Raw genomic sequence first — 131,263 nt, 5'->3', positions numbered from 1 at the left:
AGTCAAGGGTGACTCCGTGGTGTTTGGCTTAAGCAGCTGGGAGGATGAGGCTGTCGTCACCTGGGATGGAGGGCGGCGGGAGGGGAGACTCAGGGGAAGGTGGAAGCTCTGTCGTCGGCCCTGGGCGGCTGGGTGAGGGTTGCCAGTGGGCAGGGAGATAACTGAATCAGGATGTGATAGGACAGATCTAGGCTGGACACACGTATCTGTTATTTGCTGGTCCACACAGAGATGGATAGAGTAATTACACCCAGGAGACTGGTGGGATTACCAAGGAAGTGAGTGCCTGACTGTGGTCTCGGGGAAGGAGACAGTTGCCAGGGAAGGACATATCTGATGGGGCTGGAGGGAGCTTGGTTGTGGCATATGAAGCAGGTAAACAGAGTAAGGCCAGGTCATGGGGGCCTTAAATGCCAGGCTCAGGGGTTGGGACTCTTCCCTGGGGTGCTGGAGAGTCGAGGAGGGCAGGGTCAGCTCTGGGTATAGAAAGACCTGGGGCCATGTAGAGGCTGGGAGGCTGGGAAAGAGGCTGAGGTCAGGGACCAGGCAAGAATGGATGAGCTAGGGCCTTGGCTATGGGAGTAGGAAGGAGGGTCAACACCTCTCACCCTGATCTCCCCCATCCTGAGCCCCATGGCTTCCTCCTCCAGTCTTGATTCCCTGAAGCCAAACTGTCACTCTGTCTGGTCCAGGAATGGTCCTTCTCTCCTCCTAGAATGTGGTTGCTGGGAACTCTCCCCATCCTCTGGGATGTGGCAAACTGATCTAATCTTAGCAGGACAATCCCCTGAGAAATCTACCCCAAGTCGTTCCAGCTGTAGGATAAGAAGAAGGAAGGCTTGGAGACATGCAGTCTTTGGGGCTGGGGTCCTGCCTGTGTCTGACAGCTTCTCATCTCTCCCCAACATCCACACCCAGGTGATCTACATGGGCCGGAACCCCCGGGACGTGGTGGTCTCCCTCTACCATTACTCCAAGATCGCTGGGCAATTGAAGGACCCTGGCACGCCGGACCAGTTCCTGCAGAACTTTCTCAAAGGCGAAGGTGAGGACTGGGGCAAAGTGAGGTGAGGGGGTGCCCCTCAGTCACCCGGACAGGAAGGGGGTGGAGAGGGGTATGAAGGAGAGGGAGGCAGAGATCCCAGGCGTTAGGGCGAAGGAGACAGGGGAACAGAGAGAAGGATATAGACAGACACATAGATACAGAGAGGAGAGAAACAAAGAGACAGAGATGCAGAAAAGGGACAGAAACAGAGAGATGGGGAGATAGGGGTTTTCAGGGGGCCAGATGTGGGGGGTTTGGGGGAGGCATCCAGCTCTGAGGCGCCATGTCTGGGGCCACGTGGGGCCAGTGAGGCACACCCCCTGCCCCAGCCCCAAGCCCTGGTTGGTGTGGTCTTGCTGCCCGGCCCTGATCCACCCATCCCTCCGCCCGCAGTGCAGTTTGGCTCCTGGTTTGACCATATTAAGGGCTGGATTCGGATGCAGGGCAAAGAGAACTTCCTGTTTATCACCTACGAGGAGCTGCAGCAGGTGAGGCCCCCGCCCCACCCCAGCCCAGCACCCCCCACTCCTCCCCTCCTCGTGCCCACTTCCCTTCCCTTCCCTTTCGGCAAGGCCCACCCTTCCATGCGACGCACCAGGTACTGGGGGCACAATGGTGAACAGAACAGGGTCCTGAGCTCCTATGCCACAGAGAGGGCATGGATAAATAAGATAAATGGTAGCCAGAGAGCAGAGCGAAGGAGCAAAGGCAAGCCGAAAATGAGTAGGGGAAAAGGAATGTGTAGGGGCACAGTTTTTTGTTTTGTTTTGTTTTGTTTTGTTTTGTTTGGCACAGTTTTAAATACGGTGGTCAGGGAGGCCTGTGCTGGGGACGGGGGCAGAGGGAAATGACACTCAAGCAAAGATCTGAAGGAGAAGAAGGAGCCCTGGAGCTATCTGGGGGGAAATTGTCTCAGGCAGAGGGAACCACACAGCAGTGCAAAGGCCCTGAGGTGAGAGAATGCTTGATGTGTTCCTAGGAGAGCAAAGAAGCCCATGTGGCCAGAGTGAGTTGGGATGGGGGGTGGGAAATGTGGGCAGAGGGGAGACAGGAGGCCCAGAGAGACCTTGGCTTGTCTCTGAATAGGTGGAAGCCAGTGGTCAGCCCTGAGAAGGGGAAGCCATGCAGAACTGGGGCATGTGGGAAGTGAGCTTCAGGGATGGCTGTGACCTGAAAGGCAGAGGGGACTGGTGGAAGGAAACAGCCTTTGGAGTTACATGGGAATCCTGTCTGGACTCCATCAAACACCCCTGGAGCAGGCACCTGGGAGAGAAAAATGCCTTCTGGCTGGAGCACTCAGGGAGAGCTTCCCAGAAGAAGGTGCCATGAAGAATGCCCACTGCTTTGCTGGGCTGCGAGGAGGATGCTGGGCTTCTACAGGAACAGTCCACAGTGAACACAGCCAACCATTCTAGATTCTTTTTTTTTTTTTTTTTAAGATTGTATTTATTTGAGACAGAGCGAGCATGAGCTGGGGGCAGAGGCAGAGGGAGAAGCAGACTATCCACTGAGCAGGGAGCCCGATGCGGGGCTCGATCCCAGGACCCCGGGATCATGACCTGAGCCGAAGGCAGACACTTAATGATGGGGTCCCAGGTGCCTCCAGGCGCCCCATTCTAGATTCTTGACAAAGATGTTCCCAGAGGGGCACCTGGGTGGCTCAGTTGGTTGGACGACTGCCTTCAGCTCAGGTCATGATCCTGGAGTCCCGGGATCGAGTCCCACATCGGGCTCCCAGCTCCATAGGGAGTCTGCTTCTCCCTCTGACCTCCTCGCTCATGTTCTCTCACACTGTCTCTCTCTCAAATAAATAAATAAAATCTTAAAAAAAAAAAAAAAAAAGATGTTCCCAGAGGCTGGGTACCTGAGCAGCCCCCGTTACATGCCCCCTCACTAAGCTCCCGGGACAGGTTCCCTTCTTGCATGCGCATTTCAGGTGTGTGTTGTATTCTTTCTGTCAGTACTTTTTGGAGTGGGAAACACCTGCATTTTTTATGTCCAATAAAGCAGTTAAAATCCCCTAAAATGTTGGGGAGCCTGGGTGGCTCAGTTAGTCGGGCATCCAACTCTTGATCTCAGCTCAGGTCTTGATCTCAGGGTCATGAATTCGAGCCCTGCACTGGGCTCCATGCTGGGCATGGAGCTTACTTAAAAAACAAACAAACAAACAAACAAACTTAAATCCCTCAGATCCTAAGACATATCATCCTTAAAATGGGTGAGAAAGGGGGCGCCTGGGGGCCTCAGTCTGTTGGGCTTCTGCCTTCGGCTCAGGTCATGATGCAGCCCCGCCTTGGGCTTCCTGCCCTGTAGAGAGTCTGCTTTTCCTTCTCCTTCTGCCCCTCCCCCCTGCTCATATTCTCTCTCAAATAAATAAATAAATACATGTTTTTTAAAAATTGGTGGGAAGAGGCGCCTGGGTGGCTCAGTGGGTTAGGCCACTGCCTTTGGCTCAGGTCATGATCTCAGGGTCCTGGGATTGAGACCCGTATCAGGCTCTCTCTGCTCAGCAGGGAGCCTGCTTCCCTTTCTCTCTCTCTGCCTGCCTGTCTACTTGTCATCGCTGTCAAATAAATAAATAAGATCTTTAAAAATTAAAAAAAAAAAAATGGTGGGAAGGGGTGCCTGGGTGGCTCAGGGGCCTAAATGTCTGCCTTCAGCTTGGGTCATGATTTCAGGGTGCTGGGATTGAGCCCTGCTGCATTAGGCTCTCTGCTCAGCAGGGAGCCTGCTTCTCCCTGTCCTTCCCACTTGTGCTCTCTGTCGCTATCTCTGTGTCTCTCTCTCAAATAAGTAAATAAAATCTTTTTAAAAAATGGTGGGAAAATGCAGGCTCTCGGGGCTACTGTGAGAACCACAGCGGTGGGCACTGGCATATTACTGCATAACAAGGTACTGCACGGTGTGAATATAGTTTGTAAAGTAAAAGAGCAAGGGTAGCGGCCAGTGTCCACTGAAGGTGACCGAGGCCACCGGTCAGATACCACGTGTGGTTTTATCACATTCAATCCTCGCCAAGTATGGATAGGTGAGTTATCTATTAGAGCAAACCACACAAAGTTGCCAATATTTGGCCACATTTTATATGGTTCCCCCCAATATTATTAATACCCCTGTTTTATAGAGGAGGAGCCTGGGGGTTTGGATACTAGAGAGAGTTGACAACTTACCTGAGTTTTTTTTTTTTTTCCCCACCCTGGTAAATCTCTTCACGTTGGAAGATCCAGAGATTTCGGCATTACCAACCCCGCCCCCCACAACCACTTTTTTTCTCATCTAACTTTATTCTCCAAACCTAAAACTGGGCCATGCAGCCTGACAGAGCTTCTGGGCTGTGCCCCTGGGTGTGAGGAACTGCCAACATGTTAGAATTTCTGGGACACGCCAGTGGTTCAAGACAAGAAAGGGATGGAGGGTTATGAAACTAGGAATGACCTGGAAAATCAGAGCCATGGGGCTGGTGGAGCTGACCAGAAGGCTGGCTGCATTTCAGGGAAGGCAACAAGATAGAGGGGGGCAGGGAGGCAGCAGCTTTGGACCCTTAAATTTGAGCTTCTCCCTAGCTGTGTGACCTTGGACAAGTGTCTTCCCCTCTCTGAGCCTCCATTTACCAATTGGAGTAAGGACCGCTCTCTGCAGGGCTACTGGCACACTTGGCACAAATACACACGAGAGGCTTGGACCAGAGCTTGGTACCCAGGAGATGTTCAGTCCCCAGTGACTTGAGCTGTCAGGAGGGCGTGGATATTTGAGCTGGGTCTGGGTGGGGAGGTTTGCAGGGTGGAGGGGTGGTGGCACGGGGCATTCTTGGGAGTGCATTGCCGAGGCTGCAGGGAGCAAAGTGCAGGGAATGGTAAGGTCTGGAAAGAGAGGATGGGGGAGGACAGACCACTTCTGTCCTTGAAAGTCAGGCTTGGGGGGCTGGGACTCCTGTCCTAGGGCACTAGGGAGCCATAGGAGGGCTGGGAGCAGGGAGGAGGCTGGGGCAAGGAGTCCATAGGGAGAGGACCCCACCTGACCAGGGCTAGGGCTGAGGGCCCAGAGGAGGGGAGGGGCAGAGATAGACTGCCAGGGGTGCGGGAGCAGGGGAGACAGAGGGATGGGAGGCTGGCCTGGGACTGGCTCAAGACCACTGTTCCAGGATGGGGACCTGGCAGGGAGTGCAAATATGGGGTACAGACAGGCTGACTCTCACTTCTAACTAAAGTGAAGGTGATTTGGCGTAAGGTGTCCGACTGACCTCTGCACCCTGCTGTGACCTCCATCCCACCCCCGCCCCTCCCTCCTGCCCACAGAACCCTCCAAAACCTTTTAACTGTGAAAACTCTCAGAAGCCAGAGCCCAGTCCCTCAGCTTGGAGATGGGGAAACTGAGGCAAAGCATCAGAGTCCCACAGACAGCTCTGGGTTGAGACTCAGATGCCCAGATTCAGAGTCTGATTGATGCCCTTCCTTGCCCTTCCTCCCACCTCCCTCCGCCCGGCCCCTCATCCCACCCCTCTCCCCTACCTGCAGGATCTCCACGGCTCCGTGCAGCGCATCTGCCAATTCCTGGGGCGGCCGCTGGGTGAGGAGGCGCTGGGCTCCGTGGTGGCACACTCAGCTTTCGGAGCGATGAAGGCCAACGCCATGTCCAACTTCACACTTCTGCCCCCCAGCCTGCTGGACCAGCGCCATGGTGCCTTCCTCCGGAAAGGTGCGGGGGCGAGGGGTTCTGGGGTGCCACTACCTGGCTGTGTGGCCTGGGCGAGTCACGTAACCTCTCTGGGCCTCAGTTTTCCCCGCTGAAACTTGGGGTTGCTCCAAACAGAATGACCTTCACAGCGTCACTGTGGATGCAGGATTGACGCCACCCCGCCCCCAGTGCTTAGCCTGGGGCCGGGCACACTCACACTCTTTGAGGCTATCCAGAGTCTTTGTGAGTTCTGACTGGGAGCCTCTCACCTGGAGGCTAAATGGGGGCTCCCTAGATGACCCAGGATCCCCCCCCCCACCTCCAGGTCTTTAACAATGACACCTGCAAACTTCCTTTTGCTATGCAAGGTCACATAGGCACGGGTTCCAAAGACTAGGACAGGTCAACATCTGGGGGGGTGATTATTCAGCTCCACAGTGAGCCCCCCTAGACCTCATGAGGGGCCTCGTGTAGTATGTGGGGTGTACACTTGCTAAGATTCAAAATACCACAATCCGAATGACATTGGCCCCTGGATTCCAGGTTAAAGCCCCATGACGAAGTGAGAAACGTGAGGGTCAGAGGGATCCCCGCACCTGTCTGGGCACATGGAAGGGGCAGAGTTCCCACCCCTTGCCTGCTCGGCTGTTGCGAGTGTTAAGGATTGAACCCCATGAACCCAGGGCAGCCCTTCAGCGGTGCCCTGGCACCAAGTGTGGGAAAGCTTTCATTCCCACTGTCAGAGCCACAATGGAGGTAGCGTAGGGGTTGCAGGAGCCCTGGGGTGAGAAAGCCCTGTTCTAGACAGGGAGGTGAGGGATGGGTCATAGCCACACAGTCACACAGGTGACACTGGGGCAGGAATGCTGGGTGGGGAGGCAGATGATGTTCTGGGCGGAGAGCTTTAAGGGGTCAGGGGAAAACAGGAAGGCAACAGGTCTACCGGAGGGACAAGTAGGATGGGAGGAGCTGAGGGAGGGAGGGCGCAAGAAGGGTGCCCAGGGGTCTGGCCAGGTGACTGGGGACTGAGGCGGCCACCGTAGGAGGTAACGGGGCAACGTGGAGATGAAGGGGGTGGGGAGGTGCTTCTGGCAAAGGCCCGGAGGTGGGGAAGGGGGTGCTGGCATGTCGGGGGCGGGGAAGGTTCCCACGTTCCTCACCTCGCCCTCCTTCCCTCCCCCACAACCTCCAGGGGTTTGCGGCGACTGGAAAAACCACTTCACGGTGGCGCAGAGCGAAGCCTTCGACCGTGTCTACCGCGAGCAGATGCGGGGACTGCCCACCTTCCCCTGGGACGTTCCCGACGACGCCAGCCCGGACCCCGATCCCAGCCCCAGCACCCCCGAAGCCTCCGAGCCCCCCAACCCGTGACTCTGAGAATAAACGCGGCGCTCCTGCCCCCGGCTCTCGCTGCGCTCTAGAGGGGACTTGCCGCGGTCGGCCGGCAGGGGGCGCGCGAGGGAGGCGGCGGCTGGGGGTGGGGACGCACCGTGCAGCTAGAGCCTCCGGGGAGGATGAGGTCTTCTCCCCGACCCCGCACGCCAGTGGGGTCGGTGACTCGGAAGCCCCTGCCGGAGGCAAAGGTGCTGCGGGGAGGCAAACGCTGGGCACCTGCCTCCCCCAAGGCCGGGGCGCTGCGGCGGGGACGCCTGGGGGGTGTGAGGGAGGAGGGGACCAGCACCGCATTCCTGGGTCTTCAGCTAGGCTGTGCAAATGCAACATTCTGTCATCACGCAGTTTTATTCTGAGCAGAGGGAAAGGGAGCCCCCAGCAACCCAGTCCTTAGCACCGGCAAAACAGCCCCAGGGCCCCTGGCCCTGGCCCATCCCCCGGCAGCTGTGTCCCCACCAATTTCCAGGCCGTCATTATTCAGCCCTGCTCCCTGGGTTGGATTCTGTCCTTTCCCCTGCCAAGCTGTTTACCCAGAGCTCCTGAGCACGGTTTGTGCCCGAAGCTCCCCTACTTTGTCCCAGGGGCTCCCCACCTTCACCCCACACAATTCAAAGCACGGGGTAGGGGGTGGGGGGAGGGGGTGTCACTCAGCCAGGCCCCTACCTCCATAGGGAAGTTCTGGCTGGGCCAAAGTGGGACATGCACTGTTCTAGGATCTTTGCTCCTCGAGACTTTCTGCCCATTTCCTAAACTGTGACACTGGCCTCTAGGGTGAGCACTGGGCTTGCCCAGGTTCTAGAACAAAGAGAAAAAAAAAAAAAAAATCCCTTCTGCTGCTTTCCGGACAGACACCCACGCCAGAAGCCTTGTCCCAGGCACGAACCGGAGGCAGGGGGCTTGGAGCTGCGGGTGGGGCTGACCCCATGTGGCTTTGGCTCTATCATGGTTGCCCCCTGAGTCCTGCCTGGGCAGCCCGAACTGGCTGCTGGCTGCCTTGGCGTTCCAGGAGTTTGGAGGCAGTATCCGCACCAAACCTCCTTCGGATCGGCGACAGATAGCGGAGGCGTAGTGCAGGATGGAGGGGCAGGGTGCCGCCCCAGGGCTGGGACTGGCTCAGAGGATGGGGCTCTGTCTCACCCCTGGGGGCCCCGCCAGTGCCCCGCTGCCTCATCAGGGCCTTGGCTGGGGTGTCCTTAGAGCCCCAGGACGTCTTGAACTGTGGAGGGAAAGAGAGGGAAGTGAGAGAAGGCTCCAGGGACTGAGTCCGTGTGTGTGTGTGTGTGTCTGTCTGTCTCTCTCTCTCTCTCTCTCTCTCTCTCTCTCGGCAGATGAGAAGGCGGGGAAGGGAAGTGAGCCAAGAGGCCAGGGGCTCCCAGACCCTCAGAGGGCCAGCTGCTGTGTTCCCCCTGCAGCTTCAGGATGGGGAGGAACAGGAAGCTGCCAGCAGCTGCCCCCAGGAGAACAAATATTTGCCAAGGGAGGTGATGGTGGGGGAGGGCGCCTCAAGACCTGGTGGCAGCGAGGACCTTGCCCGGGCCCTGCCTATCCCCCTCCTCCCCTGGGCTGGAACAGAGGGAGGCAATTCCTGGGACATTTCTCCCTCACCCTTGGAAAAGGTCTTCACTATTTCCCACGTAGCAGATGGGGAAACTGAGCCCGAGAGGGGCACAGCTCCCAGAGCAAACGGGACCACGGGTCTGTGGGTATCCAGGGCGAGGATGCCCCTTGTCCCTCATCACTCTGCTCTGACCCTCTCAACAGCCCACTGCACAGCCAAGGCCACCGAGGCTCTGCCCAGGGTCCCAGAGAATTAGGCAGGCTCGGTGGGAAGCCAGCTGAGAGGAGGGGCGCAGGGACCTGTCACCACATGCCGCCTCAGAGGGTCGTGGCAAAGATCCAATTCAGCCACCCCTGTGGCATGTGGCACGGTGCCCACGACAGATGATCATTTTGACCTTGGCCAAGTTACTTGACCCTTCTGAGTCTCCGCTTTCCCGTCGGTAACCAGGAGCATGAGAAGGGAATTACCTCACTGATCTGGGAAGAAGACCTCGTGAAAGAAATAACAAATAAATTCCACCATGGGGATGCATCGCAATGCTTCGCGTTCTCATGAGTTCGTCCTCCCCTCACTGACTCCTCCTTCCCACCAAACCGCGACTGGGGACAGTGGCTGCGCCCTTTGCCAGATGAGAACACAGAGGGTTCTGAGAAGGCAGATCTCTGCTCAGCTCCCCCCATTAGTGGGTCATGCCAGGATTTGCACCTAGAGTGCCTCTCTCTTGGGGTCCCTGCCCGAAATCACCCAGCACTCCCCTACCCAGGGCGTAGTAGGGCCATAGGGAATGGTCGCCCGGATCAGGAACTCGGGTGGGGCCCGGCACATAGTAGACCCTCAGCTGCCCCATCCCCTTCCTCTTGTTTATCAGAGGCCCACCACCAGTTCTCACCTCGCTGTCCCCGTCGCTGGAGCTGGACAGCTGGGACAGGCGGCTCAGGTCCCACAGGGAACGGCTGGGCCGGGCTGGGGGGCCGCTGGGGGTCCGGGCGTGCTGGACACTCCTCAGGACATCGCTCAGCGCTGGCCCTGGGGCAGCTGGGGTCTCCTGCCTGTCCCCCTCAAACACCCGGCAGGCGGCCAAACGTTGGGCCAGCGGACCGTCGTGTGGCGGCGGTAACATGGGGGCCACAGAGCGGCGGTGGGCCACGCGGTGGGGGCTGTGAGCCAGCCGCAGCCCCCCCACGGTGCTGACAAAGGGGCGCTGGGTGGGCGCAGCCGGGAGCGGCGAGGAGGCCGCGTACAGTGTCCGGAACTCTCGGCTGAAGGCATCAGCAATGTCGCCGGTCAGCAGGGTCACCAGGCCACGGTGCAGACGAGAGTCACTCCATGTGAAGCTGGGAGGCATGAAGTGAGGGGTCAGGATCTCCAGGTCACCCCCCGGGAGGCCCGGCCTGGACCCCATTACTGGTCCCCACCCAGTCCCGGGGCAGGCTGTGTGACCTTGGGCATGTGCTGCAACCTCTCTGGCTTCCACATCCCCCTCTGTAGAATGAGAACCCCCCAGGTACGAACCTAGAGGACTGATGTGACAACAAGGGTTAAGATACTTTAATGATCATCTGGAAGCCAGCCTGAGCTTAAACTGGGACGCTGCCCCATCCCCAGCAAAGGAGACCATCAGTGCCTCAGTTTCCCTCTCTGAGAAGAGGTGGGATTAGTCTTCTGACTAAATGGCCGCAAGGCCCATCTTCAGACTCGGCTGCTTCTTACATAATGACAGCCACTATTAAACACTTGCCATAAGGCAGGCTCCGGAGGTGCGGGCTCCGTGCCTCAGTTTGCATCTGAGATACAGAGCGAAGATGTAGGAAGATTGGAAAGAAAGAACAAGGGGTTGAGCTGCCTGTCTGGCGCCTAGCCCATGCCCAGCTGGCTATGGTGGGCAGGTCCCCTACTGTCCCTGTGGTCACAGTGCTGGTATTTAAAGCACCTGGCTTTAAGGTCTGGGCACACAGCAGGTGCCTTTGGGAATTAAATGCACCTGGGCTCTAATCTTGCTTCCGGGGACCTTGGCCACATTCCCTTCATTTCCCAAGCTTTGGTTTGCGCATCAGAAAAATGGGCTCACCATAGGTCGTGTGCCCCAGTGGGCCCAGTGCCCGGAGAACGGATGTGTCAGTCACCGGGATGGCGAGGGTTGGTCCAAGCATCCTTACCTTGGCGGAGTGGCCGTGTCCTTGCTCCCTGGCAGGTCAGCAGGCCCATCTGCCTGCAGATTATGACACCCTTCCCCCCACCTGTGACCTCACCCCTGGAGGGGCCAGTGGGAGCCTGGAGGGGTCTGTGAGGTCACCCCATTCCGCTCCACAAAGAGTGCCGTCAGGTAGCAGCCGCTGGCTTGTCTCTGTCCCAGGGAATCTTCTGAGACCCAAGGACTCGTGAGCTGCAGTCACGACGGAGACCCTGAGAGGGACACAGAGCGCTGGGAAACGAGGACCCTCCGTGCGCTGACCCTGGGAGGCCCAGACCAGGGGCAAAAGTCTCGCAGGCCTCGGGAGCATCATCCAGCAGTTCCGGGAGGCCCAGGAAGCCCACGGCCTGGCTTGGGCACTGTCACCGCCGCCAGGGCACCATGGTCCTCGGCTGGCTGCTGCTTCTGGTAATGGCTCTGCCCCCGGGCACCACAGGCGCCAAGGACTGTGTGTTCTGTGAGCTGACTGACTCCAAGCAGTGTCCCGGCATCCACATGCGCTGTGGCGACGATGAGGAATGCTTCACAGGCATCGGGGTGGCCCCGGGCCTCGGCCCCATCATCAACAAAGGCTGCATAGTGTCCACGTCCTGCGGTCACGAGGAGCCGGTCACCTATATGGGCGTCACCTACACGCTCACCTCCACCTGCTGCTACGGCCACATGTGTAACAGGGCCCCCAATCCCGCAGGCGGCCGGACGGAAGGGGTCGCCGCCGGCCTGGCACTGGGCGTGCTGCTGCTGCTCCCACATTTGCTTTGACCAACCCGAAGGGCAGGGCCTGGGACTGGTCTCCCGGCTCCGCTGCTCCCCGAGCCCCCCGCCTCCACCCCTTCCCCCCCATTAAATGGCCAGAGGCCCTGGACAACCTCGTGTGGCCCCGGCTTCATCCATTACCAGGGCTGTCCGCCCGGAGCCCGGGGCGAAGCATCCTCAGGCCACCGAACACGGCCCGAAGGGTTTGGCTGGACCCCTCTACTGTATTTCATGGGTTCTAAGACGTGTAGCTTTTCCCATGTCGATCGGGATGCTTCTTTTTGTCGGGGGCACCTTAGAGTCGATGAAATATGGTTCAAATGAACAACGACAATAAACAACCGCTAACGTTCACGGAGCGCTGCTTCTGTTACATGCCAGGGCACCTTGATCTCGCTTGAACCCCCGGACAAAGCCGGGAGGGAAGGCAGGTGCTTTCTGAGACGGCCCCAGTCGCCAGGGTAGCGGTTCCCCCGAGGGTGGTCCCCAGAGCGGCAGCACCGGGGTTGGGCAGGGATCTCGCGGGAAATGCCTATTCCCAGGGGGTAGGGCTGCAAAGGCACCCCAGATCTGTGTTTTTAGGGGGGAGTCCGGGTGATCCCGACACAGGCAGGCCCAAGATTGAAAACCACCAGTGGAGAGCACTGGTCATCCGCTGGACACATCAGCACTCCCCGCAGGGGACAGCTGGCAATGTCTGGAGACACTTTTGGTGGTCTTAATAGGGGAGCAGGGTGCTCCCGACATCTACAGGGTGGAGGCTGGAAATTCATTGCAGACCCCCACGATGCCCAAGGACGTACCCCCAACACAGAATTATCTGGCCCCAAATGTGAGGGAACCCTGTTCTAGAGGGACTAACCGTATCATCCCGATCTATAGAAGGGGAAGGGAGGCACAGAGAGGTGAGGTCAGTTGCCCAAAATCACACAGCCAGGAGCTGGCAGAGCCCCAGTTTGAAGCCAGGCTACCCGACCTAAGGGTCCACGCACCCCGTTCCCTGCCACAAGACCACCCTATGGGGCAGTTGCTGTTATTAATTCACACTTTCCAGATGGGGAAATGGTACAGAGTAGGGGGAGGCACCGAGCCGGTCTGTCACAGAGCTAAGAAGGCAAGGAGCCAGGAGCTAGACCCTGAACACAGGGGAAGAGGGACACAAGCCAGGATGAGGGTCGGGTCCCTTGCTTACCAATTCTTATTTTTGTTACAGATGCTTAGAGAGATGGAGTTACCCCAAGGCAGAGCTAGGACTCCCATCCAGGTCGTCCTGGTTTTGAAACCCACACACAAACTATGGGCCCTGTTTTCCAGATGAGGAGACACAGTGTCGAAGAGATGACCCCCCCCCCCCCCGCTTCTCCCCAGCCCTGGCCCTGTCACTAAGCTGGCCAGCAGGAGGAGCCACAGCCAGACCCCCACCCCCTGCTACGCTGGGGCAGGTCTGTTTCGACCCCAAGTGGGTTCTGCCCCTTGGTATGCCCATCCTCTACCAGTGAGGGTGCTTAGACCCATTTCACAGACCAGGAAAGTGAGGCTGGTGGAAAGGGGCACCTACTACTCTGAGAGTTGGGGACAGGACACCACCAGGTGGTGGTTTTGGTTGGGGGGGCAGCCGCACCTGTAGGATCCGGAGATGACCCTGTGGCCGTCCAGCAGCACAAACTTCTCCCGCACATTGCCGCTCACCTGCCGTCGCCAGCGGCTCTGGAAACTGCAGCCCCACGCGACACGGATATCTAGGTTCTGGAGTAGAGGAAGTACACCCTCACTCAGGCCAACCCCGTACACCCCTACTCACTGCCTAGGGCTCAGGGCAGGGGGGGATCCCTCCAGGCTGGCTAGGACCTGGGTGGCCCATGGCTCTATAGAAAGGTCTGTCCCAGCTTTTCCAGAGTTACCAATATTGAGCTTCGGGGATCTCTTGGAGATACCCCTAACTCAGAGGGATCCCATGGGAAGACTCGCCTCTAATTCCCCCAGTGCCATGGGTGGGCATCGGAACTCTCAGCGGGCATCCATCTCGATGAGCAGGACGCCTTGGAAGGGTCTGCCTCCCCCCTTGGCTGGCCCTAGTGCCAGGAGAATGGGGACTCAGGTCTCTCCTGCCAGGCTCCTACCTCGGTGCCCCAGGGGTTCACCCCCAGCTGCTGGGCCAGTGTCAGGAAGGCAGGCAGCCGCTGGTGGTCCAGAAGCAGGTAGACAGGCACCCAGCGACGTGTGGCGGCGTCTACCAGGTCCAGAAGCAGGTCTGGGTCAGTGAAGATGTCCATGACCACAGCCACTAGCTGGGGAGTGGGGAGAGGGGCTGTGGATGGAGCCTGGAGCTCTGGGGATGTTCAGGGGGTGGGGGAGGACCCTGGGGACTGAGGCTTCCTGGGCATGGGAGTTTAAATGCCTGGCCTCGACAAGACGTTCAGGGGAGCTGTGGGAGAGACCCCCCACTGTGCATACAGCACCCACATGGGAATGAGGAAAAGACCGTCCTTCCCGAAAACCGAGGTCTCTACTTCTGGAAAATTCATCATAATCGTGTCTGCAGTGGCACACGGTGCTCCGTGTGCTGTAACACTGGATGGTGGCCCTGCTCCAGGTCTCAGTGGGCTGGGTCCTTGGGGGTGCCCTGAATGGGGAGGAGGGATAATCTGCTTGGCCACCCAGGGGATCTCTGGGGACCAGGGCAGGGGGCACTGAGGGCCTGGATCTTGCAGGCAGAAACATGTAGCAGAAATGACTCCTGACCCATGGGCCAGACAGCCTTGGTTCAAATCCCCACTTGGCCACTTACCGGTGAGAGACTTAACCTTCTGTGCCTCAGTTTCCCCATCTCTCCTCACTTGGGATAATAAGTCCCAACCTCCAGGACCCTCCTGGTGATTATAAATGTTAACCCACGTAAGGCACTTAGCGTGGGATCTGGCCGGCACAAGCTGTTAGATAAAGAAGAGGCTCTCCGGGGGGCTGTAGGGGAGACATCTAGGCCCTCTGTGGGAGGAAGGATGGACACCTATCCTAAGGGTGGGGCGGGGTGCAGTGGGGTAGGTGACTGAAACCAAGAGGTCATAATTAGGTCCAAGGGGCATGAATGCTCTGGGGGACCCAGGCCTTGGAGAGAGAGTAAGGAGGAGGTCTGGGGAATGTGGACACTTGGGTCCTGGGGGATGCAAGGCGTGGACTCATGAGTCCCAGGAGGGCAAGGGTGAGACGCCCAGGGCTCGAGGGGATGCGCCACTCCCAGGTCCGGGAGCTGGCATGTGAGGATGTCCGGGTCTGGGGAGTGGACACCAGGCCCTCTGAGACCCCCACCTTGCAGGCAGCCTGGATTTCCCGGCGCACCAGCTCCTTGAGGGGGGGGTGGCCCTCTTCGGGGGGCTGAGTGTACAGCTGAGCCCGGGTGATTCCCTTCCAGGCCAGATCCTCTGGCCAGCCCAGGCGCAGCGTGGGCACCAGCTCCTCTGAATGTCCTGGCCAGTAAGTCAGGCTGCCGGAGTCCCGATCGGTGGCAGGGGCTCCCTCTGCTGCCCTGCCGGGCGGCTGCTTGGATGCAGTCCAGTCCTCAGCTGCCGCCACCAGGCTCTGGAGCTCTTCCCCGCTCAGGAAGGGCCGTAGCCCCTCACGCTGCATGCAGGCCTCGAATGCCTCCACGCCCTTGCTCAGCAGAGCCTCCAGCGCCAGCCGCTGGCCCTCAGAATACAGGAAGCCGGGGCTGGTCTCCGTCAAGGGCAGTCCCCCAGCCCCTGACTCCTCTCCTTCCAGCGCCGCCAACTGGGAGGCTGCCATTGGGCTGCTCGTGAGAGACGACCGTGAGGCTGGCGTTATGTGGCTGGCTGAGGCTTCCAGGGTCGCTCCGTGAAGTCCCCTGTGTCCCCGGCTCCCCGTCCTGACAATCACACTGCCCAGGCCATGCGCTGCTCAGATCAGACCAGCTAGTCGCCTGCCTCCAGCCGCCACAGTGACAGGCTGGCCATCTGAACTTCCTACTAGCTGTCTTGGGGTCTAGCGGTCCCAACGGACCCGTTTGCTGGATCAGTCTCCGTCAGGCTGAAGGGCCAACTGGCCTGACCAGAGGTCCGGCTGACTAGACAACCATCTCCAGGCAACAGCCACAGGCTGCCCGCCTGTCTCTAGCACCCAACCATCCCTGACTGAAGGTGAAATGGGCTGCCTCTCTGCCCTTGACCGATAGATACCACATGTAACTGACCCTGTCCAGCTGGTCTTTTTGATTATTTGGCAAACATTGACTGCTTTCCACTAGTAGTGCTGGTACCTAGCCGCCTGGTGGAGCACCCTGCAGTGTCCAGAGGAATGTCTTTCCTGACGACAGGTGGCTGGCTCACTGGTTCTCACTGACTGACCATCCCAGGCACCTCCCCTTTGGACCTGCTCTCTCGGTTTGGGAGGAACGGGCTCTAGCCCTAAGTCTGGGCCCCCTTCACCAGAGGGGAAAGGAGGTCTTAGTCTCTGTCGCTTGGGGACTCTGCCCCTGAGGCATCACCCCTACTTGGGCTGCTCCGGTGGAGGATACACTCAATGGGGGCTTGCAGCACCAGGGGACCTGCCCATGACCTCAGCGGTCCTTCTAGCTGGAGGGCCTGACTTGCCACTGTTCCTTGGACTGGCCACCCCCCCCTCAGTCTCCCAGCCAGAATTGTCTTGGGTTGTCCCCTGATCTATGCTGATCCCTGGCCGAGCTGAGCTGTCTGGGTTTCTGCCTGAATCCCACAATCTCCTGCTGACCATCCACCTGTTCCTGGCCAAGGACCACCCTTGGAGGTTCCTGACCCAACCTCTGGCCTGTGGACCCGATCCCCTCAAACCGGCAGCCCCTCCTTCCAATCGCACACCCAGGCGGCTTCCTTCCTCCACACCACAGTGAAGAGGCCTACAAAGAGAAGAGGAATAAAAGCAGGACTCCCTCTCACCCCATCCAGCTCCAACATGTTCAGTCCCCCATCCCCTTTCCCTTGTCTTGCCTTTTCAGAGGTCGGAATGCGGGGGTCTGGAAACCTCTTGCTCTTATTTCTGTTGTTCTTCCTGCGTCTGGCCTCATTCATCAGGTTTTAGCCTGGGATCCGGGGAACCCAGCCCCTTGTGTAAACAGAGGAGGGCCCACACAGCAGGTCCCTGGGAAAGGCCTCCTGTGCGGGTACCGGAAGGCCCTAATGCAAGGAACACACTCGTCAGGTTACTGGCCCAGGGCCCAGTGGCCCGCCAGACTCAAGGGGGAAAAAGGGGAGCAACTCACCTGTTCCCATGTACCCCTCCCCCACCAGTCCCAACCCCTCTGTACTTCCCGGCCTATGCCCCACCCACCATCCCTTGCCCATAGCAGCAGGTGTGACTAATCCGGGCAAAGTAACAGGTTCCGAAACACCTGTCACCTAGCTTATTAAGGGGGCGGGACTTTGGCCATAGGGAGGCCCGAGTGTCCAAAAGTGCAAGATCGACAAGCAGGCATCATAGCCACTAGAGGGCGTCTGCAGGGAGAGCGGGACTCTGCCCAGCAGATGGAAGGGCTTCTCCTTGGCTGGTTGGTCTCCATGGAGATGGGCACCCACTCGGTCCACCTCGAATGCTCCAATTCACTCCAATCCCCTCCCGTCCCCCCCCCCCCAGAAACACACAGAGGACCATCAGAATTCAAAATCTTTAATAACAACGCAGGATCTGGGGTTAATTTTTTTTTTTTAAAGATTTTATTAATTTATTTGACAGAGAGAAAGATCACAAGTAGGCGGAGAGTCAGGCAGAGAGAGAGGAGGAAGCAGGCTCCCGCTGAGCAAAGAGCCCGATGCGGGGCTCGATCCCAGGACACTGAGATCATGACCTGAGCCGAAGGCAGCGGCTAAATCCACTGAGCCACCCAGGCGCCCCTGGGGTTAATTTTTGTAGCCTCGGCTGGCCCTCCGGCCTCTGGCGCGCTCAAACTTCCGGCCCTTGGATCTCACGTAGGGTCTGTGGGGAGGGAAAAGAGGGTTAGAGTGTGGCCCCGCTGGGGTGGAATGCTGAGGAAGCCCTGAGCAGGGCGTGGCTCGCTCTCACAGAGCAGCACAGGGACATCAGAAGGGGCGGGGAAGGGACACTGAGTAGGTTGCTGGAAAAGCTGAGCAGGGCAAGAGGGAGGTGGGAGATGCAGCCTGGCAGCGATCTCAGCAACGGGGAGTAAACAGCTTGAGGACAAAGCGGGGAAATCGAGGTGGGGGAGTTCCAGGGAAGGCTGCGGCTGGACTAGAGTGCGAAACAGAAGGGACCGGAAGCATGGCAAGGCCCAGACAGCAGGACTGGGTGTACTCACTTGGTGTGGCTATGTGGGGTTCCGGGAGCCTTGCCAAAATGCCTGTACACCTCTCGGCCCTTGCGTGGCCCTAGGGAGGGAAAGATGGGATCAGCCAGGGACCCAATTCCAGTAAGTCGCCATGGGAGCCACTGAACATCACTCACCAGACAGCAAAACGGTGCCACAGCCCTTGGGGGAGTCCAGGGCCAACTGGTCAAAGGTGAGGATCTTGCCTCCAGCTTTGAGGATGCGGCTCCGGGCACGGCTGCTCACACGCAGCGCGCATACCTGGGGGACACATGGGACGGGCACGGTCAGAACCCCCACCCCGTAGAGCCACCCAGGGACTGCGGGGCCTTCCTCTCCTTGGCTCTGGCCCAGCAGAGGCATTTAGATGCTTGCAGAGCCCAGTAAGACTGCCACTAGGGAAAGCTTCCCTGAGTGCCAATAGCAGTTCTTAACAGTTTATGTCCAAAACCTCCCTTAAGACCACAACCTGAACTTATTACGGATTAGGAAACGGAGGAATTAAAAAGACCCAGGACTCTGTCCACAGGCCACTGAGTGGCCAAGAAATCTAGATGTGAAGCCAGGCTGTAAGGCTCAAGAACCAGCAAGCACCGCCATTAGGGAGGGACCCAGAAGGCTCTTGCCTGGGGACACCCACCATGCCTAATGCCAAGGACAATCCCCCTTCCATCCTAAAAGCCACCCAGACCAGGAGGTGTGACACCTACCTCACCCAGAGAAGAGAGGGGACTGGGAAGGCATCACAAGCCTCATGGCACCGGTGACAGAGATCATCAGGAGAGCGAGGACACGAGCCAGGTCGGGGCGCCAGCCCACCCACCATGACCCTGTGCCCGCTCCATACTCACCTTCAGTTTGGGCACCTCCTGGACCCGCACGTCATCGGTTATGGTCCCTACAACCACAGCGGTTTTGTTTTCCCGGCCGGGCAGCTTCATCTTCCGGATCTTTGGTGGGGAGGACAAACGCACACTAAGGAAGCTCCTTCTGGCGTTTAAATCCAACCCCACTGGTCACGCATCCCCAGGACAGACTGTTGGGCCCTGAAGGGGATAAAGCCACCCACGCCTCGCCTCTCAGCCAGCAGAGGCCTGACCTCAAGTCCAGCCAGGGAAAAACCCTGGATACACAACGCAAGCACAGAGCCTTCAACAGAGCTCTCCTTCGGGAGCACTTAGGACATGTAAGACTTGACCCACAAGACAAAGCCACCGCAGCCAACCCTCACGTCACAATGAGATGAGTCCAAGCCACTCAAAAGACCCACCGCTGTTCAGCTACAACCCCAAGGGTGTGCCCACCACGGGGTGAAGTCAACCAGCTGATGGCCAGGCCCCCAAACCCCCAACCCCAGCTCTAAGACACAATTCGGTTGTTCCCCAAATCAGCCCCTCACCATCCGGGAGAGGGACAGAGGTGGCCGGTTGGTGCGACTCATGAACAACCTCTTCAACACGACTTGGTTAAAGGTAGAGTTGGTTCGTCTGGCCAGAAATCTGTACAACTGGAGGAGAGAGAAAAGAAGGATGGAAACCCAGGGTGGCTCACATACCCCCCAACCTTCAGCTGAAAGACAAAACAGCATGGCTTGGCCTGACGAGGTTTTTATGGCTTTCCTCCACCCCACTGAGCCCAAGGGAGCCCCCAAATCCCCTCCCCAGAGGCTGAAAACGCTGAACCCCAGAAGCCTTGGGCAGAACCATGGATGTGCGCCTGCCCCACAGGGCCCCGGAATGGCCTGGGGCCCAGAATGCCGGTTCTGGAAGCTGCAGTTTTGGACAGCCCGGCCTAAGGCTCTCAGGCCTCAGCCTCACCTTGACCAACAGCCTCAGGTAGATGTCCTGGCTCTTGGGCTCCTTGCGCCGAACCTTTCGGTCCTTGTTGTGCCGGATGTCGACTCCCTGCAGAGTTGAGGAGAGACTATGGACCCAAACCTGACCTAGCAGATCACTCACCCCCACAAAACGACTGCATTACCCATCCCCGAGGAAGTGCTAGGGCCCCGGTCTCTGAAGAGACAACAAACAAGAATGCTACAAAGCCTTCAGCACAAGGCACACAGCACCCTGAAAAGCCTTAACAGAGCAGACGCGTCGACTTAGAAATTTTCACTTTTTAGAATGGGTGTTTTCCGATTATATAGGCCAAGGACAGGCCCTCCCTAAAAATACAGCAAAGAGCCTTTATTTGCAACTTACTCCATGTAGAACTACGACCAGAACCTTCCGCGCACAACCTGCCTGACTCCAGCAGCCTTATGAAGCCGTTTCCCACTTGAGCTGAGAAAACCGAAGGAAGCCACGGTTTCCCCCAGACCCCGGCTGCTGTCCTGAGGGTCTCTAACAGGCCGTGCCAGGAACTGTAAAGAACTACAGAATGATTCCTAGCTCCCTTTTCTCCAACACCTCATGCACGCAGTAACCTCTAATGCGTGCTTCCTACGACTTCCCAAACGCACATCGGTGACGCGGGACAGACCAAGTTACTGGGGTCACAGCCAAGAAAAGCAAGATCACAGACTTGGCAGGGACCACGGCTGCAAAACCGGGGCACTGGATGGTGGCGAGCTCCCCCCTCCCCGGCCCCCCGCCCAGAACCCAACGTTCCAGGCCAGGAGAGCGACAGGTCCGGGTGGAGAAGACAAAAAAGACAAGAGGGCAAGCATGGATGTGGGTCCTACGCCAGGGTCCGAATGTCGGCTCTGCCACTTCCTGGCATTGCGACCCCGGTCACATCACTTAACCTCCTTGCGCCTCCATTTGGTCATCTACTCAATTGGAGCTTTAATAATAAGTGAGGACGGAAGGGACTGGAGGCCGGTAAGTCTGACCCATCCCTAGTCTTCGAGCTCCCAAATTAACTCCCCCCCCCCACACCGCGGGAGTCTTCCCCTTCGAACAGCCCTGACATCTCTGCACCCCTCCTGGACTCCCCCAGCCCAAGACCGCGACGGATGGCGGCGGATAGTCGAGCCGGGAGCATCTCAAAGCACACTCACCATGATGGCGCCTCCTGCTTAGCCAGGTCCGGAAAGAGAGAACACTGTCAGGGTGGGCGGGGAAAGCCTTCAGCAAGAGGCGCCTACGTGACGTCACAGACGCGACGCGGCGCTCTACTCGAGTCGGGCCTCTCTATGGCGAATCACAGAGCGACCGAATGGGCGATTCCGGAATAAGTGGAAGGACAACCCACCGGGAACAAGCGCTACGTCAAGGGCGGCGGGGCAGGGGAGGTTGGGGGAGGGGCCTCTCTGGCCCTACCCAACCCCTGCTCTCGATAGTCTTCCGGAAGAAAGGGTTCTGGGAGCTAGAGAGATGTCGCGCGGCGCTGGGAGGTCGCGTTTCACGGTGACGCTCTGGCCCGATGCGGACGGCCTCTCTGTGGCTCCTGGAGGACCCGGCCAGCCGCGTATTGGAGGTGAGGAGGCGGAGCTGGCGGGGCCTGTCAGGACCTCGGGAAACCTCTGACCCCACGCTTCGGGCATTTCCTTATCAGGCTCACCTCTCTTATCTCCTGCTGCGCTTCCGAGGCTCAGCCGCTGCTCGGGAAGTCCTACCTGAGATCTAACCCGAAATCTTCTTGCTGCATCCCAGTCTCGAGTATCTCCTATTTCCAAGTTTTATATTCGTCTTTTACCCCTGCCCCTTCTCTGACCCCTCCCCAGCCTCTACCACTTTGGGGCTGCTTTTCCCGGCCGGAGAGATTCGAGTGGTCCAACAGACTCTGTGTGAGGGTTTTGCACGGTATTGGAATGCGAAGGAGGCGCACTGAAGCCCCAGGCTTGGGGTGTGGGGTGGAGAGGGATTGGGTGAAATCCTGAAAGAAGGAGATAAAGATTCAGAGGGGAGGAGGATTGGAGGCCCTGAGGGGGATTGGACAGAGACCCAGAGTGAGGGAAATGGAGACTTGGGGGTTGACAGGGAGACCTAGAAAGTAAGGGAAGATGGAGATTTGGGGAGAAGCACTAACATAGATGGTGAGATGGGGTCTTGTCTGCTGTAACCAAATTCAAATTCTGGCCATGCTAAGTACTAACAATAGTGTGACCTTGGGCAAGTCACTTAACCTCTCTGTGCCTTACTTCTCTTATCCGCAAAAAGGGGATAATAGACTTGGCACATAGGGTATTTTCCAGCTTTACATAAGTTAGTATAAATGCTTAGGACAATGCTTTGCATGTAAGTGCTCAATACAAATTAGCCTCCACTCCTTATTGTTAGCCCTTCTTGGGTAGGACCAGATGGACTGGCTGGAGCAGTAGCGAGGCTGACCTGTCCCCTCTTTTTTTCTTTCCTCAGGGAAGCCCTGCCCCTTTGGCCTCCCAGCACATCCAGCCCAGCCCACAGTCTGCCCTTGATGCTCCTACTTATTCACCTGTCCTCCACAGAACCAAAGGCCAGGCCTGGACCGTGAGGCCTCACTCCTTGCCAATACCACCCTCCCATGGCCTGCCGCCCAGGACCAGGGTCTTCCTGATGTGGTAACACAGCAAGGGCCAGCAGATGAATGGAAACCTTGAAGCAGAGGAGCAGCGGGACCAGGTAAGGGGTCCCTCTGAAAGTTAAGATCACCACACCATGGAACACAATTTCCTCCTCATCTCTGTTCCTTTGCCTTAGTGACTTGGTCCCTGTCTTTGAGTCCCAGCCTCTTTGTCGGTCTGATGGTGTGCCTGCTTTTCTTTCTCCCAAACTAAGATGTGCGTTTCCCTGTCTCTCCTTCTTCCTGGGTTTCTGTCCCCATCCCACCCCCCCCCCTTTCTGGGTATTTCTTTGGCATATATTATCAGGTACTGTTGCTACTCTGGGTTAAACAAGGTGTGCTGTTTGACAATAAAAGAAAGTCCTCCATTCATCACTTTCTAGCAAACTCTGTCCCTGTCTCTTTCTGCATGTGTCTTTCTACGATTCTGATTCTTGGTTTCCTGATACTATTCTCGCCTTGCTTTCTTTCCGCTTTCACTCTGTCTTTCCCTCTCTATGTCTTTCTGTCAACATTCTTGCTTTCTGTCTCCCAGGCTCCCTTCCTCTCAGGCTCTGGTCCTCCAGCATCGTCTTCCTCCCTCACTCCTAACCTAGAAGTCTCTCTCAGATATTCTTCCTCCCCATCTCTCTCCTTGTGTCTCTGTCTTGCCATGTTACTGGGTCATTCGCTGGGCAGAAGTCCATGTCATGCTGCCTCCACTCTGGTTTGAGTCCAAGGTAAAGAACTGGTGAATAATGAGCCTGTCCTCCCGGATTTTCATTCCAGGAGTATCAGTCTCCATCTCTGTGTCCATCATTTTCTGGGTTTTCTTGTGTCCTTAACTTTGCATAGTCTCAATTCTATTGTCTTTGTCTCTTTGTATAGATCTCTGACTTCCTGTAACTATCTAAAAAACAGGCAGCACTCTCTAAGTCTCTTAGTGCCTCTAAATCTGCTTTTCTGGGTCTCTTTTACTAACTCCATCTGCATAGCTCTGGGTCTTGGTTACCTGTGTTAGGGTCAGTCCGTAACTGCAGCTGAAGCTCTCCTCCCTCCTGCCTCTTTTCTTTCAAAAAACTCAATGGATGGGGCAAGGCTACCACTTGCCCTCTACAAAAATGGCGTCAGCGTACCTGACTGTAGGATCGTGACGCCGCTTCTGCTGCGTGTGTGCCCTCACTTTCTATGGCAGCCGATCTCGCGAAGCGCGATACCCCGCCCAGTTCTCAAGCCGTCCCTCGGCTGGTCGCCTGCGCCAAGCTCGCGAGCTGGCCGGCCCCGCCCCTCGCGCGCCTTCACTGGCGCGGCTCAGGCCGGCCGCGCGCCCATTGGCTGAGCGGATGCACACCCTCCCCCCACCCCTGGGTCTGATGGGGGCGGTTGGTGCTGACTTGAGGGGCCGCCTGGAGGAGGACTCGGCGTGTGAGGAGGGTGTGGGGGTAGGGTCAGGGACCCGAGTCTGGGGGACCGCGGGACCGAGAGGAACCGAGACGCAGGCCGGGACTGGGGTACCAGGGGTGTGGGATGGAGATGGAGAACCAAAACCGGGACTGAGAGATCCAGGAATGGAAACCTAGGTCTGGGACTGGGTTCTGGAAATGGGGTGGGGATGCAGAACCCAGACCGGAGGAACCGGAAACAGAGACTCAGGATAATGGATTGGGGGTGGGGGGACCTTTGGATGGAGACCCAGGCCCAGGTCTGGGGGACCAGGGTGGGTAGAGAGAATGGAGACCAGGCCAGAGACTTGAGGACCTAGGGACAGGCTCAGGCCCAGTACTGGAGGAAATCTAGGACTCTATCTAAGCCTGATTTGAGCTCAGGGATGGGGGCGCTGTTCAGTGCAAATTTAGGGGCGGGGCTGAGGGAGCTGCCCGGGGCAGGGGGCAGAGGTGACTCCTGAGGGTGAGTCTACAGATCGGGGTGCGTCTGGTGCAGTACTGGGCCGGGGAAGGTGAGGGACAGGACTGGCAGCTGGCTGGGTGGGCGGGGTGGTGGGGAACAAAGGTGAGCAGGAAGGAGGCAGAAGCTGGGCAGAGGGCAGGGGGAAGGCCTCCGGGGAGGGGACCTCAGGCCCAGCTCCCACCCTTTCCCTGGAGAGCAGGCGGCCAGACACCCAGGTCAGTGCTTGGGATCCAGCTCTTGGCCCCTGTCCCTTGCAGGTGCCTGCGTGTGACTCCTGTAACTCTCTTTATTTCCTCCATGTCACATCCCTTTCTTGATCTCTCCTGCTGTCTACACCCCTCCATCCTGCCCCTCCTATCTGCTCTTTCTGTCCTTTGTCTTTCTGACCCTCAGAGGACCTCCTGGAGTCCCTGAACTGTGACTCTCCTAAGTTTATCTCTCCTCATCCTGGGTTTCATCTCATCAAAGCTGGTTGTTCTCTTGGAGTTCCTCTGGCCCTTAGACTTCATCCCTCTGTCTGTGTCCGAATGTCTGTTTTGTGTAACTTTTTCCATCTGGAGATAACTGTATGTGTGTGTGTTGTGTTCTCTGTCTCTGCATATCTCCACTATCCAGCTCTCTCTCCTCTGCCTTCTATTTCTCCAAAGCCTTTATTATCCAACACACTCTTTGACTGCTTTCTCTTTTCTGTCTTCCGGTGAGAATATGAACCCACAGAGGCAGGGATTTTTGTCTGCTTTGTTCCCTGCTGTGTTTGCTGGGCCTAGCACTGTGATTGGCACATAGAGGGTAGTGAGTAATTATTTGGGGGATAAATGAATGTACATTTGCATGCCTGGCTGTCCACCCTCCAGGATGCCAGCCTTCCTGTATAATGGGCTTCTGCCCTGTGTCCTCAGGGTCTCCTCGCACTTGTCTGAGCCTGTCTGTCTCTGATGCTCCCATCTTGCCTGTCCCCGCCCCTTGTTGTCTCCTGTCCACAGGCCCTCCCCCAGCTTCTCTCTACCTGCCACAGGGGTCTTGGACTCTGACTCCTGCCCTCCTCCCTCCCCACAGAGGCCAGACCAGGAGCTGACCTGGAGCTGGGGCCACAGGCCTAGAAGCGCCCTGGACAGGGCCGAGGCCATGGCCCCCCCACCGCCACTGCCATTGGCCGCAAGCACCCCGCTCCTGCATGGCGAGTTTGGCTCCTACCCGGCCCGGGGCTCCCGCCTGGCCCTCACTCTCACCCCACAGGCCCTGCACATACAGCGGCTGCGCCCGAAGCCCGAAGCCCGCCCCCGGGGTGGCCTGGTCCCCCTGGCCGAGGTGTCAGGCTGCTGCACCCTGCGGAGCCGCAGCCCCACAGACCAGGCGGCCTACTTCTGCGTCTACACCTACCCGCAGGGCCGGCACGGGGGCCGCCTCGGGGGCCAGCGGAGAGCCGCCCGCACCTTTCGGGCCGACGGGGCAGTCACCTACGAGGAGAACCGCGCTGAGGCCCAGCGCTGGGCCATTGCGCTCATGTGTCTGCTCCGTGGACTGCCACTGCCAGGGGACAGGGGTGAGGCACTATGCAGCCGCTCTCCCCTAGGGCCACCCTGGCATCTGTGTGGATTTCCCTGTGTGGACACCTCTGTCTCTTCTCTCCTGTGTGTCTGTCTGTGGCTTGTCTCTCTCAGTCCATATTGAAAGAGTGGTAGATGCACAGGGATGGGCTACAGAAGGAAGAGAAACCACAGGCAGAGAAGAATGATTGGTGTGGGCTGTTCTCCTAGATTTTTCACTCTGTCCCCTCCCCCGCTTCCATGGGCCCTGACCACACAGATGAGTCAGAGGCTCCCCGTCTGGTGAGAGCAGCAGACTGAGACACGATTAGTCACCACCCAGGGTGACAGGCCCCCACAGAAGTCCCCTAGGACGTCCCAGGAGCCCCGAGGCGGCATCTAATCCGGCCTGTGGTGCCGGGACAGGTAGTCAGAGAAGGCTCTTGCCGGAGGCCCCACCCAGGTTCCTCAGTTGGCCCAGGAAGGTAAAGGTTCAAGGGTCCACATCTGGGGAGGCTTCCTTGGTCTTCCAGGATCCCGCTGGCTGGGTGGAGGCCCCACTGGTGACAGTGAGGGAGCCTTGCACAGGGGGTAACCTGATCCTGGGTTCCAGGCGTTTGAGGATAAAGAAAGTTGAACCCACAGCTTTCCTCCCTCCTGCCACCTGTGGGTTCAAAGGGCACTGGGATTAGCCTCCCAAGTCCTGCCTTTGTCTGGGCCCCTGGGAGAGGGGGGCGGGGCTGCACACTCGGAAGCCCAGTAGAAAAACAGTTCCCAGCAGGCAGTTCCCAGCAGGCGGCTGTGCCAGCCCTCCACTGGGGGCTGTTTGCATTTCCGCCTTCTGAGGTGAGGGGCCTGGGTCTGTGGCTTCTGTAGACTCCTTCGCCTCTCTTTGCAGAAATCACCCCTGAGCTGCTGCCTAAGCCACCCCGATTGCTCCTATTGGTCAATCCCTTTGGGGGGCGGGGTCTGGCCTGGCAGTGGTGTAAGAACCACGTGCTGCCCATGATTTCTGAAGCCGGGCTGTCCTTCAACCTCATCCGGACAGGTAGGGGCCATGGCAGGCTGGAAGTAGGGGCTCTGAGGGGGCTAGGGTCGTGGTGGGGGGGCAGAGTGGAACAGCCTGACTCACCTCCTGGTTCCCCACATCAGAACGGCAGAACCACGCCCGGGAGCTGGTGCAGGGACTGAGCCTGAGTGAGTGGGATGGCATCGTCACAGTCTCGGGAGACGGGCTGCTGTTCGAGGTAGGGCAAGGGTACCCTGCCTGAGCACTGGGGGACTCTGGAGCCTGGCCCTGGGACCAGGACCCAAGTGGCCGCTGTCCCACCCTGTAGGTGCTGAACGGACTCCTAGACCGCCCTGACTGGGAAGAAGCTGTGAAGACACCCGTGGGCATCCTCCCCTGTGGCTCGGGCAACGCCCTGGCTGGAGCTGTGAACCAGCATGGGGGGTAGGTGGGGTCCTGCCTCCGCCAGCCCAGCACTGCAAGGGGAGGGGTGAGCCCTCCTGCAACCTGGCACGTCTGTCCCAGGCACGTCTGTGGTCAGTCAGGTTGATCAGTCCTGGCTGGGATGCTCCCCATACTGCGCCCCTGCCCCAGACATGTCTGCCTGTCTGTTCCTGGCTGTGTCCCTTGTGCCCAGAACGGTGGCAGACACACACAGGGGCACTGAGCAAATGCTTAACAGATGAGAGAGCAGACAGGGATCCCAGCTCAGAAGAGTCCATCCAGAGGCAGCCACATGGTCCCCCTGCTGTTTGCGTGCCCACTTTCTGCGTCTTTCTCCTGCCACCCTGTGCTCTGGGTCTCTCATGCCACCCCCTTTACTCTTTTCCCCGCCGGTGTTCGCCCGTCTCTGGCTGTGAAGGTTTGAACCTGCCCTGGGTGTCGACCTGCTGCTCAACTGCTCACTGTTGCTGTGCCGGGGCGGCAGCCGCCCATTGGACCTGCTCTCTGTGACGCTGGCCTCAGGCTCCCGCTGTTTCTCCTTCCTGGCCGTTGCCTGGGGCTTCGTGTCCGACGTGGACATCCAGAGCGAGCGCTTCAGGGCCCTGGGAAGCGCACGCTTCACACTGGGCACGGTGCTGGGCCTTGCCACCCTGCACACCTACCGCGGACGCCTCTCCTACCTCCCCGCTGCTGTAGAGCCTGCCTCTCCCGCCCCTGCCCGAGGCCTACCCCGTGCCAAGTCAGAGTTGACCCTGGCCCCTGCCCCGGCCCCAGCGCCGGCACCGGCCCCGCCTGTGGCGCACTCACCCCTGCATCGCTCGGTGTCTGACCTGCCTCTGCCCCTGCCCCAGCCTGCGCTGACCTCGCCAGGCTCACCTGAGCCCCTGCCCATCCTGTCTCTCAATGGCGGGGGCCCAGAGTTGGCTGGGGACTGGGGTGGGGCTGGAGATGCCCCACTGTCCCCAGACCCGCTGCTGCCCTCACCACCTAGCTCCCCTAAGGCTTTACTGTCACCCATCACCGAGGGGGTCCCAGAAACCACAGCCTCCTCTGGGCTCGCACCTCCCTCCCCTGATGTCCCGGGAGCTGCCCCGGGAGCTGCCCCGGGAGCCACCTCTGCCAGGGGCCCACCTGACCACCTGCTCCCTCCTCTGGGCACCCCACTGCCCCCGGGCTGGGTGACGCTGGAGGGCGACTTTGTGCTCATGTTGGCCATCTCACCCAGCCACCTGGGGGCTGACCTGGTGGCAGCCCCCCATGCGCGCTTTGACGATGGCCTGGTGCACCTGTGCTGGGTGCGTGCTGGCATCTCGCGCGCGGCGCTACTGCGCCTTTTTCTGGCCATGGAGCGGGGCAGCCATTTCAGCCTGGGCTGTCCGCAGCTGGGCTATGCTGCGGCCCGTGCCTTCCGCCTCGAGCCTCTCACGCCTCGCGGCGTGCTCACTGTGGACGGAGAGCAGGTGGAGTATGGGCCGCTGCAGGCGCAGGTGCACCCAGGCCTCGGTACGCTGCTCACCGGGCCTCCCGGCCACCGCCGCAGTCGGGAGCCCTGAACCTAATGAAGCTTGCAACCCGCCAGGGGCGGGGCCGACATTCCGAGGAGGCGGAGCCTGGTCTAGGGGCATGGCCTAGCTGCTAGAGGTAGGGTGCAGGCCCCATACGCAGGAATCCCTGCCCCGTCTCAGGATTGCGCGCCCCCGGGGGACTAGAGGTAATGTTGGACGGAGTGTGGCTCTAACTCCAGGGGGTCGGTGTCATCCCGGTCACCGACTAACGGGCAGGCCCCGAGGGTAGTGCCTGACCAATGAGGGCAGGGCGCGGTCCAGAGCCTCGCTTCCGGCTCGTGGGAGGCCAGGTCCGCTGAGGGCGGAGACTGTCTTATGCGTTGTCCAATGACGGGACCTGGCACGTATGGGCTGGGGAGGCCCGGGTCTCGCCCTATCCACTCCGGTGCCTCCACTTAACTGGCCAATCCGCCCAAGAGGGGCAGGTTCCCCGGGGCGGAGCTCGGATTTGCACTAATGTACCTCCCAGCGCCCCCCTCCCCCGCCGGTGGGGGCGGGGAAACTCCTTTCTCCAGTCTTCTGTCTCTTGTGCGTCCCCTGACCCTCATCCTCAAAGCAATTGAAAAGGTCTATGCAATAAAGGCAGTCGCTTCATTCCTCTCAGACCGTCGCCCCTTCTGCATCCGGCAGCCCGTGGGGGGATCCAATTCTAGGCGCTTCCAGTAGCTCCTGCCTTCTATGGACCGAAGCCCAGACCTGCCCACAGACCGCGGCCAGTGTGACCCAATGGCCTTGAACTGGGGCCAGGAAGCTGCCTCCTCCCCCACAACAGCTGGCTCTGGGGTTCTCAAGATTTATTCAGGATGTGTTAACGGAGGCGGTGGGAGGATGGGGTCCCCGAAGTGGCAGGGGCACACACAGAGGACCCTCCCCGCCCCCGCGAGGGAGGGGGGGGAGGCTCGCTTTTTCTTAAAAATATAAATGTATTTATCTGCATCATCACGTCCCTGGGCACCCAGCTGGCCGGCGGGTGGGCCACAGGGCGGGGAGAGAAGAGGACGTCAGGGCGCAAGTCTGAGCGAGGCCGCCGGGCAGGGGCGGGGGACAGCCTCACAGGGCTCCGTGCTGGGCCTGGTAGCGGGACAGCACGGCGCGGTAGTGGGACAGCTCCTGGCGCACAGCCACCACTTCCTGCCGCAGCAGGGCGTTCTCCTTCTCCAGGAAGGCCGCCCGTACTGATATCTGGTTCTCTTTGAGCCGCCGGGCGTCTCGGGACCTCTTGGCTGCCTCGTTATTCTTGTACCGCCGGCTCCAATACTTCTCATCCTGAGGGTGGGGTTTGAGAAGGCACTAAGGGCCAGGGGGAGCAGCTTTCCTTGTGCCTTCAAGGACCAGAGGACAGCTAAGAGACCCTCTGGGATGCTTCACGCCAGCAAGTGGGATGCAAAGGATAGCAGGGCTCTCCGAGGATGAGTACCCAAGGGTCTGGTTGCTAAGGGCAGCAGGCCCCTAGCAACAACTAAGGTGTGAGCTAGTTCTCCCCACTCCAAGCCACTGGGCTCCCATGTTTCCACTGTGCGAAGCAGACCCCACCACTCGGCTTGACAAAGGCCCTACAGTTAGCCCCTGGTTGCTAAGGATGCTTGTTCCTTGGCAACGGGGCCTTCAGGGTCTGAGGGCTTCTTCCAGTAAAAAGCACTGCTTTATGTACCACCTTCTCAGATCCTGGTTGCTAAGGAAAGCCTAGGCTCCCTAGCAATGGGGTTTTGTGTCCCATAAATCCCAGAGCTGGAGCCTTTTGACCTCATTGTCAAGGCAACCCCATCCTTCCCCAGCAATCTGAGTGGTTCCAGTAACTGTGGCTGTCTCGGACCCTCTGGCCTTGGATAGAGGCCAGAGAGCTGCCTTCTTCCCCATGGGTCCCAACTGCTAGAAGAGCTGTCCCTCAGCAAAGAAGCCTCCCCACACCATTACACTTAGAGTTCTCCAGTCCTAGAATCTGGCTGCAGAGGAGGACCACTCCTTAGGAACGAGGACCACACAGAGGTCCACAAGATGCTCTCCTCCCACCCCCCATGTCATTAAAGCCTAGTTCCCACTTACTAGGGCAAATCCAGTCCAGGCCCTGTGACAGGTCTAGACCACTGGTCTAGACTGCGTTTACAGGTCAGTCCTCAGTGTTTCAGGTAGTTATGGTGAAGTCCAGTGAGAGGAGCCCAGGAACCCCTTACTGGCAAAGCAGCAAGAAAAAAAAAAAAAAAATTCACTGCCCAGATCAGAATGTGGCTCTGGCTGCTAATGGGAACTCAAGGCCTCTCATCAATGAGCAGCCAAGGCCCAGAAAACAAGGCCCAGGGCTGGCAAAGTCTGCATCCCAGGCAGATGGAAGCACCCTGCAGAATGCCCCAAAGCAGAGGTCAAAGGACCAGACCCAGCCCAGGTAGTGGCTCAGAAGAAACAGACTGATGCTACTGCTAAGAGATGCTGTCCTTAGCAACAGGGCCTGGTCAAAGCTCCAAGCCTGTAGGAGTGGTTCCAGCAGGGCTAGCTGAGTCTGCGTCCCACAATGATACCATCTTCGTAAATCTCAAGCTGAAACTTTGGTCTCCTTTGTGCCCCATGGCTGTGGACGACTGATGCTTGGCTGCAGGTTAAGAGAACCTGAGAGCTAACCGCAGTGAAAAGCCCAGGCCTGTCTGTGAGGAAAGGGCCATCCCTGGCTGTGGGACCTGTAGGGGCCATGCCTGCAGCCTACATCCGGCAGGGCTCACCTTCTGCTCCTCTGGCACCTGGATCTTCCGAGCCTTCTTCATGATGGGCTGGGGTTTCAGCTCCTCCTCTGAGAAGCGATGTCTCCGAGGGTCAAAGGTCTCATGGCCGGGAATGCTTGACAGGGCTAAATCAGCTGGGTCAGGTTCAAATGTCATCAGCACCTCCACCGTGTCTGGGTCCACCGGGCTGGGTGTGTCCCGGGAGGTCAGGCCTTGGGGAAACAGAATGTGCTTCCTGAGTGTGTATTTACTTGGGGGGGAGGTTCAGAGTACCCCCTGCTCAGGTATATCTTTGACCACAAGGAAGGCCCTAATGAGATCCACCACAAGGCCCTCCAGAGATTAACCTCTCTAATGTAAAACAGGAAGGTTCCCGAAGCTACAAAGGTGCTTAGACATCATGGAACCAATTCCACTTTCACAAACAGGGAAACAGGCCCAATGACAACTGACACGCCCTAAGTAACACACGAGCCTGTTCTATTGCTTCTGAAACCCCAGGCCTTCAAATTTGCAGAGTTAGCTCCTTTCCCATTACCTAGCCTGAATCCTGCCTACTGAATCCCTGACCAAAGCCTAGACCCCAAGGCTGTTCAGAAGAAAGAAATCCAGTGCACTGAAAAGACTTCAGGTGCGCCGCTTAACAGCTAACTGGCCCAAACGGGTAAGGAAGAAAAGCAGAAATGAATGAGGTTTGGGGAAGGCTGGTTCAAGGGAGGGGGTACGGCCGGACTGTGCCTTTAAGAGCGAGCATGCCGGGGTCAGCTGAGGATACAGGTTCAGGGCCAGTCACGTGTGGGCGCCAGCTTTCCCGTTCCCCCCCCCCCCCCCCGCCACGGGCGCCCTCTAGTTCCTCAGGCCCCGCCCCCCCTCTGTGTGACCGCGCCTGCGCGAAGTGAGGAGCAGGGAGGAGGGAGGAGAGGACTCACGTGGCGCGGGAATGTGCGGCTGGGAAAGAGGGGGCCCCGGTTCTGCCTAGAGGTCCGGCCAGGGGCAGGTGTGTCCAGGAATTCCCAACCTGCAGTCTGCCCGTGGAGACCCCCAAGTGCCCGAGGAAACACACTTTTCCTTTTGCCCCCTGGAGTCTCTCAGCTCAAACCTCTCAAGCTCCAAAGATCCAGGCCCTCCTGGTGTCTGGGGAACATGGGCACAAACGGAACCCTGGACCTTCTCCCTCGCCACTGGGATCACATGATTCTGGGATTCCCAAGCCCCTCCTCTCCCAGGAACATAGGAAGCTCTCGGTCCTCGCTGCAACAGAAGACCCAGAATGAAGATCTTTTTTCCCCTCTAGACGACTCCGGGACCCCGGGCCCTAGCTCCTCTCCACGGGAGGATCCAGCAGCTAGGGGTGCCAGTCTTTTATGTCCTGGTAAAATAGAAGTCTGTACCCAGACCTTGCTTTCTCTCCTATAGAGGGCCTAGGAGTAGCAGTCCTTCCCCAACTCCACTGACTCCGCGCCCAGATTCCAGAGTGCACTTCACTCCCCAGCAAATAATTCCGGTGTTCTGGGATCCCAATCCCGGCTCCTCGAGTATCCGGACCTTCTCTCACCACGTCCCAAAGAAAAGTCCTCACTACCGCCCCACAGGAAAGGCTTCCTAGAATTTGAGATCCCAAGTCCTTCATCTCCAATGGATCCAGGAGACCCAGTCTCTGATGCATTACGGGACAAAGAATCCGGCCTCCTCTCCCAACATCTCGCTACTGCGTGGACCCAGAATTTGGGCGCACAACCCCAGCCCCAAGGTCCCCGGCCAAGTGCGGCACAGCCCTGCCCCTGAAGCCCAAGCCCCGCCCCTCCAGGGTCCTGCCCCGCCCCCGCCGTCGCACCTGCGCGGTGGCCGCCCGCGGCCCCGAGGGCAGCCCGGGTGGGGGCGTGCCCCGGGGAGGAACGAGGGGAAGCTGAGCCGCAGGAACCCGGCCCCGGGGAGGGTGCGGGCGTGCGCACGGGGGAGGGCGTCGGTGAAGGGCCGCCGGGGGGCGGCGGGCTGGGCGGGAGCCCGTGCTCCAGCAAGAAGGCGTCCAGGTCCACGTACTCCACGTCGCCGAACGGCAGCGTCCGCTCCCACAGCAGCGGCGCCAACAGACCCGGGCCAGGTGCGGCCCCCGGGCGCCCCCGCGGGGACCCGCCGCCCAGCACTGCCCCAGCTGGGGCATCCGCCGGGCTCGCCGTCTCCAGGCCGGGCCCGGGGACCGTGGCTGCAGGCGGAGCCGCCTTGCGCTCCTTTTCCTTCAGGAGACCTGCAGGCCAGGGAATGAGCGGGCGAGAAGAAAGAGATGGACAAGAGACCCCAGGACAGAAATACACGAAGAAAGGGGAGATAGAGACCCACAGGGCGGAGATCCAAAGAGGGAACAGGCGGGGAAGAGGAACAGACAGGAGAGAAGGCAAGGACCCAAAGAGAAGAGACCCAGAGAGAGAAGGCACAGACGTGGGCGGCACAGACAGAGGGGGACAGAAACCGAGAGAGGGACAGAGACTCAGAAAGAGGGGAGGATAGGGACCCAGAGAGGGGTAGGACACAGACCAGGGAAGGGATAGATAGACAGAAGGGGGACGGAAGTTCAGACAGAGGTAGATGGAGGGTTGGGCAGGTGAGAGGGGAAAAAAATGACAGTTCTGTAATTTCTCTGTAGCCTACCCCTGCTCACTGTGGCCTCTTCTCCCCACCCCCACACTATGTAAGGGGCAGGAAGGGGCTCTATTCCTGGGGCACATTCCTCATCCCTAGACTCCATGTGACCCCAGGAGGCCCCGCCCAAGCCCGTGTCACTACCGTGTGAGCATCAGACACACCCCCTCCCTCCTCCCTGGACCCCAGGGGTCCAGACGTTCAGGACCAAAGAATGCGGGGGGGGGGGGGGCTTAGGCCCAGACTCTCAGGTCCTCGGAGAGGAGGACTCTGGGGGACTCCTGGGTCCTCCTCTTGGACGGGCTTGAGCGCAGGTACTTTTGGATCCTGGGTGCTGAGAGATCTAGGGGCCTAAACACCTTAGTAACTGGGCAGATGACGGTTGGAAGATGGACTCTCGACACGTAAGAGGAGCCCCCCGTCCCAGCACTTGAATCCCTGAGGGAGTAGGGTGTCCGGGTTAGGATAGAGGGGGGCTAGAACTCACAGCTGGCTGGGTCTTTGGGTTTGCTGGTCCCCTGCAGAAGGCTCCGCAGCCCAAGCAGCGCTCCCCCGCCAGGGGGGGCCCCGGCTGGGCCGCCCAGCAGCAGGGGGGCCGGGGTCCTGTCGCTCACGGGCCGCGCCATCACCGGGCACCTGCCCGCAGGCTCAGGGGCTCATGGAGAGGCGAAGAGCCGGCCTGCCAGTTAGAGGCACACTCCAGTGGTTCGGGCGAGTGCCTGCCCAGGGGCGGGCGAGCGTAGCTTGCGAGCCTCCAGTATCCAGAACACTGCAAATCCTAGGAGTGACGGGGATTTGCAGTCCTCGGTGCAGAAACGTGCAACTCAAGAGGGTCCCTGGAGACCATGCAGTCTGAGTGAGGGGTTGATCAAATCAGGCAGCGGGTTCTTTGCAGTCCAGAGTTCAAGGGGACACAAGGCGCTCCTTCTACACGGTGGGCGAGCCTTGCTCTTGCAAAATCTGCAGCTCTCTCAGCGGAAGGCGCTCTGCAATCTGCACCAAGAGGTGTGCGCGGAGGGGCGGGGGAGGGGGCAAGAGGAGGCGGCCTCCTTGAGGCGTGGCCAACGCAAACTTCTTTCGCGGAAAAAAAAAAAAAAAAAAAAGCCAAACCAAAACACTCGACGCCACAGCGCGCACCCCTCCTATTAGCCCCCGCTAGCTGCTTGGGCCGAGGACCCCAGCCGCGTGCCGCCCTCCGGCTGAAAGAGCGGGCCAATCGCGTCTTGACCCCTCGAGATGCACGGCCAATGGGACCCCCGGATCCGCCGAGGCCCGGGAGGGCGCGTGAAGGGTTCCGTGCGAGAAGTTGCAGTGCCTTTAGGTGGGAGGCGGGACCCTGACCTACATTTGCCCAATGGGAGACGGCACTGGGGGCGGGACCGTGACCCATTTCGGGCCAATGAGGCAGGCGGGAGGGGGAAGCACATGGCTCTGCGCGTGCTGCCCGATGGGGAGGGTGAGTTGGGGGGGTAGTGAAAGAGCCGCGGCTTAAAGGAGCCGCCAGTCTAAATGACGGTTTTGGGAAACCGGAAGCAAAAAAAAAAAAAAAACGAGCAGTGCGGTTTAGGAAGACGGAGATTGGTTTCTAGAAGGCTGCTGTTTTTCACGACCCAAATGTTTCCCCGCCGCGCCCAGAATCAGACCACTAAGAAACAGGAAGTATTCTGTCCCTTTAATAGCTTTGTTTTGGGGGTGACTCCCCTCCCCGTGTGGGGAGGCTTGGAAAGGACAGGCACAATCCTCGATGGGGAGTCTCAGCGACCATGGGGGGCACCATCCACTGTAAGACAGACGACAGCGGTGGGGGAGCATTAGTTTACGGCACGAGAGGTTGGACCCTGCAAGAGGGTTTGCAGGAGTCGGGGGCTGGGCCGCGGAGGGCTCTACCACGGAGGCTGCGAAAGGGGAAGCCGGGATGTACCAGGTCGAGAAACTGGGGGAAACGGTCAGATTCTGGACCGGCACTGGGTTTAACCAGCAGGAGGCAGCAGGAGGGTGGACTAGGAGGGTTGACGTCCAGCTTCAGCATCAGACTGAACTACACGAAGGTATTCATGGGGTGGGGGTAGGAGGGTCTGGGCCATACCACGTTGAGAAGCTAGCTGAGTGGCTGTAAGATCACAGGGTCGAAGCTCGGGGAGACAGTAGGAAGGGGAGGAGGCTGTACCATGTTGATTTTCAGGAAGGGGTGTGTGTCAGATTACGGAACAGCCTGAGATTTGTACCACACCGAAACAGGGAAGGGATCCGGGCTGTACCATTTTGGAAAGCCGTCGTAATAAAAAACCACGGCCCAGTGGGAAGCCAGGGAGCTCGGGTTATATACCAAGTTGCAAGTTTCAAGCAGTGGAGAGGAAAGACAAATCACGGACCAGCAATGGTCTCTGGCGTGGAAGTGGACTGTACCATGTTGACACATAGAAGGGAGAAAAGAGCGAGTGCGAGCTCAGGAGGCTGGACCGTACAGAAACGTCAAAGGGGTGGGTAGGACTATATCATGTTGAGAAAAGAAGGGGAGACACATAGGCGGGTTAGACCAAGACGTGCGGGGAGGGGTGCAGACCGGACCATACCATGCAGGCGGTAGTTGGGGCCTCGGCAGCGCCTCTCGGGGTGCCGGGGGTCCCTGTTGCCCCTCAAGGCCCTGTGGGCCAAGGGCTGCAGGGGCCGGCCGTTACCGCTGAGGCTCTGGAAGATCTGGGACGGAGGATTCTGGCTCAGGAGTCTCAGGGAGTGCATCTGCGGCGGAAGCGGGTGGGAAACTGTGAGTGAACCGTGAACGGTCTTGGTGAAGGACCACAGAGGAAAGCCCCGCCCCTGGGGCAGGTGGGCGGGGTCTCACTCGGCCCAGGAGAAAAGTAAGGCGGAAGGAGGGTAGAAGAGGCCAAGAGCGATGCCCAGGCCACGGAACGGGTTAGCCAGGCTGGAGGGGGCAGACAGAAGTCACCTGGAGGGAGGTGATATTGAGGGCCCGGTCAATGAGGATCCAGGTGACAGTCTCTGAGCAGGGCGGGGTGCTGAGGGAGCCCTGATAAGTGATGAAGCCGAAGGATTCGGGGAACAGGAGCTCCAGGCTCAGGTCTTGAAGAAAGTAGGCATCATCTGCAGCAATACCGGGCTAGAGTGAGGAGCAGGACCCCTCTTGAACTCCCCTCCTGTGCACACACAGCTCCCCATCCCCTCCCCCCAATGCACCAAGGACTTACTCTTGTAGGAGATGCGGGTGATGGTGTCCCGGTTAAGGAGGCGGCTGAGGAAGGGGTTCGAGCTGCCAGCCACCTGTGTGGGGGTACAAGGTGAGGAGGTAGGAATCCAAAAGTCCCAAGTCTAAGCTCCCAATCCTCCCTCCCCCAGGACCCAGGAATCTGGGCCACCCAGACTCCCTCTTCCCCAGACCAGATTCCAGAATTCCCCTTCATCCTTTGGGATCTCGCCTGGGCTCACATTGATGAAGAGGCTGAGAATGGCCAGGCCATTGGGGCCCCGGGAGGCGGCGCTGAGGTTCCCGTAGAGTTCTTGGTTGAAATGGATGAGCTGCACCTGGGAGGGGAGCACAGAGTGGGGTTCCCCCAGTAGAAGTGGAGGAGAGAATGGGTGCAGCTCTGGGCCCTCAGGGTCCCAAGGCAGGTTAAAGATTAGTGCTTGGGTGGGGGGCAGTGGTTCTGGAAAGGAGGGTGGGGTGAGGCATTAAGAGAAAGGTGAGGTGGGAGGAATTGGGTCAGCTCTGGGTGAAGGTCAAGGGTCAGAGGTCAGTGGCCACCACCTCAGCAGAGAAGCCCTGGTGGTTGATCTGGTGTTCAGAGCCAGCTCCATCACGTGCTCCAAAGAGCAGTCGCAGTTCACTGAGTCGGTGGCTGTAGAGGAGGGGACCCCCAGACACATTGACCACGGGCCGTGGCGCAGGCAGGAAGGAGACATGGCGGCCAGTGTTGTACAACGTTCCCCGAAGCTGTAGGAGAGGAGGAAGCTGTCACAGGGACAAAGAGGGAAGGTCTTTTCCCTCCTGTGTTCCACTCCTACATTTCCTGCTTCCACCAAGCATTTAATCATTCAGCACAGCTGGAACATCAGTTACTTCCCAGGGTCTGTTCTAGCCCCATGATAGGTGCTCAATATCGGTGCATTTATTCAACTCACAGATATTTATTGAGCTGCTACTATGTGCCATGGATGCCAGGAAGAGAGCAAGGAAAAAGTAGGCAAAAACCCTGGGCTCATGGAACTCGTGTCCTCACGGAGCCGAGGCAGACAATAAATAACAAATTACGTAAGTAACTGCTTAATTAATTACATCTTATGCTTAAGCGGGGAAGAACTGAGAGCTCTGAGAAGGTAACATGGGAAACCCAGCCTAGACTGGGGTGGGGGGTGGGGAGATGAGGAAAGGCCTTCATGAGAAAGTGACATTTGAATGGAGACCCAAAAGATAAGTAGGAATTTGTTGCAAAGGAGAGAAGGGTATTCCTGGAAGAGGAAACAGCAAGTGCAAAGGCCCTGAGGTAGCCTCTTTCAGTGCTAGTGCAGGGGCTTGTGGGACTAGTGCCTGGTGAACGGAGAGGTGATAGGAGCCAGATGGTACAGGGCCTTGTGGACAATGATGGAATATTTTGTATTTTTATTTAAATAATTAAAAATAAATACATCTATATGTATATGTGTAAATATAAATATATATAAATATATATATATATATATATATATATATATATATAAAATTTATATATATCTAAAATCTCACACCTGGCACAGTGCCTGGAACATGGTATTTGCTGTTTAAATCTGTTAGTATTACTTCTCCCGTTAGGAATATTTTGAGAGGAGAGTGGAATGCTCTGCTTTGTGTTTTTAAACATCCCTCTAGCTGTGGGATGGAGAATGGAGGGCAGAAGGCAGAGAACCAGGCTAGCTAGCACCCTGTGGCACTAGTCCAGGGGCAAGTTGATGGTGGGGGAGTTGGAGGAGACACACAGTGACAGGATCCAAATGATATTGAGCAGGGAGATGAAAAAGGACCCAAAATGGACAGGGGAATGAAGGCAAGAATGGGTTGGGAATAGCCCCGGGCTTCTGGCAGGGGCAGGTGAGTGAAGAGGGGTGCCAACTCTTACAAGAAATGGAATTGCAAAGTGTGCAAGAGCCTAGATGCTAGGACCACACTACCTGGGTCTGAATCCCAGTGCTGACCCTCTAGCTGTGTGACCTCAGACAAGTAACTCAATCTCTCTGTGCCTCAGTTTCTGCATCCTTAAAATGAGGAGAACAATAGCCTCTATCTCATGGGGTGGTTGGGAGGATTAGCAGGCTGATCAGGCTTTTTAAAACCATGCTTGGCCCAGGGAACAGTCTGTGTTAACATTGCTTTTACAGACACGGAAAACCTAGGGAGCCATGTTTGGATAAAGAAGAACAGGTGATTCATATTAGAGTGTAAGGAGCCTCCTTTCTACCCACTGTCTACGGCTCCTTAACCCAGGGGGCCCTTCCACCTCCGCACCCCACCCCCACTCGTGCCCACCCCCAGGGGATTTGGTGAACCCTCCCACCAGGCCCCTTACCTTCTCTCCCCCAGTGCTGAGTCTCAGTGGGGGCAGAAAGGGGTCATAAAGGACCCTCTTCAGCTCCACATCCACAGGGCTCTGCCGCTTCCCCACAGCACACAGACTCCAGGCTGCATTCACTAAGCCCCAGAAGGGAGGCCCTGGAGGCAGGGGTGGGGCAGGGAGGAAAGGGAGTCAAAGATAGGACTGGATCCCAAAGCTGGGATCTGCTGAGAAGGCTGTGTTTTGGACTCCTGGATCCCAGGACAGGAAGGGTAGGGGATGGGGACTCCTGAGTCTGAGGGAGGAAGGGGCTGGGAATCCAGAATCTTGGGTCCTAGAAGAATCTTGGAGGAGTTTCCAAAGATCATCTAGCCGCCTCCTTAACCAAATCTACCTTCAATTAAGTCATTGGGGGAAGGAACTACAACTCCAAGCAGGCCTGAGTGCTGCCAGCCTACCATCCACGGCATGTCTGCCCCAGAGCCCATGGGAGTTGTAGTTCTTTCACTCTCCCTTGTCCCACAGCTGGATAATGAATGTACCGGGGGAGAGGAGTTGCAGGGGCTGGTCAAGGCAGGGGATGCGACCAATGAGCCTCTGGTTCCCAGCACAAGCCAGACCTACTACCTGCCTCTTTCCCTGCAAACCCCCCCCACTCTCTTTTGCACCCCCACACTCCTTCCTTCCACTCACTCCCACTCACTACTTGAAATGCGCATATATAATGTCCCGTGGTGAGCTGCTGGGGTTCAGAGGCTGGGGCCGACTCTAGAGGGAGGAAGGGAGGGAGAGGGAAGGAAGGGGCTGGGACTCCGGGGTCCTGCGAGGAGGACAGGGCTCCTGGGTCTGAGGAAGGAGGCACCCTGCAGCCCCGAGTCCTGGGTCCCCGCCCTGGCTCCACCTGGCACGAAGTTTCCCTGGAGATTATCCTTGTAGCTCCACCAGTCCTCGGGGTCAGGTGCAGGTCCAATGTGAGCTGGGGAAAGAGCAGCCTGAACCCCTCCCCTTGGTACCCCACCCCCACCTCTCCCTCAGGGGCTCCCGCCCCAACCCCCGGCCTTACCTGCCGCCCCCAGTGCGGCCCAGAGTACCAGCGCCCTAGGAACGCTCAGACGAGCAGCAACCCCCATCCCTGGGAGGCCTCTGAGCAACCCCCTCCCAGCGTCCTGGCCCCTCTCTCAGCTCCTCCTTCCCTGCTCTGTGGGACCCTGTCCCTCCAGGACTTCCAGCCTGCCTCTCCTCCCTACAGGGAGTCCAGTTCCCCAAACACCGAGGCAGCCGGGAACTGAGACCCCCCAAATACACTCCTCCCTGCTCTCCCAGCTCTCTGTGCCTCTCCTTCCTTTTCTCTTTTCCCCAACCCTCCAGCCTCCCTCTACCTCCCGATCTTCCTACCCCTTTCTCTGCCTCCTGCTTCTCCCCGGGGTTACCTCCTGGTTTCTAATCCACACCCCCTCTTTGCTCTCTTTTCTTCAGCTCCCCGGAGCCACCTAACCCCATGTCTCCATCCTGCTTCTCTCTCCTCCTCCCGGTCTCCCTCCTCTCCTGCTTCTTTCTCGCCCAGTCTCCCCACCTCCTCCTCTTCTGCCTCTCCTGTTTCGCCGTCTCTCTCTTCCCTCATCCTCGCTCCCTCCTCCCCCTCCCTCTCTGATCTCTCTCTGGGTGTTATTTAATTTTTTTGCCGTTGTTGTTGGCGGGGGGGGGGGGGGGGGGAGTGATCTCACAGCAGCAAACAGTCCTCGGACTGGTGTGGGGAGAGACCAAGGGGCAGGATGGAGGGGTCATTGGGGGCTAATATCCAGCTTCCAGCTGTGCCGGGGGAGGGGGACGGAGGGGTGGGGGGGTGGCCTGGACACCTGGGGCCCGGAGCTGGCAGTTCCCAGCCTCCGCAGAAGGGAGAAGGGGGGGGGCGCTTAAGGTGGAGCTGGGGGAGTCCTCCGAGGTCTCCGTGCTCCAGGCCGCTGGTGCCGGAGGATCCGGGGTACCCCGGCTGGTGCGGACCCGGGTTGGAGCCTTAGTGGCGCCTGCAGCCCCCGCCCAGTGCTCCAGTCGGCCTCGGCTGGGGGCCGCCTTAACCGAGCTGAGGGATCCCCTGGGAGACCGGGGTGCGGTGCGGGCAGCTGACCAGGAGGGGGAGGCAGAGACTTGGAGAGGGACCGAGCGCCGGGAGGAGGAGCCGGGAAGGCCGAGGGGAGGCAGCCGAGGTGAGGTCGAAGGACTGCAGAGGCTTAGGAGGGGAAGGGGAGCCCGAGGTAGATGCGGGGAGACATGGCGGAGGGAGACCTGCGTGCTGGAAATAGGGGAACGGGGAGGCGGGGGAGTGGGGGGGAGGAGGAGAGAGACAGAGACACACAGTCAGAGACAGAGTGTGAGAGAGAGAACGGGAGATACTGGTGGAGGCAGAGAGAGACGTACAGAGACACACACTTGGCCATAGGAACAGAAACGCCCATCCCACCGGTCAGAGAAGGGAGAAGAAGCTGCCAGGCCAAGGGGGTGGGGGTGGGGAGAAACAGAAACTGAGAAGAGATTCAAAGACAGAGAGACAACAGCCAAACTCAAAGAGAGAGACACAGAAACATAGAGAAAGAGACACACACATACACAAACACACACACACCCCCCTCTGAGTAGAGAGCCTGATGCAGAGAAAGAGCTCACCAGAGAGGAAGAGATGGCAGAGACCCAGAGAGAGGGAGAGAGACCCAGAAACAGACCAAGGGACATCAAAGGACAGCGTGGAGTCAGAAAGACAGGCATTCAGATAAAGAATTTGGAACAGACAGTCAAGGCACAGACAGCCAAAGAGGGTCAGAAATGGAGAGAAAAGAAAACGCAGGAAAGAAAGGTATGTATTGCTTATCCATGGCCGCATAAGGAATCACCCCCAAACTTGGTGGCTTCAACCAACAAGCATTTACTGTCCCACCGAGTCTGAGGGTTTGGAGTTTGGGAATGGCTTAACCGGGGCGGGGCGGGGGTCCACAAGGTCCAGTTAGGACCTTGACCAGGGTGCAGCCCCCTGGAGGTTCGACTGGGGCTGAACGGCACTTCCAAGTTCCTCATCACTGTGCCTCTCTTGAGGGCTATAGGGGTGCTGGTTTCCAGATCGACTGATGAGAGAGAGAGAGAGAGAGAGAGAGGAGAGAGCACAAGCAGGGGGAGCAGCAGAGGGAGAAGGAGAAACAGGCTCCCTGCTGAGCAGGGAGCCCTGATGCTGTGATGCTGGGATGCTGCGGGTGATGTGGTGATCGCAGGACCCCAGGATCATGACCTGAACAGAAGGCAGACACTTAACAACTGAGCCACCCAGGAGCTGTGTTGGCCCATTTTACAGATGGGGAAGCCAAGCATCAGAGGGTGCAGGTGACTTGCCCAGAGTTATACAAATAGGAAGTGGTGGAGCAGGGGAGGAAAATAGAGCAAAGGGGGACGAAGAAAACACGATGGAGGCATTGTGCCGAGAAGCGAGGAATCTGTCAGGAAGCTTGGCAGGGAGTTGGGGGTTGGAGAACCCAGGTCTGTTGGAGAAATAAATCAGGAAGAAATGGCAGCCATCCTGACCAGTTTCCTTGATGCTGGGCCGTGCCATGCTCTCTGTTGGCTTTGTTTTAACCCTCAAAGCAGCCCCAGGGAGTGGAGGGGTTAGGATTAGCCCCATTATACAGATAGAACACTGAGGCTGGTCTGAGAGGGAAGGGGCTCTCCCAAGATGGCATGGGTTGAATGGTACCCCCAAACCCACACACCAAAAAGTGCACCCAGAGTGGAACCTAATTTGCCAAAAAGGTCTTTGCTAATGTAACTAAGTCAGTGACCGTGCGACCGGATCATCCTGCATTATCTGGCTAGACCCAAAATCCAAGGGCAACTGTCCTTATGAGAGAAAGGCGGAGGGAGATTCGATACTACAATGTGCAGACAGAGGCAGAGGCTGGCGTGATTCTGCTGCAAGCCCGGGATCACATGGAATCCCCAGAAGCTGTGCGATGCAGGGACAGATCCTCTCCTGGAGGCTTTGGAGGGACTGTGGCCCTGCTGACACCTTGATTTGGGACCTGCTGCTTTCAGGGCTGTGAGAGAATAAATTGCTGTTGTTTTAAGCCATGCAGTTTGTGGTCATTGTTTACTGCAGCTGACCCCAGGGGTGTGGAGCAATAATGAGAAAGACATGGAACTTTTCAGAGGCAGAGACAATGAAGGAACCAGAGATACATGGAGGGAGAGACAGACAAGGCTGATAGTGCAGAAGAGCAGCTTCTACCTACAAGTTTGGCTCTCCAAGTTGGCTTGTTGACTCTCCTCCTCCAGGAAGCCCTCCCTGACTGCCCCTCCTCCAACCGGAGTCAGTGCCTGCTGTGCACATTCCTAACACCCTGGGCTACCTCCATTAGAGCACCGATCCCTTAGGGGAGGAACTGTGTCCTCCCTCAAGGGCCCAGACCTGACCCATCTCTGGGTGTCCAACACTGGCCCCCAGAGGGCACACTGGGATCCTCAGGAGAGGAATCAAACACAATTGAATGAGACAATGCTCCTGATGTCTCTCCCCAGAGACTCTGGGCTCCTCCTGTCTGCTGAGAGACAACTGGATTTCCTGCAAGGCCCAGCGAGGGCCTCACCTCCCCTGGGAAGTCTTCTCTGATCTAAGAGGCAAGGTCCCCTGCTGCCTCCATTATTATCCACCGCACCAGATGTGACTGGACATAAGTCTGTCCCCTAGCACACCCTCCCAGATGGGGAGCCCCTGCAGGGCAAGTCCTGGGTCTGACTCAGATCTCCATTCCAGCATTTTCCAGGGAGACCTCAGGAGACAATGTTTTTTTGCGTTTACTTTCTTTTGTTTGTTTGTTTCTTTTTTTCTTTTCTTTTTTTTTTTAAAGATTTATTTATTTATTTATTTGACAGACAGAGATCACAAGTAAGCAGAGAGGCAGGCAGAGAGAGAGGAGGAAGCAGGCTCCCCACTGAGCAAAGAGCCCAATCCCAGGACCCCAGGACCATGTCCTGAGCTGAAGGCAGGGGCTTTAACCCACTGAGCCACCCAGGCGCCCCAGGAGTATATGTTGAGTAAACAAAAAAATGAGTGAATGAAGCCAAAATAGAGAGAAGGGGGCATTCAGAAATGGGTGGGAAAAAAATTTTGCACGGCGGTTAAGAGGAAGGCTTTCTGGGTGTAGGTGACATTTTCCTGACTCTTTTTCTGTCCCTGTAACCGGGGCCCCAGCTCAAAACTCATCCTTTCCTCACCCCCCCGGCCTTCCCCTCCCAGACTCTCCCTCCCCCTTCAGTGTACCCCTCAGAGATCCCAGAGTTCATCCTCCCTCTGCTCTACCCACAGCGGTTCCATTGATGCCCAGCTCCCCTGGATGGAGTGCCGGCCCCTCGGCCTTTCTCTTGGGGACCAAATAAATCTTTTATCTGTCCTTCAAGACCTACCTTGAATGTCACTCTCTCTGAGGCGTTTCCTGATCTCCTGGCTCTCAGTGAACTTTTTTAAAAGTGTTTTATTTATTTAGGTAATCTCTGCACCCCATGTGGGACTCGAACTCATAACCCCAAGATCAAGGGTTGCATGCTCTTCGAACTTAGCCAGCCAGGCACCCCCATATCACTGATTTTTTTCTCACAGAGGACTGACCCTCCCCCTCCAGGGCTCAAAGACCTCCCATGGCTCCCTGGTGCCCTCCCCACCCCCAGGAGAAACATGCAGGCCCTCAGCCTGGCCTTAGAGGCCACCCAAGCCTTGGCTAGCATCAATCCCCAGCCTCATCTCTCTTCTCTATACCACACCAGGTCCTTGAGCTTCCAGACCTTTGGACAAGCTGTTTTCTCTAACTGGGGTTGTCTTTTCCCTCTCCTCCACCGGGCAAATTCTTACTCAGGAGTCTGCTTTTCCAGAAAGCCATCAGCAGTGGTGAGGTGGGCAGGAGCCTCGTTGGAGCTCTCGAAGCCACCTGTCCCTGAGTCCCCATTATAGCGCACAGACAGACTGGGCTCCATGCCCGGAGGCAGAGGGAAAGGCCAGGCCGGAGGTGGGTCCCAGATGTGGATTTCATGCCTATTTGTCTCGGTTGCTGGGAACAAAGTTCGGGTCATGGGGAACATATGGGGCTCGCCCTGTGCCTCACTTTCATCTCCTACCTCCCTGGCCCCTGGGTGGGAGGCAGGAGGGCCCAACCTCTCCAGGCCTGGGTGGTTCCCACAGCCCCTGTTCACCTTCTCACCTTGAGAACAGGGAGAGAGCTGCCCCCAACTTCCACTCCCTAGGGGAACCCAGCAAATTCTGCACATCGGTATTCTCGCCTTCTGGGCTCTGCTCTCCTGGGGGTGGGGTGGGGTGTGTGTGTGTAGCCACCAGACACTTAAATAATAACAAATTCAAAAGGCTCTTCCTCTGTGCCAGGCAGTTCTAAGCCCGTTAAACCACATAGTAACTCTTTTAATCCTCATAATATGCCCCGTGAGGCACCTGGCTGGCCCAACAGTGGAAAGGCTACTCTTGGTCTCGGGGTTGTGGGTTCGAGTCCCACACTGGGTGTAAAGATTGCTTAAAAATAAAATCTTAAAATAATAATAATAATAATAAGTCCCATGAGTTACTTCCTATCCTCCTCCTCATCATCCCAGTATTAGAGATGAGAGACCTGAGGGACACACAGAGATTTAAACCCAGGCATCCTGGCTTTGGAGTTTATGCCCTTCATGAAATGGTCTCTAAAGCAGTGCCATCCAAGAGAACTGTCCGCAATGATGGAAAATGCGGGAGCTCCATCCCAGGACCTGAGATCATGACCTGAGCTGAAGGAAGAGGCTTTAACCCACTGAGCCACCCAGGTGCCCCGAGAAGGATTTTTTTTTTTTTTAAATTTGCTGAATCTACTTAGACTGGTGTTTAATTTTAATGCATCACTACGTTTACCCAACCCAAAATGTCACGCCTCTATCATCTTTCCAAGTAAGAGAGCTTTGAAATGCTCTTTAAGATTCTCAGGTCCCTGGGTGGCTCGGTGAGTTAAAGCCTCTGCTTTTAGCTCCGGTCATGATCTCAGAGTCATGGTCCCAGGGTCCTTGTCCCTGGGTCCTGGGATCGGTCTGCATCAGGCTTTCTCCCCCTCTCTCTCTGCCTGCCTCTCTGCCTCCTTGTGATCTCTGTCTGTCAAATTTTAAAAAAGTAAAAAAAGATTCTCAAATTATGGAGCACCTGGGTGGTTCCATCCGTTGTTTTTGCTTTCTGCTCAGGTCATGATCTCAGGGTCCTGGGATCGAGCCCCACCTTGGACTCCCTGCTCAGCAGGGACTCTACTCCTCCCCCGACCCTCCTCCCTCTCATGCACTCTTGCTCTTTCTTTCAAATAAATAAATAAAATCTTAATTTAAAAAAAATGATTCTCAAGTTAAGGTGCACCTGGGTGTCTCAGCCGTTAAGCATCTGCCTCGGGCTCAGGTCCTGATCTCAGGGTCCAGGGATGGAGTGAGCCTCGCATCTAAGCTCCCTGCTCAGGGGGAAGCCTGTTTCTCCTTCTCCCATTCTCCCTCTCTCACTGTCTCTCTCTCTCTCTCTCTGTGTCAAATAAATAAAATCCTAAAAAATAATAATAATAAAATAAAAGCAGAGAACCTTTCCCAGCAGGAAGAGAAAAAGATGTAAGGACAGAAAAAGAGGCAGCAGAAATCTACAGTGTGAAAGGGACTCGACCTGCCTTTGAAGCTGGAAGAAGGGGCCCAGAGCCAAGGAATGGGGGTGGCCTGTATAAGCTGGGAATGAAAAGGAAACATTATCCCCTAGAGGATGCAGAAGGAATGCAGTCTGTCGACACCTCCATTTTAGCTTAGTAAAACCCATGTCAGGCTTTTGACATATAGAACTGTGAGATAATAGGGGCGCCTGGGTGGCTCAGTTGGTTAAGTGTCTAACTCTTGATTTGGGCTCAGGTCATGATCCGAGGCTTGTGGGACAGAGTCTGCTCATCCCTCCCTCTGCTCCTCCCCCGCACACTCTCTCTCTCATAAATAAATAAACTCTTGGGGCACCTGGGTGGCTCAGTGGGTTAAAGCCTCTGCCTTCAGCTCGGATCATGATCCCAGGGTCCTGGGATTGAGCCCTGCATCGGACTCTCTGTGCAGCAGGGAGTCTGCTTCCCCCTATCTCTCTCTGCCTGCCTCTCTGCCTACTTGTGATCTGTCTGTCAAATAAATAAATAAAATCTTAAAAAAAAAAAAACTCTTTAAAAAACCCTGCAAGATAATACATTTGTATTGTTTCAGCTGCTGAGTTTATGGTAACTTGTTATGGCAGCAGTAGAAAACTAATACACTCATTTTTCTCTCTTTCCAGACACATAAGAGAATTCTGCTTCTCCAGCTTCATGCTATTAGGTGAAACCATATGAGTATCCATTTATTTATTTATTTATTTATTTATTTGACAAAGAGAGATCACAAGTAGGCAGAGAGGCAGGCAGAGAGAGAGGAGGAAGCAGGCTCCCTGCTGAGCAGAGCACCCAATGTGATCCCAGGACCCTGAGATCATGACCTGAGCCAAAGGCAGAGGCTTAACCCACTGAGCCACCCAGGTGCCCCCCATGTGAGTATTCTTGACCAATGACTAGGAAGGGAAGTGCTGGAGTCGTTCCAGAGCCAACACATTTATTTCTTGTGTGGGGACCATGCGGGTTCTCTCTCTGCCTGCTGCTGATCAAGATGCCATGGTTTGCGTTTGGTGCAGTGATAAGATGGTAGATGTCTCTCTGCCTGAGTCCTTGAATGACTCTGCGGAGAACCATCCCTTGGTGACTTGCATGGGACACATACACGGCCAAGAAATCAATTTTTACTGTATCATTCTAGCAGAGCTGGCAGAACCTGATCAATGAAGTGCAGGCACTAGCTTGCTGTTATGCAAGGAAGTGCATCCCAGGAGGAGAGAACAGCAAGTGCAAAGTCCTGGGGCAAGTGCGCTTGACTTTTAAAGGAACAGGAAGGAGGTCAGTGTGGCTAAAGAGGTGTGAATGAGGGGACTTGTGAGGTCAATTATATGGTGGGAGTAGGTCATGCAGGGCCCTGTAGGGCAGGGCAAGGACTTTGGATTTTTTTTTTGGTGTGGTTTTTGTTGTTTTAATTTTTTATTTATTTTTATTTTTTATTAACATATAATATATTTCAATCCCCAGGGGTACAGGTCTGTGAATTGCCAGGTTTACACACTTCACAGCACTCACCATAGCAAGATTTTGGATTTTATTCTGAAAGAGATGGGAATCTACTCAAGAGTTGGATTTTGGGGGCACCTGAGTGGCTCAGTGGGTTGAGCCTCTGTCTTCGGCTCAGGTCATGATCTCGGGGTCCTGGGATGGAGCCCCGCATTGGGGTCTCTGCTCAGCAGAGCTTGCTTCCTCCTCTCTCTCTGCCTGCCTCTCTGCCTACTTGTGATCTCTGTCTGTCAAATACATAAATAAAATCTTTAAAAAAAAAAAAAGAGTTGGATTTTGGCATAATAGGATCATGATCTGACTTGGGTTTTTTTGTTTGTTTGTTTTTTGTTTTTTTTAAAGATTTTATTTATTTATTTGACAGACAGAGATCACAAGTAGGCAGAGAGGCAGGCAGAGAGAGAGAGAGAGAGAGAGAGGGGGAAGCAGGCTTCCTGCGGAGCAGAGATCCCGATGCGGGGCTCGATCCCAGGACCCTGAGATCATGACCCGAGCCGAAGGCAGCAGCCCAAACCACTGAGCCACCCAGGCGCCCCTGACTTGGGTTTTAAAGCCATCTTCCTGGGGCACCTGGGTGGCTCAGTGGGTTAAAGCCTCTGCCTTTGGCTCAGGTCATGATCCCAGTGTCCTGGGATGGAGCCCTGCATCAGGCTCTCTGCTCAGCGGGGAGCCTGCTTCCTCCTTTCTCTCTGCCTGCCTCTTTACCTACTTGTGATCTGTCTGTCAAGTAAATAAATAAAATCTTTAAAAAAAAAAAAAAAGCCATCTTCCTGATTCTGTACAAAGAAAACTCTAAGGGGATAGAGGGAAAACCAGTATGGGTCACTGTAATAATCCAAGATAACACTGGTGATGGCTTGGACAGAGTGGTATGAGGGGACATGTAAAAATGGCTGAGTTATGAACATATGTAGGCAGTGGATTATACAGGACTTGCTGATGAGACAAGACATGTGGGGGGCGGGGAGGTATAGGGCAAATGCCCCACGAAACTGGCTTCAAGAAAGAATGGAGGGGCGCCTGAGTGGTTCAGTGGGTCAAGCCTCTGCCTTCAGCTCTGGTCATGATCTCAGGGTCCTGGGATCAAGCCCTGCTTCGGGCTCCCCGCTCAGCGGGGAGCCTGCTTCCCCCTCTCTCTCTGGCTGCCTCTCTGCCTACTTGTGATCGCTGTCTGTCAAATAAATAAATAAAATCTTGGAAAAAAAAAAGAAACAATGGGAAAAGACAAGATTAGGAGTATAGTTTTCCTGGAACAGAGAATGCTTCTTAGAAAATCCCTTAAAGAGGAGCGCCTGGGTGGCTCAGTTGGTTGAGCATCCCACTTTTGGTTTCAGCTCAGGTCATGATCCCAGGGTCAGAAGATCAAGCCCCACCTCCGGCTCCACACTCAGTGGGAGCCTGCTTGGAATTCTCTCCCTCTCCTTCCCCCTCTGTCTCTCCTCCCATACTCTCTCTGTCAATAAATAAAATCTTTATTAGAAAAAGAAAAAGAAAATCTCTTAGAGACTCCTAACTCCTGCTTCAGAGATGCCCCCACCATGAACCTGGCTGAAGCCAAAGACACGTTTCCCAGATATGAGATATTACTGGTGGCTTGAGGATTAAACAGTCACCTCCTGGAGTCTATTTCCTGCCTTTTTCAGTCCCATGAGGAGCACAGCAGAACCTTAAGGGGAGGATCTTTCCTTCTACCTAGTACCCTATGACATCATAACCCATCCTGACTCTCCATTGGCTGAGAGGTCCACTTTCCTCTCAGGGAATGAAATGGTTGTTCTCTAGGCTCAAAAGAACCCTAAGTCATATTTCTTCCTTTGAGGATCCCTCAGAGTACTCCCTCAGTGACTCTCCTGCAAAGAACACTCAAATTTGAAATGGTGTTTTCCATTGTGGCTGCAGTGGGCAGAGGTCAGGATGGCAAGGAAGGTCCTAGGCCATGACAACCTTCACTGCCATAGTATTTACTGCTTCTAGGGTTTTGTTGTTGTTGTTATTGTTGTTGTTGTTGTTTTAGCTCCACCCCTCCGGCCTGGAGGTACCCAGCTGTGGGGTGGGAGTAGAATTCCGATCAGCACCAAGTAATGCCATGCCATTTTGTGGCTCCCAATGGGCTCTTTTCTCAGGAAAGGGTTTAGGCTGTACCTCAAGACCAGATGAACCTCAGTAAGAACCCTCTTTGGCTATTCACCCCAATTCCCTTTATTCCTTTCTTGGAGACTGCCCTAGGACCCATCAGGAACACAAAGTGCTGAAGTGTGGAAATTTCTGGAAGTCTGGAACCGCTGTCCTTTCTTTCAGCGCATTTCCCGCCTTTTCTATCCACCCTCCCCCTCCAACTGGCTTCAGGCCCATCATCAAGCAACACAGATCTATCTGACCAGCACGCAGAGACGGTGTACCAACCCCTTGCTTGGATCAGGCATTGCGTCGGGGAGCACAGCCGTCCTTCAGCTGCTTAGTTTCCTTCATTTGCCCCCCTTCCCACCGTCCCAACACATATCAGGTGCTGTAGCCAAAATTGCCCCCAAGATTTAAGACTTTATTTAGGGGAGTGGCCGCACAGGTCACAGGCCAAACGTCCTGGCCAGATACCTCAAAAGTCTTGCTGGCGTTTTGCCGTCTTTGGTGGTGGGGGGCAGGGGAGCGGGTCCTGGCCCCGCCCCCACTCCCACGCACTTTAGCGGGCGCGTGCCAGTGACGTCAGGGGCTCCACAGCTTCTGATTGTCTCGCCAAGGGACGCGCCGTCGAAGTGGAAGGCTTGGCTCACCGTCGCTTCCAAGTTCCTCAGTGGGCTGTGGAGGCACCCAGCTCTGGCTCTGAGGTTCGGGGTTCGGGGCCTGGGCTTGGGGTGGGGGGCCGCAGGCCGCGGCAGCCCCCGGCGCGCTCCTCCAGCTGCAGCCGCCGCAGTGGCCGGGCCCAGAGTGGCCTCCAGGGCAGCGCGAGGCCGTGGCGGTCGAGGACCAGGCGCGCGGGGTCAGGGCCGCCGGCTGCGCTGCCCAGCAGCAGGTAGTCGGTGTTGGGTCGTAGCCGCAAGCAGCCGCAGACCAGATCGGCGCGAGGCACCCAGGCGTCCTGGCTGCCGCGGGACACGGGCCGCGCCCGCTGCTTGTACACGGCCAGCACGCGCACGGCCAGCCGCTGCCACGCCGGGCCCGCGGCCTCCGACGCCAGCACCTGCGCGCGGAGAACTGCGGGGAGGGTTGCCATAAGGCCCAGGCTGGAGAGGAGTGCTCTGGGGTCGCAAGGGGCCTGACCCGGTGGGGAGAGGGGACAGGACCCCGGGGGTGGGTTCCCAGGAAGCCCCAAGGGAGGAGAGAGACCTTGAACATTGGAGGGTGAGAGCTCTGGGGGTATGGCCCTGTGTCCTGAATGGTGGACCCTGCTGGACGAGACATGGTCAAGGCAAGGAGAGCAGGGCTCTATGGAGTGTGAGATGGGGTGCCAGAATTGTGATAGGAGAGTGGGGCGATGGAGGGCTCCTCCTGTGGAGGGGAGGCCAAACGGAGGAGCCTGGGAACATGGGACATGCCATGTGGGATGCTTTGGTTGGGGTTCATCCTGGGAGCAGCAGATGCCCGAATGATCTGAGGTGTGGGGAGGGATGACTGGGGGGCCCACAGTGGGTGTGGGTGGAACAAGGCAGAAGAGGCAGGTCGGGGGTCTCAAATGTGGCAGAGTCAAAAGACGTCAGAAGCAGAGCCCTTGGAAAAAGGCTTGGGAGAGGCTCTGGGATGAATTTGGGGGCCAGAAGGAGTTCAGAACCTAGAACCTGAGGGTTGAGGTCAGACTGGTGGTGATTCAGAAACGTGATCTCTGAAGGGCTAAGGTGAGATGTGCTGTGGGCAGGACTCTGGCTCACAAGCTAAGTCTGTGGGGCGGAAGATCCCTGTGGGAGGCAGAACAAGAAGTTTCTATTGTCCAAGTCCTAGAACACCACTGGCCAGATGATGATTCTCAGGGAGGAGAGGCCTGGGGTCTAACACCATTGAGGGAAGTCACAGGTTGGTCTGGATTCAAGGGCTGGGCTGAACTCCTGAGTATCTAAGAGATCTGAGATACCCCAGGTCATAGGCCCTGAGGTCATGGGTTAGGGAACTTTGGGGGTGAGCTTCTGTGGGAGTGGGCCTACGGTTCAGAATCTGGGACCCTGACGGGTGATGCAAAGTATCTAAGATAGGCAGGACCCTCCATTCAATGGGCACCCCCTTCTCCTTTCATCCCCAGAAGGTCCCCTTTCTCCCTCAAAGATGTCCAGCTGAAGGGGGCCAAGAACATGGGGAAGGAGGAGACCTAAAAAAATAAGGAACACCCCCACTCTGCTGCCCCTGCCCCCCTTTGTCTTCTGCCCCATTAGGTCCGAGATCAGGAAGAGTCCTTTAGAGACCTCCTTCCCGTTTAAGATGAGAAAGCTGAAAGTGGAGAAGGAGGCATTCAACAGAACACCTGAGTAGCCGCCGGCCATTTTTCTCCCCGGCACTCACCGTAGTCTTGCTGACAGTACCTCCGGAGGCTCATGTGTACCCTGGTGTCCGAGACATTGCAGTAGTTTTGACACTGGGGGTCTGGGGAGGGTCAGGCCATCTGCAGTGGGCTCCCGGGGCCTGGACTGCAGCGCCCCATCCTGCCCATTCCCACGCTCCATCTTGATGGACAACTGGGGTGCCCCACCCCTTGGGATTGGGCTCAGTGGGCCACCCTTGTATCCCCATCTGGGGGCCCAAGCAGCCCATCCCTGATCGCCCTTGATCTCCGGGTTCTCCACACCAACCGGTCTTACCAGAGCTGTAAGCACTAGGGGTAGTAGCCAGGGAGGTGGTTGCCTCTGGAATTCCTGTGAGAAACCAAAGGAGAAATTTACCCTTAATGCCCCCTCCCATGCGTCCCCACCCCAACAGGTATCCAGGCATCCAGATCCCATGTCTATTCCCTTAAAACCCAGGAGTGTGCGCTCCCTTTGCCCTCCTCCTCCTAGGACCTGGAGTTGGTCCCTAGTCCCTTCTTCCTTCAGATCCCCCACCCCCTCCTCCCTCAGATCCAGGAGTCCAGGCTCCTAGCCTCCTCCTTCCCAAGACTAAGGAGACTGGAATTTGAGTCCCCATCTCCCCCAAGGGTCCAGAGTCTGACCTCCAGCCTCTAGCTTCCATCTACCAAGGACCTGGCCATCAGCATCCTTGCCCATTATAGATCCAGGATGTCCCCTTCCTGTCCCACTTAGGACTTGCAACCCTGCCCCTCGTGACTCACGCTGGCAGGGCATCCGGGGAGAGCGGCTCTGCTGGTAGCCGGGACCACAGCGGTTGCATGTGAGGCCGGTGACCCCTAACTTGCAGGGGCACTGCCCACTGGTCTGGTTGCAGATGCCTCCCGTGGCCCCGATCGGGTGACACTGGCAGGCTGCATGAGGAGAGGAACTTGGGACCCAGGCTGTCAGGGCCCCAGACGCTCCTACCTAGTCCCCCAGCCCCAGGAGTCTGGCACCACCACCTCCTTTCCCTCTAGGCCAGGCTCCAGGCCGCACTCACCCCTGCAGACCTTGCGGCTGGTGATAGGCTGGCTGGGGTCCCTCCAGAACCCCGGCCGGCAGTAGTGGCAGTGCCGCCCCGCCGTGTGGTGGCGGCACCTCTCACAAACGCCCCCACTCCGGCCACCGGACAGCCGGAAGAGCTCCGAGTTGAACCTGCAGCGTCGGGCATGCTGGTTGCAGGAGCAGGCTAGAGACAGGTCGTGACATGTGCCTCAGGCTCCCGCCTTCTGTCGCCTTCTGTCCCGGTCCCCAGCTTCCCCCCACCACCCCCACCCTCAGGAGAGGAAATAACGCATCCCTGCAATGAGGAGGTTGTCTGGGTCCCAGACCCGCCTCATTCTCATCTTTAAGGGGGGCACACTGGACTGGAGTGGGTGAGCCTGAGGGCCCAAAGTCTGTGTGAGACTGGGAGCTTAGGGAGGAGCAGCCACTCTGCTCCCGGGGGCTCGGGCTGTGGGGTCAGCCCCGCTGCATGTCTGCTCCCCACCGTGCTCCTTGCGCAAGTGACTTCTTTCTACAGCTCGGCCTCCTTCGCTGTTACAGCGTCCCTTCTGCAAGGTTTAAAGGAAACCAAAAGGATATAAAAGGCTTGCCCCAGGGCCTGTGACACAGAGCATGCGCATCTGTTCTCAGCATGTTTCATTCTCAGAGCAGCTCTGTGAGGCCCGTGCTGTCATCAACCCCAACTTACTGATACAAAAGCAGAGGCACAGAGAGGCAAAGTCATCTGCCCAAAGTAACATGGCTGGGGGCGGTCAGAGGCAGGCTCAGAACCCAGAGCTCTTGGCAACCGTGCTCCAGTGTGGCCCACCATGGCATGAGGATTGTGTGTGTGTGTGTGTGTGTGTGTGTGTGTTCCTGGGGAGCGCTGATCAGTGAGGCCTTGGCTCTCAAACCTTCCTACTTCTTAGAGTTACCAGGAAATGTTAAGAAGAAACCACACATCTTCCAGGGCACACCCCAGACCTTCAGCTGCGCCCAGGGATCTGTATTTCTAGCCAGCGTTTCTGAGTGAGGGGCCACAGGAGGGGGTTCATGGACTGCTCTTGGGAGAGGTGTAAGGAGTTTTTAACCCCTGTGGGGTTTGGGAGGCCTGGACTGGCAGGTGCCCATAACATAGGGGGACAGCTGCAGGAAAGAAATGACTCGCCTCCCTAAACCTTGGTTTCCTCACGCAGTGGGGATTTTAGCTCCTCTCTCCCTGGGTTGCTGTGGGCCGCAGTACTCTTCGGGTTATCAGTGGGAAGAATCAGGCTTTGGGTTCTTTCTGACCTGAGGGTGAAGACTTCAACTCAATTCCATCCGGAAGATTCACATGGCTGGAAGGGGTTTAGAGCACTGGGCCCCATAAAGCTGGCAGCTCGGCCACAGGACTTAGTCCCACCCTGTCCGCCCAGACTCTGCTTCGTCACAACACTGTTGGCTTCTTACCCAGGTGCAGCAGCCGGGGCCATGCTCAGCCTGGGGCAACATGGTGATCCTCAGAGGGACGGCCTCCCCAGCTCCCAGGCCCTTTCGGGGCCCAGGATGAACCAAATCCTACCCCCAGGCAATGTAAGTCTCCCCTCCTTCCCCCTCCCAAAACCCCCACCCCGCAGGGGTCTCAGATCTGGCTGGTGGGAGTGGGCCAGGGGTGGTGGGAGCAGAGGGTCCAGCAAGACCCCGATGGGAAGGAGGACAGAGTGGGGAGCCAAGGACGATGGGGCGCGCTGTAAGTTACTCTACGCAACATGGCGGGAAGAAAGAGAGCAGGGATGGGCAAAGAATTGGAGGGTGGAGAGAGGAGGGGGGTCTGTCTGTCTGTCTGTCTGTCGAGTAGATGTACTTCCCAAGGCCTCATAACTTATTCAGACCCTCTAGCCAGGCCCGCAGGCTGGCAGTGCAAGAAGGAGGGCTGTTTCTGAGGAGGGGTTGCTGGAGCAATGGGGAAGGGCCAGGCTCCAGAAGCTCGGGGTCTGGAAACACTCAGGAGCTCTGATCTACCTGCGTGGTGTAGGGGGTTGCTCGCTATGGAGGAAGTTCTGTCTCCCTGAGTCTAGACCCAGCACTGCCCCTTGCTGGCACAGAGCCTGAGGGCAAGAGATGCCTCCCCTCTGGGGGTCCCCCTTCTTCATCTGGGGATCGGTAACATTGGCAGGTACGCAGCAAGCTCTTCTTCGGTACCAGGTGCCATACCCAGCTTTATTCTAAGGACTTTATACATATCGACCCATTGGATTTGCACTACAGCCTATGAAAGAAATGCTGTCACCGTCCCTACGTTACAGTCGAGAAGGAAGTGTAGGCCCAGAGAGGTCAAGTCACTTGCCTGTGGTCGCACAGCCTGGAAGCAGAGGAGCTGGGATTTGAGCCCAGGTTGGCTGGCTCGCTGCCAAGCCCATGGGCCTGTCTGTCGCTCCAGAGAACCTAGCAAGGTTGCCCCTGACAGGAGCTTGGCAGGGACAAGCCAAGACCCCCGAGCTCTGAGCTCGGGTTTGGACCTGCCACTTCCTAGCTGTGTGTCCTTGTGCGAGGGACTTCTCCCCACCTAAACTCAGTCTCCTGGTCTGTAAAATGGACGTGATGAGAAACCCCGCCTGGTACACAGCAGGTGGTGCCTCAGTATGGACTTAACTGCTGTGGTGGGTCTGAGGAGTCAGGAAAGGTCCAACAGTCCTGTACCTGCGCTTGCTCAGGAAATGCTTTTCATAGCAGCAGCAGCTTCGCAATGGCAAGTGGGCAAGAGGCTGGAGCCTCTTATGGGGCAGCTGGAAGTCGGGGCAGCAAGGACCAGGACAGGCAGGGGGAGCGAAGGTGGGAGGCTGTAGGGCAGGGGAGGAGGGGGCGGGCTCAGGATCAGCAGGGGTGAAGCGAAGAGCCAGGAGCTTTCTGGAGGGAGACAAAACACTGCCCTGCTGGTAGGGACCAGGGACCAGCCCCTGCAGGGTGGGGGCAGGGTGGGAGTGGGTGAGGGCAGGAAGAGGGGGCCCCAGGACTCACGCAGGCAAGGGTGGGGGTGCCAGGGCGTGGCAGGCCGCCAGGGCCAGTCTCGATGGGATGGGCGGCAGCTCTCGCACCCGGGGCCGGCGGTGTGGTGGCGGCAGCGACAGCGGGGGGGCCGGGCACGGGCGGCGCAGCGGGCTGCGTGGCCATGGCATTGGCAGCGCCCCCGAACTCCAGCTGCCACCAGCCCCGCCCGGCCCCCGAACTCCACGCGGAGGTGACTGACCAGGACGCTGGATTTAGGGCCTGGCAAGGCTCGGAAGGTCACCTTCTCGGGGCCTCCCAAGGCCCCGGGCCAGGCGGGTCTGCGCCACAGCGATCTCCAGGGACCTCCTGCAGCCCAGGCAGCAGACAAGACCAGGGCCGGGGATCCTGGGGTGCAGAAGCGCAGGCTGACAGACGTCAGGAGGAAGGGGCCACCCAGGGCCAGGGTTAGACTGCCATTGCAGGTGGCCCGGGGGCTGAGGTCCGGCCCCAGGGAGAGAGCACAGGCCTGGGGACAGGAGGTCGCTATGCCAGTCAGCCGGGTCACTGGTGGGAGGCAGAAGCGCGGACGGCCACCAGGATGGTAACATGGGTCTGCGGTGGCTGCCTGGCCCAGGAGGAGCAAGAGTGCAAAGGTCATGGACATGGTCCTAGCAGAGCACGTACCTGGAGAGGAGAAGAGGGACCAGGCTGAGGGCCTCAGGCTGCCCTCATGGGTCAGTCTCCACCCCGCTCCCCCGCCCCAGGCTCTCTGAGGAACCCCCTGCATTCCACCCCCTGCCCTGCCTGAGCCCCCTCCCCGGCTGCTGCTAAGCGAGGAAAATAGTTCCATCTGGGGAGAATTACTGTTTACATAACCCAAAGGGAAAAGAACGCAAGCAAAATTGAGAATTTTGCCTGAACTAATCCGTAGCTTAACACCCCAGAGCTATCGTCAGTGTCGAGGGGTGGGGGCCCTGGGGACACGGCAGGGGTGGGGACAGATGGGGAAACCTAGAGAGACCACAAGCGGGGGAGGGGGACTTGGATACTGATGAAGCTTAGAAACGAAGAAATAGAGAAAGAGACAGAGGCACAGACAGCAAAGACAGAGAGGAAGGGAATCCAAGTCTAAGGGAAGGGCCAGGTGCAGAGAAGGAAGCGTGAGGATAGAGGACCGGATATAAGGGGAGGCCGGAAGGTCCAGATGGGTTGCGGCTGGACTCCCAGATCCACAGAGAATGGGGGGTACAGAGTCTCAGAGAGGCCGGGGCCAGGACAGACAGGCAGACCTGGGGGCTCGGAGACACACCCAAAGAGCTGGAGGAGAATGGAGGGCCTCCCTAGCTTGGCCGGTAGGGAGGTGGGGAAGCGGGGGAAGGGCTCGGCGGGGCATCAAAAGCTAGAGGCCAGGCCCCTGGCCCACGAGGATCAGAGCAGAGGCCCTTTCCCATGTGGGGCCCTAACCTTGTTCTCCACACCCAGGGCACGGAGGGGGATTATCGCCATACAACCCAGCCGCCTCCTCCTCACTGCCTCCTCCTCACTGCCACCCACCCCTAGCCTCCACCCGGCCTTAACCCTTTCCCACCCAGTTGCAAAGCCCAGAGAACTGTGTGCTAAGGAACCAGAGAGGGTCACGCAGGGGACTCGAAGACTGGATCACTCAGGAGCTGAAGAAGGGGGGTTGGGAAAGCAGATGTCTGAGTACTCCTTAGAATTCAGAGTAGGAGGACCCTATCCTTGGATTTCAGAGGACTTTCTGATAATCTCAGCCCTCCCCATTCCCGCCTATCATCCTAGGCCTCAGGGTCAGGAGAGTGGAGCCCCCACATTCTCTACCCACCCTAAGGTCCCCAGATTAGAAGGTCTAACAGAGTGGAGGTGGCAGGTGCTGGCGGGGGTGGGGGCGGAAAGAGAGGCAAGGCCAGGTGGCAGAGTGTCTGAGGGGTGCCTGAAGTCCAGACCCTGGGATGGCAGGGGCTAGGGAGGGCTTGGTGTGGAAAGCACCCCCTCCCTAGTTTTCCCCTTCTGGGACCAGCAGACCCTAATGACGAACTGCCTTAGGTTTGGGGACTTTGGAGCATTTCTGGGCCCCAGTGTCCGTGCCCCTGGCTTGCTCCCGGGAGTCTCTGAGGCATCTGGGGTTGCGGCTGGGGTCACAAACGCCCTGGGCCTGATTTCACAGCCCCCAGTATCCCCACCGTGGTTGCCAGAGACTGCCACCCCCCCACCCCTGGGCCCCGGATAATGGGCCTCACCCTCCGCCGCCCCTCCCGATGAGCCTGGTGCCATTTTGCACCCATGCGGCCCTGGCATTCGCCCTGTCCCTTAGCGCCAGCCTCGTTAAGGATCGAGCCCCCATCTCCTACCTCTCCTTTCTTGCCTGGGTGGTTCACGGGGTACCGTTTTTGGCCCTTAAACTTAGCACCTCAGCCAGCCAGGCCACAAGTCCCCCCGGCATCCCCGGGGGATCCGGAAGCCAGCCCTTGCCCATCTGGGGACCCAGATGTCCAGCCCCCAGGCGCCTACCCCTCTGGGAGCCAAAGCCCACTCCCATCCCCCCTTTAAGGAGCACAGTCTAGCTGTGCTCCCACCAGACCCATCATTAGGCCCCCATGCCTAGGCAGTGAAGGGTCCATCTGGGGCCCAGGCTCCTTTTCCCTGGCTTTTTTGCACGCACCCTGCCCTTTGTACCTGACATTGGCCAAACCTGCACCCAAGAAGAGAGTGTCCCCTGTAGTTAGCTTCTCACGTGGTGTTCTTCCCTCCTGCAGGAGCTTGGCGGTTGCGGCGGCGTGGGCTCTCAGGAGTGAGTGCCGAGTGGCTGTTGTCAGGCCCCAGGCTAGTGGGGGTTCTGGGCGGGAGCTCTGAGCAGAGCCCGCAGAATCCAACACCACCACCACTCCCCCCCACCCCCGCCCCAGTCCCTTTGCCAACGGCAGCCACACTCTCCCCACAGGGACCCCATCCAGTCACACCACCCAGGACTGTGTGGGACGTGAGGGATGTCACCCCAGGGGGGCCTGAAACCAGGCAGCCCAGAGCACGCTGGCCCAGGAGGCTCAAGACAGGTAGGATGGGACAGTGGCTCCATGGGCTTCCCGGGTCCGGGTCGGGGTCCCCACCGCCGTCACACTCAGACTCTGTCCCACCTACTCCCCACCGCTCCCAGCTACTGGAGGCTGGGCTCAGCTCACCACATGGTGGGTGGTTCAGTCCATCCCTCCCATCGGGAGGGGTAGGGGCTGATCTGCCAGGTGGTGGGACCCCCAGCCAGCCCCTCCTCCCCTCTGGATCCTCTGTCTGCTGTGGGTAAACTGAGCTTTAAGGTGAGTCGCTTTCCTTTTGGCAAGATCTGGGCGGCCATAGGAAAACCCAAAGAACTGGGCCACTTTCTAAGACATTGGGGAAGGAAGTGAGGAGGTGAGACTCCTCTGGTGTTGGAGGAAGAGAGCAGGGACCTTGAGGGGGACAGGGACAGAGCTCAAAGACAGCCTCCCCATGGCCTTAACACTTCAGTCATGAGATTTTCGTGCAAATGTGTCAACCATTACAGACCCACTGGTTTTGACTAGAAAAATAAAGCTTTCCACTCCTTCCCTCTGAGAGAAGCCCTCGGGAGCTTAGACCCAGATATGTGCTGCCGTGGCTTTGTGTATGTTTACTGGTATGTTTACTGGTTTATTGTGGTGCAGTGTGGACCCAACCCTGAGAGGAATTTGGGACCCCCCCTCCTTCTGTCAGGAGCCTGTTCTGGGGTCCGGCGCAGCCAGGACGGTCTGTGACTCTGGTTCCTGGGGACCCCCTTGCACCACCGTGGAGGGACAAGCCTGGGCAGGCGCTGGGACAGAGGCATCAGTTTTGAAATTAGGCTGTGGGGAGCAGTTGGCTGCAAGAGGGGGCATACCGGTGCCTGGGGACAGGCGGAGACAGGCACTGTGAGCCCAAGGAGCAAGGGAAGAGCAAGGCTCCCTCCCTCCTATGTACCCGCACCCCAGCAATCCCGTCCTTGTCAGGTTTACAATCTAGAGGAGAGATCGCTATGGAAAAGCAGTAAGTAATTCTGTTCTAGAGAATGGCAGAAGGTGACAGGCACTTCGGAGCAAAAGCGGGCAGGAAAGTGCGGGCAGGGCAGGGTTCTGGAGGGGACTTTTGGGCTGAGGCCTGAAAGTGGGGAGGGGAAGGCACCCAGGCATCCTCAAGATAGGAGCGACCCTATCTTGGCCAGAGAAAAGTCCAGAAGGTTTGGGTCTCCCTTTATTTTCCTCCCCTCCTGGGGACAAGAAGTTTCTTAAGCTAATGTGACCTGGAGGGAGGCTTCTTTCTCACTCTTGTTTTTTTCTGCAGCCTGAGCTGCTTGAGGCAATTACCCCCAAAGGTACCTTGGGAGATGCTGTGGGGGGAAGGGCAGAAGCAGCGGCAGGGGCAGGAGCTGAGCAGAAAGAATTCTCCAAATTGGGAAAGAAACTTTTTTTGCGGGGGGGGGGGGCGCTCCTCCAGGATTGGGCACCTTCCCCCTCGCAGCGCCCCAGAGAGAAGGAAGCAGGATCTCCCTGGGGCACAGTTCTGTGGTGGCTCAGCCAGGTGGGACCCACAGCTCTGGGCTTTCAGAGGTCTTTCATCCCTACCTCAGTGGCCCAGAAATAAGAGGTTCCAGGAGGCAGGGCAGATCATGCTCTGCGTATAACTGGACAGAGAGCGTGCATCTGAGAGCTCTCCCTCCGGAAGACTTGAAAAATCGAGGACAGCAACGGAGAGCACAGATTTCTGAGGTTCAGATCCATTGCTCCCTCTTTCCTAGCTGTGTGACTTCCGGCAGGTTTCTTAACCTCTCTGTGCCTCAGCGTTCTCATCTGTCAAATAACTCTAACAATGCGCCTTCCCCAGGGGAAACCATGAGGTCTAGATGAGTGAAGACAGGCCCGCAGACTCATACCTGAAACTTTTGGACCAGACAGGGTTCAGAAACTCGCCATCGGCCCCATGGCGGGGTGCGGGGTCTGGGCAGCATCCCATAATTGAACGTTAACGGTTTGTGCAGCAGAACACACGGGCATCACATTAAGTCTAGTCCACAAGGAGCCGCAGGTCGCTTCAGGCCCCATTTTGTCCCCACAGGAGTTCAGTTCAGATGGGGGTTGGCCACCAGTCTTCAGGAAGGTGGTAGGTAAGGAATCACTGCCTGGGGTCCGGGGCCGCAGCCCAGATGTACTGGTTTTCTGGGACTTTTCTGACAAGAAGCCAGGAGAGGGCACTCTTGAGACTCAAGGACAGAAGGTGACAGCCTAACGAACTAGCAGCCGGATTTGCAGAGCCTAGCTGGGAGTGAAAACATGGGATTCCTTATTTGGATGTACTGATAATTTCTACCTAGTGAGAGCAGAGTATTAAACCAAGTGCAGGCCCCCATTTTTTTTTTTTTAAAGTAAACTCTACCCTCAGCATGTGGCTCAAACTTGCAACCCCGAGATCAGAAGCCGCCTGTTCAGTTGACAGCCAGCCGGGTGAAGCGTAGGTCCTCGTGAGTGCAGGCCTTGGACAACTGCCCAGTTGCGCACCAGGGAGGCCCTGGGCAGTGGGTACATTGGTCCTGAGTCGCTGCTTCTTCTCCAGTGGCCCAGGCTCCAGTCCCTGCTCAGCTCACCTGCTCTGGCTTTGGGACCTGGACAGCCTTGAAAGCTGGCCCCCAGCGGGACCTGAGCTGAGCAGACAGCGTGATGAGGATTGGGACAGAGCAGTCACCAGCCCAGAGAGAAGAGGGGCTCGTTTTTTGGCAACAAAAGCAGCGGGCAGGGCATTTATGGTACCCCGCCAGGGAAGGGCAGGTGATGTCCTACTTTAGCCCTCCTGTGGAAGAGCCAGCCGACCTCGCTGGGGACCCACATTAAACAAGGGACATTTGAGGAGGGCCCATAAGTGTTCAGATTTCCCAAAGGGTCAGATTACTAAAGTCAGGAGCCCTGGAATATTGGAGCAGGAAGAGGAGAGCTGAGGCAAGGCCCACAGAAACCTGCCATTTAATGAGGCTGGCCGGAGGGAGTAGTGGGGCTCCTGGAGAGGGGTGGGGCAGAAGGCAGAGCAGGAAGAGTGGGGGTCCTGCCACCCAGTGCTTCCTTCTGCCCGGGCCCACAAGACCCCCAAGCTGCAGCCATGGGGAAACCACAGGTAAAGGGAGGAGCAGAAAGCGGGTCAGGACATACTGGACGCCCCTGGACTTGCTTGGAGGAGTTGAGCACAGGAATGTATGATTTGGGGGTGAACAGGACTCGGGTGGCCCTAGCTGTCGCTCCTGACCACTTCCCGTTTCCCCTTTGCTCCCTTCCCCTACCCCAGCCATCCTGGGATTCCGGGCCACCTGCCCTTCTGTCTTCACCATCTACTTCCTCTTCATCCTCTTGGTGGTGTCCACCATCTTCCACTGCCACCGCCGCCTGGCCCTGGTGCCCGCCCCCTGGGCCTCAGGCCACGTGGTCCTGCTCCCTGGACCCCTGCCCCCAGGGGGCATGTTCACCATCAGGGCCAAAGGCCGCCTGGGGAACCAGATGGGCGAGTACGCCACCCTGTACGCCCTGGCCAAGATGAACGGGCGGCCGGCCTTCATCCCGGCCGAGATGCACAGCACGCTGGCCCCCATCTTCCGGATCAGCCTCCCGGTCCTGCACGGCAGCACGGCCGGCCGCATCCCCTGGCAGAACTACCACCTGAACGACTGGATGGAGGAGCGCTACCGCCACATCCCCGGGGAGTACGTGCGCCTCACCGGCTACCCCTGCTCCTGGACCTTCTACCACCACCTGCGAGACGAGATCCTGCAGGAGTTCACCTTGCACGACCACGTGCGGGAGGACGCCCAGAAGTTTCTAAGGGGCCTGCAAGCCAAGGGGGCCCGGCGGGTGACCTTCGTGGGCGTCCACGTGCGCCGAGGGGACTACGTTCGCATCATGCCGCAGGTGTGGAAGGGTGTGGTCGCCGACCGGGACTACCTGCGCCAGGCCCTGGCCTGGTTCCGGGCCCGCCACCGCTCCCCGGTCTTCGTGGTCACCAGCGATGACATGGCCTGGTGTCGGCAAAACATTGACGCCTCCCGGGGGGATGTGGTGTTCGCAGGCAATGGCCTTCAGGGCTCCCCCGCCAGGGACTTCGCGCTGCTCACTCAGTGTAACCACAGCGTTATCACCGTGGGCACGTTCGGGATCTGGGCTGCCTACCTAGTGGGCGGGGACACCATCTACCTGGCCAATTTTACCCTGCCCGGCTCCCCCTTTCGCTGGATCTTCAAGCCCCAAGCAGCCTTCCTGCCAGAGTGGGTGGGCATCGCCGCTGACCTGGGTGGGGCCAAAGAGAACTCCAGGCCCTGAGGCCTCCCAGCTGGGCGACCTGGAACTAGTAACTTAACCTCTCTGGGCCTTGCCGAGCGGACCTAATCCAGAACTTCCCTCCGAGGCTCTTGCCACAAGTTCATTTAGTGTCGTGGGAAGGCCCCAGAAGTGCCCGCCACACACAGGAGTGTGGGTTGGTGCACCCCGAACTTTCCAGAGGGTTTAACGTGGAAACCTATTTTTCGCCCTCTCCTTGTCCGTGGCTTTGGGAGTTAAGTCCAATGCCCCTGCCTCCTGGGAGGGTTCAGTGAAGCCTTTCCTCCCCTCCAGTCAAGGAGAGCCAGCCAAGTGTCAGGTTTGGGGTTTCATAGGGGCCTTAATGTAGAAGGGAGGAACCCACAATTTGAGAGGATGAATCTCGGGGAGGTGCCCTTGGTGGGGAGGTGAGGTCCCTGGAAATGGGGGTGCACGTGGGACTCAGGAAGGACTCCACACCACTCTGCCCAAGGCAGCAAAGACTCCCAGAGTGTAAGGTCCTAGGAGTGGCTGGTGGAACCCAGGGGTCCCAAAAGACAAAAGTCCGGTCATGTCAGCAGCCAGCTGCAGGCAGATGGCCTCACCCCTTGGCACTGCCTAGGCCCCCAGGGCACAGAGTCCCTCTAAGAAACCCCTGTGTGGATGAGAGTTGGACCAGGGGATCACGATTCGGGCTTTCCTGTGTTCAGTGCATTTGGCTTTATGGATATACCGGTATCTTTCTTGTAATACTCCTTTTTGGATATTTAAAAAAAAAAAAAAAACTTCTTTGTTTTTAAAGATTTTATTTATTTGTCAGAATGAGAGAGCACAAGGAGGGAGAGTGGCACGGGAGGCGGTTGGGGAGAAGCAGGCTCCCCGCTGAGCAGGGACCCCCCCCCCCCCAACGCAGGACTCAATCCCAGAACCCTGGGACTATGACCTGAGCCGAAGGCAGACCTTACACCGGCTGAGCCAGCTAAGCGCACGCCCCTCCAAAATCTTAGCATACAGTCATTTACGCTCATGGAAAATTGTCACTGAGCATGAGCAAGCACTCTTGTTTCGAGAACATTTCTGACCCATCCCTTTCCAGTCTTACACGCTTTCCAAGTGTCTTCCTTATGCCCATTTCCTGGCATGCTTCTGAGGTCCAGCACCTTTGTTTCAACCTATCAGTAATGTTGTATCTCCCCAAAGTCATTTTGACCCCAGTTTACTTCCTGAAGTCCTGATGGAGTCAGCATGGTCTGGGGCTGAGGGTAGGGGGGATCCTGGAGAAAGCACCAGAAGGGTCTGGAAGGAAAGGGAGGGGAGCTGGGAGGAAGGTTCTATTTAGCTGGATGGTCCGGTCCTTGTGACATGGGACAGCGTAAGCCTTCTGACAGCGGCTGGATGCCTCCCTAGCGAGAAATCCAAGAGACCAAGGTGGAAACCGCCATGCCTTCAGGGCCGAGCCTGCCTCGGTCACACATGGTCACGTCTGTCATATCCTATACATCACCCAGAACAGCCCTGGTTCACTGTGGGAGGGAACACACCAGGGCATGCACACAGGGAGTGCACAGGGTGAGGGCGGGGGGGGGGGGTCCCAGGGGCCACCAAAACAAGGTACCACCATGGAGGGCTTAAACCACAGACATTGATTGCCTGATGCCTCTGGGGGCTGGAAATCAGAATCATAGTCGGGAGTGTTGGTCCCTTCTGAGGGGGTAAGGGAGACTCTGTTCCCATGCCCTCTCCTGGCTTGCGATGACCATTGTCTCCTCCTCTTTTTAGGACACCAGTCATCCAGGATTCTGGTCCCCACTTAACGCCCTCATTTTAATGTCATTGTCTCCCTAAAGATCCTGTCTCCAAATAAGGTCACATTCTGGGGGGCTGGGGGTTAGGACCTCCACATCGCATTTTTGTGGGAGGCACAAGCCTAGAATCAGACTGGCTTTACTTCCCTTCTGCTTCTCCTCCCTCCTCTCAGGGCCATCTCAGGCCCCTGTGACCAAGGGCTGAACTTTCCCCTACTTCACTTTAGTTCCAGAAACCCTCACCCTGCTTTAGTAACAGGAATCCCCACCCTGCTTTAGTAATAGGAACCCATAAATACCCCTGCCTTGACTAAGCTCGGGGTCCAAGTCCCTACTCCGCTGCATCGGGTATACTTGAGCCCAAGCTTAAGCTTGTTAAATAAACCCTCATGTGATGGCATCAGTATTGGCTCCTTGGTGGTCTCTCGGACATAAAAACTCGGGCATAACATTTGGAGGTTCCACCGAGATCTGAGAGACCCCAGGACTCCGACCCGAAGGGTCCTGCACCAGCTGGTGAGTGCACTTGTTTGTTTGTTTTTATATCTATTTGCATACTTTGGGAGCTCCACTCTGCATTTTTTTTACCTGTAGGAATTCCAATCTGAGTATCTGGAGTTGACATTGGCTCAAGCGGACATTTGGCGGGCCGTCAACTGGGGTGTCTTGGGAGACGTCTCTTTGCCCCCATCTGGAGACTCGGCTTCCGTTGCGGAAGGCCCGTGTCTGGAGGCTCAGCTGCTGGTGCGGTCAGGCCTGAAGGACGAGGTCCTCATCTGTGAAGAGAGCCGGCTGCTGTTACGGCCGGATTCTCCCTTAACATCCTTCCAGTTTTGTCTTCACGGCCGCGCTGGATCGTTTGTCTTTGTGAGTGCGTTCTTGTTAATTGTCGTAAGTGTATTTGTCTTGTTGTGGGCTGAGGACGTGAGGGGACAGACGACCCGTCTGTCTCTGATGATTGACCACTTCTCAGACATTAGGGAAAGAGCTCATAACCTGAGCACGGACATATGAAAGGGAAAGTTTCTGACTTTCTGCATATCTGAATGGCCATCCTTTAATGTTGGGTGACCCCAGGAGGGCTGCTGGGTCTGCCGTTGTCTTTGTCCTGTCTTTTTGTTGTCTGTTGCGCTGTTGTTGTGGTTGGAGAAATGAGACAAGCAGAGAGTGAGGGGACTCTGACTCGTCTCCCCATTCCTCCTAATAGAGGTGGGCTTCTCCCTCACTCATTTCGTGTGTTTAGGGCTATAACTGCAGCCAACTGGGGTTAGTCTAAGAGACAGAGACTTTAAGGAATATTCCCAAGCAGCGGCTGAAACTACCTTTGTTTGGGGGAAGTTCCTTGCGGTCTCTGGCAGGACCGGGACTGCCTAGCCCCTCCCCCTTGCTGGCGGGAAAGCAGGGCCTCTAAAGTGGAGTGGGCCCAGGTGGAACGTGGAATCTATGAGCAAAGAGATAATTAAACTGATGGTTAATTGTCTGTCTCAAAGTTTTAATGGGTAATTGTTAAAGTAGCTTTCAAGGTCATTGGTAACCTGAAAGGTTAAAGTTTTGCTTGGATGACAAATGGAATTAAATTTCTTAGACATCTAGGTATTTTCCAGATAGGATAAAGAGCTAAAGCATTGAGTACTGAACGTAGGTTTGTGTTTTTGACTTCTTACAGCAAAGAAAATAAGAATATTCAAGTCCGGGGGCGCCTGGGTGGCTCAGTGGGTTAAAGCCTCTGCCTTCGGCTAAGGTCATGATCCCGGGGTCCTGGGATCGAGCCCCACATCAGGCTCTCTGCTCAGCAGGGAGTCTGCTTCCTCCTTTCTCCGCCAGTCTCTCTGCCTACTTGTGGTCTCAGTCTGTCAAATAAATAAACAAAATCTTAAAAAAAAAAAAAAAAAGAAGAATATTTAAGTCTGTTGGTAAACATGTTTTGTGCTTAACTGATTCATAAATTGGCATCTAAAGAATTCTGTTGTAACCGTTCACAATTGGTTAATAACGGACTAGAGGTTAAGGTGTTTCTAAAAGTACAAAATTCCACTAACTGTAAGACTGATGGAAATAAAGGAAGCAACTATGTATGTAGGAAAGTAGGAGATATGTAAGAAAGATTTAAGGAATGGGAATACATTTTGTTGAAGGGAAGGGAAGGTAATTTTGTCCTAAATGAGATGGTTGTTTGGAAGGAAATGGCTTGGGACAAAACCTGGATGCAAAAGAAAGTTGTAGAAGGTTTGCAAAGGGAAATCTTTGGAATGGAATTTAAGATGGCCAGGGGGGAATAAGATTGAAATGAATGGGTTTTAAAGGTCCATTGGTATAAGACTGAAATTCTCTCTATTTAAAAGGACAAAGTTTTTTTAGATTAATTGATCTGCTGTTAAGAAAATGTAAATGGTTTTCTCTTTGCCCACCCAAAATTGTAAATGAGATCTCTTTGACTCATAAGGTTTTTCCTTGATATGCTAAGTTACTCAGGGAGTACTGCTAAACCAATGATAAACCTTGGATTACATTTGGGTAAATTCTGTAACTACTCTAGAGATTCTATGCATTTCCTAAAGTTTTAATGATTTGATAGATCATCACTTGATATTGTAATTATAGAAGTGTTATGTGTCACAGAAATAACCCATTTCCTTGCCAGCTAAATTGTAAACTCTGGTCTCATCAGCTCTAACCATATCCATTCTGAGTTTTTGTCATTTATAATTGTTTTAATTCTCTTGTAAAATAAGTTTTATCTTAAAGGAGAGTCATAAAAAGGACTTTCAGGACAGCACAGGTATTCAATATCTTTAAGATCAGAACTGAAATGGGTAAGAATTTCCAAAACTAACTAAAGCTGCATTCAAACTAAACTAGAATTAGTAACATGGGACTAAATAAACTAAAAGTTATAGTGTTGTGTCTCTCTATTTTTTTTTTTTTTTAAGATTTTGTTTATTTATTTGACAGAGAGAGATCACAAGCAGGCAGAGAGGCAGGCAGAGAGAGAGGAGGAAGCAGGCTCCACGCTGAGCAGAGAGCCCAACTTGGGGCTTGATCCCAGGACCCTGGGATCATGACTTGAGCTGAAGGCAGAGGCTTTAACCCACTGAGCCACCCAGGTGCCCCTAGTGTTGTGTCTCTTAATGTTTGTCTTATTTTAAACATTGCTGGTTCTCTAATGTTTGCTCTTCCGGACTAGGGAAATTTTTTTCTTAAGATGTCTGTGACTTAGAGAAATGTGAAAATATACATTTGTAAACAAATCAAAGCATCATTCAACTTTTCTATCTGAACCCCCTGAAATCAAAAGGTCTCAGCCAAGTGTTCGTTCTTCCGTGGCAATCAGTCATTTGCATAATTTCAATAAGAATCTGTTCTCCTTGTAACAGGACACCATTGGAAACACTGGTTATTCTACTAAGGCTTTGACTGGAATGTCATATTTGAAAAGACTCAGGTATGACCAGACAGCTTAAAGGAACTAAGGTTGACTTTATAAAACCTGGAGATGTAAAACCCTTTGGAACTGTTGGCCTGATACCTTGCTTACAGAGTTCCCAGCAGCCTCACCAGGTGAGTAAAGGATGTCACTCTCTGGCAGGTGGGAGACTCAGGATACTTTGGGAACCTGAGGAAGAAGAGGAATTCGCCCAAATCGACAGGTATTACAGGCATGTCTGAACTATATGGCTTGGCTTCTGGCCTGGAGAAGCTACTAAAAGTTCAACCTAGAGATGCCTTTTGAGAAGTTCCTGCAAAACATGGGGCACCTGGGTGGCTCAGTGGGTTAAGCCGCTGCCTTCAGTTCAGGTCATGATCTCAGGGTCCTGGGATCGAGCCCCACATCGGGCTTTCTGCTCAGCCGGTAGCCTGCTTCCCTTCCTCTCTTTCTGCCCGCCTCTCTGCCTACTTGTGATCTCTCACTGTCAAATAAATAAATAAAATATTTTAATTAAAAAAAAAAAGAAGAAGTTCCTGCAAAACAGATTCTAGAAGATCTATAAGATCACTCACTGTTCTTGCTGAGCTTCTGTAAGTATTTAGGCCAAGTTTGTTAAAACTGGACTTGTTCTTCAAATGAATTAGTCCTGATTTGGCTATCTCTGGAAATGAGGGTTATTTTTTTAAAATATTTTATTTATTTATTTGACAGAGAGAGAGAGAGAGAGAGAGAGATCACAAGTAGGCAGAGAGGCAGGCAGAGAGAGAGGAGGAAGGCTCCCCACCGAGCAGAGAGCCCGATGCGGGGCTCAATCCCAGGACCCCAAGATCATGACCCGAGCCGATGGCAGAGGCTCAACCCACTGAGCCACCTAGGCATCCTGAAATGAGGGTTATTTTAGAGAAAAATTATGTTTTAATAACACACCTGTATGGGTGTTAAATTCTAAAGTTGATTATTTTTAAATGTTTGTTTGCCTAAGCTAGACAACTTGAGGTAAACTTCAGAGAAGTTAGACGATCTTGCTTTTGCCAGTCAGTCAGCCCCAGATATAAGGAGCATTTCGGGAATTACAAACAGCCTTGCTGAGTGCCCCAGCACTGGCCATCCCAGATGTTACCAAGCCCTTCCACTTGTATGTGGATAAAGAAGCAGGCGTGGCCAAAGGAGTTGTGACTCAGACTCTGGGGCCTTGACAAAGACCAGAAGCCTATTTTAGCAGGAAACTCGGTCCAGTAGCGGCTGGGTTTCCCCTTGCCTCCGCGTAATTGCTGCCACGGCCTTCCTGGTCAAGGATGCAAGCAAATTGACTTTGGGTCAACATCTCATCTTGACCACCACCCACGCTATGGAGGGCCTTCTCCGACTCCACCGGACCGGTGGGTGACAAACGCTGGAGTGACGGGGTATCAGGCCTCCTCCTCAACGATGACTGATCGGTCTGTACTCCAGTCACTGCGGCATTACAGTCTGTCTAGCCCATGCAGGGATCCTAACTGCCCACACTTGAGATGGAGACGGAACTGGAACCACATCCTTACCAACCTGGGGACTTGGTTTGGATGCGTTGCCGCCAAGTGGAAAACTTGGAGCCTCGCTGGAAGGGACCCTACAGCGTGATCCTGACCACTCCCACCGCTCTCAAGGTCGACGGGATGACTCCCTGGGTCCTCTACACCCGTGTCCGGCCAGCTGACCCGCGCGCCGTTCTCAAGGACTTCGTCCCAGAATGGAAAAGTCAGCCCAACAAGGACAATCCCCTAAAGCGAAGATGGCACCATTCTCACCCCACTAATGTTGCTTACTTTTGTCAAAGACAGAGTCAGTACAGTTTAGCTCATGGTGCTCAGACAGCAATACCAACCACCGGACCTTGTTGCTGAGACCAGCCTGGACCCATGATTGGGTCCTTCCTTAGGTTCCTCTGAGAGGGGGAAATGTGGAGGCCCAGAAAAATTGAGGCCATCCCACCTCAGGCTTAGCCTTAGCCTAAGTACAGCCATCTTAGCTTTGGCAGCCATCTCCGGCCCCTGGGACCAAGGGCTGAGCTTTCCCCTACTTCACTTTAGTTCCAGAAGCCCTCACCCTGCTTTAGTAACAGGAATCCCCACCCTGCTTTAGTAATAGGAACCCATAAATACCCCTGCCTTGACTAAGCTCGGGGTCCAAGTCCCTACTCCGTTGTGTTGGGTATACTCGGACCCAAGCTTAAGCTTGTTAAATAAACCCTCATGTGATGGCATCAGTGTTGGCTCCTTGGTGGTCTCTGGGATGCCAAAACACGGGCATAACAAGGGTAATTTACCTGAGTCAGGATCTTTTCCCAAATTGTCCCTTTCAGAGAGACTCAAGCCGGAAGGGTAGAGGAACCTGAGCCATGACCTCTGGCCCTCTGCCAATTGCAACAGTATCAAAGCACAGAAGGAAAGGGCAACTGTATCTCACGTTTCAACAAAATACTCCCGTGCCAGATCTCTCCCCAGGCCCTACCTCCCTGACCCCGCCCCCCTCCTCCCCATCTCTCCAACTTCCTCCACCCTGCTCTGGCCTCTGGGAGCCTGGCAGGAGAAGACTCGGAAGATCCATCCTCCCAGACGCTCTCCTGCATTACCTCCCGGGGAGGTGCCCACCAGGAACCTGCCCTTCAGGTGCACAGAGCAGGTGCCACTGGCTTCCGGGAGCGGGGTGGGGTAGAGCAATAAGACCATAGTTCATTCTGTTTAATCTCAAGGCAAAAAGGAACCCAACTCTGTTCCTGGTGTTTAAAGGGCCTTGTTTGGAAGAGGAAGTGAATGACTCCTTTATTTCATGAAGGCCAAAGCAGAAATTGGCCTGCTGTCAATCATAAACTGAGCTAACCATAGACCACGCTAAATCAGTCACAAATATTTACTGAGCTCTGCCCTGAGCTCAAAGACCTCCTCCTTGTCCTCGCCACAGGGGACAGAAGGAAGCCCGGGACAGGAATGCCTTCGCCCTGTATTCCAGACCATAATGGAGCACACCATGTGTGTCTGTTACTGGTGGAGTTGTGTCCCCCAGAAAGACGGGTGGAAATCCTAATGCCCCGGGACTGCGGCATGTGTCCTTGTTTGGACATTAGAGTCTTGGCAGGTGAATTGTTATGATGAGGTCACGGTGGGGTAGGGTGGGCCTCGCCTCCCACGTGGCAGGTGACATGGATCCTCCAGGGGCATGCGCCCTGGGATGACGGGTGGAGACCGGCTTCCAGCGGAGACCAGGCTGGGAGGGATCATTTCTTTAGTACTGCTTGAAGGCTCGCAGTTTGCATCATTGTTACAGCAGACTCGGAGCACTGATACAGTTTCATGTCCGTTGAATGGCTTGGCCAAGTGCTGAGCTCCTGCCAAGCCTCTCACTTAGCACACCAGCAGATTAGAGACACAGGCTGCTGTGTTCCTGGTCAGATAGGGAACCCAGTGGCCAGCAAAGGGGAAAACACTAGGTGTGAATCTGGGAAGCCGTGGAAGCTATCGGGGCACACCCCACAGGTGACCCAGCAGCCCCATCCACCCCGCTTGTGGTTAATAAGTCTCCCCAAACTCTCAGAGGCCAGAGAGATCTTTCCAGAAGAAACTCAGTCTCATCAACCAAATGCCTCTCCCCGAATTGAGCCAACCGAGCTGGGGATCTAGGCACCTTGGGTCATGACCAGGCATTAAGCCCAACTAGAAACAGACTCCCCGGCCATATGCCCTGTGGCCGCCTTGGACTGGAAGGCAAAGAGCCAGGGAGGTGGTGTTTACTGAGTAAGGTTTGTTTCTCAGCTCAGGGGATGTCTCTTAGGGGATGTCCCTAAGCCCAACACAGAACACGCGTTGCACAGTGGCTCAGAGAAGACCCAAAGCTCCGTGACTAAGTGCGCACGTTGGCCCCAGGCTGAGGCTGGCAGGCTCCCCCTTTGCTCCTGCTGTGTGACTCTGGGGAAATGACTTCCCCTCTCTGAGGATTAAAACAGGACCGACCCAGCTGATGAACCACACACTGTCCGAAACATCCAGAAAAGGCAGAGCCACAGGGATGGAAGAAAGCAGACTGGTGGGCGCCTAGCTAGTGAGCACTTATGGGTTCCAGCTTGCTTTTTTAGGGTGGGGGAAGATGATGATGTTCCTCAATGTGGAGATGAGTGCCCACCTCTGTAGCTACTCCGGTTTATAAGACACAGATCAGCAGGCCACCATCCACCTCCCAATTGAATACTTCAAGCGATTCATACACTTGACATTTTATAGTAAGTGAATTCTATCTCCACCAACTATTATAAAAAATAAACCATGCCCAACACATAGACACACTGTCAGCAGCATTAGCTATTATCACACGCAAAGCAAAGGGCGCTGTTATGCATGGGCACTGGGGAGGGGCCCCATGGATTTATTTCCACTTTTGCTTGAGGGTATGCTGCTGGAGGTTGAAAGGAAAAAAAGGGGGGGGGCGGTTTTGAGACCATCAGGGAAATCATTTGATTGGGTTTTATATGTTGTTCAGAGACTATTTAATTTTTTTTAATTTTTAAAAAAGATTTTATTTATTTATTTGACAGAGATCACAAGCAGGCAGAGAGGCAGGCACAGAGAGAGAGGAGGAAGCAGGCTCCCTGATGAGCAGAGAGCCTGATGCGGGGCTCGATCCCAGGACCCTGGGATCATGACCTGAGCCGAAGGCAGAGGCTTTGACCCACTGAGCCACCCAGGCGTCCCTATTTTTTTTTATTTATTATTTTTTTAAGATTTTATTTATTTATTTGACAGACAGAGATTACAAGTAGGCAGAGAGGCAGGCAGAGAGAGAGGAGGAAGCAGGCTTGCCACTGAGCAGAGAGCCCGATGTGGGGTTTGATCTGAGGATCCTGGGATCATGACCTGAGCCGAAGGCAGAGGCTTTAACCCACTGAGCCACCCAGGCGCCCCTCCCTATTTTTTTTTAATTAAAAAAATTTTTTTTTAATTTTTAACGTTTTTAAAAAAGATTTTAATTATTTATTTGAGATTCCAAGAGAGAAAGAGAGAGAAAGCACAAGTGGAGGGGCAAGGATCAGAGAGAGGAGGAAGCAGGACCCCCACTGAGCAGGGACCCCCCCCCCACCATGTAGGACTCGATTCCAGGACCCTGAGATCATGACCTAAGCCAAAGGCAGACGCTTCACCGACTGAGCCACCCACACGTCCCGAGATGATTTAATTTTAGGGCTAGTGACAACGTGGGGTTTGCTATACATTTTTAAATATTCTTCTTTTTTTAAAGATTTTATTTATTTATTTATTTGACACACACACACACACACAGAGAACACAAGCAAGGGGAACAGCAGGCAGGGGCAGAGGGAGAACCAGACCCCCCCATCGATCAGCGAGCCCAATGAGGGACTCGATTCTTCTGAGAACTTGCGACATGGCCTGAACGGAAGCCATGCAGGCGCCCCCATTTTTCAGTATTCTTATTGGTCAGAGGAACACACTGAAATGTGTCCAGATTGAGTGAGAAGGCAAAGGACAGAGCAAGCCGGACTGGCAACAAGTTGAAAATCGAGCGATGGGTGTATGGGGCTTTGTTGTACCAGTCTGTCTACTTCTGAGCAAGCTGCTGAATTCAAATTCCACAGTACATTTTAAGGAAATTCACCAACGCCCTTTTTTGTGCCCAGGGACAAGCTTAGGGGTGGCCCGGCCCTGGTTTCCACCCCAGAGGGCTCCCAATCTGATGGCAGAAGCCATAGGTAACCTTCATGGTTATGTCCATTCCTCCCCCCCTCCCTTCTTTCCTTCCTTCCCTCCTTCTTTCCAGAGCACTGCCCTCTGCCAGGAAACATTCTAGACAGTGGAGACCCAGTAATGAGCAAAAAAATGGACATGCTTCTGGCTCTCAGGGACCCGTCACCTTAATGGGAAGTGTTTCAGATAGCTAATGCTATGTAACAAGCCATCCCCAAATATCATGGCTCTAAGTGCAGAATTGATGATTTCTCCCAATTATGGGGATTGACTTGGTGGTTCCTGTCTCTGTGCGGGGTGGGAGGTCTCTAATGCATGGGGCTCAGCATGGGGCTTGGCTGGGATGGTCAGGCATACTCCCTGTGGGTTCTCTACCGCAGACAGGCTGCACTTCCTCTAGGCACACTGGCTGGACTCCGAGAGGACATGGACCAGTGTTCATGGAGATGGAGCGAGGCTTGAGTGGGACCTTGTACTGGGTTTCATTTTTGACTCTTGGCAGATACAGCAATTTTTCTTTTCTTTTCTTTCTTTCTTTCTTTCTTTTTTTTTGCAAATTGAAGATTTGTGGCAACCCTGTGTCAAGCAAATTTCTAGGCATCATTTTTCCAACAGCATTTGCTCACTTGCTGTCTCAGTGTCTCATTTTGGTAACTCTAGAGATATTTCAAACTTTCTCATTACTACTATATTTCTGTTGGTGATCTGCGATCAGTGATTACAACTCACTAAGAGCTCAGATGGTGGCCAGCCTTTTCTGGCCATAAAGTATTTTCTTTTAAAGATTTTATTTATTTAACAGAGAGAGAGAGAGAGAGAGATCACAAGCAGGCAGAGGGGCAGGCAGAGAGAGGGGTTGAAGCAGGCTCCCCACTGAGCAGAGAGCCAGATGCAGGGCTTGATCCCAGGACCCTGAGATCATGACCTGTGCCGAAGGCAGAGGCCTAACCCACTGAGCCACCCAGACGCCCCCATAAAGCATTTTTTAATTAAGGTGAGTAACTTTTTGTATATATTAAGATTTTATTTATTTAGTTGAGAGAGAGAGAGAGCATGTGAAAGAGAATGAGAAGGGGAGAGGGATGGCGGAGAGGGAGAAGTAGAATCCCCACTGAGGCTTGATCCCAGAATCCCAGGATCATGACCTGAGCCAAAGGCAGCCGCTTGACCAGCTGAGCCCCCCAGGCACCCACGATATTTACTTTACAGTGGTTGTCCAGAACCTGACCCCCAGTATGTTGGAGGTGTGCCCACGCTCCAATCAGAAACACCGAAGATGAATGGGCAGGAGGAAGACGGGGTGGGGGTGTGTGATCTTTACACTGTGGAAATTGGCAAACACTACTTAGCAGGGATTCCCACCACCCCCACGCCCGCCAGCCCAGAGCTGGTTGCTAAGCATTTACCAGCTGCTGGTCCTGCTGACGGGGTACAAGGCTATCCTCTTGGGGAGTACTGTCCTGGGGGCATTCTGGGCATCTAGGAGGAATTTATAGTTGTCACAGTGGTTGTCTGATGTTACTGCAGCACTTAGTGACTGAGGATCAACACTGCTAAAGATGACATAGAACAGGGGCGCCTGGGTGGCTCAGTGGGTTGGGCCGCTGCCTTCGGCTCAGGTCATGATCTCAGGGTCCTGGGATCGAGTCCCGCATCGGGCTCTCTGCTCAGCAGGGAGCCTGCTTCCTCCTCTCTCTCTCTGCCTGCCTCTCTGCCTACTTGTGGTCTCTCTCTGTCAAATAAATAAATAAAATCTTTAAAAAAAAAAAAAAAAGATGACATAGAACAGACATGTCCTGCACCCTGGTGACTTTCGGATATCTGGTCAGACATCCATATAGGTTAAAAAAAAATCCATTTATACATTTCTGAGCCCAAGATCTGCTCTGCATATATTATAAGGCTCCCCTTGCTTCTTCATCTTTTTCTTTTTCTCCAAAGTCAGGGAAACCAGGTCACGTGGTCCTGTAGACAGTCCCACACTCTGGATTTGGCTCCTGATGCCCTCATGGTGTCCATTCACGGGGCAACTCTATCCTCCTGTTTTCTGGAAGCTGGCGCTCACCCCGGAGACTTGATCAGATTCCGATTCTTATTTTGCAGCGAAGGGGTGGACTGTGAGATTTACAGCGGGTGCAGCAAGCCTCCTGTCGCCTCACTGAGGGACCAGGAGGGGCTGCTCCACCCTGTTTCAATGTTAGGATTGTTGGGGGGGGGGGGCGCTCTGGAGGTGCCTGCCTCATTCCCTCCCCGGAAAAGTTCCTCCTTGATCTTGGCATTTGATTTTGGCAGCGGTAGACCAGCATAGCCTGGCCGGCTGATGTACGATAACGGGATTCTGAGTTCCTGAGAATCCTCTCTAAAAGCAGGGAAATTGAGAAGAGTTGGTATTTGCCAGGTGTTTTCCAAAATTCTGGCCTGCCTGGTTTGGAATTCTGGCTTCTCTGACTTCCTAGCTGTGCTACTTTGAGCAAGTTACTTCCCCTGTCTGTGCCTCGGTATCCCCCTCAGTACTGGAGGGTTCCTGAGAGGGTCGCCCGTCACAGAATTGTGAAGACGGAATGAGGCTGACAGACCACGAAACGCTCCCGTTATTGCCGAAATAAATAAAAGCAGGACCCTGACAGGGCTGAGTCTGGAAGAGGCTGACCTGTGGGGACTCAGACCTCCTCCTCCGGAGAGTCTTCCTGGCCTGCTTCCCAGCGGTCACGTGGGGAGGGAGGAGGCGGGGCTCCGGGCACACCTGGCTCCCCAAGTCCAGCTCACCCCGCCTCCCTACTGCTCGGGGAGGCCAGGTAGATCCTGGGCGGGGTTTTCCGGCCACTAGTGCTGGGAGGGTCAGATTTCCGAGTGAGGACTTGACCTCACGGGTGGAAGCACCCTGATCTGCTCGCAGAGCAGCCACATCGCCGGCTACCCCAATTCCTGCTGCCAGAATCAGGTGAGAGATGGTGGGGGTGGGGGGGCTCTCTCCGACCCCCAGCAAGCGGGCGAGAACACGCGCGCACACACATACGCACGCGCGCTCACGGGGCGGGAGGCTGGGACATACTCGAACTCAGGAATCCCTCCTCTGGGATGCGCCCTCCTCTGAGTCTCCAAAAAGAGAGGGTCCATCCTTTAAAGCCCAGGCGCCCCCCCCCCCTGCTTCCAGCCCCCCAGCCGTCTCCCCTCTGGACTACCCTCACCTTCCCTCCTAGCAGATCTATTACCTGAAACCCCACCCTCCTCCATCACCCCCCATTCTCCCCTCCCCCGCCTCAGGCTGCCAGCTCCCTCCCTCCATCAACCGTTTCCTGGAACCTACCTGAGAATCACTGTGCAGACCTGTAGTACTTGAGTTTCCTGGTCGCTTCTCGGGGTCTGCTCCCCGACCTCCGGGAGGGACGCGGGACCCAACCACAGGACCCAGGGGTCCTTAGAGTCCCCAACTCTCCCCCCGCCCACCCGCCGACCGTGGCCCCAGGGATCCCTGGCTCCGGAGTCACACCTTCCGTTCCAGTCCTGGGAATCACGGTGGGGGCTTGAAAGTGGTGGCCTTACTTCTGGGTCCCAAGTCCTTCCCCAGAGAAGCGCTTACAGTGTGAATTCCGGGCTGTGGGAATGACAGGACAAACCAGCAGTGCCCAGAGCGGTAGGGGAGGGGACTGAACTGGGTGATCTGGGCTTACCTGGGGGAGAGGCTGCGAAGGGGTAGGGAGGGGGCTTTCCGTGCGGAGGAGACCAGACACGCAAATCACAGGGTGTGACCACTGGGCCTCGGGACGTGGGAGACGGAGTTATTTCTTGGTGGCAATGCCTGCCTGGGTGGGGTTGGGAAACCCGGGGAGGGCGGTGAGCTGAGGAGGGGGGGGCCAGGCCAGCTCGCGGGATGGAGACGGATGGGGGCGGGGAGGCGCCTGGGGCTAGGCTCCAGATGGGGGGAGGACGGAGAGGACTAGGTTCATCCTGGAACTTGAGACCGAGAGTTTAAAAAAAATTACGGATAGATATTGGTGGCCCCATTTTTCCGAGGGACCTGGAGGCTGGGCTCCTTCTTCAAAGTTGGGGCCCCGAGGTTCTCCACTCGGCCTGGGGCAATCGCCCAAGGGACGGCAGCCAGGGGACCCGGATGAAGGAAGGGATCTTGACCCTTCCTCTTTTTTTTCTTTTTTTGTTTTTTGTTTTTTGTTTTTTTTTGTTTTGTTTTTAAAGATTTTACCTATTTATTTGAGATGGAGCAAGAGGGGGCGAGCACGAGCTAGAGCCGAGGGGGAAGCAGCCTCCCCACTGAGCAGGGAGTCAGACGCGGGGTTCGATTCCAGGACCCCGGGATCTTGACCTGAGCGGAACCGACTGAGCCCTGCCGGTGCCCTATGACCTTTCCTCTTGCCCCTCCCTCCCTGGCTGGCCGCAACTTGCGTGAGGCTGCAGGTACCCAGGACCCATAACGAGGTGCACTTTCTGACTTCCAGGAAGGGGGTGTGGTGGGGAAAGCAGGCTCCTCCCACTTGCCCCAAGCAGCCGGGTTTTCCATCAAGCCTCTCCCTGGGGCTGGCTGGTTGGCTGTTGGCAGTACCCCAAACCTCCCCATGAGTGTCAGGCGGGCCAGCCGCTCTCCCAGACTCCCTGTGCCCAGCTCTGCGCCCCAGCTCTGGCCTTTCCCCAGGATTGCCCCCCAGGCCCCTCTCTGACTAGTCCCTGAGCCTCACTTTGCCTTTGCTTTCAAATGGGCCTGTTTGCACCACCTACAGGACTGGGCCACGCCCTTAAGCATCCAGTTCGGATTTCCGAACCCACGTTGAGCTCACACAGCCCTGGAGAGCAATAAGCCCCAAGTTTTAGATGACAACACTGAGAAGTAAAGGCCCTCGGTCAAGGTCATATAGCCAACCAGAGGCTGATGACGGCATTACCCTGAGCTTCTCTCCAGATCTGCCCCCATTCCCAGACACTGGCCTGACTTAACCCTGTAAGCCTCCCTCCCTCCTCTCCCCGCAGCCTGGCTCAAGGACAGGGGGGCCAAGGTCTGCAGGTGTTTCCCTTAGGCCCTCAACAGTGGACCCTCCCTCTTCCCGAGGGAGGAAGCAGGAAACCACCAAGGAAGCTGAGAGAGACTCTGTTCTAGAACATTCTGTCTTCCTTCCGCGCGCCCCCCCACCCCAACAGAACTAGCCTTCTTGTCTTTCTGTCTGCTGTCAACGTATTTCCAGGGGATATTCAGGGCGAGCTCAGAAATTACGAGGTTTGATTGTGAAGGTCATCCTTCCAGTATTCATTTTTTTACCTACTTGATGCTGGGAAATGGATTCAGAAGAAAAAAAAAAGAGAGAGAACTCAACACATGGAGATGTTGGCAGACACCTGGGCAAGGAGGAAAAGCAACAGATGGATCATGACTGGGTCCTGACAGGTGGACACAGACCCATATTCCTTCTGCCTCCATTTCCTGCGCACCTACTGTGTGTTGAGCCCCATGTCCGGGGGCTGCCGGGGACACAGAGGGAATAAGACTGACGCTGTCCCTTCCTTCGCGGAGCTGTGTGTGTGATCAGGAGACTGGGACTGAATGATCCCAACAGGGACTCACTTGGAGATGCAGAATTGGGACAGAACAGGGGACAGAGCTGGACTGAGTGCGGGCAGGTCCATCCCGCCTGTTTTATTTCTCTGTCCTTCTCTTTCCGTCTCTCACCCTGTCTCACGGTTTTTCCGTTCTGTCTCTCTCCCGGTCTCCCTCTTTCTCTCTGTGTCTCCATCTCTCTTTGTCTTTCTCTCCTCCTGCTCTCTCTGGCTCTGTCCTTGTCTTCCTCTCAGTCTAGTTCCTCTTCTTTCTCTTTCCCTGTCTCTTTTTCCATCTCTTTCCTCTCTCCTTCCCTCCATCCTTCCGCCCTCCCACAAGCATTTCCCTTGGTGCCTTTTGTCCCACGTCCCGTACTTGGTAAATTCGGAACGAGACAGAGGAGCCAGGTCGACTCCTTGCCCTTCGAAGGCTCACAATCTAGTTGGCAAAAGGAAGAGAGAAACACCCAGAACAAGTGGGAAGAAGGCACGAGGCCACTCCGCAGGGAGCACTCCCTCCTCCTACCTGGACTGGCCCCTCTTTCCCCAGCTTCCTCCTGCCTCCCAGCCTCCAGACAGTTCCTTCTACCCAGAGTCATGAGGAGTCGTGTTGGGACCCGGACAGGAATGTAAGTGCAGGTGGCCTCGAGGAAACAGGAACCAGGAAGCCATCAGGGGTGCAGTCATACTGTCCATTTTTCCCTCACAACCCTCTTTTTATTCTCAGGTCGAATCCCCTGTGTTCATGGATTTCTCTGGCCCTTAGTATGGCATCTTACTTAGTATGGGTGCGCGTGAGTCCTAATAGGCTGATTGGCCACCAGCCCCACCGCCAGCCAGCCACCCCCTCTCTGCTCCCGACTTCAGATTCCCAAGGGGGAGAATCTGCTTGACACAGATGGTCTCTTGAGCCGTCCCCCAGGCCCACACATCATGAGCTGGCAATAAAGAGGCCCACAGATCACACGATATACCATGGGCTGTGTTCTAGTTTTGCTTTTATTTATTTGTTTTTTTAAGATTTTATTTACTTATTTGAGAGAGAAAGGGAATGAGAGCAAGCAAGCATGAGAGGGAGAAGGTCAGAGGGAGAAGCAGACCCCTTGCTGAGCAGGGACCCCCCCCCCCGACCAATGCGGAACTCGATCCTGGGGCTCCAGGATCATGACCTGAGCAGAAGGCAGTTGCTCAGCCAACTGAGTGCCCTGTTTTAGTTTTTTTTATAAGATACTGGTCATGTTGAATTAGCGTCAACCTTAAGATGACCTCGTTTTAACTTGGTCACTTCTCTGAAGACCCCTGTCCCCAGATGAAGTCATATCCTGCAGTATCACGAGTTAGTCTTCGACTGGGTGCCTGGGTGGCTTAATTGTTAAGCGTCTGCCTTCAGCTCAGGTCATGGTCCCAGCATCCTGGGATCGAGCCCCACATCAGGCTCCAGCCCCACATCAGGCTCCCTGCTTGGCCCAAGGAAGTCTGCTTCTTCTCCCACTCCCCCTGCTTGTGTTCCCTTCCTCTCTCTGTGTCTCTCTCTGTCAAATAAATAAATGAAATATTTTTAATGCTTTTTTAAATCTTTAAAGATTAAATGAATAAATAAAATATATCATATATAATAATAAATAATATATAATAATAAAATATAATAATATATCATCTTAATTATATATAATAATATATAATAATATAATATAATACATTATATATTATATATTTTATATAATATATAATATAAATTATTATTATTTATTATATTATAAAATAAATAATTTAAAGATAAATACATGAAATCTTTTTAAAAGATTTTTTTAATCTTTAAAGATTTAAAAAATCTTTTAAAAAGATTTCATTTATTTATTTACTTGATAGAGAGAGAGAGAGATCACAAGTAGGAAAGAGGCAGGCAGAGAGAGAGGGAGAAGCAGGCTCCCTGCTGAGCAAAGAGCCTGATGCGGGGCTTGATCCCAGGACCCTGAGACCATGACCGGAGCCGAAGGCAGAGGCTTAACCCACTGAGCCACCCAGGCACCCCAATAATAAAGTCTTTTTTTAAAAAAAAAAAGGAGTTATCATTCAATATACCTACTGCAGAAAGACACAATCCAACACACAGTGCACAAGGTCTATGGGTTGGGGGAGCAACAATATAGTTCCTTGATCCAGTCTATGCTTTGGTTGCTGTCATACATATGCTTTATCTCAGACCCTCATCTCCATAATAATAAAAAAAATCGGACATTCCTCAGGGTAAGGAGAACCGCACATACTCACCCACTACTCAGAGGGACAGTCCCCAAAGTCAGCTTAGTCCACCATGTCTATACCTGGTCGTGCGGGGCTACCCTGGCTGGTTCCAGAACTCACCAACCTCGGAGTGAAATTCATTCCTCTTGTAGGTTTCCATCTCATCCATCCTCCACGTGTGACTCCTCCAAATTCTGTGACCTAAATGCTAGATTTGACCATGACCGTGACCAGTGTGAAAATGGTGCCTGGCCCAGAGCCCCCACAAAACAGCACTGTTTGCTTTGTACGTGAGGATCTCAAAAGGTATTGGTTTTGTCCTCAGGCCAGGTGGTTTGAATCCTCAGAAAGGTGGAGTTACTTGTCCAGAATCCCACAGCTAATGAGGGTGGGAGCCTGCAGTCAGTAGCCTGTGACCAGAGCGTGTGCCGGTAGCCGCAGAGTTATGTATGGGTCCTCGTGGTCCCTGAACGAAGTGCATTCTGTGTTGGGTTTAGGGAAGAGAAGCTTCACTTCCGGTGGCCATGAGGAAGGGGCCTGATCTGGAACTTTGACCGGGAAGACAGAATCCTCAGCATCAGCTCGGTTGTGAAGTGAACTTTATTCAGCAAATCCAGCCTCCCTGGCTCTTTACATTCAAGATGAATAGGGCAAGAGGAGGTTGTACCATCCAGGAGTTCACTTGGGGTTAAACTCAACATCCAATGATGACCCATGGGGCCCAGACCCCAGCTGAGTTGGTTTAACTCAAGCCCAGGCATCTAGTGGAGAAACTGGAGTTTCTTCTGGAAAGATAATGCAGAGCGCCTGGGTGGCTTGGTAAAGTATCTGCCTTGAGCTCAGGTCATGATCTTGGGATCCTGGGATGGAGCCCCATGTCAGGTTCCCTGCCAGTGGGGAGCCTGCTTCTCCCTCTCCTCCCTGCTCATGCTCTCTATCACTCTCTCTCTCTCTCTCTCAAATAAATAAAAACTTAGAGAAAGAAAGGTAATGCATGTGATCTTAGTGGGTCAGATGATGGTAGCAATGAGTTAGAAACAGGGATATTGCTATATGAGGTCCCATGCCAACTTTCATTGGCTATAATCATTAAGGACCACACCTGCACAGGTTCTGGAGGCTTCCCAGGTTGAACCAGGTCACGCCCTGCTTGATTTAGCCCCACTATTCTCTTCTTAATGGCCACTTGAGTCAATACTTAGACCAGGAACCCAAGCCCTGGACCACGTTAACCAGAGACCTTTCATCTTGAATCTACCTTTGCGCACAGCCTCCAGGATATGCTTTGATTAAATCCTGCTCAGGAGGAAGAGTTTTAAAAACAATGATTGGGAAGCTCTCGTGCACAGGGAAGGAAGAGGGAAGCCTTTGAAAGAGGTAGGAAAGCAGAAACGTCTCATTTTTTTGACTCTTCCCACATCTCCCCATTCCCATTTTTCCAGTTCCACAGTTGTTCAGTGGCCAATCCTGGACTTCTGACTGTGGCAACATGGTACAAGTGTTGTTCCAGCCTGGACTGTGGAATGACAAAGCCCATTGGTCATTCCTGGATGCAGTCTTTAATGAAGTGTTAACTGTAGTCAGCCTAAGTCATCTTGCTTGTTCCACTTGTCCTGACTGGCTTCTGCCATGTAATAGGGAGTCAGCACCAACTCATTCCCTGCTTTCTTCCACTTTCAACTGTTTGGATTATGCTCAACAACCGTATCTTCAAACCCCTCTCCTTTGGGGGCTTTTACTTTGTTTCAGGGAGTCCCAGCGTAGGAGCTTCATGAACAGCTTTGCTCTACAGATCACTGGTCCAACTTGTATGGCCTGGGATAGAGAATTCTCAATGTCCCCTACCTCCTTTGATACTACGGTAAATCCCATGTGCTCTCGGAAGGTCCATCCAGTGCAACCACCCCACTCCTGGAACTGATTTCTGTTACAACCAGAGTTGAAAAGAACAGGCTGTATAAGTATATGAGGGCGATTTTCTCTGGGTTTTCTTGGCCAGTTCTCTTTATGTCTCTGCACATCCCTTCAGGTGTCTCCCCGTTACTGGCTACCTCTGCTTCAGCCTGCATCTGTCCTGTCCCAGCCACTCTAGCCCCGCCTCTCTCAACATCACCTGCTGTGGTCTCCTACAATGGTATTTGGTCTTTGTCCCTAGTTCCAGCACATGGCTCCTGAAACCCTTGGCATTTCCTGAGTGATAGGCTGATAGGAGTGTCTTCTGCTTTGATGAGGTGACTCTTCTCAGGGCCCTAGGTAGCTTCAGGGTCTGGTCACCAGAAAGACCAAGCTTGAAGAGATTCGAACTTCCGAACTTCCGTCTCCAGCCCCCAACCTCCGGGGAGGGGAGAAGGACTGAAGATTAAGTTAATCACCAGTGACTGATGATTTAATCAAGCGTGTCTACATAATGAAACCTCCATAAAATCCCTAAATGGGTTTTGGAGAGCCTTTGAGTTGGCAAACACAGCCATGAGCCAGGAAGGTGGTCCAGGGAGATAGAAGCTCCCTCTGGATCTTACCTACGTACTACCTCTGGTTATTCATCTGTCTCCTTTATCATAAACTGGTAAACATAAGTAAAGTGCCTTTCTGAGTTCTGCCAGCCATTCTAGGAGACTATCAAACCTAAGGAGGGGGTCAGTTTATAACCTACTAGTCAAAAGAAGCATGAATGACTCAGGACTTATAGGGGGTGTATGAAGTGGGACTGAACTCTTTAACCTCTCAGATCTGATACTAAGTCAGGTAGACAATGTCAAAATCTAATTGAATTGTTGAATTCAGCTGGGTGTCGGACACCCGGGGGAGAAGAAAACCAACTCTCACCTGCCAGTTGCCTTCTGACCTTTCAGTAAAAATATTCGAGAGAGAATTGACCAACTCATCTTTTAGAGCCGGCCTACAACCTGTCGTGACCAGTAAATGGCAAAGCCACCGTGGAACCCGGTGTTTATCTTGTGCTTGGGTTGGCTGTGGCCAGGAGGGTAGGCAAGCTACATGGTTGAATTCAGGATGGGTTGGGCCATTTCCCTTCAAAGGAAATATAGGTAGGCAGGGCATGCAAAGATGGACCTCTCTAGGAACTGGATCCCCAGTAAATAGTAGGTTTATACACATGTACTCCCTATCTGTAGACACCCATGTATGTATATTCAGGCTATAAACACCCACATTCAAACATACAAGGTATATATACATAACGTGTGTTCATGTGTGTGTATATATGTCCACACTATGTTATATAGCATACACACCCATGTATGTACACGAGATAGATACTTTTCTACAAAACAACGTACACATATCCGTTAAATGTAGGCAAATGTACACACACCCACATAGGTATACAGTGTGTAGATACCCGTATGCACGCGCACACACACTCTTGCAATGCACGGGCCGTATGTGAATACACACGGTGTAGTCAGATCTTGTAAACAGGAGCATATGAACTGCATGTAAACACACTCCCATCACACCCTCTGGAGACCCACCTCCGTACACGCACCTGAGTGTTCACGCCCCTGGAGACACACACACACAGCAAAGCCATCTGCATACACACACACACACACACACACACACACACACAGTATCTGCACACACAGCTGCCCTTGCTCATTCATGAACCCCACTAGGGCCTCCAAATACCCCAACCCCACCTCCCCACCCCACCCCACCCCCACCCCCCAGCTAACATTCCCTGCTCTCCCTTCCCTGACAGCCATGCTCAGCAATCAGACGCCTTTCTTCTTCCCCATGGTCCACTTCGTCCTCTTTGTCTTCACGGCTTCCACCATATTTCACATTCAGCAACGGCTAGCGAAGATTCGCCCCACATGGGACATTGACACGCTGGTTTTGGCGACGGAAAGTCCCACCAGCCAGCTGCCCCGGGGCATGTGGACGATCAACGCCATTGGCCGCCTGGGGAACCAGATGGGCGAGTATGCCACCCTGTACGCCCTGGCCAAGATGAACGGGCGGCCGGCCTTCATCCCGGCCGAGATGCACAGCACGCTGGCCCCCATCTTCCGGATCAGCCTCCCGGTCCTGCACGGCAGCACGGCCGGCCGCATCCCCTGGCAGAACTACCACCTGAACGACTGGATGGAGGAGCGCTACCGCCACATCCCCGGGGAGTACGTGCGCCTCACCGGCTACCCCTGCTCCTGGACCTTCTACCACCACCTGCGAGACGAGATCCTGCAGGAGTTCACCTTGCACGACCACGTGCGGGAGGACGCCCAGAAGTTTCTAAGGGGCCTGCAGGTGAATGGGAGACAGCCAAGCACCTTCGTGGGAGTCCACGTGCGCCGGGGGGACTACGTGCACGTCATGCCGCAGGTGTGGAAGGGCGTGGTCGCCGACCGGCGGTACCTGGAGCAGGCCCTGGCGTGGTTCCGGGCCCGCTACGACTCCCCCGTCTTTGTGGTCTCTAGCAATGGCATGACCTGGTGTCGGGAGAACATCGACGCCTCCCTGGGGGACGTGGTGTTCGCGGGCAATGGCATCGAGAACTCCCCTGCCAAGGACTTTGCGCTGCTCACGCAGTGTAACCACACCATCATGACCATTGGGACATTTGGAATCTGGGCTGCCTACCTCGCAGGTGGCGAGACCATCTACCTAGCCAATTACACCCTGCCGGACTCCCCCTTCCTCAAACTCTTTAAGCCAGAGGCAGCTTTCCTGCCTGAGTGGATTGGGATCCAGGCAGACCTCTCCCCACTACTCAAGCACTGATATTAGGCGGCCCTTGGCCCCTCCTCCTTTGCTGGCTCCAAGAGCAGATCCCCAAGGCACAGGGAACATATTGTTACATGTACCAGGACACTTCCTTCCTGCAAGTCACTGACTTGCTGAATTAACCTATTTATGTGTCCTCTACAAGAGGACACAAAGTTGGGGCATCTCTGGGGTTAGTTAAGTCAGCAGCACAGCAGTGTCATCGGTGACCCCTGTTCCATCTCTCGTGTTCAACTGCTGTCAACTCCTCTCAGATTGGCTCCCTCATGGTCCCAAAAGGGCTGCCACATAACCGGGTGTCACATACAGACAGCCTCGTCATGAGGCAGCAAAAAGAACTTCATTCTTGGGACCCTTTTGAAGAATGAGAGAAAGATTTCAAAGCCCTCCAGCAATTTCCACCCTGCCCTCCCAGCCCCCGCATAGCTCATTGACCGGAAGTGTGTTAAGTGCCCACCTGACCCATTAGAGGGCAAAGTGAAGAAGACCCTGGGATTGGTTTAGCTTCAGATCAATAAATCTTTGCTCTCTCCAGCTGGGGAGTTGATCGCCTCCTCTGGAAGACATGGAGGCTTGCAGAAAGAGAACAGGTGCTCCTAACGAGAAAGAAGATGCAACACAAAACGGAGAATCCCTGAATTGTGTGCGTTGTTTGCTGCACAAAGGCATTTGGCCAAGGGGGTTGATGGAGCTCTGGGAGAGTCAACAGCCTACTCTCCAAGCCACGTGTCCCTGGTACCGTGTCCACCCGGAGGACTCACTGTTTTCTAGTGCATCTGCCCAGACTTGAGACCTTTTCCCCAGTTTTCCCAAGAGTGCCGCCCTACTGGCCAGTAGCTGGTGTGCTTCTAAGACCTCCCGCCCCAATTCGGCAACCCTGGCTTCCTAGGGCTTAGGATGATTCCTGGTGAGAACCCAGAGCCCAGCAGGGCTCAGTGAACTTGAAGAGTTTGTTCTTTTTAAGTGTCTGTGGTGGTGCATCTAACAGCATCCCTGCTAGCAAAGGTTGGATTAACAAAACATAGTGGCTTGAAGTTACAGCAATTTAGGATTTCCTACAATCTTGTGGGTCAGCTGGGGGCTCTCTTCTCCATGCGGTGTTGGTGGAGGCCTCATGCCGCTGTTGTTTTTGTGGAGTACAGTTCCCCTCAGTCGTCAACATCATGAAAGCGGCCTCCATGCTATGAGGAAGCCCAGCCCCACTCTGGGGCCACGGGTGGGTGCTCCAATTAGCAGTCTTAGCTGAGGTCAACTTCCGAGTTCAGGGTGGGCATCAGATGTGCTGCCACATGTCGTTCAAGTCAGTCTAGCAACCAGCTGAGGTTCCTGACAATGTGTGGCAGAGAGCAGCCCTATCTCGATTCTTGATTCACAGTCTGTGAGCATAACAATACAATTATTCAATGCTGTGAAGTTCTGGAGTCATGTGTGATATAGCCAGAGATAAACTAAATGGAAGATTCTCTTTATCTGCGGACACTTTTGTGACTTGGGCATGATCTAGGCAAAACTTGAATGTCCCCACCTGACTTGAGATCCCACACGCAAAGGCCCTGTCGCAGGGGGAATCTGGTTATACATGAGAGCAGAACCAGGCCAGTGTGGCTGGAACACATGGAGACAGGTGGGAGAGAAGTTATCAGGGTCGACCATGAAAGGCCTAGTGGACCATGGCAAGGACTTTGAGTTTTATTCTAAGACCAAGAGGAAGCCATCAGAGGGTGCTTATCAGGGGAGTAACACAATCTGATTTGCTGTGTGGAGGAAGGGCTGTAGGGGTGAGAGAGGGGTGAAGACCAGGGAGAAGGCTACTGTAACGATCCTAGCAAAAAGTGGTGGTGGGCCAAGGAGGTCTTTCAAGGGCTCAGCAGATACTGCTAGTGTCTCTCTGCCAGTCTGACAATCTTGAAAGATCTTGATGCCTCAATCAGAATGCTGTTTGAGTCAAGCATTCACCATGGGCCAATGACCTGTGCGGAAAGGTCACGGAGTTGGTCTGAAAGGAAGGTAATTAAAGAATATTAGGACTGGGGGCGGGGGCGGGGCCTGGGTGGCTCAGTGGGTTAAGCTTCTGCCTTCTTCTGTTCAGGTCATGATCTCAGAGTCCTGGGATCAAAGCTCACATCGGGTTCTCTGCTTGGCAGGGACTCTGCTTCCCTTTCTTCCTCAGTGCTCGCACTCTCTCTCTCTCTCAAATAAATAATCAATTAATTTTAAAAAACTAAATAAAAATGTAAGAAAGAACATAAGGATTGGGAAGATGCTCCGCAATTGAGCATATGGAGAAACATGTTTGCCACTTGTGTTTCAGTGACTGAAGCACGTCAAGCGGTCACACCCAATGTCAAGAACGACCCATGCTTATACCGCAGAATATTTGCACTCTGACGGCCACCTCATATCTTGCAGGCCCCAAAGTCTCTCCACCTGGTTCTCTTGGAGCCCTTTCCTTTTGGCTTAGTACCCACAGAATGGTGCCACAGTACCCATTGTGCTGATAAGTCTCTGCCTCAGTAACTCTATTTAACTCATTCAAATTTCTCGTCCGAATTTAGATTTTCTATTTATTTTTTTATTTTATTTCTTTAAGTAGACTCCATGCCCAACCTGAACTCATGAACTCATGACCCTGAGAACAAGGGTCAATGGTGTACCCACTGAGCCAGTCAGGTGACCCCCCCCATGTGATTTTATAGAGCTGGAATGGGGTGATGGTTGCTGGACCAGGGTTTGCTATTTTAAAAATAAATAAATCCTTAATTATTTTGTCTATACATTTGGCATTCTCTCTTTTAATGTACATTTTAAATGTATTGGGGGACGCATTGCATGGTCCTCAGTTAAAACAACAACATGATTGGCAGTCATTTCCAAAGATGGTCATGACCCCATCTCCCCATAGCTCTAACCACCCAGATCTTCCCCCGCCCATCCCCATCTCAGTACATGGCACTATCCATTCACTTTGACTAAAAACTTAACTCACTCTAGATTCTTGCTCTCACATTCCATCCACCGGCAAGTTCTGCCGACTTTCCCTTCAAAATATACCCTGAATTGGACCTTTCCTTCCTCTACCATCACCACTCTATCCAGGTCACCACCACCTTTGCCTGGACACCTACAAAAGTCTCTTTCAAAACATACTAAGGGGTGCCTGGCTGGCTCAGTTGGTAGAGCGTGCAACTCTTGATCTTGAAGTCATGAGTTCAAGCCTACTTAAAAAAAAAAAAAAAAAGTGAGTGTGTGTGTGTGTGTATGTGTGTGTGATTCTGTATCACAATGCCAAGAAAGCTAGGATGTCAAGACTATATTGAAGACATGCCTTGAAGAATGGGTTTGATTTTTACTACCAGCAAGCAATGATGGTGGACCAGTGAGGTCATGGTGGAAGTGCAGCGAAGAGACCCATGAGATGACCAGATTTCAAAATTCACCATAAAGCTAAAGTTACCTTGACAAAATTGTACTGGCATAAAAGATAGACAGATCGGGGCTCCTGGGTGGCTCTGTGGGTTAAAGCCTCTGCCTTCAGCCCAGGTCATGATCCCAGGGTCCTGGGATTCAGCCCCACATTGGGCTCTCTGCTCAGCAGAGAGCCTGCTTCCTTCTCTCTTTCTGCCTGCCTCTTTGCCTACTTGTGATCTCTGTCAAATAAATAAATAAAGGGGCTGCCTGGGTGGCTCAGTGGGTTAAGCCTCTGCCTTCAGCTCAGGTCATGATCTCAGGGTCCTGGGATCGAGTTCTGCATTGGGCTCTCTGCTAGGCAGGGAGCCTGCTTCCTCCTCCCTCTCTCTCTCCCTCTCTGCCTACTTGTGATCTCTCTCTGTCAAATAAATAAAAAATCCTTTAAATAAATAAATAAAATCTTTAAAAGGGGGGGGGCACCTGGGTGGCTTAGTGGGTTAAGCCTCTGCCTTCTGCCCAGGTCATGATCTCAGGGTCCTGGGATTGAGCCCTGCATCGGGTTTTCTGCTTAGCAGGGAGCCTGCTTCCCCTCTCTCCCTGCCTGCCTCTCTGCCTAAATCTTTAAAAAAAAATAGACAGATGGAGTCCATCAGAGTCCAGAAATAGACCACACACATCCATGGTCCTTGATTTATGACAAAGGCATCAATGCAGTTTAGGTGAAAGATGAAAGACCTCGTCAATAAATGGAAGCGATCTAACATCCACACAGAAAAGGTGAACTTGACCCCTTCCTCCCACGATTCACAAACACTAATTCAAGATGGATCATAGACCAAAATGTGAAAGGTAAAAAAAAGCATAAAGCTTTTATTTTATTTACCTATTTGACAGACAGAAAGAGATCACAAGCAGGCAGAGGAGTGGTGGTGGGGGGGAGCAGGCTCCCTGCTGAGCAGAAAACCTGATGCGGGGCTTGATACCAGGACCCTGAGATCATGACCTGAGCAGAAGGCAGAGGCTTAACCCACTGAGCCACCCAGGTGCTCCAGCATAAAGCTTTTAGAATAAAACATGGGAGGAAAATCTTCATGACCCTGAGGTGGGCAAAGGTTTCTTTCTTTTTAATGATTCCCCCCTTAGGGGGATTTCCTTTTTTTTTTTTTTTTTTTAAGATTTTTGTTTACTGGGACGCCTGGGTGGCTCAGTTGGTTAAGCAGCTGCCTTCTGCTCAGATCATGATCCCAGCGTCCTGGGATCGAGTCCCACATCGGGCTCCTTGCTCTGCAGGGAGCCTACTTCTCCCTCTGACTCTGCCTTCCACTCTGTCTGCCAGTGCTCGCTCTCGCTCTCTCTCTCTCTGACAAATAAATAAATAAAAAATCTTTAAGAAAAAAAAAAAAAAGATTTTTGTTTACTTATTTGACAGAGAGAGGGAACACAAGCAGAGGGAGTTGGAGAGGGAGACACAGGCTTCCCGGTGAGCAGGGAGCCTGACACAGGGCCCTAGGACCATGACCTGAGCCAAAGGCAGATGCTTAATGACTTAAAAATTTTTTTAAGAGACCTCTAGTAGCTCAGTGGATTAACTGTCTGCCTTTGGCCTAGGTCATGATCCCAGGATCCCCACACTGGACTCCCTGCTCAATGGGGAGCCTACTTCTCCCTCTCCCTCTACCTACCACTCTCCTTGGATTGTTCTGTCAAATAAACAATTTTTTTTTTTTTAACCCACTGAGCCACCCAGGCGCCCAACAATTTTTTTTTTTTTTTAAATAAAGTAGTCTCTATACCCAGTGTAGGGCTCGAACTCATGACCACCAAATCAAGACTCGCACACTCTACTAGCTGAGCCAGCCAGGCACTTAGTTTCTTAACTAATACACAACCTCCCAAAAAACAGTAACTATGGTACTTAAGATCATGATCGTGAGATCATGACCTGAGCAGAATAATATGGACATCTTCCTAGACAGCCCACACCGATTCCTGGCTCTTAACTGCAGGCTCTCAAGACACCTGATTCATAATCTAGTCCAGAATTTTATCTGGGGTCCCGGGAACATAGCAGTATCATCTGTCTCCTATATCTTGCACCCTCTAGGACATCATACCATCCCCATTCTCCAGATTTTTTAAAATTTATTTTTAATTTATTTTCAGCATAACAGTATTCATTGTTTTTGTACCACACCCAGTGCTCCATGCAATCCATGCCCTCTTTAATACCCACCACCTGGTTCCCCCAACCTCCCACCCCCCCACCAGATTTTTTTTTTAATCAATTGCAGAGTAAAGCTAATCTGGTCCATATGCTTCAGATGATCTTAAATATACATTATTATATACTATAAGCCAGCAGGGCTCTGAGCTGGGAGAAGGCAGTCATATTTCCTAAAGAACCTGAGGCTAGAGGCACCTGGGTGGCTCAGTGGGTTAAGCCTCTGCCTTCGGCTCGGTCATGATTTCAGGGTCCTGGGATCGAGCCTCGCATCGGGCTCTCTGCTCAGTGGAGAGCCTGCTTTCCCCCTCTCTCTCTCTGCCTGCCTCTCTGCCTACTTGTGATCTCTCTGCCAAATGAATAAATAAAAGCTTTATAAGGGGAAAACAAAAAACAAAAAAAGAACCCGAGGCTGGTTTGTCTGCTTAGAGCGGCCTCTGTTAGGAACTGGATTTTGCCTCCCAGAAGGGATTATGTTGAAGGAAGGCCTGAGCCCCAGGACCTGTCAATGCAACTTATTCGGAAATAGGGTTTTTGAAAATGTAGTCAAGATCATTAGGGGGGGCCCTAATCCAATAGGACTGTGTCCTTTTTAATTTTTTTTTAAAGATTTTATTTATTAGAGCAAAGCAAGAGAGAGCACAAGCAGGGGGAGTAGCAGAGGGAGAGGGAGAAGCAGACTCCCCACTGAGTGGGGAGCCTGATGTGTCTAGACACCCAGGCATGTCTAACATCACATATCTGAGATTCATTCATGTTCTTGCAAGTTTCAGTCATTCACCGCCTTTTCACGGGCTGTTGATCTGTTCCTCCATTTGATGGATGCTCGGGTTATTGCCAGTTCGGGGCTATACTCTCATGAACATTGGCCCATATATCTTTGTGTAGGCATGTTATCCTATCTCTTGGGAAAATACATAGGAGTGAGGTCTTCTATGAGGGCACAGAGGAGAATGGACTTTTCTGGTGTCCCCCACCAGGCAGGGGCTGGGCTCAAATTCTGAACGCAGGGTTGGCCCCAAATTTGGTTTCCGGATCCCAAGGGGAGGAGAGAGGCCTGTCCCCCCAGGAAGTGCAGGCTCGAGACTCCCATTTGCCTATTTTCCCCCCAGTTCAGCCACCTGTTCCGTCCCTACCCTGGCTCTGGGGTCCTCACCACTAGGCTGCCTGGGGTCTGGAAGTCCCCTATCACCCACCCCAAAGGATAAACAAGACTTGAGGTTCAGAAGAGGTAACAGCCCAACAGACTGGTGATGAAAAAGGGGACGACATCAAGCCTCGTGCATGGCCCCCATGAGGGCAGCCATGTGCTAGAGGAATGGAAGTCAATCCACCCCAGGGGGGCGGTGACAAGGGCGGACGCCTCATGAAGGTGTCCCACGCCAGGTGCGGTTCTAAGCGCTCTGCACACATGAACTCATTCAATCCCCAGCCGACCGCGTGGAGAAGGTACTATTGCTCTTGTCCCCATTATCAAGATGAGACAACTAAGGCCCAGGGAGGTTCAATGGGTCACCCTAGGCCATGGAGAGTGATGGAGAGATGCGTCCACCCAGCTCGATCTTGACCCAGGAGAGGAGACTCTCGGTTGCCATGGCACCAGCCCCTGTGTCATCCGTCCCTGGGGGTGTTTCCCCCGGGGGAAATTCACATTCTGTAATGGGACTGCACTCGATGATGGTGGATGGGGGGTTGTCTTGGGGTGTCTGGTGGAGTTGGATGCTAGGGGGGCGACACCCTGGAGGTATAGAGGGAAAATAATGGAATGGAAATCAACGATGGGGAGCAGCAACAGAGGGGGGTGCATGGTAACACAGACCAAGGAGGGAGGGAGAGACAGGGGTGGAGGGAGAAATGGGGAGGGGCAGGGGAGGAGGAGAAAGAGAAAAATGAGTATATTCTCCAGTCTCCTCAATGTGTCCTTCCAGAGATTATGTCTGTAAGACAAATGGATAGGGGCTCCTGGGTGGCTCAGTGGGTTAAGCGGCTGCTTTTGGCTGGGGTCGTGATCCTGCAGTTCTGGGATCGAACCCCGCGTTGGCCTCCCTGCTCAGTGGGGAGCCTGCTTCTCCCTCTCCTTCCATGCTCTCTCTCTCTCTCTCTCTCTCAAGTAAATAAATACAATCTTAAAAAAGAAAAGAAAGGAAATTGATAATTTTGGTCATTTTTCAAATATATTCTTGGTCTTTTTCATGTGTCGACTGAGCTCATGGGATGGCAATGCGGTGCTCCCCATCTTCCTGTGTCCCCCTTTGGTCCAGCCCTGGGGTGCAGTGCAGTCCTCTCCCCGGGGTACCAGAAGGAGCAACCGGAATGTGTGGAGAAGGGTTGGGTGACAGGTGGTGGGGAGTATAGGGCCCACGTCTTCTCCAGTGCTGGCTTCAAACATGTACCCAGTACCCAAGCCAGTGCACATCTTTCAAATCTCCTACCAGAAAATTCCTTAGCCTCCACCCCTTGCCCCGACTCCCTCTGGAGCTGCCCTCCTCCCCTGGACACAGGAGACAGGGGGACAGAGAGTCACAAGCTCAGACTCGGGCCAAGATGGAGACAGACAGAAGCCCCACCACACCCCTTCCTGATCTTTCCTGCGCTGACGGCATCCCTTTACCAACAATTTTCAGCCTGATAGGAAGGTGCCCGCAAGCCCCAGCTGCCTCCTGCCTCCAGCCCCAAATTCTGAGGCAGCCACAGCAGCCACACCACCTCCCTTTTGTTCCAGCAGCCCTGGCCTCACAAGGTTCCCCAGGCCGTTCCTCTGATCACCCTCCCGGTTCCCCACGGCTTCTGGTACTTTCTAGGAGTCATGGCCCCACTGCCGTGAAAATACCTGTCACCCAGCGCTGGAATTTTCTCTGTGCAAATGTTCGAGGTTCACCAGAGCAGAGACTGAGGCTCTGTTTTTCCAACTCTGAGGGCACAGTTCCCCTCAGATCTAGATCCCTCTTCCTGACTCTGGGCACCCAGCCCCCCATCCTCTGTGTGCTCTCTTGCATTCATTATGGCTTTTTATTTCCCATATTTCTGGTGTTTTGACATCTGGAGGGATGGCCCTTCCCAGGGCTAGCCTATTCCAGGGATAATAAAGGACTCTCCCAGGAGCGTGATTTGCATATGCAAACCAACCAATCCAGAGCCCAGACCCCCCCCAACCTCTTCCTTTATGAGCTCCTTTACTCTGGACCATGATTACTCTACTTCATCACCCCAGGACCACGTTTCAGACAACTAGGGATGGTCCCTACACCCCAGAGCCAGCTGAAATCATGCACACCAGACAATCTTAAGCCAGCTTACCCTCTCTCCTCTGTTCCTTTGCTGGGAAACCACAACAAAGGCTCTTGCTCTGGGCTCCCCTCTCCCCCTCTTGCCTCCTGACCAACAGTGGGACCTCCCCATGTGGCCACGCATGGCTTCCACACCCCCTTCTTTGGGGATCTGTGAAAATAACAAACTATATATATATATATATATATATATATATATATATATTTTAAGTAGGCTCCACGTCCAGCATGGAGCCCAATGCAGAGCTTGAATTCACGACCCTGAGATGGAGACCTGAGCTGAGATCTAGAGTCTGCCACCAAACCGACTGAGTTACCCAGGTGCCCCAACCAAGGATCTTTTCCATGGAGGTCATTCCGATCCATTGGCTTCCCCACACCTGAATAATAATAAAACCTACACTTTACAAGATTTTGCTGCTAAGGGCTTCCTCTGTGACCTTCCTCCCAGGAATGCCCTGGGGTTCAAGGTGCCCAGCAGTCTACGCCCCACCCTCTCCTCATGACCCACGGCCTCAAACTGACCAGAGGGGTGTAGTGGAGTCTCCAAATATGGTCCCCAATGACCATGCCTCCAAGATGCATACATCTGTGTAGCCCCCCCCTCGCATATCCCGCCAGCCCAACTTGCATCAGCCAATGGAGTGTAGTGAACGTGACACTGGACCAGTCCCAAGCTCGGTCTTTGTGACACTGGCAGCTTCTGCTCCCCCCTTGAGTAATGCTTGCTTTGGAGGACCCTGAGGTACTGTGTAGGGAACCCAGCTACCCTGTCGGAGAGACCACAGCCCAGCTGGCTCCAGCCTACTAGCCATTCCTGCCAAGGCGCAAGACACGTCTGAGCTACCTTGAATGGTCCAGCCCTCTTGGACCCTACGCGATTGCAGCCCTAGTTATATGATGCTGGAGAATCACCTTGCTGAACTGATCAACCCATGAAATTGTGAGTGAGCCTTCTCTCTTGCACCCAAAAAATACAGACCACCTTTCCGACTCCCATCTAGTTGGCAGCACTAGGGGAGGGGAGAAGTCGGGAACAAAAACATCCGGGAGGTCTCCGAAGGAAGCAGCAGGCAGCTTGTTTGCTCTGGCCAGCAGCAAATGACACATCCCGGCCCCCAACCACACAACCATGGAGGGGATCAGATCACATGGAGGTCAGGCAGGGGAAAGTCCGGTGGTTAGCATGTCAGCAGCGGTTGGGGGGCGCCCAATGAGGATGAGAGGTGTCTCTGATTCTGTGTCTGTGGTGGGAGGGGCTCTGCCGGTTGTCCGACCCCCTCCTTTGAGAGTCTGTCTCAGTGACCTTCGCATCCCCTGGAAACCACAGCACCCATCACCATGGATCCGCCAGCAGGTCCCACAGCCGGGTTCCACTGGAGTCAGATAAGTCAGCAGAGAAGATGCTGGGGGCTGGGGAGCCACAGCCTAGCAGGGGACCCCCACTTAGAGCCTCCAGCCAGTCCAAGGAGTCTGTGGGGCCCCTGGGAGAGGGGGACGGGGAGTTTGTGGGGGACGGGAGCGAGGAAGAGAAGACAGATGAGAGGCCTTCGGAATCCGGGGAGGAGGACAGCACGTCGAAGGAGCCGGGGAAGTCCAAGGGGATGGGGGGCAGCGGGTCTGCAGGAGAAGGGATGGAGTGTGAGTTTAGGAAGGTAGAGATACGGACCCCACTTGTTTCCAGAAATCCAAGTCCCCAGCCCACTCCTCCCTAGAACCCAGGACTCCAGACCCTAACTTCTTCCTCCCGTGGACTAGGTCTCCAGAACCTCAGCCTCCTCCTCCCCCAAATCTAGGAGTTCGACTCTTACCCTCAGGCTCCACCTGATCCTCCAGGATGTCATCAATGCTCCGGTTCGGAAGCAACTGCGGATGGGCAGAAGCGGAGTGAGCCCGGGATCCCGCCCCATCCTGACCGAGACCCTGGCCCGCTCCCGCTCACCTGCGCCCTGCGGATGGCTTCCTGCAGCTCCTCCTCCAGAGTCAGGGCCGCTGTGGGCCGTGCCGCGGGAGGAGTCGGTGCTGGAGCCGCAGCCGCAGCCGCAGCCCGAAGCGGAGCCGGAGCCGGAGCCGGAGCCGGAGCCGAGGCCGGAGTCGAGGCCGGAGCCGGAGCGGCAGTCGGACCCGCAGCGGTAGCAGGAGTTTCCGGGGCACGTGCAGGAGGCTGAGCGTGAGAGTTGGCGCTTGGCTTGAGCTAGAACCGCAAAGAGGCGTTCCCATATACCACGCCCACCGGGAGCAACCCCACCCAATCGCAGCTGTGGCTCCACCCCCTGGTCTCCTCCGGGCCCTGCGCTCGCTGGTCGACCGCCTCCCTCCGGTATCGCCCCGTAATCTTTCATTGGGTTCTCTTCCCTTATGATCCGCCCATTTAGGGGTCTTAGCCACGCCCCGCGCACCTCATTGGCTATCCTTCTATCGAGTTCCCGCCCCGTCCCGCTTTGTCTTCTCCTCACTGGTCCATACGCGCGTAGCCCCGCCCTCACCGAGCCCTGCCTCCGGACGGCTCCCAGAGCCTTGGGCCTGAGGCGCGGCCAGGGAGCACACGCTGGACCGTCCTCGCGCCGCGGCTTCGGCCGCTGGCGGGGCAGGGCGCCGCTGCGCATGCGCTCCAGGAGCATCGACTTAGTCCCCGACACAGGGAGGCCCCGAAGGCGCAGCTGCTGCCGGAGCTCTGAGACCTGGGGTGGGGGGGGGGGCGGGAAGAGGCCTTGCTGGGAGGGTTCTGGGGCGCAGGCGGGAGCTGGGGCTGGACATTTGGAAACCAGGGACTGCCAGATCGGCTCCTGGGTCTCCGATGGGGCAGAGGCTGCGGGGTTAGACCTGTGGGTACCCACCGAGGGAGAGGGCCAGCCTGGGAAGTTACTCCCCACACTCACCGTCAGCTCCTCCAGCTTAAGGGTCTGAAGTTCCAACTTGTGTGGAGGGGGCAAGGGGCTGGGGACTCCAGGTGGGGAGGGAGTGAGGGCAGTGGGCTTCATCCTGGCGGTAGTCCTAAGGAGGGAATCAGAGGTTAAAGGGGGTGGAGAGAGACGGGGCATTCCAGGGTCCTCAAAGGCAGGGGCTTGTGAGGAGGAAAGAGAGGCTAATTCCTGGGGCTCCTGGGTGGCTCAGTGGATTAAGCTCTGCCTTCGGCTCAGGTCATGGTCTCGGGGTCCTGGGATCGGGGTCCTGGGATCGAGCCCCACATCTGCCTCAGCATCCCTGCTTTCCCCCTCTCTCTCTGCCTGACTCTCTGCCTACTTGTGATCTCTCTCTGTCAAATAAATAAATAAAATCTTTAAAACAAAAAAGAGAGAGAGAGGCTAATTCCTGTGCGTGGGCAATCTCTTGGGTTTGAAGCCAGGACTCCCTGGGAACTGAAGGAAGAGGGACTGGGAACTGACTCTCGAATCGTGGGGGAGAAAGGGTTTGGGGGCTGGACTCCCCTGCTCTTGGACTCTGGGTTTGAGGGAGGAGGATGGGGAGCCTGAATTTTCCCCCAGAGAACAAAACCAGGGATCATACCTGGGAGGTGGCTGCTGTGACTTTGTCCCTTCCCATAGAGGTGGTCCTAGGGGACCCAGGGCCAACCCTTTGGCCTGGGGGTTTACCCTGGACCCCTGTCTCTGCCCTGGGGGCATGTACTGGTGGTAGGTCAAGTTCCCCTTTGGCTTGGGCTCTCTCCAATGTTGGGAGATCTTGGGGGACTCCTGAAAAAGTGGGTGTGATGTCATATGCTTCAGCTCTGGCCCCACTGTCCTGCCTCAGCGAGTCATGCAAAGCATGGCGTTGGCTTGGCATCACCAGAAAGGAGCCAAAAGGGCAACGGCAAGGATGACCAATGCTAGCTAGACTCTCCGGGGTACTTCTCCTCACTCACTGGAGACTCACCTTCAGGGACCTCCAAGGGCTGTATTCTGATTCAAGAAGCAGGTCCCCAGGGTTGAAGAGGAAAGGGGTGGGGCCCTTGGGGGAGACTGGGGCTGGAGCTCCGGGAGCCAGAGTGGGGTCTGTGGCTGAGACCCAGGGATCTGGATCCAAGACTGGGGAGGCAGTGAAGGACCTGGAAAGGCCTGTAGACAGGAAGCCGGGCAGGGAGGGAGAACACTGTGTGGAAAGGAGGGCACTGGAGGCCTCAGCCACCCCCCATCCTCCCCTCACCCTGCCAACCCCCCCCCCCCCAGTGTGGGAGGGAAACCCAGCATTAGGAGGTGGGTGTCCAGACTCCTGGATCTCAGGGCAGAGGTTCCAGAATTTTATATTCTCCAGAAAGGCAGGAATCATGTCCTCAGTCACTAAGGGGTGCGGTGGCTGAGGATCAACAGATTTTGGGGTTTTTTCTGGAGCAGCTGTGGGGCCAGCACTCCTGGTTCTTGAGGAGAGAGAGAAGCCGAAAGCCACATCCTGAGATTCGAGTGTGTGCCCAGTGTGGAGTCTGGGATGCCTGTCCTCTCCAAAGAAACGGGATCTGGACTCACGCATATCGTCGGAGTGGGAAAAGTCATAGAGAAGGAAGCAGAGCTATGAGGGGGGTGGGGGAGCCAGGAACCTGTACTCTGGGGTCCTCAGGAAGGAACAGGATCAGACTTAGAGGTATCCCTGGTATAGGGGCTGGGGCTCAGGAATCAGTGCCTGACATCTGGCAGCACACCCGGTGGTGGGCCTCCATCCATCCATCCCCTCCCTTTCAGGGCCCACACTTACTTAGGTCCTGATACCGTCTGTGGATCCGAAGCTGGAGGACTATGGAGGGAGGAGGGGGGCAGGAGGAGAAAGGCGGGAAGGGAGTGTCCAGGAGCCTGGGCTGGCAGGCCGTGTGAACTGCAGTTGGCAGGACCTACATGCCAGCCCCCTTACACACCCCATGCAGGCGGGTGGGCCGGCAGCTTGTTCCCTCTCCTGGGCCTCCCGCCTGCTCCCTGCTCCCTGCCAGAGCTGTTCTGGAACCAAGAGCCAGCCCTGCCCCCAGCTCCACCTGCCCCCTTCGTGAGCACGTGCCCACCCCCACCCAAGGCATGATCGCCATCTTGGCAGCCTGACCTGTGGGCACCTCACCTCTTCTCGTCCATGCGCTCCCGTTTGCACAAGCCTGCTTCCTTCTGTGTAGCCCTGGGGCCTCCCCATACTCACTCCCTCTGCACATGCATCTCCCTGGGCTCTGGTCTGGTACCTGAGCCACTTTGGGGCACTTGCACCCTTTGATATACTTCCTCCTTGGCTCACTCTGCCTTGGCACCCACCCAGCCTTACTGACACCTCTTTGCACATTCAGGATTTGGCTTCAGGTTCTGGAGCAGGGGTCTCTCTGGGCACATTGCACGCGCACTCTCTGGCACACTCCTTGTACTTTGGGGACTGGTGTCTTTGTACCCACCCAGCATATTCATTTGCATGCTCGTATGCCCTTGGCCTACTGAGGAACTGACATCCAATGCCACACTCCCTTGTACACTTCCGGTCATCATTGGGACCTAAAATACAACCTTTGCATGCTCAAGGTTTGCTACAGTGCACTGTCCCCTCAGCAACACTCCCACACTGCCACACTGCCCACTCCCCACTCTTGTGCACTCCTCCTCTTTGCATGCATTTCAATTTAAGCCCCTGCTCCTTTACAATACCTGATCTGCAAACCCACCCCTAGCCACCCACTCCTCACTGTTTACAGGAACATGGCGTTGGCCATTTGCACCCTCCTTGAGCCCCCAAAACTCAGCCCCTTTGCTTGGGCCTCTTTTATACACAAATGACCTTTTGCCCAGAAAACACCCGCCTTGTTGGTCCCACGGCCCCCCTCCCACCTCTCCTACCACACACATTACCCAGGAGTATTTCAGTCCCAGGACCCAGAAGACCCCTTCCCTGTATGCATAGAGAGAAGGCTCTCACCAGATCTGAACTTGGAACGAATGATTTGGGAGCGCTGAGAGGAAGTCGCGAGAGTCATTGCCAAATCTGTGATGGGGACCTGGACTGAGGGGAGGACAGGGTCCCCATGGGAGGAGGGTCAGAGTGGAGGTCAGGAGGCTGCCCCTTCATGTGAAGGCAGCAGGGAAAGGGCCTTGGGGGCTTAGGGATAGGAGAGGCCTTGAGTCAGAACTTGGGGGAGGAGGGCCTGGGAGCCCGGAATCCTGGTTGAGGGCCCCAATTCCTGGAGCCTGGGGGAGGAAATACTGGGATCTATGAAGGGAGACCCTTCACCCACGGGGTGAAGGGACAGCTCAATATTCTGAAGGTACTAGAATCCAACACCCTTGATCAAGAGGGGAAAGGGACCTGGTACGTTCCTGCGGAATGGGAAGGGGCTTTGCCACCTGCGTGGGTGGGTGTCAGCCACCATGGTCTGTGAGGAAGGGACTGGGACCAGAGAGGTGACAGAAGAGTTAAGGTGGGATCCCCCCACCCCCATCCCAGGGGCTTCTCACCAGGTGAGCTCCACGCAGCAGTGCTCTGGAGCGTGTTGAGTCCCCTGGTCTAGGCTGCAGGCCGCAGGGTCCGCCCCACCAGCCTAGGACCGCCTAGGACACCCCTTTCTAGGGCGTGCCAGGAGCCTGTGGAATGGGGCGGGGCGGGGTAGGGGAGACTGGAGACCCGCCTGGGACCCTGAGAAGGGGCGGGAGCACGGGCTGGGAGGGACTGGGGCGGGGCGAACGTCAGGGTTCCCGGGGTCGCTCCTTCTCCGCGTCCTGGGGCTGCGGGGTCGGGCGGGGCAGTGGCGGGCGGACTGACAGAAGCAGGTGCCTGTAGAGGGGCGCCGGTTGAGCAGCGGGAGCAGGTGGTCGCGACCCAAGCCTGCGGGCAGGTGCCACCTGTCGCTTATTTTTTCCCTGACGCAGCAGCAGGAGTCGGATTTAGGGGAGTGGAAAATTCAAACTGGAGCCCCGAACTCCTGGATCCGAGGGATAAGGGGGCTGGGGACCTGGACTCCCGGGTTTGAGGGAGGAGTTGGGTGGGGGCCCGGACTTCCGGATGTGAGGAAGGAGGGATGCCAGCACAAGGACGAGAGGTGTTGGGATTCGGCATTGTGCCCGACAGGCAGAAATGTCCAGATGGGGGCTGGGGACCCGGACTCCTGGGTCTGAGGGAGAAGAGGTCTGGACTATAGTCTTTGGGGTCGGAGGGAGAGAAGTCTGGTTCCCTCCGGCAGGACTGAGGGCCTGGTATCTGGCAGACCAAGCTTAGAGCTCTGTCCTGAAATGCGTGGGAGGCCCCAGGGCTCCGGGTTTGGATTTCACACAGCAGGGCAAGCTGAGGCCGAGGCTATAAATACCTCCTCGGACTCGGCAAGAACCCAACACTCCAGTCGAGGACCCTGGTGCTCTAATCCGCAGAAAATCATCACCACCAGCGTTCCCGTGTCTTACAAGGAGGCGCTGCCAATACCACAGATACCTTTATTGCTCCTTGCGCTCACATCCCAAGCCCATCTTCCCATTGTCCCAACCTCTACTACCCGAAAACTCAAACTCCCGGCATCCCACGCGGGGAAAGAACTACAACTCCCAGAGAGCTCTGAGCTCAGGCGGGCTCCGGGGATTAGCTGCTGAAGAATTATTCAAGGTTCGCGCGCTCGTTTGTTATTGGCTTTCAAGGAGGCGGGGCCACGGGAGGTCCGTGGCGGTGATTGGCCGGCAGTTCCTGCTGCTCAAGATCCCAGAGGAGGCGGCGGAGCCTGCGCAGTTCACGGTGTAGGGCGTCGTCCGTCACAGGACCCGTGAGGCGCAGGCGCGAGCTGCCCAAGGGCAGGATGAGGGGAGGATGGGAAGAGAAGCTTTCGAAGATGTCCCCTAAGAGACCAAAGAAGACGGAGTCAAACTCTGAAAATGGGCGTGAGGCAGCAGTGTTGGGGAGAGGCTGTGTCACTCCCGAAGGAAGGAAAAAGTTCGAAACCCCAGCAATTCCTAGAGCTGGATCCACGCAATCAGGACTCTCGGGAGTCCTCAGGGGTCATGGGAGTTGTAGTTTCAGACAGAGAAAGGCCACCGTTGCTCGGGAAACGGACGAGGTATTGGGTTCTTAGCTGCATAAGGAAGGAAGGTCTGGGAACTTAGTTTTACGTAATGGAGGGGACTGGAACCTGAACTCCTGGGTGAGGAGGGAAGGTTGTCGGGGGAAGAGACTGGGGCCCTGAAGCCTGGGGAAAAAGGGATCTAGGGGGTGAACTTATATACCCTGGGGGAGGAGGGTGTTGGGGTCCATCACTTAAGTCTTGATGGAGGAGAGGGCTAAGGGTCCAGAATCCTGGGTCAGAAGGAGGAAGTGGCTGGCGCTATGGATTCCTGGGTCCTGAGACCAAGAGGAAAACAAAACAAAACAAAAAACGCTGACAGCTCCAGTGCCTCTGTCCCTGTCTCTCCTCACCTGTGTCCACAGCATCTCGCTCTGCAGGGGGAGGATCCCAGGCAGGTGGTGGCCCACGGCCAGGCCCCAGCTGGTAGTGGCTGAGCAGATGGTGGAGCTGAGCAGGGGTCAGTGTGGGGTGGTCAGTTCGTAGGCTGCTCCATGAAGCCTGGTGGGAAGATCAAGTGAGAAATCTATGGTCATTACTGGGCAGCTGAGAAATCCTAAAATGGAAGGCCCCCCATAAAGGGCATGGATGTGGTGGCTAGATTGTGGTGTCTGTGTGATATCTTCCAGACACTGTGAGGCCAGGCTGTCAGCCAAAGTGACGGTGGGAAAGAGCGCTTTCAGTGGGAAAGGGCACTTTAAATAAAATGTGATTTGGGGCGCCTGGGTGGCTCAGGTCTGTTGTCTGTTCAAGTCAAGATCCCAGGGTCCTGGGATCAAGCCCTGCATTGGGCTCCTGGCTCAGAGGGGAACCTGCTTCTCCCTCTCCCTCTGCCTGCAGCTCCCTCTGCTGTGCGCTTTTGCTTCCTCTCTCTTTCTCTGTCAAATAAATAAATAAAATCTTTTTTTAAAAAAGTGATTTGCTTCTGCATAGATGAGGATGTAGGCGTTGGTGGGGAGGGTGGAGAACAACAAAACTGGCCATTAGTTTGTATTACTGAAGCTGATGACATGTACTGAAGCCTTCATTACTGTACTGTGGCTGCTTTTTGTATCTGAAAATTTCTACACCCAACTGAGATGACATCTGAATCATCACTAGGGTAAAACCCAAACGCTGGGAACCCAGACTGCCTGGGTCCAAAAATCCCAGCTTGACTACTCATTACCTTCTGGCAAGTCACTGTGCCTCACTTTCTACATCTGTCAATTGGGTGTGGGCAGGAATAGCGACTACCTAACGGGGTGGTTCCAAGGATTCAATAAGGCAAGATTGCAAAGTGCTTTGGACACTGCCTGGTGCTTATCGAATGCTCTGTAAAAGTTTGGTAGATATAAATAAATGAAATCAAGTCACTTATTTTACCTGATTCTCAGTTTCCTTGTCCGAAATGAATTATCAGTTAATAACCTATTTCATGAGGCCTAGTCAACATTCGGTGAGAAGCGCTAGACAGTGTCAGTTGTGTCGTTTATGTTCCATGCATGATTTAACTATCACATTCCTTGGTCTCAGAGCAGACTTTCTGAATCAGCAAGTCTGAGTGTGGGGGGCCTTGGAAACGAGCATTAGTAAGTACCATGGGATTCAGATGCAGTTGGGGACACTTGTGGCTGATTTCCTTCTACTGTCGATGCATCACCCACAGTGTCAGAGCTGGGACCAGGGATAACACAAAGTCCAAGGGGAGATCCAAGGGTGAGCTGAAAACAGATCATGGCTGAGTGGGGTGGAGGAATCAAGAGGTCAGGGATCAGCAGTCACCTTGAGAAGGGAGGTGCGGGGCACGCAAAGGAGGTTCACAGCTATCGAGAGTTTCCGGAAGAATTCAGTGGCAATGTCACCCAGCCCGGCCCCCTGCAGCCAGTCCAAGACAAGGTCCAAGTTCGTTCGGATTTGGACCGCTCGGGACCATTGATAGAAAGGTCGACCTTGACCTGTGGGGAAGAGTATGAAAGGCAATGGGTGTGTGGACCTGGCCCTCCCACATCCCAGATCCTTCCTATCCTTCAGTTTGGGATCTGGAGCTTGCTCTCCAGAGTCCCTAAACATAAGGCTGGATCCTGGGGCGTGGTGTCTGATTTGATGGGTCTCAGAGGTTCCCGTGCTTTCCTCGCCACCCCTTCCCCAGTCTGACCCTCACCTCGTTCCATCAGCGAGTTGAGAAGGGATGCATTGGAGAAGAAGAACAAATAACCGAAAGTCTGAGACACAAGGTCCGGGTGCAGCTCACACTGGCTGGTCAGTTCCAGGGCCGCCTGGAACACGCCCAGGGTAGGTCTCAAGCCTGGAGGCATGGCCCCCAGGTCTGCGCCAGGCCCTGGCAGCTCTGCCCCAGCTGTGAAAGGGTTACTATCCAGGAGAGCCGGCAGGGTTGAATACAGAGTCTAAGAACACACAGAGATGAAAACAAGTGATTGGACTGCACTTCCTGGAAGTTTCAGGATGACAGAGCTTCTGGGAATTCTAGTCCATTCTACCTGCAACATGCTAAAGGTTCTTTGTGAGAAAATCCCTACTTTCCAGATGGGCATCTAGCATTCATCAGGTGAAGGACACCTCAAGTCTTAAGAAAGCCTCCCGGAGTTACTTGGGAATTTTAAGACCACCTCTCCTACCTCATAGGACTTGTTATTCTCAACAGAGACAGCCCAGAGTTCCCGAAGGAAAGAAAAAGAATGAAGAGTCAGGAAGTGGGGGTTGCATGGCAGTGAGCCAGTGGAAAGTGAGATCAGGCTAAGGACAGGAAATGAGGTCAGAGGCAAAGAAGAAATAAAGCTACACTTGGCAGGGATGGACAAGAGGCGAAGCGTTGGAGGAACGGGCTTCACCAATCAAGGCTGCTAAAGGAACAGAAGGACTCTCCCCAAAGATCTCCTTTGCTGTTACAGAAAGGAACTCAGGCCCACCAGAAGCCTGAAACCCTAGAATTCCAAGACACCATCTTAAGGTCAAGGGTGGTGGGGGACTGGGGCAAAGTCTTGCAGGACTAGCACTCCAGGGAGAACCTCTGTGGCTCGGAAAAGTGAGTGAATTCAAAGCTGTAGGAAGTAAGTCAGCAAACACTGGAAGTGAGGCCAGATTCGAGAGGACCTTTCATTTAAATGACAGTGTCTGGCACTGTTTGAGTCCTATCATCTATCCATCGATTGATCATCTATTAAATTTACCAGTGGACTTAGAAAACAGGTGCTTAAAAAAGTGAAAATGGTGATAAAACCATAGGTAATAAAGTTAGCCTGTCAAGAGGGGATCGTTATAGAGACAGGAAGAGAACCGGAAAGACAGGAAGTGATGTAGGCTCAAACAGGAAGTGGTACCAGAACAGCAAAGTGCTTCGGTGAATGGGAAATGATGTCAGAGCAGCAGGGACTCTTATAAGGTCAAACAGGAAGTGACATAGGAGCGATCCGACACAATTCCAACCGGAAATGAGATTATGTCAGACAGGAAGCAGGGGAGGAGACCAACCTTGGTGAGGTAGTAGACAGACTGCTGGAAGGTACACATGATGACCTCGTCCAGGAGGGCCATGGCCTCATCACATAATTCCAAGTCATTGCAGAGCTGTGGGTCTGAGGACAGACCTGGGGGTGAGAGAGAGAACCGGAGGCTGACAGGCAGGAGCCCAAGTCCCCAAGCAGCAGGAATGACAGGGGACTTGTACAGGCTTGGGCTTGGGTCAGAGCTCACCCTCCTGGTCAGCCTCCTTCTCCATCTCCAGCACCTTCTCCTGCACAAAGCTCAGCAGCTCCGTGGTGTTGGCCATCCATAGCATGAGCGGCCGCAGCTCTACGGACACAGCCTCGGGAGTCAAGGGCACCTCGGGGACTCCCTCCGGGTGGCTGGGGAAGGAGAAAAGGACCTGTGATCTTTGCCCAATCCTCACTTTGTCCAAACCCCGAAATTAGACCCCAAGGTCTAATTGGGGACCGAGACCAATCCTCATTTCAGGGCTGGAAAAGTTGAGTGGTGAGGAAGAGCAAAAACCTGCACTAAGCCAGGAATGGAGTGAAAGAGCCCCCGCTGCAAACCCCCACCCCTGCATCCCTTTAATTCCTTCTCCCCAGAACTTCTCTTACTTCTCAGGCTGACGGTCTCCAATTTCCTTAATCTTTTCCTGTAGAACAGAAAGATCAGAGTCAAGGTTGGGGGGGGGGTGGTTGGGGAGAGGCCTACGAGTTAATACCCTGGTGTTTCTAGAAGCACCTTTTTGACAGAGACTCTCCCCACTCAAATGGACTCTAACCCTCAAGCATCAGAATGGTCTCTCCTCTTCTTACCTTTTAAAACACAAACCCTTATGATTGTGAGTGGTCTATCGCCCTCAGGTCCGCTCAAATAGTATCTTCTTACCCCGCCCCCCCCCCCCAACCAAGACGCTTCCTTAAGCTTCTAATGAGCCCTAGCTCAGTGGGCTGGAACCCATTGGATGGAACCTTAGAACTCAGTGGGAATGGAAACCCCATTCTGGATGATTTCTCCCAGGCACTTCCATCTGTAAATCGGACAAATTTGTTCTTCCTCCCCTCCAAGAATGGTCTGGACCGCGACTACTCAAAGCCCCGCCCAAGGGGCTGCCGGCCTCAACTCCCACAATGGTCTCTCCCGACTTCTCATCCAGCCGGATCTCGCCCGATCTCCCAGAATGATTTCTCCCGTTATCCCACAGGTGCAAAGGTGGTATTTCACTGCCTTCTCTTCTAGCACCGTGGATGAATCCACAGCTCCCAGCATCCCCGTAAGCCCCCTTGCGTAATAGCCCCAACCCCCCTTCCCGGAGCATCCTGGAAGGAGTGGTTTCAACCCGCCCACACAGCTGGAAGGTGGAGAGGAGGCGTGGCTGGGGAAAGAACCTGGGGCGCCGACGGTGGCGGGAGGCACTCACCCAGACAGCCTCCTTGATTAGACGGGCCAGGCGGCCCAGCAGGCGTGGGAGGTGGCCCAGCTCCAGTTCCCGGGCTGAATGCTGCACGCACAGCGCCAGCAGCGTGGCGGGCCCGAGCGGTGGCAGGTCCCCAGCGCCCGCAGCCGCAGCGCGCACAATCTCGCCCAGGAGCGCCTCTTCCTCGCGCGGCCGGAAGCGCAGCACCGGCTCGCGGCCGTCTAAGTAGGCCGCCAGCGCCTCGCCCCGCTCCTGCAGGCCCCGGCCGCATAGGCGGCAAGAGAAGGCCCAGCCGGGACCCGGCGGGGCGGCCCCAGGGCGGGCGGGCAGCCAGGACGGCCGCGCCGGCCCCGAGCCTCCAGTGCGGGGGTCCTTGTACATGAAGAGGAAGTGCTCGCCCAGCCCCAGCAGATCGCCAGGGTGCAGCTCCGCCTCCCGCAGCAGGAGGCACCCGTTGTGCGTGACTGGGGCACCCCGGGATGGGCGCACCATGGCCGGGGGCTCAGGTCCCGCTCGCACAGTGCAGTGCCGCGGCAGGATGTCAGGGGCATTGAGAAAGGTGTCCACATATGGGGCCGGGGACCCCCCGCGGGCCGAGGAGTTCCCGCCCCGGCCAAAGACATGCTGCTCCCGCGTCATCACATATACCACGAAGTCCTGGAGGGGAAAGGAAGATACAGGAGGGACAGCTCCAGGCGAAATGGACACTTGCAAGGAGGACCTTTTGTCACACTCAACTCGCCCATCAACCACCTTCCTTAGAATGAACACTTCCAAGGAGATCTGTTGGGGTGTCAAGGACTCACCAATTACCTCCACCCAAGCATGCATGAGTGGACCTCTCAAAGGCACTTCCTGTGACAGACTGCCCCCTAACACTCATCTTGAAGATCAGCTGCTTATAAGGAAACTCCTTTCTTTATAGGGGCTCTAGAATTCCCCTCCCTCAAATTGTTGATGGTTTCCAGGAAGCCTTTGTCCAGTAGACTCTCCCATCTTCTCACCTCCTCTGAATGGACCCTAACAAGGCAATCCGTTCCCACAGTACACTTGTCCCACAACATCCAGCTCAAAGAACAGGTGCTTCCAAGAATACCACACCCCGCTACTAAAATGGACTGTCCTATTACAAAGAATGGAACTTTCCAAGGAAATCTTTCTTTTAGGAACCCCATGATGGAGACTACCAAAGACGTTTCTCCTTCCAATAACAGCTTCTCTGAATATTTCCAAAACAAGGGATAGATATCTCTAAAGAGATTCCCCCTTCGAACAAAGGTTTCTTCCATTTTCTCCACCCGACAAGTATGCACTCTGGGGAGACACCCCTTTCTACAATGAACTCTCATTTTTCCCCAACCCATGCTGGACTCACTTCCAAAGAGACATAGTACTACAATGGACTTGTCTACTACCCTCATTCCCATGATAGAGAATTCCAAAGATGGCCACTCATGACTACATGAGTGCAGATAAATTCCCCTCTGAGAGATTCACCTCTTACTCCTGATCCCAAGGAAGAAAGACTTCCAATGAAGCCTCTTTCTTAAAAAGGAATTTCTTGTGAACCTCACTCAAAAGAATGAATGCTTCCAATGTTTTCCCCTCTTCCAATAAGAGACTCTCCTGTACTCCCAGAATAGATCCTTCCGATTTGAGTATCTTCCCAAAATAGACCTTCCTATTCTCCAACCTTGCCTGGAGAAATAGGCTGTTGTAATATATGCAAACTCCTCCCTATAATGAACTTGCCCCATCCTCTTGCCCTAACAAGGAAGAATGAATTCTTCTAAGCGAGCCCTTCTCTAAATAGTCTTCCTCATTCACTCAATTATAAAGCCAGGCCACCTAACCCGATTGATCACTCTCTATGACAGGAAAAATGGGACTAATCACTAAGTTCCACTAGTGGCCTTTCCCACTGATTTCCAGAAGCACCTGTTGAATGTGACTTGTACCACTTGACTGTTACCCAAAGTTGAACAACATCATGAAAATGACTCTCCCAATCATCACCTGCACAAAAGTGAGTATTTCCAATAATACATTATGTTTCTATTAATGAAATAATTTCCCAGTAACCCACTAGTAATTTTCTAACTCCTAATCCTTTCTCCCCCTCTGCTTCCTAACACTCAAGCAAGTTCTATTGTCACCCAAATATAAAAAATAGAAGTATGAGTATCACCTACCCCCATCAACAATAGTCAGATCGTTCTAGTGTAAACCAGCACATTTAAAGAATGGATTAGTCCACTCCTTTCCAACAAATGCAGGCTTATCCAGAACAAGATTCCATTCATCCATCAAATTATCTTCTTCCCAAACAAAACAGACACTTCCATTACTCCTCATCAAGAAACAGAACCTTACAAGGAGATCACTTTTTTACAATAGACTCTCACAGCCCCTCCCCACCAAAGACAGTGCTTTCCCTCAGTTTGGCATGAAATGAGCCATCGGCTACTTGTTCTTCCATCCAGATCTTTTCAGCCATCAACCCCCTCCACCACCACCTTCCCCCGGCCCTCCATGCCCCATCTCTGACAATATCATCTCCTACACTGGAACCTTACTGGGGCATACCCGAGACTACCAAATCCCAAGGAATTCTGGGAGTTGTAATTTTGTCTCCCTGCCACGGAAGGGTAGAGCATAGGTCTCTCCCAGTGGGATAGACTGCGCTTACCTGGGCGTCTTGGTAGCCCTGGAGCAGCAGGAAGTAGGGACGGTTGCTGGGGGCCTGGATGAGGCACTGGGTTAACTGATCGAAGTCGCCAGGGTCTGCGGGTCCGATCTGGGCGTCCGCTGCCCCCGGGGCCATGCTCAGTGCCTGCTGCCGGCGCTCCTGCTGCCGCCGCCGCCGCCCCTGCAGGCTGAGCTCCGACACGCTGCGCCGCAGGGACAGGTTTTCCGAGCGCTCTTTGCCCCCGGTCCCAGCCGGGGGCCCTGACCCCGACCCCGGGCCGGGACTGGCTAGCGCCGCCCCGCCAGACGCCGCCCGGGAGCGGTTCTTTTGTGGCCTCCACGAGGGGGCGCCCGTGCCTGCCGAGAGATGGAGGGATGAGGCTGAGACTGGAAAGAGGCGGATTGTGAAGAGACGAAGAATTTACAGAGAAATGAGGCGGGTTCCCACATTTAGGTTTTTGCACACGCAGTTCCCTGTGCCTGAAACACACTTTCTGCCTGACTCCTACCCACCTTGCAGTTTTCAGCTCAGAAATTCATTCTTTCAACTGTTTTTTGAGGGGGAGGGGGCACCTACTACGTTCGGGGCACTGCTGCACCACACCGGGCCCAAGGAGTGAACTGATTGTTCTCACCAGGCTGTAAAACAGCAGGGTGGGACCCTCACCTGTCATTTGCTCACTGCATTCCCCCACGGCCCTAAATAATGTGTGGCCAACAGTAGGCCCTCAACGAATGCTTTTGGGAGTTGGGGGGAGAGAGCGATGGTTATAATCGCCATTCTTTATTAAGCAACTACTATGTGCCAAGTCTTGTACTAAAGCCCTGTTATACATGATCTCATCTCACCTTCGCCTAGGGTTTCGCTCAGTTTAACTGGCAAAGGATAGATTGGAATTCAAGCCAGAGTTCAAAGCTCATGCGTATAACTACTACAACACTTTGTCTCTCAAAGGGAGACTCAGAAACAGAAAAGCTGTAGAAGGCTCCCTGAGCGGCCCGTGGCCCTGAGCCAGGCCCCATCCCTGCCAGACCCGGCTCCGTGCACCCTGTTCCACCAAAGGCATCACCTCCTGTTCCAGGCCCGGCCTTCTCCGTGACCCGGCCGGCATGCAAGCATGACCTTCCTCGGCCTCTACAAACACTCTCTCTCTTCATTTCCCTTGAGCCACCCTCAAGTCTCCCATTCACACTCTGCAGTCCACAGAGCCTAGGGCACCTGCTCCAAGGCCAGCTCCCCTGAGGCTCCGCCCTACTCTAGGCCCAGATCAAGTAGTCCATTTCTTCACTTCCCAAGTCCCTTCCCCTTACGCTTAATCTACACGGGCCTGGTCCCTCATGAACCCCTTCAACCTATTGCTCTGAGAGGCTTCCTGCCAGAGGCCAGGCTGCCACTCAACACCTCTGTTCTGCAGGCCCCGCCCACCAGCTCTGCCAAAACCTCTGGCCTGGCCCCAGCCCCACTCCCCACTAGACCTGGTGCTATAGGTCACACTCCCGGTCCTCTTCTCTCCCGCGGGTCCCGCCTCCAGCCTACGACTCGTAGCTCCAGTCCAGCCCGGATCCCGCCCGGCCCCGGCCCCGGCCCCGCCCCCAGCCCCGCCCCCACCTCCCGCAGGCCCCGCCCTAGCCCGCAAAGCCCCGCCCCCAGAATCCGGCTGGCGGGCTCACCATCACTGTCCGCCGCCCCGAAGGCCTCCTGCTCCAGGCGGCGCGCCTCCTCGCGGCCCCGCAGCTCGAAACGCCGCGCCCAGCCGGGCCGCGCTCGCCACAGCTCCTGCACCAGCAGCGGACGCTCCGAGTCGCCCAAGACGCGCAGGTGCTCCGCCCGCCAGTCGCCGCTGCCCATGCCGCCCGCCGCCGGCCGGCCCAGCGCGTCGCACAGCGCGAAGGCGTCCACGCAGCTGCTCTCGCCCGGGCTGCCGGCGGGGCTGCCCGCCAGCCCATAGCGCTCCAGCGCCTCAGCCACCAGCTCACGTGCCGTGGAGCGCGCGGTGGCCAGTACGCTCTTGTAGTTGGCTCCCGACGCCAGCCCGGCGCCGAAGATCTTGAGGACCCCCGGGGGCGCCGTGGCGCGCGTGGCCAGCGGGGGCTCGGGGGCCACGCCGGCTGACAGCTCCGGCAGCTTCTTTTCGCTGGCCCAGCGCTGGGCGCCCCCTGGAGTCCCGGGGCCTCCCGCGCCGCCGGACCCCGTGGCCCCGGTCCCCGAGCCCCGAAAGAGCTGGGAGATGCGCTTGGCGCGACTCCCCGAGGCTCCTCCGGCCGCCTTGACCGCGCCCACTCGCCGCAACTCCACGTGCGGCGGCGGCGGGGGCAGCGGCTCGCTGCTGCGGCTTCCCGTGTCCGAAGAAGACGACCTGGGAATCCGCCGGGGAGTGGAGGCGGGAGAAAGACCCAGAAAGACAGGCAGAGAAGGGAGTAGATGGTAGAGAAGGAGGGAGGTGGGCAAAGATCCAGACAGAGGGGACAGAGACCCAGGGAGGAAGGGATGGCGGCGGTGGGGCGGGGGGAATGGACAGAGACCCATTGAGAGGGAACAGGGAAGCAGAGAAAGGGCAACAGAAACCCAGAGAAAAAGAGGGACGGAGCCCCAGAGAACGAAGAAGATGGGAGACAAGGTACCCACAGAAGGGTGAGAGATTAGGGGTGGGGGCGGGGGGGGGGTGAAGCAACAGAGATGAGGTTGGGCAGAGGCCAGAAGCAAAGAGAGAGATAAATACATAAATAAAAGGCAAGTCCCCCAGAAGGAAATTCCAAGAAGCAGGGAGGGGAGGAAGGAAGGTGAACCAAACCCCTGTGTCCCCATCCCCGAGTCCATCCAGCCTAACCCCATCTACAGCCCCAGGACTCCCCACCCTGGGCCTGAGAGCGCTGAGGCCCACGGTCTCCTCCTGCCTGCCAGCTCACTTGCCGTTCAGGACAAGAACTGGAAGCCAATCCTTGGGGCCCCTGGCATTACCCGGCACAGAGACTGGGTTATAAACGGGGACAAATGGGAAGCAGATGGGACAGGGGAAGGAGTCTGGGGCGGGGGGGACTCACTTAACAGAGGCAGCACTGGGCCAGCGACGTCCCAGCTTGGCCAGCTGCTTCCTGGGGGAATTGATCCACAGGCCCACGGGGAGATGGAGCTTCCCGAAGCGGGGGCTTCCGCCCTCCTTCCGCTCACCAGATAGCATGGCCCTAAGGAAGAGTGGGTAAGACCCCAAATTCTGAGGCCCTGAGTGGCTGGGTAGGGACAGAGGGGGACTGAGACTCCTCAGTCATAGAGGGGGGCTGGGGCTCAGACATTCTGAGTAGAGGAGAAAGATGGGAGCCTAGACTCCTGGGTGCTGAGATGCCAGGTGGAGGAGAACTGACTCCTGGGTCTGGATTCCTGGGACCCTGGCACTTACCCTGCGTCAGGTCCCAGCAGCACCCTGGGGCCCTGGCTCCGTTGGCCCTGTTGGTTCCTGACCCTGCTGCTCCTGTTCAGCCTTTGCCTCTGCCCCAGCTCCCAGCACTGGGTGGGGGACAGGAAAAGGCAAGAGGAAACCCGGCAGGAAGAGCGGGGAGGGGGCGTCCTGTGAGGGGACTGGGCCTGAGGGAGGAGATCTGGGTAGGGCTGGCCTTTCCCTGCTCCTTGATTCTGGAATTACATCTCAGCCGGTTGGGCCCTTCCACGACTCCAGGAGCTGGCGTCCCGGCCCCTCCTCTTAGACAGGAGACCATCCCCAGACCCCGACCTCTGGGGAAACCAAAAGTTAGGATCAGACCAGAGGAATGAGTCAGATATCGAGACAATCAGACAAATCTTTATTTGTGCCTTGATGATGTGACTTTTTCCTTTGAAACCTGTGGTGGCGTGGCAGACTCCTTCATGGTGCCCAAACAGTCCTTGATGCAACTGATCACCCTCTCAGGCCGAAAGCAAAGTATCCTGGGGGTGGGGGTTGCAAACAGCAGAACCAGATTAGGTCCTGAGTGAGGGACACCCCTCCCAGCCTCCCTATATTTGACCTAATTCTAGCAGTGATCCAAGCTTAGCCCACCTAGATAAGGCCCACCCTGTTTTCTAAGACCCATCCCCAACGGAAATACAGCTCCCAGTATTTCCCCCTAGCTCCCAGACCCCCTCCGGCGTTAGGAAGTTGGAAATCCCGCCCCTTGCTCCAAGCCCTGCCTTCTTCAGTGGGCGGCTCACGCGGTCGCAAAGCCGATTATCAGCACCACAAAGCCCCAGATCAGCAGTCCGATCAGACGGCCTCTCAGCATGTTCTCGGACTTCGGACACTGTGTCGATGTAGGCTGGCCGGCTGGGGGCCTCTGGAGGCTAATCGAATCCCCCGGACCTGCGGCCTCCCCAGCCTGGCCTGACGGTAGCTCTTCACGGATCCTTTCGGGCAACACTGACAGAGGAGAGGGAAGACGTCCTGGGAGGGCACGAAGGTCCCGCCCGAGCAAACGCAAGCCTGCTCAACTCCAGCCAGCCCCAGGACCCACGCCTAGCAGGAAGGAATCCAGCCCCTAAGTGACTGAACACTGTGGTGGGAGGGCCACACCCAGGGCACGAAGCCACACCCTCGTGACCTGAAACCACACCCCTGCAGAAAGGGAATGTAGCCCAGACCACGCCCCTGAAGCTGATTGCTTTCCCCGCCGGGACCTTGAGTCCCATACTGCTGTTAACAATGCAGCACTAACCTGTGACTCGAAAGCGGAGGACCGTGGCTGGGATGGACTGGACAGTGCCCAAACTGCAGCGGTAGACGCCTGCGTCATCCGCGGTCACCGCGGTCTTGGTCAGGATGGGATCTTTCCCCTCGGACAGCAAGGTCTCAGAATTTTGCCCCCAAACCTAGACCCAAGCTCAAGGGGTCACAGAGGCCTGGGGAATTCAGGGTTTGGGGTTGTACAAGGGTGAGATCATCATGGGGCCTCAGCGGGGGAGATGGGAGTCCTGGGTATACTGGTCGGGACATGGGGTCCTCAGGGATCAGTAGAAACCAAACCTGGCAGGTAGGTCATGGGTCATAGGGATTGTGGGTGCAAGCCTGTGGTGGATACAGGGATCAAGGGGCTCACACTAGCCTGATGGACTTGGGGATCAAGGATTACAGGATTTAGAGGGCCCCACCCTGTAAAAGCTGTAATCGGTCAGGCCTTGAGAGAGTCGATGCCAGCTGAGCTCACAGTTCAGGATCATATCTTCCTTCTCGTGGACGAGTACTAGGCGCTCTGAGGGTAGGGGGTTACGGTGCGATGCTTCTTCCAAGTTCGGTGCCCTTCAACTCCCTCCCGCTTGGTCTCCGCCCAGCCTTCTCGCGTCGGCCGGCTCCAGGCTCCGCCCTCTCTAGATTCAGGCTCTCCTCTGGCTCCGCCCCTCTTGCACCGCCCCCCTCCTGCCGGCCCCAGCTCTCTCACCCCCGCAATTAGGGTGCTTTCGACAGGCGTGAACCTGCCTCTGGCAGGAATTGCACCAGACCAGACTCTGCAACATCACACCTGAAGGGGCGGGATCAACGCTGTATTCGCCCTGAGAGAGGAGGCTAAAAGGAGAGGGCAGGGCCAAGGGCTGGGGCGGGGTCAGGTGCCCAATCCCGGGGACGTCAGCCCAAGGGGCGGGGGTAAAAGGCAGCCCCGCTGGAAGAGGGATAGAACCAGGCTCGGTAAAGAGTGCAAATACAATATGACGGGCTTTCCAGTAAGCCCGCAGTAGGAAAGGACTGTGGAACCTCTCAGACGTGGAGAAGGGAGAAACATCGAGACCCAGAGGGGGAGGAGAACGGCTGGGTATTACCGGAGCGACCGTGAGGGATAAGGACCAGTTCCCAAATTCGAACTCACCACATTGGTTGGGACAAAAAACTGCCTCAGAAGAAAGAAAGAAAGAAAGAAAAAAAAAAGATTATCAGATTGCTAAGTTAAAGGATATGAGAGGAGGCAATGGGTTGGGGTTTGAACTCTTGTGTTTGAGGGAGGAAGGACCCAGGTGCCTGGATCCCAGGGTCCGAGGGAGGACGGAGTTGGGAGAGCGGAGGGGCGGGACTTAGAGAAGCGGGAGGCTGGGGGGGGGGGGTGATGGGGACAGGGACTCTGGGACTGTTGAAAAAGGGGCTGTGGTCCCTGAGGGACTCTCGTCTTCCCTCACCCTCTTTTTGGAACTGAGCTGCAAAGCGGGCAAAGGTATCCTTCTGCAGGCTCAACATCCAAAACATCTCCTTCACGAAAAGCTCACCTGGGAAGGAGCAGGGTGACACAGGCCCTCACTCAAAGCCATGCGGCTAGGAGATGACAGAGCCGGAATTTGAACCTGGGCAGTTTGGCTCACAGAGCCACTACCAGACCAGTTGTCACCAACTACCATTTCTCCGAAAGATTCTGGAGGCCCTCCCCTGGCCCCTCTGTGTATTTACCTTCTACATTACTGTCTGTGATACGTTTCAAATCCTTCAGAAAACTCCAGGATGCGTTTTCCAGTGTGGGCTCATCTGGAGGGGTGGGAAGCAGGGATGCGGGGAGGGGGAGATAGAAGTCCAGATTACAAGCCCTACTGCCTCATTGGCTCACCTAGTGTCAGAAACTACAATACCCATGAGGCTACTGGGCAAGGAAAAGACTGGTAAAGGGCTTGTCTGCCCATTGCCTTCTGGGAGTTGTAGTTTTTTTAATGTGGTTTTTTATTTTGTTTTATTTTTAAGCACAAAAGTGGAGGCTAAAGTGGGGGAAACAGTATTTGCCGATCCTGGGTAAGGCCCAGAATCTGCATTCCAGCCTTCTCCATTCCCGAGCCCAGTAGGCTCTGCCTCCAGCCCTGCCTTCCCTTCCCACTAAACCCCTCCCCCCCCGCCCCGCCCCCGCCCGGCACCCCGCTATCCTAGCCACAGACCCCTCCTTTCCCAGGACTCAGGATTTCTACGCTCTTCCCTGCCCTCACCAAGAACCCCCATATAGGAATCCTCGTGAATTGGCAGGTTCTTGAAATCCAGCACGGCGTCTTTCACCCTTTTCATAAAGCTTCCGTGGCTCTTGGCCGGCAAGTGGTCAGGCAGGTAGTCCTTCTCCAAGGAGTCTAGCGCCTCCACGACCTTTGTGGAACACATGAGACAGGCCCGGGCAGGAAGCAGGCAGCTGGCCAGCGCCGCCACCAGGAAGGGAAGTTGCGGACCCATTGAGACCGGAGCGCTCAGGCCGCGCCGAACCCCGGGAAGGGTCCTTTTACCCCACACTTTCACGCTAAGTGGAAAGATGCCCTTCTCCGAGACTAAGACCCTTAATTTGCAGGGCGCACACTTCTCGGTTAGGAAACCGAGGAGTCCGGAGACCCGATGAGCCCTAAACAGCCGCTGCCCGACCTTGAACTTGAATGCTGTGTTCTCAAATACAAGGACCCGCTGAAGAGCCGAATCCAGGCTGACGGCTTTTAGGCAGGATGAGCAGGCCACGTCGTTCCACTCTGCTATTTTCCCACGACTAAAATTAAGGATTTTGTTTGGGGGCGAGGGTGAGGTCGGTCCCGGGATTTGGAGAGCTTTTTGACTGGAGTCACGGTCACGGTTCGCCCGGGTCTACGAGGAATTTCCACAGCTTCCCCTTTCTAGCTTCTCACATGGGGCCCCAACTCCCCAAAAGATACTCCCAGGGAGTTTTCTCGGCCCCGCCCACAAGCCCAACGCGGAGTCTGAGAGGACCGCAACAAAGGGAGACTCCGCCTATCGTTCCATGATATCACAGAGGCGGCCGCCTTTTCAAACTAGAATTTTCCCAGCGCCTACCCGAAAGGAAAGTATCTTGTCCCCTCCAGCTTCTAAAACCAAGGAAAGGACTTCTGGCTTTCAGCTTCCTCCCCTCCCTGAGCCCCCGGACCCAGGCTTCCGGCTAGGTGCACTTGGCCTTTTGCAAACCTGGCGTGGAGCCACGAAGATGAAGAAAGGGGCCCTTTCTAGCCCTAGGACTACGACTCCCAGGAGGCCCTGGGGTCTCTCCCGGCCAGTCCGATGGCTCTATGGGAAATGTAGTTCCGGAGTTACACACTTCACTGGCTTCCTCCTACACTTTCTCTCCCTACCTCGTGGGGCTTGATGCCCAGGTCCCAGAGGAGAGAGGCCTAGGGCTAATACTGAGGAACTGGGGTTCTTTGGGTCCTGGAAGGTGTCTCCTTTTCTGCATCATTGGAAACAGGCCACCAGAAAAACAGGCACCATGACTCACACAATTCTGAGAACAAGAGATGGCCAGATTTGAGCAGGACAATACCCCTAGATGTGAATGAATCCCTAGCAGTTCTGAAACTTTCCTCACACACACACACACACACACAGGACTCCAAAACACTGCAGGGACAGGCATTAGCGATGTGGCCTTTTAATTCATACCTCCCTCTCCCCCACCTGTGGCAGCCGAATCAGGAATGATCCCTCAAAATTCCCTTAGGAAGACTGAAAAAGGGGTCTGCATTCTTCTGAGTGGACAGATGTGATCAGAGTTGTCTGTAATAAAGCTGGCAGGCCACCTTCACCCTCTTCCAAAAGCCTCAAGGCGTTCCTGGAATCTGAGTCCAGAATCCCATCCTCCGTGGCCAGACCCTGCATTCCCTTCTGCCTGGGTCTGAGGACAGCCTGGGTCTGAGAACTGCCGGGGGTCTGCACACCCTCCATTCGTTTCAAACCTGAAGTCAGATTTAGTGGTTCTGTGATATCAGGGGCAGACCAGGGTTGGCAAGGGGCACAATGCCTGCCAGGCGCTTTCTGCAAGGCAGAAGGAAACATTCAAGCTGGCCGAATTCCAGAAAATGGATTCCATCATCCCTCCCCACCCCTCAGCCCTTCACCCCCCCACCCCCACCTCCCCCAGACCAGTGTGGGGGGGGTGAAGGGGTGAGGGGAAGGAAGGCAGAGGAGGAAACTTCCGTAATTGGGAGGGGCCAACTCAACTCAGACCTGCCTTGTGGGGCACTTGTCTTTGGCAGGTTTTGAACTTAAAGAAAAAAGAAAAGTGTTCCCACATTTCTGAAAAACTTCACTCCAGAACTGGCTACACTTCTGAATCTGTCCCCCTCCCACCACCTCCCACATTTTCGTCCATCTGCTCAAAAAAGAGTCTTGGTCTTTCTTTTCAGGGGCTGAGAGGTCAGACAGACTTCGGGTCAGCTCTCAGCTAGCTACACATAATCTGTCTTCTACCCATATTCCCGGCAGTGGTTGAGGTGTTAAGATTTGGATTGTACCTTCCTGAGATTCTCCTGGAATTCCAGAACCTCACCCCTCTGGAAGATCCCTGCAGGATTCTCCACAGGTACTCGAGCTGGGGCCTCTAGAATGACTCCAGAAACACCGGACAGGAGTTGGTGGGTGCTTGCTCTAGGACACCCACAAGTTCCCTCAGTCCTGGGGACTGGACTTCTCTTCTCGAGAAGACCAGGGGCAACATTCGAAGGGGGAGTTGCCTGGACTTGGGTGTAGCCCACCAGAAAGTACTCTGGATATGGGCTGGGATGAACAGGTAGGCGCTGCCTTCTAGAACTGATATGAGCCTCTCTGGGCATTGCCAACCCACAGGAAAAGATCTTCTGCTGGTTCTAAAATGTCCAGACAGCTACAGAGAGCCCTCCTTTCTCTCAAAGTCTAGCCAGCTAGAACTGCTCTAGAAATGGGGGGAGGGCACCGGCTGTGGGGCTCCCATAGGTTTCCCCAGAAGCTGCCAGGTAAATGCCGCCCCGAGACTGATCAGCGATTCCAAAAAGTCTCCCTGCTGCTCACAGCCCCGCCAGCGACTGGAGTGCAGACAAGTCGGCATTAATGCCCACCCACTCGGGCAGGAAGGCAGCCTCTGGCTTAAAGATCTTCAGGAAGTTGGAGTCAGGCAGGGTGAAGTTGGCCAGGTAGACCGTGTCTCCACCAGCCAGGTAGGCGGCCCAGAAACCGAAGGTCCCTATGGTCATGATGGTGTGGTTACACTGCATGAGCAGCGCAAAGTCCTTCCCCGGAGAGCCCTCCTGCCCATCGCCAGCAAAGATCACGTCCCCATGGGAGGCGTCGATGTTCTCCCGACACCAGGCCATGCCATTGCTGACAACCACAAAGACAGGGGCTTCGTGCCGGGCCCGGAACCAGTCCATAGCCTGCTGGAGGTAGGCGCGATCGCCCACCACCCCCTTCCAGCGCTGGGGCATGACTTGCAGGTAGTCCCCACGACGCACGTGGACCCCCACGAAGGTGCGAGGGCGGTCCCCCGCACGGCCCAAGCGGAGCTGGCTCAGGAGACCCTGGGCCTCCTGCCGTAGGTGGTCGTGCAAGGTGAACTCCCTGCGGATCTGGGCACGGAGATGGTGGAAGAAGGTCCAGGAGCAGGGGAAGCCCGTAAGCTTCAGGAAGGCGTCCTCCAAGTGTGCGTAGTCCTCCGACATCCAGTCGTGCAGCTGTAGCTCCCGCCATGGCATGCGGCCATCCACCTCAGCGGCGAGCACGGGCAGGCTGATGCGGAACACGGGGGCGAGCGCGGCGTGCATGGCGGGCAGGATGAACGCCTGGCGACCGTTGAGCTGGGCCAGGGCCAGCAGCGTGGCGTACTGCCCCATCTGGTTACCAAAGCGGCCATCTGGGTAGATGGTCCAGATTCCTGAGAGCGACGCAGGGGGCTTGAGACAGGGAAAGGAGGCGTTGGGCTCCATCGGCGTGCCTGACAGGCAGAAGACGGCCACAGGGGGTGTCAGCAGGCGGCGCGCCGGACACAGGGCAGTCAGGTCCAGGCCACTGTGAAAGAGGTCTTGGTGGATGTGGAGGAAGAAGACGGCTGAAAGAACACAGACTAGCAGGAAGGTCAGACAGAGCTGCCGCCGGCTGGGGGCCCACATGGCTGAACGGGAGGAGAGATGAGTTAGCAGTGACTCAAGGGGCCCAAGGACATATGTCAAGGAGCAGAGGCCAGTCGGAAGGAGGACTAAGGATTCAGACTCCTGGGTCCTGGGGAAGGGGAGATGGGGTCCTGGATCTTAGGGTGGAGAAGCGAGGTCTTGGAATTTCAGGGGATGGGGATGGGAAATGGTGTTTTCCAAGAGAGCATCGGTCTGGGACCCAGGAGTCACCTCCGCACCTTGGGATCTGGCTCCCCTGGGGCCCCGGAGGCCCACTGAAGTTGGGCAATGTTCCACCAACTCCTTTCTCTGGTGTACCCGGGGCTGGGGAGAAGGGAAGGAGGTGCGCAGCCTCCACTATGGAGGTGACGGGAAGACACAGGCCAAGCAGAACAGGATTAGTCTGGAGGCCCAGACCGGAGTAAGGGATCTTGGTTCCTGGAGAAGCAGGAGTTGCAGGCGGGGTGGAGACTCCCCAGATCCTAAGGGGCGAGAGGTTGGGGGTGCGCCTCCCGGGAAGGGAAGGCCCAGGTTCCTAGGTGCCAGGCATCTGCTAGGCCCACTCACCTGAGCTTCTGGCGGATGGCAGATCCGCAGTCAGCTTGGCGAGACTGCAGCGAGCCGTCCGCAAGTGCAGTCCACATCCGGCCGCCCCCGGAATCCCGAACTCCAGATCCCAAGGCTCGGCAGCCCTCCCCTCCATGCCGCTTCCCCCGACTGGCTCCAAGGGCTCGGGGAGGAGAGGAAGGAGATGGGCGCGGTTCCGAGGCTCGCAGCCTCCGCCCCTCCAGGGCCAGGCAGGTAGGTCCGAGGCGGAGCCCCGCCCCCGTCCTGGAGCCCCAGGCTGGGGTGGGAGCCTCCGCCCCCTGTCCTCCCCAGACCCCGCGACCTGCGCCCAGCCCCATCCCCTCCGGCCTCGGCCAGCCACAGGGCTTTCCAGGATCCGCCTACCTAGCCTCCAGCAGCGGCATCCTTCCGTGGACGTGGACTTATAGCGCCCGACGCGATGCTGGACCCAGGTGTTCGGGTCCATGGACTTCTCCCCCTTCTCTGGCATCCCGGGCTCACAGCCTGCCCCGGGTACCTGGAGGCTCGGAGCCCGGTCACTCCCCGGACACCAGGCCCGGGCTGGGAGTAAGATCCTCCGCCCTCTGTCTGCCTCGTCCTCCCGGTGGGGGTGAGGAACCCGTTCGCCGGGCTGCTCCTGGAGCGGATGGAAAACCTCCTCCAGCTGTCAGGGTCCCAGACGCGGGAGCCTCCTGTCTGTGGGTGTCCCCACGCACACCAGGCACAGCTGATCGCCCCTGTCCACACCGCACACCTCCAGATGCCAGAGCCGAGGCCCCCAGCCTCTCCTCCGTGGGGAGTGGATGGTTTGGTGCCGACAGCTCCTTTCTAGACGGGCCCCTCCTGGTGATAGCCTCTCCTTGAGCCCAGAAGGAGCTGGCAGGCAGGAGTGGAAGCCTGTTTATCCTCCCACAGTGCCAGGTTGGGATTCAAAGGCTTTGCTTTGCAGCACACCTGAAACTGTTCCCATGGTCAAGGTGGCCCTACCCAGCCCCACCCTGGGAGGCTGCAGCAGGGAAGCGTGAACATTCAATAGGGATTTGACTTCACTGTCCAGAGACTTGGCCATAAATGTCTCCAGACCCAGGCAGGAGTGGGGCCCCCAGGCCTCTCCTTCCTCAGACCCTGGACTTCCAACCCCAGTCCCCTCCCCTCTTTAGTTGGAGAAGTTCAGGCCCCCAGTGCCCTCCTCGCTCAGACCCAGGTGGCCAGTCTCTGTACCTTTGGTTTCCAGGAAACTGCCCACCCCCTCATTCCCTTTGGGCTCCTGCCTCTCAGTTCCCCCTCCAGAGCCTGGCTGGGCCGCCAACGCTGAGTCAGAGACTCTCACCCTCCCCCTGCCCCAAGTTATTTTGAGAGCACCCTTCTGGGCCTGGGGATAGCTTCTCTGGTGAAAGAAACACCACGATTGCATCAGGGAGGAGAGAGAGAGAAACTAGGACCTTTGGTGCAGGAGGAGCATCTGGGCTGGGGTTGGTGACTTTGAGGTCAGGATGCCTCTGTCCCTGCAGGGGACGCTTTGGTCATGTGGCATTCGCAGCCTTCCTGATGATCGAGGAACACGTGTGACCCCCAGAAACCTAGAAATTCAGGTGGCGTGCAGAAATTCCAGTTATGGGACACAGTCTGAGTCTGTCAGTCAGGGAAGCAGATTTCCAGCCCCCTGCCCCCCAGCCGTCCCCTCCCTGAGATTCCAGGGGTCCCGGTCCCCCAGCCCCTGTCACCCAGGTCCCAGTTCTTCCGAACCTTCTCCCCCTAATTCCTCAGACTGGGAAGTCCAGGTCCCCACCTGAAAGGACCCCCCGGATTGCATCATCCGTTCAGCCCGATCTGGCCACCGTGGAATCCTGGTTCCTGCCAAGTGGGTCAAATATCATGGGTCAGGTGTGGGGAAGGTGATGGGGCGGGTCTGTCTGGATATAAATTTTGGAGCGCCTGCATCCCTTCTAGGAGACCTGGGTGTTCGGTTCAGCTGGGAATCCATGTGCGAGAGGACCCAGGCGATCAGGCGATCAGGCTAAGCAGTGATCCGTGACTCTGCTCTCCCAGACGGCCAGGATCTGGAACAAAATCTCTACCATTCCGCTCGCTTACCAGACCCCAGACCCCAGATCTCGCCTGAGGACGTGAGCCATTGATGGGCTGGGAGGAGGCCAGGTCCGAGCACCTGGGGCTGTGGGTCCCTGTGCTGGCGGTCCTTTTGCTGGGAGCCTGCCAGGCATACCCTATTCCTGACTCCAGCCCCCTCCTCCAATTTGGAGGCCAAGTTCGACAGCGGTACCTCTACACAGACGACGCTCAGGAGACGGAGGCCCACCTAGAGATCAGGGCTGATGGCACGGTGGTGGGGGCTGCCCGCCGGAGCCCCGAAAGTGAGTATATAGACCAGGGGTGGTCTGCGGGAGGAGGGACTGGAGGCCTGGACTCCCAGGTCCAAGAGAGAGGGGCCTGGGAAGAGGCCCTCTGAGTCCCGGACCACTTTCTCCCCCTCAGGTCTCTTGGAGCTGAAAGCCCTGAAGCCAGGGGTCATTCAGATCTTGGGAGTGAAAACATCCAGGTTCCTGTGCCAGGGCCCGAATGGGACACTGTACGGATCGGTGAGTTTCCGGGGTGCCCCTCCTTGTGCTCCACCCTCCCTCCTGTCATCTTCACCCATCTGGGGCACCACGTCTGGCACCTGTGGCCTGGGCCAGGCTTGGTCCTGTGCTCTCCACATGCCTGTACCACGCCAGCCCCCCTACCTGTGGGAGCTGACCTTGTCCATGTTTACAAGGAGAGGAAACTGAGGCTTACACAGGGACACGCCAGCTGCGAGTCACGAGGCCTGTGAATGACAGAGTGGCCTGAGAGGCTGAGTCTTGTGACTTAGAACCCCTGGTGGCCGCATGGTCCTCTTACATGTCCTGTTCCTGCTGGGCACAGGGTCCCTCCGAGGACCCATGGCCTGTAAAGTGACTGTGACCCCTGGGAGGAAGCCAGATGCTGCTGTCTGGACTCAGAGAGCCTTGACTGCTCCCTGGGCTGGAATAATCCTCTCTGGGAAGTGGGGTCGGGAGGTGGACTGCCCAGAGGGAAAGGAGGAGCCTGCTTCTGTTGTTTGTGTCTGGGGACTTGGACTCTGGATCTGAGGGAGGAGGGGCTCCCCCAGCTCTCTAGGAGTGTCTGGACTCCTGTATCCTGTTGGAGGGGAGCACTCTGTGGTCAGAAAGAAGAGAGAGCTGGGGGCCCCCAGACGCCCAGGTCCGAGGGAAGAGGGCGCCGGCCTGGATGCCTGGGTCCTGCAGCAGGACGATGTGAAGGGATCCCATGTCTCTGATCTCTCTTCTTGTTCCCGCAGTTCCACTTCGACCCCGTAGCCTGCAGCTTCCGGGAAGTGCTTCTGGAAGATGGATACAACATCTACCACTCTGAGACCCTGGGCCTCCCACTGCGCCTGCCCCCCCACAACTCCCCATACCGGGACCTGGCGCCCCGGGGGCCTGCCCGCTTCCTGCCCCTGCCAGGCCTGCTTCCGGCCACCCCGGAGTCCCGGGGGATCCCAGCCCCCGAGCCTCCCGACGTGGGCTCCTCAGACCCCCTGAGCATGGTGGGGCCTTTGCAGGGTCAAAGTCCCAGCTACACTTCCTGAAGCCACCGGCTGTTTATTACGGGGTCTCCTCTTTATTTATTGGGTTATTTATCTTATTTATTTATTTTTTATTTTTATTACTTGGGATAATAAAGAATCTGAGAGGAGGACCCGAGTGAGCCTGTGTGAGTGTTTGAGGGAGGTTATGGGATCTGCTTCCCCGTCTCCCATCCACCCCAAGCACCCCTGCCCCCATTGTCAGGAAGCTGTGGGAAGGTCCCAGTTGCCCTCTGGGCCTCAGTTTTCTGCTCTGCTTTGGTGTCCCCAGGGACTCTGGACTATCCCTGCCCTTTGACAGGAGAAGGCTTGTTAACCTCCCATCCCCTCCCCAACCCATCCCCAACCTCGTGCTTGTGGTGTGCAACTATTTTTCTGAGGTACCTCAATAACAGGGAGCATTTAAACAATGACACTGCAGACCTAAGGCCTCATGGGAGACGTAGTTTTCTGGATCCACTTAGCACAAGGAATGGGATGACATCTGGGTCCTCAGGGCCCAGGCAAATGCTCTTGGATCCTAGGGCCATAATTGGTGTGAGATGGGACTCTTGAGTCCTGAGGGATCGGAGAGCTGGATATCTGGACACCTGGGTCCCAGGAGAACAGGGGAAGAGGAACATGGAACGCCGGTCTGAGGGCAGACTCTGGAGACTGGGAGTCCTGGTCCTCAGGAGAACACTTGAGGATCTAAATGCTTCCATGCAGGTGCTTAGGGACTCCAGAACTTAACGACTGTCACAGACCCCAGTCCCAGGGAGTTGCCTGTTCTCCCTCCCTCCCCACCATCCAGATTTCCACATTGCTCCTAGGGTTATTTCGCAGTTAGGAAGGACAGGAGGACTGACCCCTCCCCGGGGCTCATGGTCAGTGCCCTTTAGGTCCTGGGTGTCTGACCGACTACCGCAGGCCCTTGGGACTTGTGGTTTTGGACCCCTCATTTTAATTCCCCTGTTCCAATGAGAGGAACACCTCCGTGGAAGAGTGGGGGGATATCAGTGCATGTCCCTGAAGCTCATGAGACGGAGTCAGTGCCCGGAGGAGATGAAAGTCTGTATTTGTGGAAGGGAGGTTTTCTGCTCTGATGGCAGAGGCTGGCTCAGGTGGGGGAGAGTATTTTCACCGGAAGCAGGAGCCAAGATGCCACAAAACTCACCGGCAGCTTTCACAGGGTGGGGTGCAAAGTGTGCTCAGTGGGGAGTTGCAAAGTGCACAAAAGGACAGCAGGGTCTTGCCCTTGAAACTGGCAGCAACCTGGGGAGCCAGCCTGGGAAGGGATCCCAGGAAGTGAACTTATTGGTTCAACTCTAGGGCCTGGGGTGCCCTTTGTCAGCTCTTGGCAGGTGCCCTATGCTTGAGATGCTGCAGAAAGGCCAACAGCATCAGCACCGCCTGGGAACTTGCTAGAAATGCACGTTCCCGACCCCAGACCTCTTGGATCAAAAAATTCTGGGGACTAGGCAAACTCCTAGACACACAAATCAGTTTAGTGGTTGCCACCAACTGGTAGGAGGGTGGAAAGGGGAGCGTATGATTTTCCTCAGGGGCCGCCATACGAAGTACCACAAACTGAGTGATTTAAAACACAGAGATGTGCTCCTTCACAGTTCTAGGGGCATAGAAGTCTGAAATCAAGGTGTTGGCAGGGACAGCCTCTCTCCCAAGTCTCTTGGTAAGAAGATTTCTTTGCTTCTTTCCAGCTTCTGGTGGTCCGCTGGCAATCCTTGGCATCCCTTGGCTTAGAAACATGTCACCCAATCTCCGTCTCCATATGGTCTTTTCCCCAAGTGTCTGTGTGTGTCTGCGTCTAAATCACCCTCTTGGGGTGGCTCCTTGGTTTAAGTCTCTGCCTTCGGCTCAGGTCATGGTCCCAGGGTCCTGGATCGAGCCCCGAGTCGGGCTCTCTGCTCAGCGGGGATCCTGCTTCCCCCTCTCTCTTTGCCTGCCTCTCTGCTTACTTGGTCTCTCTCTCTCTCTCTCTGTCAAATAAATAAATAAATAAAATCTTAAAAAAAATAATGGCTCAGTAGGAAGAGCATGGGATGCTTAATGTTTGTAGTTTTGAGCCCCATGTTGGGCATAGAGATTACTTAAAAATAAAATCTTTTTTTTTTTAAGATTTTATTTATTTGACAGACAGAGATTACAAGTAGTGGAGAGGCAGGCAGAGAGAGAGAGGAAGAAGCAGGCTCCCTGCTGAGCAGAGAGCCCAACGTGGGGCTCGATCCCAGGACCCTGGGACCATGACCTGAGCCGAAAGCAGAGGCTTAACCCACTGAGCCACCCAGGCACCCCTAAAATGTTTTTTTTTTAAGATTTTATTTATTTATTTGGCAGAGAGAGGTCACAAGTAGGCAGGCAGAGAGGCAGGCAGAGAGAGAGGAGGAAGCAGGCTCCCTGCTGAGCAGAGAGCCTGATGCAGGGCTCAATCCCAGGACCCTGGGATCATGACCTGAGCCAAAGGCAGAGGCTTAACCCACTGAGCCATCCAGGTGCCCCAAAATAAAATCTTTTAAAAAAGGAAAAGATACATATATATAACCTCTCAGTACATCAAGCTCTCCGAAATTGTGTAGACAGGTCAGTTTCCTCTCCCACTAGTATCTGAAGCTTTTCTCTCCTTTACTCCCAGAGTTCCAGTTTTCACAAGACTAGAGCTACTAGACTAGACCTATTTTTTCTAAAAAAAAAAAAGGATAATTATGTAACCCAATAGAAGTGTCCATTATTGCTATAATGACAATCATATTACAGTATATAAATGTATCAAATGAACAGGCTATGTGCCTTGAATTTATACAATGTTTTATGTCAACTATAGTTCAATAATACTATTTTTTTCGTTTTTAAAAGATTATTTTTTTGGTTAACATATAGTGTATTTTTGCCCCAGAGGTACAGGTCTATGAATCATCAGGCTTACACACTTAATAATACTATTTTTTTTTAGATTTTATTTATTTATTTGACAGAGAGAGATCACAAGTAGGCAGAGAGGCAGGCAGAGAGAGAGAGAGGAGGAAGCAGGCTCCCTGCTGAGCAGAGAGCCCGATGCGGGACTCGATCCCAGGACCCTGAGATCATGACCTGAGCCGAAGGCAGCGGCTTAACCCACTGAGCCACCCAGGTGCCCCAATAATACTATTTTTTAAAGCATGGAGTTTTGTCCTTCCAAATGAGACATTCTGGGGGCGCCTGCATGGCTCAGTCAGTTAAGCTGCAGACTCTTTTTTTTTTTTTAAGATTTATTTATTTATTTGAGAGAGCGCACAAGAGAGAAAGAGAGAGCACAAGTGGGGCTGGGGGTGTGGAGATGAGGGAGAAGCAGACTCCCCGCTGAGCAGGGAGCCTGATGCGGGGCTCAATCCCAGGACCCTGGGATCATGACCTGAGCCAAAGGCAGACGCTTCACTGACTGAGCCCCGCCCAGGCACCCAAAGTGTTAGACTCTTAATCTCACCTCAGGTCTTGGATCTCAGGGTTGTGAGTTCAAGCCCCATGGAAGATTAAGAA

At 55.5% G+C, this 131,263-nt stretch overlaps 14 protein-coding genes and 2 long non-coding RNA genes across 47 annotated transcripts in view; 7 read left to right on the top strand and 9 right to left on the bottom strand.

Moving 5' to 3' along the window:
- SULT2B1 (sulfotransferase family 2B member 1) overlaps positions 1-7,114 on the top strand; it is a 32,426-nt gene extending 25,312 nt beyond the window's left edge. The window contains exons 4-7 of the mRNA XM_059152525.1: positions 919-1,045; positions 1,439-1,533; positions 5,560-5,740; positions 6,912-7,114. Of these exons, the coding sequence (XP_059008508.1) occupies positions 919-1,045; positions 1,439-1,533; positions 5,560-5,740; positions 6,912-7,090 (582 nt within the window). The 3' untranslated portion in view covers positions 7,091-7,114. The remainder of the gene's footprint in view (positions 1-918; positions 1,046-1,438; positions 1,534-5,559; positions 5,741-6,911) is intronic.
- A 326-nt stretch (positions 7,115-7,440) lies between these two features.
- On the bottom strand, positions 7,441-16,837 carry FAM83E (family with sequence similarity 83 member E). The gene is made up of 5 exons (XM_059152524.1): positions 14,926-16,837; positions 13,740-13,907; positions 13,241-13,365; positions 9,562-10,006; positions 7,441-8,327 (listed from the first exon to the last, which is right to left on the bottom strand). The coding sequence occupies exons 1-5, from the start codon at positions 15,397-15,399 to the stop codon at positions 8,052-8,054; spliced, it is 1,488 nt and encodes a 495-aa protein (XP_059008507.1). The 5' UTR covers positions 15,400-16,837; the 3' UTR covers positions 7,441-8,051.
- Positions 10,941-11,970, top strand: SPACA4 (sperm acrosome associated 4). The gene has a single exon (XM_059152526.1). The coding sequence runs from the start codon at positions 11,245-11,247 to the stop codon at positions 11,623-11,625; it is 381 nt and encodes a 126-aa protein (XP_059008509.1). The 5' UTR covers positions 10,941-11,244; the 3' UTR covers positions 11,626-11,970.
- Positions 16,838-17,491: 654 nt separating the features above from the next.
- Positions 17,492-21,068, bottom strand: RPL18 (ribosomal protein L18). Its single transcript, XM_059150799.1, has 7 exons — positions 20,928-21,068; positions 19,744-19,830; positions 19,326-19,433; positions 18,778-18,876; positions 18,064-18,187; positions 17,918-17,987; positions 17,492-17,577 (listed from the first exon to the last, which is right to left on the bottom strand). Exons 1-7 carry the CDS (start codon positions 20,928-20,930, stop codon positions 17,502-17,504), a joined length of 567 nt encoding a protein of 188 aa, XP_059006782.1. The 5' UTR covers positions 20,931-21,068; the 3' UTR covers positions 17,492-17,501.
- A 140-nt stretch (positions 21,069-21,208) lies between these two features.
- On the top strand, positions 21,209-29,445 carry SPHK2 (sphingosine kinase 2). Of its 12 annotated transcripts, none has more exons than XM_059150788.1 (7): positions 21,209-21,346; positions 22,228-22,470; positions 25,355-25,841; positions 26,723-26,872; positions 26,977-27,071; positions 27,162-27,277; positions 27,696-29,445. In XM_059150788.1, the coding sequence occupies exons 2-7, from the start codon at positions 22,432-22,434 to the stop codon at positions 28,828-28,830; spliced, it is 2,022 nt and encodes a 673-aa protein (XP_059006771.1). In that variant the 5' UTR covers positions 21,209-21,346; positions 22,228-22,431; the 3' UTR covers positions 28,831-29,445. The 12 variants fall into 12 exon arrangements, with proteins under 12 accessions (XP_059006771.1, XP_059006779.1, XP_059006770.1 ...); XM_059150787.1 differs by having other exon boundaries at positions 21,215-21,346; positions 22,317-22,470; XM_059150789.1 differs by lacking the exon at positions 21,209-21,346 and adding an exon at positions 21,359-21,528 and having other exon boundaries at positions 22,317-22,470.
- Positions 29,446-29,621: 176 nt separating this feature from the next.
- On the bottom strand, positions 29,622-35,498 carry DBP (D-box binding PAR bZIP transcription factor). Its single transcript, XM_059150798.1, has 4 exons — positions 34,678-35,498; positions 33,388-33,798; positions 31,554-31,765; positions 29,622-30,108 (listed from the first exon to the last, which is right to left on the bottom strand). The coding sequence occupies exons 1-4, from the start codon at positions 34,814-34,816 to the stop codon at positions 29,893-29,895; spliced, it is 978 nt and encodes a 325-aa protein (XP_059006781.1). The 5' UTR covers positions 34,817-35,498; the 3' UTR covers positions 29,622-29,892.
- Positions 35,499-35,841: 343 nt separating this feature from the next.
- CA11 (carbonic anhydrase 11) lies at positions 35,842-40,934 on the bottom strand. The gene is made up of 9 exons (XM_059150797.1): positions 40,794-40,934; positions 40,632-40,706; positions 39,746-39,888; positions 37,954-38,139; positions 37,635-37,730; positions 37,397-37,469; positions 37,138-37,292; positions 36,764-36,929; positions 35,842-35,970 (listed from the first exon to the last, which is right to left on the bottom strand). The coding sequence occupies exons 1-9, from the start codon at positions 40,858-40,860 to the stop codon at positions 35,945-35,947; spliced, it is 987 nt and encodes a 328-aa protein (XP_059006780.1). The 5' UTR covers positions 40,861-40,934; the 3' UTR covers positions 35,842-35,944.
- Positions 37,286-43,841, top strand: LOC131817455 (uncharacterized). 2 transcript variants are annotated; one of them, XR_009348517.1, is made up of 3 exons: positions 37,286-37,486; positions 38,330-38,457; positions 39,558-43,841. It is a non-coding gene; the product is annotated as an uncharacterized LOC131817455 (long non-coding RNA). The 2 variants fall into 2 exon arrangements; XR_009348516.1 differs by lacking the exon at positions 39,558-43,841 and having other exon boundaries at positions 38,330-38,842.
- Positions 43,842-51,688: 7,847 nt separating this feature from the next.
- LOC131818708 (galactoside 2-alpha-L-fucosyltransferase SEC1-like) lies at positions 51,689-65,921 on the top strand. Its single transcript, XM_059153346.1, has 4 exons — positions 51,689-51,764; positions 55,903-56,021; positions 60,376-60,487; positions 63,750-65,921. The coding sequence occupies exons 2-4, from the start codon at positions 55,920-55,922 to the stop codon at positions 64,772-64,774; spliced, it is 1,239 nt and encodes a 412-aa protein (XP_059009329.1). The 5' UTR covers positions 51,689-51,764; positions 55,903-55,919; the 3' UTR covers positions 64,775-65,921.
- A 10,700-nt stretch (positions 65,922-76,621) lies between these two features.
- On the bottom strand, positions 76,622-79,534 carry LOC131818953 (uncharacterized). The gene is made up of 3 exons (XR_009348983.1): positions 79,022-79,534; positions 77,517-78,073; positions 76,622-77,301 (listed from the first exon to the last, which is right to left on the bottom strand). It is a non-coding gene; the product is annotated as an uncharacterized LOC131818953 (long non-coding RNA).
- Positions 78,505-91,022, top strand: FUT2 (fucosyltransferase 2). Of its 2 annotated transcripts, none has more exons than XM_059153755.1 (2): positions 78,505-78,655; positions 87,224-91,022. In XM_059153755.1, the coding sequence occupies exon 2, from the start codon at positions 87,226-87,228 to the stop codon at positions 88,243-88,245; it is 1,020 nt and encodes a 339-aa protein (XP_059009738.1). In that variant the 5' UTR covers positions 78,505-78,655; positions 87,224-87,225; the 3' UTR covers positions 88,246-91,022. The 2 variants fall into 2 exon arrangements, with proteins under 2 accessions (XP_059009738.1, XP_059009739.1); XM_059153756.1 differs by lacking the exon at positions 78,505-78,655 and adding an exon at positions 85,029-85,360.
- A 6,346-nt stretch (positions 91,023-97,368) lies between these two features.
- MAMSTR (MEF2 activating motif and SAP domain containing transcriptional regulator) lies at positions 97,369-104,386 on the bottom strand. 12 transcript variants are annotated; one of them, XM_059153741.1, is made up of 11 exons: positions 103,572-104,386; positions 103,036-103,119; positions 102,521-102,629; positions 101,851-101,889; positions 101,038-101,219; positions 100,672-100,856; positions 100,044-100,158; positions 99,564-99,845; positions 99,107-99,358; positions 98,976-99,030; positions 97,369-98,784 (listed from the first exon to the last, which is right to left on the bottom strand). In XM_059153741.1, the coding sequence occupies exons 3-11, from the start codon at positions 102,609-102,611 to the stop codon at positions 98,501-98,503; spliced, it is 1,485 nt and encodes a 494-aa protein (XP_059009724.1). In that variant the 5' UTR covers positions 102,612-102,629; positions 103,036-103,119; positions 103,572-104,386; the 3' UTR covers positions 97,369-98,500. The 12 variants fall into 12 exon arrangements, with proteins under 12 accessions (XP_059009724.1, XP_059009722.1, XP_059009723.1 ...); XM_059153739.1 differs by having other exon boundaries at positions 102,521-102,617; XM_059153740.1 differs by having other exon boundaries at positions 103,036-104,386.
- Positions 104,387-104,526: 140 nt separating this feature from the next.
- On the bottom strand, positions 104,527-116,273 carry RASIP1 (Ras interacting protein 1). Of its 2 annotated transcripts, none has more exons than XM_059153732.1 (12): positions 116,123-116,273; positions 115,770-115,910; positions 114,399-115,084; positions 112,729-113,084; positions 110,043-110,696; positions 109,237-109,274; positions 108,848-108,999; positions 108,626-108,741; positions 107,298-107,541; positions 106,919-107,091; positions 105,508-105,655; positions 104,527-104,933 (listed from the first exon to the last, which is right to left on the bottom strand). In XM_059153732.1, exons 2-12 carry the CDS (start codon positions 115,904-115,906, stop codon positions 104,734-104,736), a joined length of 2,904 nt encoding a protein of 967 aa, XP_059009715.1. In that variant the 5' UTR covers positions 115,907-115,910; positions 116,123-116,273; the 3' UTR covers positions 104,527-104,733. The 2 variants fall into 2 exon arrangements, with proteins under 2 accessions (XP_059009715.1, XP_059009716.1); XM_059153733.1 differs by having other exon boundaries at positions 108,626-108,729.
- Positions 116,274-116,501: 228 nt separating this feature from the next.
- On the bottom strand, positions 116,502-120,570 carry IZUMO1 (izumo sperm-oocyte fusion 1). 4 transcript variants are annotated; one of them, XM_059153754.1, is made up of 10 exons: positions 120,482-120,570; positions 119,644-119,794; positions 119,123-119,197; positions 118,858-118,944; positions 118,554-118,574; positions 118,131-118,211; positions 117,844-117,944; positions 117,411-117,564; positions 116,911-117,115; positions 116,502-116,646 (listed from the first exon to the last, which is right to left on the bottom strand). In XM_059153754.1, the coding sequence occupies exons 2-10, from the start codon at positions 119,717-119,719 to the stop codon at positions 116,523-116,525; spliced, it is 924 nt and encodes a 307-aa protein (XP_059009737.1). In that variant the 5' UTR covers positions 119,720-119,794; positions 120,482-120,570; the 3' UTR covers positions 116,502-116,522. The 4 variants fall into 4 exon arrangements, with proteins under 4 accessions (XP_059009737.1, XP_059009734.1, XP_059009736.1 ...); XM_059153751.1 differs by lacking the exon at positions 120,482-120,570 and having other exon boundaries at positions 119,644-120,458; XM_059153753.1 differs by lacking the exon at positions 120,482-120,570 and having other exon boundaries at positions 116,890-117,115; positions 119,644-120,452.
- Positions 120,571-121,048: 478 nt separating this feature from the next.
- Positions 121,049-125,016, bottom strand: FUT1 (fucosyltransferase 1 (H blood group)). Of its 4 annotated transcripts, none has more exons than XM_059153750.1 (2): positions 124,510-125,016; positions 121,049-123,457 (listed from the first exon to the last, which is right to left on the bottom strand). In XM_059153750.1, the coding sequence occupies exons 1-2, from the start codon at positions 124,527-124,529 to the stop codon at positions 122,461-122,463; spliced, it is 1,017 nt and encodes a 338-aa protein (XP_059009733.1). In that variant the 5' UTR covers positions 124,530-125,016; the 3' UTR covers positions 121,049-122,460. The 4 variants fall into 4 exon arrangements, with proteins under 4 accessions (XP_059009733.1, XP_059009731.1, XP_059009730.1 ...); XM_059153748.1 differs by lacking the exon at positions 124,510-125,016 and adding an exon at positions 124,126-124,480 and having other exon boundaries at positions 121,049-123,497; XM_059153747.1 differs by lacking the exon at positions 124,510-125,016 and adding an exon at positions 124,126-124,478 and having other exon boundaries at positions 121,049-123,560.
- Positions 125,017-126,080: 1,064 nt separating this feature from the next.
- Positions 126,081-127,835, top strand: FGF21 (fibroblast growth factor 21). Its single transcript, XM_059152740.1, has 3 exons — positions 126,081-126,497; positions 126,619-126,722; positions 127,463-127,835. Exons 1-3 carry the CDS (start codon positions 126,263-126,265, stop codon positions 127,751-127,753), a joined length of 630 nt encoding a protein of 209 aa, XP_059008723.1. The 5' UTR covers positions 126,081-126,262; the 3' UTR covers positions 127,754-127,835.
- The last annotated feature ends 3,428 nt before the right edge of the window (positions 127,836-131,263 follow it).

Source organism: Mustela lutreola, chromosome 16 (assembly GCF_030435805.1).
Source record: "Mustela lutreola isolate mMusLut2 chromosome 16, mMusLut2.pri, whole genome shotgun sequence".
Lineage (NCBI taxonomy): Eukaryota > Metazoa > Chordata > Mammalia > Carnivora > Mustelidae > Mustela > Mustela lutreola.
Note: the sequence above shows the minus strand (reverse complement) of the source record. Positions and strands in the feature narration are given on the sequence as shown.

What these genes read in the sequence shown, in the direction of transcription:
- SPACA4 (XM_059152526.1), top strand. Translation starts at nt 11,245, where the DNA reads ATGGTCCTCGGCTGGCTGCTGCTTCTGGTAATGGCTCTGCCCCCGGGC.
- FAM83E (XM_059152524.1), bottom strand. Translation starts at nt 15,399, where the DNA reads ATGGCAGCCTCCCAGTTGGCGGCGCTGGAAGGAGAGGAGTCAGGGGCT. An exon ending in TGAACCCCTGGGGCACCGAG is followed by an intron (nt 13,366 to 13,739) that starts GTAGGAGCCTGG and finishes CCTCTACTCCAG; the next exon opens with AACCTAGATATCCGTGTCGC. An exon ending in GTCATCTCCGGATCCTACAG is followed by an intron (nt 10,007 to 13,240) that starts GTGCGGCTGCCC and finishes CATGCCTCCCAG; the next exon opens with CTTCACATGGAGTGACTCTC.
- RPL18 (XM_059150799.1), bottom strand. An exon ending in CTCTGTCCCTCTCCCGGATG is followed by an intron (nt 18,877 to 19,325) that starts GTGAGGGGCTGA and finishes TCCCCACCAAAG; the next exon opens with ATCCGGAAGATGAAGCTGCC. An exon ending in TGGCACCGTTTTGCTGTCTG is followed by an intron (nt 17,988 to 18,063) that starts GTGAGTGATGTT and finishes TTCCCTCCCTAG; the next exon opens with GGCCACGCAAGGGCCGAGAG.
- SPHK2 (XM_059150786.1), top strand. Translation starts at nt 23,734, where the DNA reads ATGCACACCCTCCCCCCACCCCTGGGTCTGATGGGGGCGGTTGGTGCT. An exon ending in CTTCAACCTCATCCGGACAG is followed by an intron (nt 26,873 to 26,976) that starts GTAGGGGCCATG and finishes TCCCCACATCAG; the next exon opens with AACGGCAGAACCACGCCCGG. An exon ending in GCTGTGAACCAGCATGGGGG is followed by an intron (nt 27,278 to 27,695) that starts GTAGGTGGGGTC and finishes CTGGCTGTGAAG; the next exon opens with GTTTGAACCTGCCCTGGGTG.
- DBP (XM_059150798.1), bottom strand. Translation starts at nt 34,816, where the DNA reads ATGGCGCGGCCCGTGAGCGACAGGACCCCGGCCCCCCTGCTGCTGGGC. An exon ending in CGCGGGCGGCCACCGCGCAG is followed by an intron (nt 31,766 to 33,387) that starts GTGCGACGGCGG and finishes TGTTTCCCCAAG; the next exon opens with GCCTGACCTCCCGGGACACA. An exon ending in AGGTGCCAGAGGAGCAGAAG is followed by an intron (nt 30,109 to 31,553) that starts GTGAGCCCTGCC and finishes CCCCACCCTCAG; the next exon opens with GATGAGAAGTATTGGAGCCG.
- CA11 (XM_059150797.1), bottom strand. Translation starts at nt 40,860, where the DNA reads ATGGGGGTTGCTGCTCGTCTGAGCGTTCCTAGGGCGCTGGTACTCTGG. An exon ending in TCAGCACTGGGGGAGAGAAG is followed by an intron (nt 38,140 to 39,745) that starts GTAAGGGGCCTG and finishes CCTCTCCTACAG; the next exon opens with CTTCGGGGAACGTTGTACAA. An exon ending in CACCCGCATCTCCTACAAGA is followed by an intron (nt 37,293 to 37,396) that starts GTAAGTCCTTGG and finishes GTATTGCTGCAG; the next exon opens with ATGATGCCTACTTTCTTCAA.
- LOC131818708 (XM_059153346.1), top strand. Translation starts at nt 55,920, where the DNA reads ATGCTCAGCCTGGGGCAACATGGTGATCCTCAGAGGGACGGCCTCCCC. An exon ending in AAATCCTACCCCCAGGCAAT is followed by an intron (nt 56,022 to 60,375) that starts GTAAGTCTCCCC and finishes CTCTCCCCACAG; the next exon opens with GGACCCCATCCAGTCACACC. An exon ending in GCCCAGGAGGCTCAAGACAG is followed by an intron (nt 60,488 to 63,749) that starts GTAGGATGGGAC and finishes CCCCTACCCCAG; the next exon opens with CCATCCTGGGATTCCGGGCC.
- FUT2 (XM_059153755.1), top strand. Translation starts at nt 87,226, where the DNA reads ATGCTCAGCAATCAGACGCCTTTCTTCTTCCCCATGGTCCACTTCGTC.
- MAMSTR (XM_059153734.1), bottom strand. Translation starts at nt 101,628, where the DNA reads ATGCGTGAGTCCAGATCCCGTTTCTTTGGAGAGGACAGGCATCCCAGA. An exon ending in ATAGAAGGATAGCCAATGAG is followed by an intron (nt 99,359 to 99,563) that starts GTGCGCGGGGCG and finishes TTGCGGTTCTAG; the next exon opens with CTCAAGCCAAGCGCCAACTC. An exon ending in AAGCCATCCGCAGGGCGCAG is followed by an intron (nt 99,031 to 99,106) that starts GTGAGCGGGAGC and finishes GCCCATCCGCAG; the next exon opens with TTGCTTCCGAACCGGAGCAT.
- RASIP1 (XM_059153732.1), bottom strand. Translation starts at nt 115,906, where the DNA reads ATGCTATCTGGTGAGCGGAAGGAGGGCGGAAGCCCCCGCTTCGGGAAG. An exon ending in CAACTCGCTGATGGAACGAG is followed by an intron (nt 107,092 to 107,297) that starts GTGAGGGTCAGA and finishes TCTTCCCCACAG; the next exon opens with GTCAAGGTCGACCTTTCTAT. An exon ending in CCCGCACCTCCCTTCTCAAG is followed by an intron (nt 105,656 to 106,918) that starts GTGACTGCTGAT and finishes TCTTCCCACCAG; the next exon opens with GCTTCATGGAGCAGCCTACG.
- IZUMO1 (XM_059153751.1), bottom strand. Translation starts at nt 119,878, where the DNA reads ATGGGTCCGCAACTTCCCTTCCTGGTGGCGGCGCTGGCCAGCTGCCTG. An exon ending in TTCCTATATGGGGGTTCTTG is followed by an intron (nt 119,198 to 119,643) that starts GTGAGGGCAGGG and finishes CCACCCCTCCAG; the next exon opens with ATGAGCCCACACTGGAAAAC. An exon ending in AAAGCACCCTAATTGCGGGG is followed by an intron (nt 117,945 to 118,130) that starts GTGAGAGAGCTG and finishes CCCTACCCTCAG; the next exon opens with AGCGCCTAGTACTCGTCCAC.
- FUT1 (XM_059153747.1), bottom strand. Translation starts at nt 124,261, where the DNA reads ATGGAGGGGAGGGCTGCCGAGCCTTGGGATCTGGAGTTCGGGATTCCG. An exon ending in GCCATCCGCCAGAAGCTCAG is followed by an intron (nt 123,561 to 124,125) that starts GTGAGTGGGCCT and finishes CCTCCCGTTCAG; the next exon opens with CCATGTGGGCCCCCAGCCGG.
- FGF21 (XM_059152740.1), top strand. Translation starts at nt 126,263, where the DNA reads ATGGGCTGGGAGGAGGCCAGGTCCGAGCACCTGGGGCTGTGGGTCCCT. An exon ending in TGCCCGCCGGAGCCCCGAAA is followed by an intron (nt 126,498 to 126,618) that starts GTGAGTATATAG and finishes TCTCCCCCTCAG; the next exon opens with GTCTCTTGGAGCTGAAAGCC. An exon ending in ATGGGACACTGTACGGATCG is followed by an intron (nt 126,723 to 127,462) that starts GTGAGTTTCCGG and finishes TTGTTCCCGCAG; the next exon opens with TTCCACTTCGACCCCGTAGC.